This window comes from Thunnus albacares, chromosome 3 (assembly GCF_914725855.1).
Source record: "Thunnus albacares chromosome 3, fThuAlb1.1, whole genome shotgun sequence".
NCBI classification, from domain to species: Eukaryota; Metazoa; Chordata; class Actinopteri; order Scombriformes; family Scombridae; genus Thunnus; species Thunnus albacares.
The window spans coordinates 32,693,224-32,837,402 of record NC_058108.1 but is presented as its reverse complement, the minus strand read 5'-3'; the positions used below and the strand labels follow the sequence as shown (position 1 = coordinate 32,837,402).

The 144,179-nt window shown below is 37.3% G+C and overlaps 3 protein-coding genes and 1 long non-coding RNA gene across 4 annotated transcripts; all 4 read left to right on the top strand.

The window, feature by feature from the left end:
- Positions 1-39,729: 39,729 nt before the first annotated feature.
- Positions 39,730-51,601, top strand: LOC122976473. The gene is made up of 5 exons (XM_044344978.1): positions 39,730-39,757; positions 40,499-40,849; positions 47,634-47,861; positions 51,000-51,203; positions 51,489-51,601. The coding sequence occupies exons 1-5, from the start codon at positions 39,730-39,732 to the stop codon at positions 51,599-51,601; spliced, it is 924 nt and encodes a 307-aa protein (XP_044200913.1).
- Positions 51,602-81,772: 30,171 nt separating this feature from the next.
- LOC122976463 lies at positions 81,773-127,383 on the top strand. Its single transcript, XM_044344968.1, has 5 exons — positions 81,773-81,791; positions 82,165-82,359; positions 125,236-125,457; positions 126,375-126,490; positions 127,324-127,383. The coding sequence occupies exons 1-5, from the start codon at positions 81,773-81,775 to the stop codon at positions 127,381-127,383; spliced, it is 612 nt and encodes a 203-aa protein (XP_044200903.1).
- On the top strand, positions 116,668-117,459 carry LOC122973344 (vascular cell adhesion protein 1-like). Its single transcript, XM_044340793.1, has 2 exons — positions 116,668-116,887; positions 117,056-117,459. Exons 1-2 carry the CDS (start codon positions 116,788-116,790, stop codon positions 117,331-117,333), a joined length of 378 nt encoding a protein of 125 aa, XP_044196728.1. The 5' UTR covers positions 116,668-116,787; the 3' UTR covers positions 117,334-117,459.
- Positions 127,384-140,633: 13,250 nt separating the features above from the next.
- On the top strand, positions 140,634-141,396 carry LOC122973555. The gene is made up of 3 exons (XR_006400077.1): positions 140,634-140,712; positions 140,811-140,871; positions 141,249-141,396. It is a non-coding gene; the product is annotated as an uncharacterized LOC122973555 (long non-coding RNA).
- The last annotated feature ends 2,783 nt before the right edge of the window (positions 141,397-144,179 follow it).

Genomic DNA, 144,179 nt, shown 5'->3' with positions numbered 1-144,179 from the left:
TCCTTCTAAAGTCTTGTCTGTGGTCAGTTATTTAAAATACAGCATGATAAAAGTGAATAGACCTAATGCCAAGTTTGACGGTTTCTTTGTTTATTATTAGGCTATTATAAGTTTCACCCAAATCAAGTAAACCTCTGTGGTAGCTACCTTTTAAATAGACTGAACCCAAACAACCATCATTCCAGTCTAAAGTCACTTACAGCATCTTAGACATAGTATAGAGTGTTGGGGTGCTACACCTGCTGAAAGAAAAATGTTAAAAAATGAAAAAGAAAATTGAAAAAAATCTCTACACACCTGAATATGTGACATGTGCATTAGAGGAAGGTGCAGCTCTGAAACATGATTTAATAAATATTCCAGCAACAAGCGAGACAGTGTGTCAGAGTTCTCCTCATTGTTTTCAAGTTGCACCTTCCTCCAACACACCTGTCACATATTCATGTGTGCAGATATTTTTTATAATTTTTTCAAATTATCTTTTCATTTTATTTATTTTTTTTTTAATTTTAAGCAGGTAACCATTGGGTTTTAAAACTATATTTCTCAGGATGGACCTCTCCAAGAATGCATCAGAGAGACAAATATATATTTTAGAGCAATTTAAATTGACAATTTATCTTGTTATTTTACTGCTGAAGTAAAATCCCATTCAGACCTAGCTCCTGTACTTATTAATTTCATTGTGGATCCTTTGAAACAATGGAAGAAAGCAGTAAGCAGCATTTGGATTGACAACATAATTGATCTGCCAGTAGGATTTATCATCAGTGCCAGACAGCCTCAACATATTTATTGTTTCTGTTTGTTAAAGATGTAAGTAGTGAAGGTGATCCCAGTGACAAAACTTTCATTGTAAAACCTGCTAATTTAAACTTGTAGTATTTGTGCGACTGGAGTCAACGGAGTCATTTTGTGGGGCTGTGGATACTTGCCAGTGTAATATTTATTAATGTAGGGTTATAGGAGATACACTAAAGATTATTATAATATATATATTGCAGCTTTGGACATATCTCAGGATGTATCAGTGTATCAGTTAGCTAACAAGTAGTAAGATTGTAATGTGTAAGATATTGAAAACACACTGGGGTATTAGAGAGCTTCTACTGATCAACTTGTAGTTTCCTATTGCTGCCACTAGATGTTAGTAAGGAGTTATATTTTATTTTATTTTGATAACAGACCATTTCCACTGTCCTTTCTGTATTTATAATATGTTTTCCAGTTTCATTATTACAACCAGTTTTATTGTCAGTCAAGTATTTGTTGTCAGTATTCTAACATTCATCTTGTGAATTATTTCTACTGCCCTACAGTAACATTACAATTGTCTGTTTTTCTGCTTTATTTATACATATTATTACAGCTTGTTTTTGTTCTATATCACAATTTCTAAACCATGTAATCACATTTCTCCTTGTTCTTTGTTGTTTTGTCTTAAATAAAATGTCCTCAGTTCTAATTGGAGAGATGAGTCACTTGTTATGACAGTGATTGCAGTAAATCAGAATCTTCACAAAAAGATTTCTGTATCACTGATTTTGTTTTATTTTTTTGTTTTTTTGTCATACTGCACTTTTTATTTTCTTAATACTTATAATAAACACTGTACTCATCATGTGACTTCTTTCATCTCATACTGATGCAGTACATCTCTTTGAACTCATGGTGGTGTATTCAGTGTATTAACATGCACTACAAGTGTGAGGAGATGCATCAAACCAAATGTCACACATTCGTCACGTGTCATGTTTTTTCTTTAGACACTGAACTGTGCTCATACTTAAAAAGAGTAAAATAATAAAAATGTCTCATTATTTCTCTTTTCTCTTTAAATTACTAACACGCCAGAACACTGGTCTCTTATTCTTTCTAACATAGATTACATCAAGTCTTTGGACAACAGTAAAACGTGGTTTTAACATATATGTTTACTGTCTTATTTCTCCTCATGCATATTCATAATAAAAAGAAAGAGGAAGGAAATCAAGTCATTTAACATCCTGATATCTGACTTCTGCTCACAGATCACAGAGGACGAGCATCTTAACAGACAACGTCCTTCTCTGTTGTAAGTAGAATAGTTTACTGATATGATTATTACATGTTGTGTACATTATTTGATGTATTTTATTGTCTCTGAAGCCTCACAGAGAGATGAGAGGAGCAGCTATGAGTTTAACAGCAGCAGCGAGTGGATTTGTTGTCTTCCTTCTCTCTGTGTCAGGTACTGTATATCTACATTTACATTGTAGGACATTTAGCACACTTATTCAGAGCAGCATGAAGTGACTTTATGAAAGTAAATATAAAATATTCCAGATCAGCACTTTTCTAGGTTTGATGTATGTGTGATGCAGTATGATGAATAACTTTTAAACTCTACAACACCAAACATTCACTTCTGTTTATTTCTGTGTAAAATATAGCTGTTGAATGAAGACAAAATAAATAATAACAGTATTTACTGCTGAACACTTTAATAATAATATATTAAGATGTTCAGCTGTGTCTGTGTCATGGGTGGTGGGGGTGGGGGCCTGGCTAGTAAGGTTTGTCCAACCTCCCTGCATGGAGTGTAATCATATTTTGTACATGCATATGCATATATACATAGTTCGATGATGGTACAGCAATGCACTGAGAATTTCATCTTGTCACGATGTTTAGAATCTGTTTGGTAATTTCTGCACTCTGTACTGTAGAGCTGGACAACTGTTTTAGCTGTTATAACAGTTGCTTTGTTTATTCCTGTGTAAAATATAGCTGTTGAATGAAGACAAATAAATAATAACAGTATTTACTGCTGAAAACTTTAATAATATTATATTAAAATGTTCAGCTGTGTCTGTGTCATGGGTGGTGGGGGTGGGGCCTGGCTAGTAAGTTTTGTCCACCCTCCCTCCATGGATTGTAAAACTCATATTTTTATACATGCATATGCATATATACATAGTTCTATGATGGTACAGCAATGCACTGAGAATTTCATCTTCTCATGATGTTTAAAATCTGTTTGGTAATTTCTGCACTCTGCACTGTAGAGCTGGACAACTGTTTTAGCTGTTACAGTTATAACAGTTGCTCCTCCCTGTGAAAACTTATTGTCACACGTTTTATCTTAGCAGCTTTCAAAAGTTTCCCTCACGTCATGTTCTGCATTTCTCTGTGGTTTTCACACCTAACTCAGCAGCAACTTGACCAAAGAACTAACAGAGAGGAAATTAACCAATACAAGCACAGACTCTCTAATGATTCATTTTCATTGAAGTCGTTCTTATCACAGTGATACTGAACATAATCTGAATACTCTGAGACTGTTCTCAGATCCACAGGTTCATAATTATTCCGTTTAGTAAACCAGAATGACAAAATCATTAATTAAGAAAATAATCAGCAGATTCAGTGAAAACAATCTTTTATTTTTTTCAGCCCTAAAAATGTCAAGAGCTGTTTCAATCGAGCATCTGACAGGAGCAATATCGCTGAATGCTGATAGGATGTAATGGGTGGTATTCATTTCATACATTGAAGGGGAACTCCACCAATTTTAGTCTGTTTACAGGACTATGTACTACTGCATATGTAAGGAGAGTTGCCTTTTTGGAGCTGTGTGACATCTGATAAATTGCAGCAAGTGATGTCACTTGAGTCAGTGTCAGTTGGGGCTGAAGACTATAAATTTGACAATGAAAATAAATCTGGTGGTGAAGAGTTAGAAAGAAGTGCATTACCAGACCTCTGTAGCCTGCTCCTCATCTCTGCTTGAGGCTAGCAGCTCGAGGCTACATTAGCTGCTACTAGCAAAACAGACCTGAATCCCCAACCAAACTGTTGATGGTGTAGTTGCATTGTGGGTAATGTAGAAGCTTGTAGAACACATAGAACGCTTTATTCCATTTGTTCTACGAGGAAGAAGAATACAGAATAGCTGATATCTTAATCAGGGGCAATCACAACATAACCAGTATCCATATTTTTTGTATATGATTTATGAGATAATCTTTATGCTAATGACATTTTACTTACACCATCTAACCCGGGTGACTCTATTCCATACCCTAAGACTTATCCCAACCTTATAGGCTATATAAATGCAATCACTACTGTGCTGTACTTCTTGGACGAGCCGTATGGCAGCACCTCACTTAGGACAGTCTTGATGGAGGTGTGGTTTCTTGTCAGCATAATATTTATTAATTTTTGTCAGGGGAGACATACTTGTACATTGTAACATTGTGCAGCTTTGGACTTATCTCTGGAACACTGTATCAGTTATCAAACAGGTGGTGTAATTTGTGAAATGTGTGAAAAGTGAAGTCCCAATGTAGAGCCTTTTATTTAAAAGAACATTGGAGAACATGCATTTTCAAATCTAGCTGTAGTTTGAGAGCGCTGCCACTAGATGTTGATGAAGAGCTGATAGCAAATCTATGCCACATCTTGTACATCTCTCATTTGACCACACTATTTTTTGACCCCTCTCTTTCTTTTACAAGTTTAAGCCTCATCCATGAACTGTTGAGCATGCTTGTCATAACAAATCCAGAACGGCACCCCACTGTATCACCCTCAGGGCTATCTATAGCCTGAGGGTGGTAGGGTGTCAAGAAAGTGTGTCCTCGATACACATGACGATAATAAATGCAGTAAACACATCAGTCATCTTGTACATGCACACAAATGTACACTGAATGAGTAAAGTGGCAATTCTATATACTTTCTCATGTTTGGACATGAAACCAGATTGCCAGTAGACCTGACTTTTTGAGTCAAGTGATAGTACCTCTAGTGAAGTGAAGGAAAAGTGAAGGAAACAAGCAACACTCTCTTGTCACCGTGAGTTTGTTTCTGACCACTAGCCTCTGGTGACAGATTCTTGATATGAAACCTGGGGAAGCAAGTGAAAATGTAGTCCTTACATTATGGAAAGTCAGCTGCCTGGGTTGCCTGTGATCAAAATGAGACCAGAAAGTTGACATTGCCCAGAAAAAGTGCTCCATCACGATCACATTTTGCTTATTAGACAAGAGATGCATTTAGGACCTGGAAAGAGCAAGTACCTATACAAAGGAATAGAACCTATAAGGAGAGCAAGTAAGATATGCTTTTCTTTATTTTCAGACATATATATAATGTCACAATATCGGATATTCATGTTAAAAGTGGAAGACGTGTCAAATATCCAGGTAAACGTATGTAGTAGTAATCCCTGTGAGCAAAAAGCAGCAGTGTCAGACTGCTCTGAACCCTCGGTTTTCAATGTTTTTTTTAACTTTCAGCCCGAGCTGACGTCAGTTCATGATGGATTTCTTTATATGGACATCTGCTACGTGTACAGCACGTGAGTTCGCTGCTCCGCTTCGGGAGTAGTAACACCAAGCCACAAATCCATTACACAGCACAGAAAAGTAAAATAAGTAGTTTACCTGTTGGAGGTATGCTGGTTGTCTGCAGCTCATCATAAAATATCTCACTGTGGCTGTTTCTGCTTGTACTATTCCTCCCTGCATTATTTGTAACTGATCCGCTGAACAAATAGCTCCAAATAGCACCATATGTTGTTGTTTCAACCAGTTTTTAGTGCTGCTAACGAAGCTCTGCTAATTCAGTGAGGAACACATTTTTACTTCCTGTAAATTCTTCACAATAAAAGTCTCCTGTATGTTAGTCATTTAAAAGCTTTTAATTGCAAGCACGAATGCAGGAAATGTTTGGTTTGCATTGACGGTAAAGTCACACAACTCTGATACGTAAAGCTGGCCAATCAGAACAGAGTGGGCTCATTGGGAGGGGGGCCTTAAAGAAACAGGAGCTAAAACAGAGTGTAAGAGAAACTGTGTATACTGAGGGGCTGCATAAAGTTCTAGTATAAGATGAATAAGGAGTTTTTTGAACTGTGAATCATGCAGAGCTACTCTAGTGGAGTCAAAAACATAAAAATTTAGAGCTGAAATGAGAACAGCTCCTCTTTAAAGAAAAGAGAAATGAGAACTATGATCCCTCTTGCTAGGATAACAGGATGGAGTCTACTTCTGATACAGATGGGTGTACAGTACGGTATGACCACCATCTACCATAACAGTCACAAAAACTGGAACATCAGATCAATGAACACCCTGAACCCTTAGTCTAGATCTGGATCTTGCCTTGCTTGCAATGACAGATGAACCTCAAGTAAAAAGAGGACTGCTAAGAAGATGGCTGAAGCAGAAAGACGCCAAAATAGGGAAAAAAGGTGTCAAACAGACTGACCTATGACTCACAAGCCTGACTTCAGTAGCGGGTAGTACACATGGTAGGTCAATGAAAAGAAAGCTAGTTTTTCACTCTCTTCCATTAAAGATATAAAAGCAGCTTTTACAAGAGGATAGGTTGATAAGATGAATGTTTAAACCAAACTGTCATCAGGACATGACCATTTTGGTGGGGGGAGAACGTAGTACCCTGCACTACTTTTGTTTACATATTGTTTTATTTCAGTTTAAAAATGTATATTTCTAATAGCACAATTTGTTTTTATTGTAGAAACATCCTGAATTTAAAACTATAGTAGACCCCTCCCCAATTCACCTCTCAATGCAAAGGTGTTGGCAGTTAATGTTATGAGATATACCACAACATGCTCTAAAATGAGAATTGAGTGGGTGGGCTCTGTGGGCATTTGGCTCATGATGCATATTGAGGATGTCATTTGAACAACCTGATCTTCCTGCTGCTTATGTTCTGACCGCAGTGGAAAGTTACCTTTGAGTGTAAGTTCTATCTTTATTCTAGCAGAGTGCAGTGGTTAATGGTGTGGCTGCTATACTTCCTGTGTACATTGCAGACGGGTTTTAACATATCTGAAGTCACAAAGAGAGATGAGAGGAGCAGCTATGAGTTTAACAGCAGCAGCGAGTGGATTTGTTGTCTTCCCTCTCTCTGTATCAGGTACTGTATATCTATATTTACATTATTTAGAGCAGCATGCATTAATTTTAAGAAAGTAAATAAGTACCTCAGATTACTCTCTAGATTTTGATGTATGGTGTGAAGCAGTGTGCCTTTAAAGGCCTACAACACCAAATATTACCTCAATCCTTTTTTCAGTTTATAAATCACAGTTTTCTGTATCATAAATTCAAGACTCGATCGTGGTGATGACTGAAGTCTTCAGTTTTATGTTTTCATACATCTCTCTATATCTCTCCTTTTACTTGAACACTGTAGACAGATTGGACTGCTGTGTGCTGTTAACAATAACAGGATCGTTTGGCTGAAACCACTTAATTCCTATAAATGAACATTTTTCTCTTGAATAACTCAGAAGTTCTTGTGTTATGGACCACTAATTTATCCCTGCAACTTCTTTTATCTCAGTGAAGTCATGTTTTAGGGAGGGGTATTGGTGTCACACAGTGGACTTTTATTACTGTCTTCACTCTTGTTCCTCACTTTAAAAACAGTCGCACTGATGTTGTTAAAGGACAAGAATGTCCGCGTCAAAACACTGCCACAAAAATATGATATATTCATATTATTTTCCATCTTCACTGAGTTAAATCCTGATCATCACTCATTCTTTTTCAGAATTTTAATCCTATTAATACCAGTTTGTTTACATAATGTCACTGTTGTTTTTTATGGAAAAAAAACAAAACACAGACAATGATTTATTTTCTGTATACTAAACGCTAGCAGGATTTTTCCTTTTTTTTAATTATCAATCTGGGATATTTCAGTGATTTGTATCGACATTGATTTTGATGCATTATTATTTTTTTGTGCAGTGTCAGATTTTAAAATAATCACACTTGTTAAAACTGTTAAAAGCCTTCCTAAAACTGCTATAAAAACACTATATATTAATATTAATTTTTCATTCATTGTTTTATTTGACAGGCAATTCAGTTTAAATAGTTTGTATATTTCTTATCACTCAATTTGTTGTTATTGTAGACACACCCTGAATTTAAAACTATAGTAGACTCCTCACCAATTCACCTCTCTTGCAAAGGCGTTGTCTCTTAACATTATGAGATAAACCACAACATGTTGTTAGTGAGCTACATGGGCGTTTGGCATTTGGTTATTTTTACAACCTGATCTGCTTGCTGCTTATGCACTGACTGCAGTGGAAAGTTACCTTTCAGTGTAACTTCTATCTTTATTCTAGCAGAGTACAATGGTTGATTGATGTGGATGGTTCACTTCCTGTGTACATTGCAGACAGTTTTTAACATATCTGAAGCCTCACAGAGAGATGAGAGGAGCAGCTATGAGTTTAACAGCAGCAGCGAGTGGATTTGTTGTCTTCCTTCTCTCTGTGTCAGGTACTGTATATCTATATTTACATTGTAGGACATTTAACACACTTATTCAGAGCAGCATTAAGTCATTTTAAGAAAGTAAATATAAAATATCCCAGATCAGCACTTTTCTAGGTTTGATGTATGTGTGATGCAGTATGATGAATAACTTTTAAACTCTACAACACCAAACATTCACTTCTGTTTATTCCTGTGTAAAATATAGCTGTTGAAATAATAACAGTATTCACTGCTGAACATTTTTATAATATTATATTAAGATGTTCAGCTGTGTCTGCGTCATGGGTGGTGGGGGTGGGGCCTGGCTAGTAAGGTCTGTCACCCCTCCCTCCATGGATTGTAAGAATAATATATTTTTATACATGCATATTCATATATACATAGTTCTATGATGGTACAGCAATGCACTGAGAATTTCATCTCATCATGATGTTTAAAATCTGTTTGGTAATTTCTGCACTGTGCACTGTAGAGCTGGACAACTGTTTTAGCTGTTAGGTATAACAGTTGCCCCTTCCTGTTAAAACTTGTCACACATCTTATTTTAGCCGCTTTCAAAAGTTTCCCTCACGTCATGTTCTGCATTTCTCTGTGGTTTTCACACCTACCCCAGCAGCAACTTGACCAAAGAACTAACAGAGAGGAAATTAACCAAGACAAGCACAGACTCTCTAATGATTCATTTTCTTCTTCTTTTCCTGTTCAGTAAAACTGCATTAATGTTCACAGCTTCAATACATTCTTGTTCCTTCACTGAACCTTCAGACTCTACGATGTTCTGTCTCAGTGCACAGAGAGATTAACTGTAAACAGCAACTTTGTATTTGGACTTTTTGATGAGTGTTTTCACCCAGGCATGATTCAGAAATTATATCAAGAAAGTCATGTTTTAGAATTATAAATGTATAAAAATAAACAAATGTGGAGAAAAAGAATGATACAGAACAAGTCTGTCAAGTTTTAATGATTTGAAAACAACATTGATGTACCACTGATCTGCTGCTCCACTCCAAAAAAGTTAGTTAAATATGTTTTTACTCATTTTGTATTTGAAGGACTTGTTTGATAACACATAAGAGACACATTTCAGGCTTTTAGCTTTTTTAAAACTACAATGAACAAGGACAACAACAGTAGAAACTTGGACTAAAGCTGAAACACTCAGCAGTAACAAATGATAAAATACTGTATTCCAGTTCAGTGCTGGTTTGATTGATGCAGGATGAGGAGCTTTGAATGACAACAACTACACATAAAGTCATGTTGGTGCCATGATCCACTTTGTCTTATTCACTGATTCTTAACTTGTTATGAATCTGATTGTGGTTTCTGATGTGCTCTGTGTTACAGTGGTGCAGGGTCAGAATGACTGGGGAGTGACTTACACTTCTACTCAGATCTGTGCCTTAAAAGGATCAACAGTGGACATACATTGTACCTACAGATACCCATCCAGAGTAAATGACCATAATATTGAAGTTGAGAGAACATTGTGGTTTATTAAATTGAGTAATAAAGAACCTGTGGATCTGAGAACAGACTCAGAGTATTCAGGTCGTGTTCAGTATCACTGTGATAAGAACGACTGCAGTCTGAGAATCACAGACCTGAGAGAGAGCGACTCAGCTGAATACAAGTTCATGTTCACAACAAACCAACCAGGAGGGAGATTTACTGGTTTACCTGGAGTCACTTTGTCTGTCACAGGTAACATTTTCATCTGAATACTTATTTAATTCCAAACATTAAATATCTTGAAAATAGTACTGTGAATGTTTGTGTTGATATTTTGTGCATGTATAAAGATAAATGATATTTCTATTTCTTCACATATCCAGATATCCAGGTGCAGGTGATCAGATCAACAGCCTGCAAAGTTCATACCTGTGTTCGGGCAGAGCTGAAGTGTCACAGCAGTTGTCATCTAGATGATCGTCCTTCCTACATCTGGTACAAGAATGGACGGATAATAACAGAACAAACATCTCCTTTTTATTTGGGCTTTTTTTATCCTACAGACAGCTATTCCTGTGCTTTGAAAGGACATGAGACGTTCTCCTCTCCTTCAGTGTGTGAGTTTATTCCACGAGCATGAGCATAATCAGCAGACAGCAACAGTGATAAGTGTCAGGTTATGATGTCAGCACTGTACAGCTGCATGAATATGATTGGATCATAAGATTAAAAAATGTCAATATTTTCTCCTTCAGATGCACGTAAGATTCCTCTGGTGTCTGTGAGTCCCTCTGGGGACATTATGCCGAACAGTTCAGTGACTCTGACCTGTAGCAGTGATGCTAACCCAGCAACTAAATACACCTGGTACAAGAAGAATGTAAATCCAGACATTCAACCTCTCAGTAAAGAACCACAGCTTGTCTTCAGCTCCATCCAGTCCTCTGACTCTGGAGAGTATTACTGTACAGCTGAGAACCAGCTGGGGACGAGGACATCTGAATACATCTTTATTGATGTGAAATGTGAGTGAAACAGTTCATTTAAAAAGCAACATACAGCTGTTTGTCTTGTCAACCTTGCTAAAAAAAGTGGAAAAGATTTGTCTGATCATGTCTGCTTTCTTCAGCTCTGCCTGCTTCACATTCAGTCTGCTGCTGTAGTTCACTGAGCAGCTCCAATACAACATGTTGTACTAATGCAACCCTTCCTCATTTTATAGTTCATTCATTTTGATACATCTCCTCCAGATGCTCCAAAGCTTCCCTCTGTGTCAGTGAGTCCCTCTGGTGAGATAGTGGAGGGCAGTTCAGTGAATCTGACCTGTAGCAGTGATGCTAACCCAGCAGCTAAATACACCTGGTACAAGAAGAATGTAAATCCAGACCTTCTACCTCTCAGTGAAGAACCACAGCTTGTCTTCATTTCCATCCAGTCTTCTGACTCTGGAGAGTATTACTGTACAGCTGAGAACCAGCTGGGGACGAGGACATCTGAATACATCTTTATTGATGTGAAATGTGAGTGAAACAGTTCATTTAAAAAGCAACATACAGCTGTTTGTCTTGTCAACCTTGCTAAAAAAAGTGGAAAAGATTTGTCTGATCATGTCTGCTTTCTTCAGCTCTGCCTGCTTCACATTCAGTCTGCTGCTGTAGTTCACTGAGCAGCTCCAATACAACATGGTGTACTAATGCAACCCTTCCTCATTTTATAGTTCATTCATTTTGATACATCTCCTCCAGATGCTCCAAAGCTTCCCTCTGTGTCAGTGAGTCCCTCTGGTGAGATAGTGGAGGGCAGTTCAGTGAATCTGACCTGTAGCAGTGATGCTAACCCAGCAGCTAATTATACCTGGTACAAGGAGAATGAAGACTCACCAAAAGCATCAGGACAGATCTTCACCATCACTCATGTCAGACCTCAACACAGTGGGAATTATTACTGTGAAGTCCAGAACAGAAGAGGACGTCATAACTCCACCTTATATCTGACTGTTGTGGCAGGTAAGTTTTTCATTCAGCCACACACACACTGCACTAGGACTCATTAGCTCATAGAGACAGTAAAACAGGTTTGTGTGATTCACTGCTGACTGGAGGAATCAGCTCAATTCAAATCATGGTGAAGAGAGATCTGAGCAAGAGAAAACTGTGAATTTTCATGTCAATGTGTTTCTTGTTAACAAGTTATATTTCAAAGGATTATGTGACCTCTGATTAGGCTGAAGTGATGCAGGCTTTTTATATTTAACTAGTGGAGAGAGAGCTGTGTTCATAAACACAAGCAGTCAAGGTGAGATTTCTTCACACTGTGCTGCCTCACTCTATGAGACCAAGAGTCTAAATATTGAGCTGCTGCATTTTTTCATTTAGAGGAGGAAGTTAAAGTGTGACCAAGAGTATTCAGACACAACAGACCAAGTGGAGGTCTTGGCAAAACATGGACACACTGGAGGAGTTAAATCTCCAGCTGGTCTGGGAGAATATGGAGATTATACTGAAATAATGTTTTTCAATGTAATTTAAAGGAAAAAAAAACATTAAATTGTAAGAATGATGTGAGCATCACACACCACCAGCTGAGCTGAGGAAGCTGCAAATGTATTTAATTTTTTCCCCCATTTGTCACACATTAAAGTAAGATGGTAAAGGGCAGTACTGGATCACATAGACATTTCGTTAAAGATCCCCTCCAAACATGTTTTAAGACAAAAAAATACTTTGCTTTGAATAATAATGAATCATAATTTGGGTCTAAGATGTTTTTTCCACAAAAAACTACTATTACCTAGTTAGAAACTCTAAGAATGACATCTGCTTCTTTTCCCTCGCTGAGTAAATTGAATCTATAAATATGTAAATACTTTTCATTTTGAGAGTTTATCTGCTGGACACAAGATGTCTCCTACTTCACTGTAGAGTCCATTTTCAGTGTTTGTGCAATGGAGGTTTCAAGTTTCAACATCACACATGTGAAAGTTGCATATTGGACCAGGATCAGCTTCCAAAATAGTTGTGATGTCACAAATCATGCTCGTAGGCACAGCTTTAACTTAGATTTTCAGTGACCACAGAAAACTTTTCCCCTTTTCACTAGATGAATGTAAAAACAGTCTTTCAGTGTCATACTTTGCACATACATCATTTTACACAGTGAAGCTCAAACATTCAACTAATGTAACAAGAAGAAAAACACAATTTTGTGTGGAACAGGACTTTAAGCTTTATAGCAGTGTGACCTCCATCATCAATATCGTTAGTTACATTTTGAGGGACTCAGAAACATTGTCCATTTACTGTTCTGTCATAATCCAGATGATTACACTCATCATAGTTGTTAGCGTGCGCTAACAGCAATGAACAACAGAGCTTTGGGGACACTTAAGCCTGCTGGCTGCCGGATAGTCCAGCTGTATCGAGCTGAAAAAAAACCAAGACCATAATACTGAATGAACACATGACCTGCAGGCCTTCACGGGTTTTGTGATTATTGCCAAATAGGTTTGTACATACATGGTATTTGCCTTGTTGTTGTGGTGCGTAACAATCAAAATATACAAGTGAAGAAAGAATACAAGTACCACAAGTCAAGTAATCAGAAATAATTTACAATAAAAAATATATAAAATATATGCCAAACTGAAAAGAGCTGTTAGAGTTTAAAATGAAGAGAACTGAATATACATATATTGACTAACTCATTGGACCCAAGCATGCTGTAATACCCTCATTAACTGTCAATGTTTTCTTTTCATTGCTGTTCTCCAGGAGCAGGAAAATCAATAGCTGCTGGAGTAACAACTGCTGTTCTCCTGTTTATCATCATCCTCTCTGTCTTCCTGTGGATGAGGTAAGCAGTTCTGTTTCACTAAATCATTCTTCAAAGTTCAGTCATTTCTGTTTTTAATTAATTCTTCTAACCAGGAAAAAGAGATCCTCCAATCAAAGGTCTGAGGCTGAGGAGAGACCAGACAACAGAGAGAGGGTGAGGAGGGAGAGTTATACTATTCTATCCCGGTTCCACACTTCCACAGTCACTATCTTTAAGTGCAACTAGAAAACTCATCTGACTGTCAAGCACTTCATGTTGTTTCTTAACAATCCTTCATCACAGAAACCAACACTTTCCTCATTTCTGTCACCCTCAAGACACAGCTGGAGGAGCAAGATAACCTTCAGTACGCCAGCGTGCACTTCTCCAACAACCAGGCAGATCCTCTCTACTCCAACATCAGATCAGCTCAGCCCCACAGACACATGGAGGAACAAGAGGTTGTCCAGTACGCTGCTGTCACATTTAACAGAGCCGGTACTGCCCCGAGGTGAGCAGCTCTTCACACAGGAACATAGTAGTAACAGTTTTATTTCAGTTTTTCATTTGTTATATTTGCCTGTTGCATCTTTATTATGACTGTTTTGACTGTTTGTATAATTTAATACAACATCTTCAGAATCACCTGATTCATTTTTTAATTTCCCTCTCAGAACCAGAGGTCAGGAAACTGAAGAAGATTCAGCAGCACTGTACAGCACAGTCAACAAAACCTCATGAACACATCAGCAATCTCATGTTTTGTTTTGTTTTTTTCCATCTTTGAAAACAATGAGAAGATCTCCCCCACACTGTCACACAATTCTTCATAATTTCGTTTAATATAATTTAGAAATATGCTATTTGTTATTTTAAAGGGGTCTAAACTGTGTTATTTGTGTTTTTGTATAATTTCACCTAAAAGGGTAAATATTTGTACATTCAAAAAGCAGTCAGTCCTTCTAAAGTCTTGTCTGTGGTCAGTTATTTAAAATACAGCATGATAAAAGTGAATAGACCTAATGCCAAGTTTGATAGTTTCTTTGTTTATTATTAGGCTATTATAAGTTTCACCCAAATCAAGTAAACCTTTGTGGTAGCTACCTTTTAAATAGACTGAACCCAAACAACCATCATTCCAGTCTAAAGTCACTTACAACATCTTAGACAAAGTATAGAGTGTTGGGGTGCTACACCTGCTGAAAGAAAAATGTTAAAAAATGAAAAAGAAAATTGAAAAAAAATCTCTACACACCTGAATATGTGACATGTGCATTAGAGGAAGGTGCAGCTCAGACCTGTCTGAAACATGATTTAATAAATATTCCAGCAACAAGCGAGACAGTGTGTCAGAGTTCTCCTCATTGTTTTCAAGTTGCACCTTCCTCCAACACACCTGTCACATATTCAGGTGTGCAGATATTTATTTTTTTCAAATTATCCTTTCATTTTAATTTTAGTTTTTTTAATTTTAAGCAGGTAACCATTGGATTTTAAAACTATATTTCTCAGGGTGGACCTCTCCAAGAATGCATCATAGAGACAAATATATATTTTAGAGCAATTTAAATTGACAGTTTATCTTGTTAATTTACTGCAGAAGTAAAATCCCATTCAGACCTAGCTCCTGTACTTATTAATTTCATTGTGGATCCTTTGAAACAATGGAAGAAAGCAGTAAGCAGCATTTGGATTGACAACAGAATTGATCTGCCAGTAGGATTTATCATCAATGCCAGACAGCCTCAACATATTTATTGTTTCTTTACTCTCACATGTATGCTAACCTTACAAACTCTGTAAAGATGTAAGTAGTGAAGCTGATCCAAGTGACAAAACTTTCATTGTAAAACCTGCTAATTTAAACTTGTAGTATTTGTGCGACTGGAGTCAACGGAGTTATTTTGTGGGGCTGTGGATACTTGCCAGTGTAATATTTATTAACATTGGGTTAGAGGAGATATACTAAAGATTATTATAACTTGCAGCTTTGGACATATCTCAGGAGTAGTGTATCAGTTAGTTAACAAGTGGTAAGATTGTAATGTTTAAGATATTTAAAAAACACACTGGAGTATTAGAGAGCTTTTACTCATCAACTTGTAACTTCCTATTGCTGCCACTAGATGTTAGTAAAGAGTTATATTTCATTGATAACAGACCATTTCCACTGTTCTTTCTGTATTTACAGTATGTCTTCCAGTTTCATTATGACAACCAGTTTTATTGTCAGTCAAGTATTTGTAGTCAGTATTCTAACATTCATTTTGTGAATTATTTCTACTGCCTTACAGTAACATTACAATTGTCTGTTTTTCTGCTTTCTTTATACATATTATTACAGCCTGTTTTTGTTCTATATCGCAATTTCTAAACCATGTAATCACTTTTGTCCTTGTTCTTTCTTGATTGAATAAAAATGATCTCAGTTCTAATTGGAGAGATGAGTCACTTATTGTGATTGTGAATCTTAGATTGTGAATGACGTCAAACTACACATATAATAAATTTAGTGATATGATTTACACATGCATGCATGGTTTAGTCACAAACACAAGGAGTGAAATGTTACGATTGACCTCATAGTCCAGGTTAGTTGTAACATACCCTGGGGTGAAATGTAACATTATGAAGTAAGGATTATGACAAAACTTAAGATATTGAAAACTTTTTCTTCAACACTTAAATGATTTTCAATGATTTTTTTAACATAATCGGGATGTGTGTGTGTGTGTGTTACACTAACATTTTAACATTATAATAAAACTAAACAACTAAACTTCATCAATTGAACATTAGTGTATGTGTGTCTGTGTGTTACACTAACATTTGAAAATAGTAATAAAACTGAAAAAAATGTGTAAATGCGCACCAGGTCCATCAATTGAACATTAATGTGTGTCTGTGTGAGTGTGTCTGTGTGTGCCCAGTATGTATGGAGTATGTGTAGCACTCCAAAATGTTGAGAGGCACCCCCTTGGCAGTCTTTCTCTTACATGAGAAAATTCAAATTAACATATAAATACAATTAATTTTTTGCTTGGGGTAGGTTGTAACATTTTTTCACATGTTGTTACAACTAACCCAGACTCTTGTAGCCATGAACTAGCTTACCTTACAGCTAACAAATAAAACATTAGCACTAACCACTTGCATGAAAGATATCTATACAGACACATAATTAACATGATTTAAGTTTGATGAGTTCATCTACAAAGTAGGCAATGCTATCAAAAATAAATGAAGTAAAAAAAAAATACCTTCTTGCCTCAAAATTATTTTTTTCTTTCTAAAATTGGCTGTGTCTGCCACAAGGTGCTACTTCCTCACATGTGGTAAAAGGACAAATTTGAGCATGTGCAGCGCATCCGTCACATGTGTCATGTTTTTTAAACTGTGCCCACAATTAAAAAGAGTAAAATAATAAAAATATCTCATTATTTCTCTTCTCTCTTTAAATTACTAATAGCCTAGAACACTGATCTCTTATTCTCTCTAACATAGATTATATTAAGCCTTTGCAAAACGGTAAAACTTGGTTGTCACTTCTGCCTTTGCTGGCAACTGGAACCTCATGCATTTTCATAATAAGAGGAAGGAAATGTGGTCATTTAATTTTAGTCTTACATCTGACATCTGGTCACAGATCACAGAAGACGAGCATCTTAACAGACAACAACCTTCTCTGTTGTGAGTAGAATAGTTTACTGATATGACTATTACATGTTTTGTACATTGTTTGATGTATTTTATTGTCTGTGAAGCCTCACAGAGAGATAAGAAGAGCAGCTATGAGTTTAACAGCAGCAGCGAGTGGATTTGTTGTCTTCCTTCTCTCTGTGTCAGGTACTGTATATCTACATTTACATTGTAGGACATTTAGCACACTTATTCAGAGCAGCATGAAGACATTTTAAGAAAGTAAATATAAAATATCCCAGATCAGCACTTTTCTAGGTTTGATGTATGTGTGATGCAGTATGATGAATAACTTTTAAACTCTACAACACCAAATATTCACTTCTGTTTATTCCTGTGTAAAATATAGCTGTTGAATGAAGACAAAATGGTAAAAAATAAGATCAATATTCACTGCTGAACACTTTAAAATTATTATATTAAGATGTTCAGCTGTGTCTGTGTCATGGGTGGTGGGGGTGGGGCCTGGCTAGTGAGGTTGGTCCAACCTCCCTCCATGGATTGTAAGAATCATATATTTTTATACATGCATATTCATATATACATAGTTCTATGATGGTACAGCAATGCACTGAGAATTTCATCTTGTCATGACGTTTAAAATCAGTTTGGTAATTTCTGCACTCTGTACTGTAGAGCTGGACAACTGTTTTAGCTGTTACAATTATAACAGTTGCCCCTTCCTGTTAAAACTTGTCACACATTTCATTTTAGCCGCTTTCAAAAGTTTCCCTCACTTCATGTTCTGCATTTCTTTGTGGTTTTCACACTTAATTGAGCAGCAACTTGACCAAAGAACTAACAGAGAGGAAACTAACCAAGACAAGCACAGACTCTCTAATGATTCATTTTCTTCTTCTTTTCCTGTTCAGTAAAACTGCATTAATGTTCACAGCTTCAATACATTCTTGTTCCTTCACTGCACATTCAGACTGTATGATGTTCTGTCTCAGTGCACAGAGAGATTAACTGTAAACAGCATCTTTGTACTGTAAATTCATGATATCTAATTCTAAGAAAAAACATCTTTGGACTATTCGATGAGTGTTTTCACCCAGGCATGATTCAGTAATTATGTTATGAAAGTCATATACTGGAATTATAAATTATGTGGCTAAAAAGTAAATAAACATGGAGAAAAAGAATGATACAGAACAAGTCTGTCAAGTTTTAATGAGGTGAAAACAACATTGATGTACCACTGATCTGCTGCTCTACTCCAAAAAAGTTAGTTAAATAGGTTTTTACTCATTTTCTATTTGAAGGACATGTTTGATAACACATAAGAGACACATTTCAGGTGTTTAGCTTTTTTAAAACTACAATGAACAAGGATAACAACAGTAGAAACTTGGACTAAAGCTGAAACACTCAGCAGTAACAAATGATAAAATATGATAAACAACTAATAAAATATTGTATTCCAGTTCAGTTCTAGTTAGATTGATGCACGATGAGGAGCTTTGAATGACAACAACTGCAAATAAAATCATATTGGTGCCATGATCCACTTTGTCTTATTCACTGATTCTTAACTTGTTTTAAATCTGATTGTGGTTTCTGATGTGCTCTGTGTTACAGTGGTACAGGGTCAGAATGACTGGGGAGTGACTTACACTTCTACTCACATCTGTGCCTTAAAAGGATCAACAGTGAACATAAACTGCACCTACAGATACCCATCCAGAGTAAATGACCATAATATTGAAGTTGAGAGAACATTCTGGTTTACTAAATTGAGTAATAAAGAACCTGTGGATCTGAGAACAGACTCAGAGTATGCAGGTCGTGTTCAGTATCACTGTGATAAGAACGACTGCACTCTGAGAATCACAGACCTGAGAGAGAGCGACTCAGCTGAGTACAAGTTCATGTTCACAACAAACCAACAAGGAGGGAGATTTACTGGTTCACCTGGAGTCCCTTTGACTGTCACAGGTAACATTTTCATTGGCAGATTTAACTGCATTTTAAATGGTTAATGTCTTGGAAATAGTACTGTGAATGTTTGTGTGTGTCTGAACATGAATTACATTTCTGTTCTTTCTTTACATATCCAGATATCCAGGTGCAGGTGATCAGATCAACAGACTGCAAAGTTCATACCTGTGTCCAGGCAGAGCTGAAGTGTCACAGCAGTTGTCATCTACCTGATAGTTCTTCCTACATCTGGTACAAGAATGGACAGGAAATCAGGAGAGAAACATCTTCTTCTTATTCAAACTCCTTAAATCGTGCAGACAGCTTTTCCTGTGCTGTTGAAGGACATGAGGATTTCCCCTCTCTTTCAGTTTGTGAGTTTTCTTCACAGTCTTTCACTAACATAACAGCATCTTGTGGAGCCTTTTATCTAAAGTTTTGTACAATGACTTCATGTATTTCTAATATGAACGACCCCAATGCAGCTCTTGTTATTGGTACCATGTTTTTCTCATTGAGCTCTACAGGACTTCTACTGCAGAGAAAGATGTCATTTGAACAGTTTAGAAATATTTCATCCTGCCTATTAGACAAAATCTCTTGTTTCAAGGTTTTGACAACTAGATTCATTGTGTCTTCAGTCCCTCTGTGAAAATTACAAATTTCGCTCTAATTTTTCTTATGTTCAATAATTATATTGACCCACCTCTTCCATCAATAGTCAATTAGAGCCATCACCCCAGTCTTAATAATACATTTCACACAACACGTACACACACACACACACACACACACACACACACACACACAAATACACACACACACACACACAAACACACACACACACATACACACACACAAATACACACATACACACACACACACACACACACACACACACCAGCAGTTATGAAGGAAAGTTCTTAAAGTAGATGAGGATTACTGCTCTCCCTCCTTCAGTGTGTTTACTGTCACTTGAAGAATTTAAACTCATACACAAGGAAGCAGGACATGTAGTTTGTAATGTGTTTGATGAAATATAAACCATTTCAATATGTTCCACTGTGAAAACTTAACCTCAACTGGGGATGAAATGTTAAACATGTTGTTTTCTGCTACAGATGCACCAAAAACCTCCTCTGTGTCAGTGAGTCCCTCTGGTGAAATTAAGGAGGGCAGTTCAGTGACTTTGACCTGTAGCAGTGATGCTAATCCAGCAGCTAAATACACCTGGTACAAGGGTATATATATGCATTCTGAAGTTATCTCAGAAGGCCGACAGCTTGTCTTCAGCTCCATCAAGTCCTCTGACTCTGGATATTATTCCTGTACAGCTGAGAACGGGCTGGGCAGGAGGACATCTGAATACACTGAGATAAATGTGAAATGTGAGTGAAACACAGTCTATGTTAAAAAAGCATCACATAGGTGATGACAACTTTTTTCAGGCTTCATTAACCAGTGAAATATTTTGCTGATCAGGCTCTCTTGGCTCTGCCTGCTTCACATTTACAATCATCAACACAAATATAAACTATTATTCATTCTTTCTCTCATGGATTTAAAGGAACAGATTCTCAAAATTTTATCCCTCTGAAAATTAAATATGTTCTTCCATTTTTCTTTGAGTTCTTAGACAAAGAGTACAACAATAAAAACCTCCAGAATTAACGGACCAAATCAAAAATTTAGTAAGAAATATTCCAATGTCCCAACATAAAATTATACAATATGATAAATACCTGATAAAGCGCAATACTTCAGCTCAGTTATATTTAGCTTGATGCATGATAAGAAACTTCTGTGACAGGTGACAGCAGACAATCATATTTTGAAGCTGGTCCAGATTATCTTGCCCCCAAAAACATGTTAGCACTATGATACACAGCTTGTCTTAGTAGCTGATTGACTCATTATCAACTGATGTTATGAATGTGATTGTGGTTTCTGATGTGCTCTGTGTTACAGTGGTACAGGGTCAGAATGACTGGGGAGTGACTTACACTTCTACTCAGATCTGTGCCTTAAAAGGATCAACAGTGAACATAAACTGCACCTACAAATACCCATCCAGAATAAATGATCACGATAATACAGTTGAGAAAACATTCTGGTTAATTAAATTGAGTAATAATGAACCTGTGGATCTGAGAACAGACTCAGAGTATTCAGGTCGTGTTCAGTATCACTGTGATAAGAACGACTGCAGTCTGAGAATCACAGACCTGAGAGAGAGCGACTCAGCTGAGTACAAGTTCATGTTCATAACAAACCAACCAGGAGGGAGATTTACTGGTTCACCTGGAGTCACTTTGACTGTCACAGGTAACATTTTCATTGGAAGACTTAATGTAACGTCAGATGGTTAATATCTTGGAAATAGTACTGTGAATGTTTGTGTTTATATTTTGTGCATGTATAAAGATAAATGATATTTCTATTTCTTCACATATCCAGATATCCAGGTGCAGGTGATCAGATCAACAGCCTGCAAAGTTCATACCTGTGTTCGGGCAGAGATGAAGTGTCACAGCAGTTGTCATCTAGATGATCGTCCCTCCTACATCTGGTACAAGAATGGACGGATAATAACAGAACAAACATCTCCTTTTTATTTGGGCTTTTTTTATCCTGCCGACAGCTATTCCTGTGCTTTGAAAGGACATGAGACGTTCTCCTCTCCATCAGTGTGTGAGTTTATTCCACGAGCATGAGCATAATCAGCAGACAGCAACAGTGATAAGTGTCATGTTATGATGTCTGCACTGTACAGCTGCATGAATATGATTGGATCATAAGATTAAAACATGTCAATATTTTCTCCTTCAGATGCACGTAAGATTCCTCTGGTGTCTGTGAGTCCCTCTGGGGACATTATGTTGGACAGTTCAGTAACTCTGACCTGTAGCAGTGATGCTAACCCAGCAGCTAAATACACCTGGTACAAGAAGAATGTAAATCCAGACCTTCAACCTCTCAGTGAAGAACCACAGCTTGTCTTCAGCTCCATCCAGTCCTCTGACTCTGGAGAGTATTACTGTACAGCTGAGAACCAGCTGGGGAAGAGGACATCTGAATACATCTTTATTGTTGTGAAATGTGAGTGAAACTGTTTATTTAAAAACATACAGCTGTTGGTCTTGTCAACCTTGTTAAAAAATATTAGGAAAGATTTTTCTGATCATGTCTGCTTTCTTCAGCTCTGCCTGCTTCACATTCAGTCTGCTGCTGTAGTTCACTGAGCAGCTCCAATACAACATGTTGTACTAATGCAACCCTTCCTCATTTTATAGTTAATTCATTTTGATACATCTCCTCCAGATGCTCCAAAGCTTCCCCCTGTGTCAGTGAGTCCCTCTGGTGAGATAGTGGAGGGCAGTTCAGTGAATCTGACCTGTAGCAGTGATGCTAACCCAGCAGCTAAATACACCTGGTACAAGAAGAATGTAAATCCAGACCTTCTACCTCTCAGTGAAGAACCACAGCTTGTCTTCATTTCCATCCAGTCCTCTGACTCTGGAGAGTATTACTGTACAGCTGAGAACCAGCTGGGGAAGAGGACATCTGAATACATCTTTATTGATGTGAAATGTGAGTCAAACAGTTCATTTAAAAATAAACATACAGCTGTTAGTCTTGTCAACCTTGTTAAAAAATATTAGGAAAGATTTGTGTGATCATGTCTGCTTTCTTCAGCTCTGCCTGCTTCACATTCAGTCTGCTGCTGTAGTTCACTGAGCAGCTCCAATACAACATGTTGTACTAATGCAACCCTTCCTCATTTTATAGTTCATTCATTTTGATACATCTCCTCCAGATGCTCCAAAGCTTCCCTCTGTGTCAGTGAGTCCCTCTGGTGAGATAGTGGAGGGCAGTTCAGTGAATCTGACCTGTAGCAGTGATGCTAACCCAGCAGCTAATTATACCTGGTACAAGGAGAATGAAGACTCACCAAAAGCATCAGGACAGAGCTTCACCATCACTGATGTCAGACCTGAACACAGTGGGAATTATTACTGTGAAGCCCAGAACAGAAGAGGACGTCATAACTCCACCTTATATCTGACTGTTGTGGCAGGTAAGTTTTTCATTCAGACACACACACATTGCACTTGGACTCATTATCTATACAGTTGCCCCAAGTGGATTACTTCAGACCTAAGGGTCATATTCATAAGAGACAGTAAAACAGGTTTGTGTGATTCACTGCTGACTGGAGGAATCAGCTCAATTCAAATCATGGTGAAGAGAGATCTGAGCAAGGAAACGATCTGAATTTTCATGTCAATGTGTTTCTTATTAACAAGTTATATTTCAAAGGATTATGTGACCTCTGATTAGGCTGAAGTGATGCAGGCTTTTTATACTTAACTAGTGGAGAGAGAGCTGTGTTTATGAATACAAGCAGTCAAGGTGAGATTTCTTCACACTGCGCTGCCTCACTCTATGAGACCAAGAGTCTAAATATTGAGCTGCTGCATTTTTTCATTTAGAGGAGGAAGTTAATGTGTGACCAAGAGTATTCAGACACAGCAGACCAAGTTGAGGTCTTGGCAAAACATGGACACACTGGAGGAGTTAAATCTCCAGCTGGTCTATGAGAATATGGAGATTATACTGAAATAATGTTTTTCAATGTAATTTAAAGGAAAAAAAAACATTAAATTGTAAGAATGAGGAATTATATTTTTTACAACAGCACCCTCTACTGGGCCAATGGCCATTTGTGGTCCATCACTCACTCAGCAAAGCATCACACACCACCAGCTGCGCTGAGGAAGCTGCAGGAAGAGAGGAGAGTTTGCTCACTACATCTGCTGACACTGTCACCAATTTTTTTTGAAATGTATTTAATTTTTTTCCCCATTTGTCACACATTAAAGTAAGATTGTAAAGGGCAGTACTGGATCACATAGACATTTAGTTAAAGATCCCCTCCAAAGGCAAAAAAATACTTTGCTTTGAATAATAATAAATAATAATTTGGGTCTAAGATGTTTTTTCCACAAAAAACTACTATTACCTAGTTAGAAACTCTAAGAATGACATCTGCTTCTTCTCCCTCGCTGAGTAAACTTGAATCTATAAATATGTAAATACTTTTCATTTTGAGAGTTTATCTGCTGGACACAAGATGTCTCCTACTTCACTGTAGAGTCCATTCTCAGTGTTTGTGCAATGGAGGTTTCAAATTTCAACATCACATATGTGAAAGTTGCATATTGGACCAGGATCAGCTTCCAAAATAGTTGTGATGTCACAAATCATGCTCGTAGGCACAGCTTTAACTTAGATTTTCAGTGACCACAGAAAACTTTTCCCCTTTTCACTAGATGAATGTAAAAACAGCCTTTCAGTGTCACACTTTGCACATACATCATTTTACACAGTGAAGCTCAAACATTCAACTAATGTAACAAGAAGAAAAACACAATTTTGTGTGGAACAGGACTTTAAGCTTTATAGTAGTGTGACCTCCATCATCAATATCGTTAGTTACATTTTGAGGGACTCAGAAACATTGTCCATTTACTGTTCTGTCATAATCCAGATGACTACACTCATCATAGTTGTTAGCGTGCGCTAACAGCAATGAACACCAGAGCTTTGGGGACACTTAAGCCTGCTGGCTGCCGGATAGTCCAGCTGTATCGAGCTGAAAAAAAACCAAGACCATAATACTGAATGAACACATGACCTGCAGGCCTTCGCGGGTTTTGTGATTATTGCCAAATGGGTTTGTACATACATGGTATTTGCCTTGTTGTTGTGGTGCGTAACAATCAAAATATGCAAGTGAAGAAAGAATACAAGTACCACAAGTCAAGTAATCAGAAATAATTTCCAATAAAAAATATATAAAATATATGCCAAACTGAAAAGAGCTGTTAGAGTTTAAAATGAAGAGAACTGAATATACATATATTGACCAAAACATTGGACCCAAACATGCTGTAATACCCTCATTAACTGTCAGTGTTTTCTTTTGATCGCTGTTCTCCAGGAGCAGGAAAATCAATAGCTGCTGGAGTAACAACTGCTGTTCTCCTGTTTATCATCATCCTCTCTGTCTTCCTGTGGATGAGGTAAGCAGTTCTGTTTCACTAAATCATTCTTCAAAGTTCAGTCATTTCTGTTTTTAATTAATTCTTCTAACCAGGAAAAAGAGATCCTCCAATCAAAGGTCTGAGGCTGAGGAGAGACCAGTCAACAGAGAGAGGGTGAGGAGGGAGAGTTATACTATTCTATCCTGGTTCCACACTTCCACAGTCACTATCTTAAAGTGCAACTAGAAAACTCATCTGACTGTCAAGCACTTCATGTTGTTTCTTAACAATCCTTCATCACAGAAACCAACACTTCCCTCATTTCTATCACCCTCCAGACACAGCCGGAGGAGCAAGATAACCTTCAGTACGCCAGCGTGCACTTCTCCAACAACCAGGCAGATCCTCTCTACTCCAACATCAGATCAGCTCAGCCCCACAGACACATGGAGGAACAAGAGGTCGTCCAGTACGCTGTTGTCACATTTAACAGAGCCGGTACTGCCCCAAGGTGAGCAGCTCTTCACACAGGAACATAGTAGCAACAGTTTTCTTTCAGTTTTTCATTTGTTATATTTGCCTGTTACATCTTTATTATGACTGTTTGTATAATTTAATACAACATTTTCACAATCACCTGATTATTTTTTTAATTTCCCTCTCAGAACCAGAGGTCAGGAAACTGAAGAAGATCCAGCAGCACTGTACAGCACAGTCAACAAAACCTCATGAACACACCAGCAATCTCATGTTTTGTTTTGTTTTTTTCCATTTTTGAAAACAATGAGAAGATCTCCCCCACACTGTCACACAATTCTTCATAATTTCGTTTAATATAATTTAGAAATATGCTATTTGTTATTTTAAAGGGGTCTAAACTGTGTTATTTGTGTTTTTGTATAATTTCACCTAAAAGGGTAAATATTTGTACATTCAAGAAGCAGTCAGTCTTTCTAAAGTCTTGTCTGTGGTCAGTTATTTAAAATACAGCATGATAAAAGTGAATAGACCTAATGCCAAGTTTGACAGTTTCTTTGTTTATTATTAGGCTATTATAAGTTTCACCCAAATCAAGTAAACCTTTGTGGTAGCTACCTTTTAAATAGACTGAACCCAAACAACCATCATTCCAGTCTAAAGTCACTTACAACATCTTAGACATAGTATAGAGTGTTGGGGTGCTACACCTGCTGAAAGAAAAATGTTAAAAAATGAAAAAGAAAATTGAAAAAAATCTCTACACACCTGAATATGTGACATGTGCATTAGAGGAAGGTGCAGCTCTGAAACATGATTTAATAAATATTCCAGCAACAAGCGAGACAGTGTGTCAGAGTTCTCCTCATTGTTTTCAAGTTGCACCTTCCTCCAACACACCTGTCACATATTCAGTTGTGCAGATATTTCTTTTTTCAAATTATCTTTTCATTTTATTTATTTATTTTTTTGTTTCAGCAGGTAACCATTGGGTTTTGAAACTATATTTCTCAGGATGGACCTCTCCAAGAATGCATCATAGAGACAAATATATATTTTAGAGCAATTTAAATTGACAGTTTATCTTGTTATTTTACTGCTGAAGTAAAATCCCATTCATACCTAGCTCCTGTACTTATTAATTTCATTGTGGATCCTTTGAAACAATGGAAGAAAGCAGTAAGCAGCATTTGGATTGACAACAGAATTGATCTGCCAGTAGGATTTATCATCAATGCCAGACAGCCTCAACATATTTATTGTTTCTTTACTCTCACATGTATGCTAACCTTACAAACTCTGTAAAGATGGAAGTAGTGAAGGTGAAAAAACTTGTAGTATTTGTGCGACTGGAGTCACCGGAGTCATTTAGTGGAGCTGTGGATACTTGCCAGTGTAATATTTATTAACGTTGGGTTAGAGGAGATATACTAAAGATTACTATAACTTTCAGCTTTGGACATATCTCAGGAGTAGTGTATCAGTTAGTTAACAAGTGGTAAGATTGTAATGTTTAAGATATCTAAAAAACACACTGGAGTATTAGAGAGCTTTTGCTGATCAACTTGTAGTTTCCTATTGCTGCCACTAGATGGTAGTAGAGAGTTATATTTCATTAATAACAGACCATTTCCACTGTCCTTTCTGTATTTACAGTATGTCTTCCAGTTTCATTATTACAACCAGTTTTATTATCAGTCAAGTATCTGTTGTCAATATTCTAACATTCATCTTGTGAATTATTTCTACTGCCTTACAGTAACATTGCCTGTTTTTCTGCTTTCTTTATACATATTATTACAGCTTGTTTTTTGTTCTATATCACACTTTCAATACCATGTAATTACATTTGTCTTTGTTCTTTGTTGTTTTGTCTTGAATAAAAATGTTCTCAGTTCTAATTGGAGAGATGAGTCACTTATTATGACAGTGATTGCAGTAAATCAGAGTCTTTACAAATAGATTTCTGTATCACTGATTTTGTTTTATTTTTTAATTTTTTTTGTCATACTGCAGTTTTTATTTTCTTAATACTTATAATAAACACTGTACTCATCATGTGACTTCTTTCATCTCATACTGATGCAGTACATCTCTTTGAACTCATGGTGGTGTATTCAGTGTATTAACATGCACTACAAGTGTGAGGAGATGCATCAGACTAAATGTCACACATCTGTCACGTGTCATGTTTTTTCTTTAGACACTGAACTGCGCCCACACATAAAAAGTGTAAATAATAAAAATGTCTCATTATTTCTCTTCTCTCTTTAAATTATTAACAGGCCAGAACACTGGTCTCTTATTCTCTCTAACATAGATTATATTAAGTCTTTGAAAAACGCTCAAACTTGGTTGTCACTTCTGCCTTTGCTTGCAATTGGCTCCTCATGCATATTCATAATTATAAGAAAGAGGAAGGAAATCAAGTAATTTAATTTAAGCCTTATATCTGACTTCTGCTCACAGATCACAGAGGACGAGCATCTTAACAGACAACGTCCTTCTCTGTTGTAAGTAGAATAGTTTACTGATATGACTATTACATGTTGTTTACATTATTCAATGTATTTTATTGTCTGTGAAGCCTCACAGAGAGATGAGAGGAGCAGCTATGAGTTTAACAGCAGCAGCGAGTGGATTTGTTGTCTTCCTTCTCTCTGTGTCAGGTACTGTATATCTACATTTACATTATTCAGAGCAGCACAAATTGATTTCCAGAAAGTAAATCTAAAATATCCCAGATTAGCACTTTCTAGGTTTGATGTATGTGTGATGCAGTATGATGAATAACTTTTAAACTCTACAACACCAAACATTCACTTCTGTTTATTTCTGTGTAAAATATAGCTGTTGAATGAAGACAAAAAAAATAATAACATCGATATTTACTGCTGAACACTTTAATAATATTATATTAAGATGTTCAGCTGTGTCTGTGTCATGGGTGGTGGGGGTGGGGCCTGGCTAGTAAGTTTCGTCCACCCTCCCTCCATGGATTGTAAGAATCATATATTTTTATACATGCATATGCATATATACATAGTTCTATGATGGTACAGCAATGCACTGAGAATTTCAACTTGTCATGATGTTTAAAATCAGTTTGGTAATTTCTGCACTCTGTACTGTAGAGCTGGACAACTGTTTTAGCTGTTACAGTTATAACAGTTGCTCCTCCCTGTTAAAACTTACTGTCACACCTATTTTATTTTAGCCGCTTTCAAAAGTTTCCCACACTTCATGTTCTGCATTTCTTTGTGAATTTCACACTTAACTCAGCAGCAACTTCACCAAAGAACTAACGGAGAGGAAACTAACCAAGACAAGCACAGACTCTCTTAATGTTCACAGCTTCAATACATTCTTGTTCCTTCACTGCACCTTCAGACTGTACGATGTTCTGTCTCAGTGCACAGAGAGATTAACTGTAAACAGCATCTTTGTAATGTAAATTCATTATATGTAATTCTAAGAAAATCTTTGTATTTGGACTTTGATGCGTGTTTTTAACCCAGACATGATTCCGAAATAATATCATGAAAGTGATATACTAGAATTAAGTAAATAAAGTGCCTGAAAAGTAAATAAAAGAAAAAGAGTGATAGAGAACAAGTCTGTCAAGTTTAAATGAGGTGAAAACAACATTGATGTACCACTGATCTGCTGCTCTACTCCAAAAAAGTTAGTTTAATATGTTTTTACTCATTTTCTATTTTAGGGATTTGTTTGATAACACATAAGAGACACATTTCAGGCGTTTAGCTTTTTTAAAACTACAATGAACAAGGATAACAACAGTAGAAACTTGGACTAAAGCTGAAACACTCAGCAGTAACAAATGATAAAATATGATAAACAACTGATAAAATATTGTATTCCAGTTCAGTTCTAGTTAGATTGATGCACGATGAGGAGCTTTGAATGACAACAACTACAAATAAAATCATATTGGTGCCATGATCCACTTTGTCTTATTCACTGATTCTTAATTGTTGTTATGAATCTGATTGTGGTTTCTGATGTGCTCTGTGTTACAGTGGTGCAGGGTCAGAATGACTGGGGAGTGACTTACACTTCTACTCAGATCTGTGCCTTAAAAGGATCAACAGTGGACATAAACTGCACCTACAGATACCCATCCAGAGTAAATGACCATAATATTGAAGTTGAGAGAACATTCTGGTTTATTAAATTGAGTAATAATGAACCTGTGGATCTGAGAACAGACTCAGAGTATTCAGGTCGTGTTCAGTATCACTGTGATAAGAACGACTGCACTCTGAGAATCACAGACCTGAGAGAGAGCGACTCAGCTGAGTACAAGTTCATGTTCATAACAAACCAACCAGGAGGGAGATTTACTGGTTCACCTGAAGTCACTTTGACTGTCACAGGTAACATTTTCATTGTAAGACTTAATGTAACTTCAAATGGTCATTGGAAGATTTAACTTAGTTTTAAATGGTTAATATCTTGCAAATAGTATTGTGAATGTTTATATTTGTGTTTATATTTTGTGCATGCATAAAGACAAATGATATTTCTATTTCTTTACATATCCAGATATCCAGGTGCAGGTGATCAGATCAATAGACTGCAAAGTTCATACCTGTGTCCAGGCAGAGCTGAAGTGTCACAGCAGTTGTCATCTACCTGACCATGCTTCCTACATCAGGAAATCAGGAGAGAAACATCTTCTTCTTATTCAGACTACTTCTATCCTGCAGACAGCTATTCCTGTGCTGTTGAAGGACATGAGGATTTCCCCTCTCTTTCAGTTTGTGAGTTTTCTTCACAGTATTTCACTAACATAACAGCATCTTGTGGAGCCTTTTATCTAAAGTTCTGTACAATGACCTCATGTATTTCTAATATGAACGACCCCAATGCCTCACTTCTTATTGGATCCATGTTTTTCTCATTGAGCTCTACAGGACTTCTACTGCAGAGAAAGATGTAATTTGAATAGTTTAGAAATATTTCATCCTGCCTATCAGACAAAATCTCTTGGTTCAAGGCTTTGACAACTAGATCCATTGTTTCTTCAGTCTCTCTGTGAAAATGAAAAATTTTGCGCTTATTTTTCTTTTGTTTAATTAGCAGCAGTTCACCTAAACACACAAATGTTTGAGACTCTGGCTTACAATATGTGTTAACCAGATTTGTTTTATCAATAATTATACCGATCCACCTCTGCCATCAATAGTCAATTAGAGCCATCACTCCAGTCTTAACAATACATTTCACACAACACTTACACACACACACACACACACACACACACACACACACACACACACACACACACACACACACACCAGCAGTTATGAAAGAAAGTACTTGAAGTAGATGAGGATTACTGCTCTCCCTTTCTCCTTCAGTGTGTTTACTGTCACTTGAAGATTTTAAACTCATACACAAGGTAACAGGACATGTAGTTTGTAATGTGTTTGATGAAATATAAACAATTTCAATATGTTCCACTGTGAAAACTTAACCTCAACTGGGGATGAAATGTTAAACATGTTTTTTTCTGCGACAGATGCACCAAAAACCTCCTCTGTGTCAGTGAGTCCCTCTGGTGAAATTAAGGAGGGCAGTTCAGTGACTTTGACCTGTAACAGTGATGCTAATCCAGAAGCTAAATACACCTGGTACAAGGGAACATATCAAAATCCTGAATTTATTGAAAATCGACAGCTTGTCTTCAGGTCCATCAAGGAGGACATCTAAAAACACAATGATAAATGTGAAATGTGAGTGAAACACAGTCTATGTTAAAAAAGCATCACGTAGGTGATGACAACTTTTTTTCGGCTTCATTAACCAGTGAAATGCTTTGCTGATCAGGCTCTCTTAGCTCTGCTTGCTTCACATTTACAATCAGTTACAATATAAACTATTATTCATTTAAATTCAATATGAAAAAGTGGTGAAACCCAACCTGATTTTGTAGTTACACCACATCTCCTCCAGATGCTCCAGAGCTTCCCTCTGTGTCAGTGAGTTCATCCAGTCAGATAGTGTTTAGTGACTCTGACCTGCAGCTATTGAATCAAAACTTGCAAAGAACTGAAGGAAAACCAGATCATCACCAAATAAGATTGTAAACATGTTGTATTATACATTTTCATCTGAATACTTATTGAATACCAAACAATAAATATCTTGGAAATAGTACTGTGAATGTTTGTGTTTTTTTTTGTGCATGTATAAAGATAAATGATATTTCTATTTCTTCACATATCTAGATATCCAGGTGCAGGTGATCAGATTAACAGCCTGCAAAGTTCATACCTGTGTTCGGGCAGAGATGAAGTGTCACAGCAGTTGTCATCTAGATGATCGTCCCTCCTACATCTGGTACAAGAATGGACGGATAATAACAGAACAAACATCTCCTTTTTATTTGGGCTTTTTTTATCCTGCCGACAGCTGTTCCTGTGCTTTGAAAGGACATGAGACGTTCTCCTCTCCATCAGTGTGTGAGTTTATTCCACGAGCATGAGCATAATCAGCAGAGTAACAGTGATAAGTGTCATGTTATGATGTCAGCACTGTACAGCTGCATGAATATGATTGGATCATAAGATTAAAACATGTCAATATTTTCTCCTTCAGATGCACACAAGATTCCTCTGGTGTCTGTGAGTCCCTCTGGGGACATTATGTTGGACAGTTCAGTGACTCTGACCTGTAGCAGTGATGCTAACCCAGCAACTAATTACACCTGGTACAAGAAGAATGTAAATCCAGACCTTCAACCTCTCAGTAAAGAACCACAGCTTGTCTTCAGCTCCATCCAGTCCTCTGACTCTGGAGAGTATTACTGTACAGCTGAGAACCAGCTGGGGAAGAGGACATCTGAATACATCTTTATTGTTGTGAAATGTGAGTGAAACTGTTTATTTAAAAACATACAGCTGTTGGTCTTGTCAACCTTGTTAAAAAATATTAGGAAAGATTTGTGTGATCATGTCTGCTTTCTTCAGCTCTGCCTGCTTCACATTCAGTCTGCTGCTGTAGTTCACTGAGCAGCTCCAATACAACATGTTGTACTAATGCAACCCTTCCTCATTTTATAGTTCATTCATTTTGATACATCTCCTCCAGATGCTCCAAAGCTTCCCTCTGTGTCAGTGAGTCCCTCTGGTCAGATAGTGGAGGGCAGTTCAGTGAATCTGACCTGTAGCAGTGATGCTAACCCAGCAGCTAATTATACCTGGTACAAGGAGAATGAAGACTCACCAAAAGCATCAGGACAGATCTTCACCATCACTGATGTCAGACCTGAACACAGTGGGAATTATTACTGTGAAGCCCAGAACAGAAGAGGACGTCATAACTCCACCTTATATCTGACTGTTGGATCAGGTAAGTTATGCTCATTGAACACACACACACACACACACACACACAGACACACACACACACACACACACACACACACACACACACACACACACACACCTGTATACTGCATTTATCGATGAGCCATATCTCCTTTCTGTTGTTCTCAATTTTTAGGGAAATCAGTAATTATAATGAATATCATCAGGGTGATTCTGGTGGTCCTGATGCTGATTCCTCTGCTTCTCTTGAGACTGTGGTTAAGGTAAGACAATAGAAATGAAATACCTTCTTTTGTTTTCTTACTAAAACATTTTCATAGTTTTTAAGTCATGAATTTCATTTAGTTAAATACTTTTTGATTTTGTTGGATTAAATCCAGGAAGAAGAAAACTCTGAGCTCCAACACTGGACTGAATGAACCTGTAGAGACTATAGAGGTGAGAGAGAGACCTTATTGACAGAACTTACCCTAAAATACAGTTATGATCACTTGAATCATAAATGCACTCAAACACATTCATATTATCAGCATCAAGCTGTGAAGTGAATTTATATTTAAAATACAACTTGCAGAGTTGGAACCTAATGTATTTAACCTGAATGCAATTTTAGCAAAAATTCAGTTTTAAACATGATTTAATACATCACTAATAAAATCTAATTAATTGCAAGTTTTATGAATGAGGTCCATTAATCCTCATTTTGACATCTCTCTCCATCAGTTGGACTCTTCTCTTGTGTATGAGAATGTCTCAGACTTGCAGGTCGTCGCTGCAGCACAGACAGAAGACACAGAGGAGCAGGAGAGACGTGGAGTAAAGTCCAGTCAGGCTGGAGCATCATGAAAGGAAGAAAAAACAGGCTGACATCAGATTCATAGTAACAGTTATGAGAAGTACTTCACCTAAATTTCATGTGATTTTGTTGTGATGCAGTTGAACCAGAGGCTGGACTCACCTGATGGAAGCAGAAAGTAGTACAACAGTGAAATATGACAGTGGAGAGAGAGGCTGTAGAGGATGATGTGGACGTTTTCATGTTCAGTTTTCAGCAGCAGCAGCAGGTAGAAGTGAGCAGCACAGACAATCAGTAACAGCATGTAGCAGAAGGTTTGAGAAGAATGTGCTGATGGCAGCGTGAACTGAATCATGTCGATGTGTCAAACATGATTGATTGTTTAGATCAGTTGAATGTCAGGTGGTGTGTGTGACTCAATTGATTTATAATTTACTGAGTGTTCTGTCTGAACTAATGCAAGCTTATTTTTTTCTCTGTAGAGTTCGTTATATTACATATATTAAGGATTAGAGCTGTTTTGCAAACTGTTATTTCCTGATAATCCTGATTATCTTCTTGTGCAGTATACTGTATATTTACACACATCAAACATGATCTCAGTTCTATCACACTTTGTTGAATGTCACATTATCCAGATATTGCAGTGGCTGATTCACAATAAACAGACAGCTTCCACAACAACTGTAGTTGGAAACATGATTTCAGTTCCCTCTCACTGCTGCAGAGGGCGACAGCGTGCAGAAAGTTTCAGCTTTAAATAAATTGTTTTTATGTTTATTTTTCATTTTATGAATTTATTTTCCAGCTTTGAAGACAAATAAAATTTAAATCTGTTCTTTTTTTCTGACTTATTTCTCACTTTCCCTCTATTTTAGGATGAAATTTGTCATGTTTTAATAGTTTATGATAATTTGGGATGTTGCTAAAATGAAGATGCACAGACACAGTTTGTATTGAAGAAGACCTTAATTGTCATGTGAGATGTTTATCACCTTTTGGGCCTATTTAATTTCTTAAAGGTCACTCAGGGAAGCAGAATGTGTGGCAGTTTACTGAGTATGAAGCCTTTTCAGTATAATAGTCCATATCTGTTAGTGACAAATGAAACTTAGTAAAAGTTCAGCCAGGAAGACTATCTTTTGCATGCTCAGGTCTGTAGTATTATTTCTCAAACAATCAGTCATTCCCATCCCTCACGCATGCTCACTTATAATTTCCTTGCCATCATTCCCCTGGGCATTCATTAAGACGTCAGCTGTTCACATCAGCTGGTCACATCTAACCAATAGCATGTTGACACACCTTCATTGTCAGCCTATCATACTGCTTCTGTCTTTTTAAATATGTTTTCTCCCTCTCTGCCTTAGTTCTTCTATGGTGCCATTTTGCACTCCCCACCACTTCCCATCACTGCTCAGTCTTTGCAGATTCATCATTGCATCACTTCATCAACCTCACCAGCCTTATCAGTCTCAACAGAAGTCATCAACCACCACCACAAGTCTCTAGACTCCATGGGGGGATTTATCTTGCTGCTGCTGAATTTAATGTGAAGAGTAAACAGATTGAGAGCAAAGACTAAAAGTAAATTTAAATGTGTCTAAACAATCAGTGATGGATGGTTAAATGTTGTTTCAGGGTTGTGATTCAGTATCTCTGATGTTTCACTGTCCTCTAGTGGTGAAGCTTCAGTGTTGCAGAGTCAGGCTTCATCACTGAGGTCTTCCTCCTGTCTGCATTGAAGGATAAGGGTGATGATTTTCTATACTTCATTGAGCCACACTGTTGCACTGGGTGACATGTTTTCTTTCCCCCAATAGCAACGATTACTGTAGTTTGTTTAGAAACTGATCCAATGACTAATGACAGCAATAACATTTACAGTCTCTGGAGAGACTGCAATGTGTTTGCATTTACAGAGCTTTACTAGCTTGTTGTGCTACATATCACAACATCTTGACTTTGTTATGAAAGAGTAATTAACATAATACCACAAAGTTAATAAGAAATACCACTAGACACTTCTCTTTTTCTGTGTATTTCTCTCTCACACAAACAAAACAGTGAGAAATGACAAATCATGATAGTTGCATCACATGCCTGAAGATGGTTTTGTATGAAGCATTTTCAGTATAACAGTCCATATTTGTTAGTGACAACTGTAGATCACTGACTGAATCATTTTCATACTTAGACACCTCGACTGTGAGCGTTTGTTCAACAACTGTACAACAAGGTCACCAATGTGAACAATCAACATTTCTGAAACTGAACCTCTAACTGAAATGTTTAATGAATTTAATGTCAAGAGTAAACAAATTAAGATGCAACTCAATCATAAAAAGTGAAAACTACTAAAAGTTAATTTGCAGTACATCTCTTTGAACTCATGGTGGTGTATTCAATGTCTTAACATGCACTACAAGTGTGAGGAGATGCATCAAACCAACTGTCACACATCCGTCACGTGTCATGTTTGTTTTTTAGATAATGAAATGTGCGCACACTTAAAAAGAGGAAGATAATAAAAATGTCTCATTATTCTTCTTTCTTCTCTCTTTAAATTACTAACAGGCTTAGTACTTATTCTCTCTAACATAGATTATATTAAGTCAGTAAAAACGGTAAAACTTGTTTTTAACTTATGTGTTTACTGTCATGTGGCTCCTCATGAATATTCATAATAATAAGAAAGAGGAAGGAAATCAAGTCATTTACTGTCCTGATATCTGACTTCTGCTCACAGATCACAGAGGACGAGCACCTTAACAGACAACGTCCCTCTCTGTTGTAAGTAGAATAGTTTACTGATATGATTATAACATGTTTTGTACATTATTTGATGTATTTTATTGTCTGTGAAGCCTCACAGAGAGATGAGAGGAGCAGCTATGAGTTTAACAGCAGCAGCGAGTGGATTTGTTGTCTTCCTTCTCTCTGTGTCAGGTACTGTATATCTACATTTACATTGTAAGACATTTAGCACATTTATTCAGAGCAGCATGAAGTCATTTTAAGAAAGTAAATATAAAATTTCCCAGATCAGCACTTTTCTAGGTTTGATGTATGTGTGATGCAGTATGATGAATAACTTTTAAACTCTACAACACCAAACATTCACTTCTGTTTATTTCTGTGTAAAATATAGCTGTTGAATGAAGACAAAAAAAATAGTAACATCAATATTCACTGCTGAACACTTTAATAATATTATATTAAGATGTTCAGCTGTGTCTGTGTCATGGGTGGTGGGGGTGGGGCCTGGCTAGTAAGTTTTGTCCAACCTCCCTCCACGGATTGTAAGAATCATATATTTTTATACATGCATATTCATATAAACATAGTTCTATGATGGTACAGCAATGCACAGAGAATTTTATTTTGTAATGATGTTTAAAATCAGTTTGGTAATTTCTGCACTCTGTACTGTAGAGCTGGACAACTGTTTTAGCTGTTACAGTTATAACAGTTGCTCCTCCCTGTTAAAACTTGTCACACATTTTATTTTAGCCGCTTTCAAAAGTTTCCCTCACGTCATGTTCTGCATTTCTTTGTGGTTTTCACACTTAATTGAGCAGCAACTTGACCAAAGAACTAACAGAGAGGAAACTAACCAAGATAAGCAAAGACTCTCTAATGATTCATTTACTTCTGCTTTTCCTGTTCAGTAAAACTGCATTAATGTTCACAGCTTCAATACATTCTTGTTCCTTCACTGAACCTTCAGACTGTACGATGTTCTGTCTCAGTGCACAGAGAGATTAACTGTAAACAGCAACTTTGTAATGTAAATTCATTATATGTAATTCTAAGAAAAAAACTTTGTATTTGGACTTTGATGCGTGTTTTTAACCCAGGCATGATTCAGTAATTATGTTATGAAAGTCATATACTAGAATTATAAAGTGCTTAAAAAGTAAATAAACATGGAGAGAAAGAATGATACAGAACAAGTCTGTCAAGTTTGAATGAGGTGAAAACAACATTGATGTACCACTGATCTGCTGCTCTACTCCAAAAAAGTTAGTTAAATATGTTTTTACTCATTTTCTATTTGAAGGATTTGTTTGATAACATATAAGAGACACATTTCAGGCGTTTACCTTTTTTAAAACTACAATGAACAAGGATAACAACAGTAGAAACTTGGACTATAGCTGAAACACTCAGCAGTAACAAATGATAAAATACTGTATTCCAGTTCAATTCTAGTTAGATTGATGCACGATGAGGAGCTTTGAATGACAACAACTGCAAATAAAATAATATTGATGCCATGATCAACTTTGTCTTATTCACTGATTCTTAACTTGTTATGAATCTGATTGTGGTTTCTGATGTGCTCTGTGTTACAGTGGTACAGGGTCAGAATGACTGGGGAGTGACTTACACTTCTACTCACATCTGTGCCTTGAAAGGATCAACAGTGGACATAAACTGCACCTACAGATACCCATCCAGAATAAATGATCATGATAATACAGTTGAGAAAACATTCTGGTTTACAAAGGAGAGTAATGATGTGTATTTGGATCTGAGAACAGACTCAGAGTATTCAGGTCGTGTTCAGTATCACTGTGATAAGAACGACTGCACTCTGAGAATCACAGACCTGAGAGAGAGCGACTCAGCTGAGTACAAGTTCATGTTCATAACAAACCAACCAGGAGGGAGATTTACTGGTTCACCTGGAGTCACTTTGACTGTCACAGGTAACATTTTCATTGGCAGATTTAACTGCATGTTAAATGGTTAATATCTTGGAAATAGTACTGTGAATGTTCGTGTGTGTCTGAACATGAATTACATTTCTGTTCTTTCTTCACATATTCAGATCTCCAGGTGCATGTGATCAGATCAACAGCCTGCAAAGTTCATACCTGTGTTCGGGCAGAGCTGAAGTGTCACAGCAGTTGTCATCTAGATGATCGTCCTTCCTACATCTGGTTCAACAATGGACAGGAAATTAGGACACAAACATCCTCTACTTATCCTGTCAACTTCTATCCAGCAGACAGCTTTTCCTGTGCTGTTAAAGGACATGAGGATTTCCCCTCTCTTCCAGTTTGTGAGTTTTCTTCACAGTCTTTCACTAACATAACAGCATCTTGTGGAGCCTTTTATCTAAAGTTCCGTACAATGAATTCATGTATTTCTAATATGAAGGTCCCCACTGCCTCACTTCTTATTGGATCCATGTTTTTCTCACTGAGCTCTACTGCTGTCAGTATCCCAACAACAATACAATCTGCTCTGTGTTACTGCAGAGAAAGACACAGTTTTTTATTTTAACATTTCATCCAGCCTATTAGACAAAATCTCTTGTTTCAAGGCTTTGACAACTAGATTCATTGTGTCTTCAGTCCCTCTGTGAAAATTACAAATTTCGCTCTAATTTTTCTTATGTTCAATAATTATATTGACCCACCTCTTCCATCAATAGTCAATTAGAGCCATCACTCCAGTCTTAACAACACATTTCACACAACACGTACACACACACACACACACACACACACACACACACACACACACACACCAGCAGTTATGAAGGAAAGTTCTTAAAGTAGATGAGGATTACTGCTCTCCTTTTCTCCTTCAGTGTGTTTACTGTCACTTGAAGATTTTAAACTCATACACAAGGAAGCAGGAAATGTAGTTTGTAATGTGTTTGATGAAATATAAACCATTTCAATATGTTCCACTGTGAAAACTTAACCTCAACTGGGGATGAAATGTTAAACATGTTTTTTTTTCTGCGACAGATGCACCAAAAACCTCCTCTGTGTCAGTGAGTCCCTCTGGTGAAATTAAGGAGGGCAGTTCAGTGACTTTGACCTGTAACAGTGATGCTAATCCAGCAGCTAAATACACCTGGTACAAGGTTATATCTGCACGTCTTGAAGTGATCTCAGGAGGCCGACAGCTTGTCTTCAGCTCCATCAAGTCCTCTGACTCTGGATATTATCACTGTACAGCTGAGAACGGGCTGGGCAGGAAGACATCTGAAAACACTGTGATAAATGTGAAATGTGAGTGAAACACAGTCTATGTTAAAAAAGCATCACGTAGGTGATGACAACTTTTTTCAGGCTTCATTAACCAGTGAAATATTTTGCTGATCAGACTTTCTTAGCTCTGCCTGCTTCACATTTACAATCATCAACACAAATATAAACTATTATTCATTCTTTCTTTCATGGATTTAAAGGAACAGACTCTCAAAATTTTATCCCTCTGAAAATTGAATATGTTCTTCCATTTTTCTTTGAGTTCTTAGACAAAGAGTACAACAATAAAAACCTCCAGAATTAATGGACCAAATCAAAAATTTAGTAACAAATATTCTGATGTCCCAACATAAAATTATACAATATGATAAATACCTGATAAAGCGCAATACTTCAGCTCAGTTATATTTAGCTTGATGCATGATAAGAAACTTCTGTGACAGGTGACAGCAGACAATCATATTTTGAAGCTGGTCCAGATTATCTTGCCCCCAAAAACATGTTAGCACTATGATAAACATCTTGTCTTAGAAGCTGATTGACTCATTATCAACTGATGTTATGAGTCTGATTGTGGTTTCTGATGTGCTCTGTGTTACAGTGGTACAGGGTCAGAATGACTGGGGAGTGACTTACACTTCTACTCACATCTGTGCCTTGAAAGGATCAACAGTGGACATAAACTGCACCTACAGATACCCATCCAGAATAAATGACCATGATAATACAGTTGAGAAAACATTCTGGTTTACAAAGGAGAGTAATGATGTGTATTTGGATCTGAGAACAGACTCAGAGTATTCAGGTCGTGTTCAGTATCACTGTGATAAGAACGACTGCACTCTGAGAATCACAGACCTGAGAGAGAGCGACTCAGCTGAATACAAGTTCATGTTCATAACAAACCAACCAGGAGGGAGATTTACTGGTTCACCTGGAGTCACTTTGACTGTCACAGGTAACCTTTTCATTGGAAGATTTAACTGCATTTTAAATGGTTAATATCTTGGAAATAGTACTGTGAATGTTTGTGTTGATATTTTGTGCATGTATAAAGATAAATGATATTTCTATTTCTTCACATATCCAGATATCCAGGTGCAGGTGATCAGATCAACAGCCTGCAAAGTTCATACCTGTGTTCGGGCAGAGCTGAAGTGTCACAGCAGTTGTCATCTAGATGATCGTCCCTCCTACATCTGGTACAAGAATGGACGGATAATAACAGAACAAACATCTCCTTTTTATTTGGGCTTTTTTTATCCTGCAGACAGCTATTCCTGTGCTTTGAAAGGACATGAGACGTTCTCCTCTCCATCAGTGTGTGAGTTTATTCCACGAGCATGAGCATAATCAGCAGAGTAACAGTGATAAATGTCAGGTTATGTTGTCTGCACTGTACAGCTGCATGAATATGATTGGATCATAAGATTAAAACATGTCAATATTTTTTCCTTCAGATGCACGTAAGATTCCTCTGGTGTCTGTGAGTCCCTCTGGGGACATTATGTTGGACAGTTCAGTGACTCTGACCTGTAGCAGTGATGCTAACAGAGCAGCTAAATACACCTGGTACAAGAAGAATGTAAATCCAGACCTTCAACCTCTCAGTGAAGAACCACAGCTTGTCTTCAGCTCCATCCAGTCCTCTGACTCTGGAGAGTATTACTGTACAGCTGAGAACCAGCTGGGGAAGAGGACATCTGAATACATCTTTATTGATGTGAAATGTGAGTCAAACAGTTCATTTAAAAATAAACATACAGCTGTTGGTCTTGTCAGCCTTGTTAAAAAAATATTAGGAAAGATTTTTCTGATCATGTCTGCTTTCTTCAGCTCTGCCTGCTTCACATTCAGTCTGCTGCTGTAGTTCACTGAGCAGCTCCAATACAACATGTTGTACTAATGCAACCCTTCCTCATTTTATAGTTCATTCATTTTGATACATCTCCTCCAGATGCTCCAAAGCTTCCCTCTGTGTCAGTGAGTCCCTCTGGTGAGATATTGGAGGGCAGTTCAGTGACTCTGACCTGTAGCAGTGATGCTAACCCAGCAGCTAATTATACCTGGTACAAGGAGAATGAAGAATCACCAAAAGCATCAGGACAGATCTTCACCATCACTGATGTCAGACCTGAACACAGTGGGAATTATTACTGTGAAGCCCAGAACAGAAGAGGACGTCATAACTCCACCTTATATCTGACTGTTGGATCAGGTAAGTTATGCTCATTGAACTTCACACACACACACACACACACACACACACACACACACACACATACATACTACATTTATTGATCAGCCTTTCTGTTGCTCTCAATTTTTAGGGAAATCAGTAATTATAATGAATATTATCAGGGTGATTCTGGTGGTCCTGATGCTGATTCCTCTGTTTCTCTTGAGTCTGTGGACGAGGTAAAATAATAAAAATTAAATACCTTCTTTTATTTTCTTATTAAAACATTTTCATAGTTTTTAAGTCATGAATTTCATTTAGTTAAATATTTCTTGATTTTGTTGAATTCAATCCAGGAAGAAGAAAACTCTGAGCTCCACCACTGAACTGAAAGAACCTGTAGAGACTATAGAGGTGAGAGAGAGACCTTATTGACAGAACTTACCCTAAAATACAGTTATGATCACTTGACTCATAAATGCACTCAAACACATTCATATTATCAGCATCAAGCTGTGAAGTGAATTTATATTTAAATTACAACTTGCAGAATGGAAAATCATAATGAACGCAATAGCAAATAATTCAGTTTTAAACACAATTTAATACATCATTAATAAAATCTAATTAATTGCAAGTTTTATGAATGAGTTCCATTAATTCTCATTTTGTTATCTCTCCCCATCAGTTGGACTCTTCTCTTGTGTATGAGAACGTCTCAGACTTGCAGGTCGTCACTGCAGCACAGACAGAAGACACAGAGGAGCAGGAAGACGTGGAGTAAAGTCCAGTCAGGCTGGAGCATCATGAAAGGAAGAAAAAAAAAAAAAGACCAACATCAGATTCATAGTAACAGTTATGAGAAGTACTTCACCTAAATTTCATGTGATTTTGTTGTGATGCAGTTGAACCAGAGGCTGGACTCACCTGATGGAAGCAGAAAGTAGTACAACAGTGAAATATGACAGTGGAGAGAGAGGCTGTAGAGGATGATGTGGATGTTTTCATGTTCAGTTTTCAGCAGCAGCAGCAGGTAGAAGTGAGCAGCACAGACAGTCAGTAACAGCATGTAGCAGAAGCTTTGAGAAGAATGTGCTGATGGCAGCTTGAACTGAATCATGTCGACGTGTCAAACATGATTGATTGTTTAGATCAGTTGAATGTCAGGTGGTGTGTGTGACTCAAATGACTTATAATTTACTGAATGTTCTGTCTGAACTAATGTGAGCTTAATTTTTTCTCTGTAGAGTTCGTTATATTACAGATATTAAGGATTAGAGCTGTTTTGCAAACTATTATTTTAAATGTATAAATACTGTAATCAATCACTTTTGAGGAATCCTGATTATGTTCTTGTGCAGTATACTGTATATTTACACACATCAAACATGATCTCAGTTCTATCACACTTTGTTGAATGTCACATTATCCAGATATTGCAGTGGCTGATTCACAATAAACAGACAGCTTCCACAACAACTCTGTAGTTGATACATGATTTCAGTTCCCTCTCACTGCTGCAGAGGGCGACAGCGTGCAGAAAGTTTCAGCTTTAAATAAATTGTTTTTATGTTTATTTTTCATTTTATGAATTTATTTTCCATCTATGAAGACAAATAAAATTTAAATCTGTTCTTTTGTTCTGACTTATTTCTCACTTTCCCTCTATTTTAGGATGAAACTTGTCACATTTTAATAGTTTATTATGATTTGGGATGTTGCTAAAATGAAGATGCACAGACACAGTTTGTATTGAAGAAGACCTTAATTGTCATGTGAGATGTTTATCACCTTTTGGTTCTATTTAATGTCTTTGGGGTCACTCAGGGAAGCAGAATGTGTGGCAGTTTACTGAGTATGAAGCCTTTTCAGTATAATAGTCCATATCTGTTAGTGACAAATGAAACTTAGCAAAAGTTCAGCCAGGAAGACTATCTTTTGCATGCTCAGGTCTGTAGTATTATTTCTCAAACAATCAGTCATTCCCATCCCTCACGCACGCTCACTTATAATTTCCTTGCCATTCCCCTGGGCATTCATTAAGACGTCAGCTGTTCACATCAGCTGGTCACATCTAACCAATAGCATGTTGACACTCCTTCATTGTCAGCGTATCATACTGCGGCTGTCTTTTTAAATATGTTTTCTCCCTCTCTGCCTTAGTGCTTCTATGGTGCCATTTTGCGCTCCCCACCACTTCCCATCACTGCTCAGTCTTTGCAGATTCATCATTGCATCACTTCATCAACCTCACCAGCCTTATCAGTCTCAACAGAAGTCATCAACCACCACCACCAGTCTCTAGACTCCATGGGGGGATTTATCTTGCTGCTGCTGAATTTAATTTGAAGAGTAAACAGATTAAGAGCAAAGACTAAAAGTAAATTTAAATGTGTCTAAACAATCAGTGATGGATGGTTAAATGTTGTTTCAGGGTTGTGATTCAGTATCTCTGATGTTTCACTGTCCTCTAGTGGTGAAGCTTCAGTGTTGCAGAGTCAGGCTTCATCACTGAGGTCTTCCTCCTGTCTGCATTGAAGGATAAGGGTGGTGATTTTCTATATTTCAGTGAGCCACACTGTTGCACTGGGTGACATGTTTTCTTTCCCCCAATAGCAATGATTACTGTAGTTTGTTTAGAAACGGCTCCAATGACTAATGACAGCAATAACATTTACAGTCTCTGGAGAGACTGCAATGTGTTTGCATTTACAGAGTTTTACTAGCTTGTTGTGCTACATATCACAACATCTTGACTTTGTTATGAAAGAGTAATTAACATAATACCACAAAGTTAATAAGAAATACCACTAGACACTTCTCTTTTTCTGTGTATTTCTCTCTCACACAAACAAAACAGTGAGAAATGACAAATCATGATAGTTGCACCACATGTCTGAAGATGGTTTTGTATGAAGCATTTTCAGTATAACAGTCCATATTTGTTAGTGACAACTGTAGATCACTGACTGAATCATTAACATACTTAGACACCTCGACTGTGAGCGTTTGTTCAACAACTGTACAACAAGGTCACCAATGTGAACAATCAACATTTCTGAAACTGAACCTCTAACTGTAATGTTTAATGAATTTAATGTCAAGAGTAAACAAATTAAGATGCAACTCACTCATAAAAAAGTGAAAACTAAGTAAATTTGCAGTACATCTCTTTGAACTCATGGTGGTGTATTCAATGTCTTAACATGCACTACAAGTGTGAGGAGATGCATCAAACCAACTGTCACACATCCGTCACGTGTCATGTTTGTTCTTTAGATAACGAAATGTGAAAAAGATAATAAAAATGTCTCATTATTTCTCTTTTCTCTTTAAATTACTAACAGGCCCAAACACTGGTCTCTTATTCTCTCTAACATAGATTATATTAACAGTAAAACTTGTTTTTAACTTATGTGTTTACTGTCTTATGTCTCCTCATGAATATTCATAATAATAAGAAAGAGGAACGAAATCAAGTCATTTAACATCCTGATATCTGACTTCTGCTCACAGATCACAGAGGACGAGCATCTTAACAGACAACTTCCTTCTCTGTTGTAAGTTGAATAGTTTACTGATATGATTATTACATGTTTTGTACATTATTTGATGTATTTTATTGACTCTGAAGCCTCACAGACAGATGAGAGGAGCAGCTATGAGTTTAACAGCAGCAGCGAGTGGATTTGTTGTCTTCCTTCTCTCTGTGTCAGGTACTGTATATCTACATTTACATTGTAGGACATTTAGCTCACTTATTCAGAGCAGCATTAAATGATTTTAAGAAAGTAAATATAAAATATCCCAGATCAGCACTTTTCTAGGTTTGATGTATGTGTGATGCAGTATGATGAATAACTTTTAAACTCTACAACACCAAACATTCACTTCTTCACACTTTAATAATATTATATTAAGATGTTCAGCTGTGTCTGTGTCATGGGTGGTGGGGGTGGGGCCTGGCTAATAAGGTTTGTCCACCCTCCCTCCATGGATTGTAAGAATCATATATTTTTATACATGCATATTCATATATACATAGTTCTATGATGGTACAGCAATGCACAGAGAATTTTATTTTGTAATGATGTTTAAAATCTTTTTGGTAATTTCTGCACTCTGTACTGTAGAGCTGGACAACTGTTTTAGCTGTTACAGTTATAACAGTTGCCCCTTCATGTTAAAACTTACTGTCACACATTTTATTTTAGCCGCTTTCAAAAGTTTCCCTCACGTCATGTTCTGCATTTCTTTGTGGTTTTCACACTTAATTGAGCAGCAACTTGACCAAAGAACTAACAGAGAGGAAATTAACCAAGATAAGCACAGATTCTCTAATGATTCATTTTCTTCTTCTTTTCCTGTTCAGTAAAACTGCATTAATGTTCACAGCTTCAATACATTCTTGTTCCTTCACTGCACATTCAGACTGTACGATGTTCTGTCTCAGTGCACAGAGAGATTAACTGTAAACAGCATCTTTGTACTGTAAATTCATGATATCTAATTCTAAGAAAAAACATCTTTGGACTATTCGATGAGTGTTTTCACCCAGGCATGATTCAGTAATTATGTTATGAAAGTCATATACTAGAATTATAAATTATAAAGTGCCTAAAAAGTAAATAAACATGGAGAAAAAGAATGATACAGAACAAGTCTGTCAAGTTTTAATGAGGTGAAAACAACATTGATGTACCACTGATCTGCTGCTCTACTCCAAAAAAGTTAGTTAAATAGGTTTTTACTCATTTTCTATTTGAAGGACTTGTTTGATAACATATAAGAGACACATTTCAGGCGTTTAGCTTTTTTAAAACTACAATGAACAAGGATAACAACAGTAGAAACTTGGACTAAAACTGAAACACTCAGCAGTAACAAATGATAAAATATGATAAACAACTGATAAAATACTGTATTCCAGTTCAGTTCTAGTTAGATTGATGCATGATGAGGAGCTTTGAATGACAACAACTGCAAATAAAATCATATTGGTGCCATGATCCACTTCATCTTATTCACTGATTCTTAACTTGTTATAAATCTGATTGTGGTTTCTGATGTGCTCTGTGTTACAGTGGTACAGGGTCAGAATGACTGGGGAGTAACTTACACTTCTACTCACATCTGTGCCTTAAAAGGATCAACAGTGGACATAAACTGCACCTACAGATACCCATCAAGAGTAAATGACCATGATAATGAAGTTGAGAGAACATTCTGGTTTACTAAATTGAGTAATAATGAACCTGTGGATCTGAGAACAGACTCAGAGTATTCAGGTCGTGTTCAGTATCACTGTGATAAGAACGACTGCACTCTGAGAATCACAGACCTGAGAGAGAGCGACTCAGCTGAGTACAAGTTCATGTTCACAACAAACCAACAAGGAGGGAGATTTACTGGTTCACCTGGAGTCACTTTGACTGTCACAGGTAACATTTTCATTGGCAGATTTAACTGCATTTTAAATGGTTAATATCTTGGAAATAGTACTGTGAATGTTTGTGTGTGTCTGAACATGAATTACATTTCTGTTCTTTCTTCACATATTCAGATCTCCAGGTGCAGGTGATCAGATCAACAGACTATCAGTCTTATACCTGGGCAGAGCTGAAGTGTCACAGCAGTTGTCGTCTACCTGACCATGCTTCCTACATCTGGTACAAGGATGGACAGGAAATCAGGAGAGAAACATCTTCTTCTTATTCAGTCTACTTCTATCCAGCAAACAGCTTTTCCTGTGCTGTTGAAGGACATGAGGATTTCCCCTCTCTTTCAGTTTGTGAGTTTTCTTCACAGTCTTTCACTAACATAACAGCATCTTGTGGAGCCTTTTATCTAAAGTTCTGTACAATGACTTCATGTATTTCTAATATGAACGACCCCAATGCAGCTCTTGTTATTGGTACTGTTGGGCCGTGGCTACAAGTTTGGCTATCAGCAATAATTAATGATTATCAAAGATAATTGTTAATTATTAAAATCAATAAAATTATTAATAAGAATTAATAACGGGGCACCACCCTGGACTCAGGGAAAAAGATAGCCAATTCAGTCTCAAAGTGTACTAATCTATGAATTTGGGACTTTGATTAATAATTAATTTAATAACTATAAACAAAATCACCATATCAATAGCTAGTAAAGGTTGAAGGATTTGGAGTTCTTTACAGAGCAGAGGTTGGCAAAACTCATTCTTGTGCAACATTAAAACAGACAACAGGTATATCCAAAAGCATTTATTTAACAAAAGGGTAAAAGCAACACACAATACTAATCTAGCTAAGTGTACCTATATACAAGTGTGAATGTGTGAGTGTGTGTGTGTGTGTGTGTGTGTGTGTGTGAGTGTGTGAGTGTGTGAGTGTGTGAGTGTGTGAGTGTGTGTGTGTGTGTGTGAGTGTGTGAGTGTGTGAGTGTGTGAGTGTGTGTGTGTGTGTGTGTGTGTGTGTGTGTGTGTGTGTGTGTGTAGGGAAGACAATAGCAAGATGGCTGCAGTCACCTGGTGACTGAGCACATGGCATGTCGACACGTTGGCTGATAAAGGGAACTACAGGGATAAAAGGCCAGACCATGTGGTGTCTTGAACCACATGTGCTGCCTGAACCAAAGTTTGCCAAACTAGGTTTTAACCTCTTAACTGTGTGGTTCTCTATTCAAGGCCAATTGGTGTATACTAAAGGTGCCAGGTTAAGATGAGGTTAGTTGCATGCAAGGCCTAGTTACTGGATGTAACATGTGTTAAGCATGCTATCGTTAACCTAGCGGTGTGGCTATGCAGTAGCCTGACTATAAGCAACAAGGACATCACAACAACAGTTCAATGTATAACCTTAACCAAATCAATACACGTACAGTACATTGTTTGAGTTAAACATTCTTGCTTAGCCGTACTATGCTTCACTGTGTTGCTAGGCTATGCCCAGTTGTTACCAGTCCATGAAGGAAGAGATGCTTTGTGGTGTCCTGCTTTGTAGCTGGTGAATCCATGGGTGAGTCAGGCTGAGAAGGCTTTGGCTCTGAAGCTGAAAGATGCAGGCGTTGCTGGGCAGACAGCACTCCAGTCGTGCAGAGGGCCCAGGTCACTCCTTGGTGTAGAGTTAGCGGCAAGCTAACTCCATTCCGCGGCTCCTGTACTTGTTAAACTGGTCAGCAGACTTGTGTGTTAGCTGCTGGCACAAGGAAACTTAGTTTCTGAGTCTTAGGCAGGCTCTCGCGTCTTCTGCCGTAAAGAAGAAAGTGTGTGTCTGCTGTGAGCAGGCCACACAAGAGAGCAGAGAGCTGCTCCAGCAGCTGCTGGAGGTGTGAAAAAGAGCAAGGAGCTGCTCCTGCTGCAGCTCGTGGAGAAAAGAGAGAGATAAGAGGGGAATCTCTAGTTTTGATAACCTGGATCCATGGGTGGAGCTTCACACTTTGGGTGCGAACCCCCAGGGCTCAGGTTTCTTGGAGTCTTGAAACATGTGGTAAACTGTGGTCCACATGTAGTCCCAACAGTACCATGTTTTTCTCATTGAGCTCTACAGGACTTCTACTGCAGAGAAAGATGTAATCTGAACAGTTTAGAAATATTTCATCCTGCCTATTAGACAAAATCTCTTGTTTCAAGGTTTTGACAACTATATTCATTGTGTCTTCAGTCCCTCTGTGAAAATTACAAATTTCGCTCTAATTTTTCTTATGTTCAATAATTATATTGACCCACCTCTGCCATCAATAGTCAATTAGAGCCATCACTCCAGTCTTAACAACACATTTCACACAACACGTACACACACACACACACACACACACACACACACACACACACACACACACACACACACACACACAAATGCACACATACACACACACACACACACACACCAGCAGTTATGAAGGAAAGTTCTTAAAGTAGATGAGGATTACTGCTCTCCCTCCTTCAGTGTGTTTACTGTCACTTGAAGATTTTAAACTCATACACAAGGAAGCAGGACATGTAGTTTGTAATGTGTTTGATGAAATATAAACCATTTCAATATGTTCCACTGTGAAAACTTAACCTCAAGTGGGGATGAAATGTTAAACATGTTGTTTTCTGCTGCAGATGCCCCAAAAACCTCCTCTGTGTCAGTGAGTCCCTCTGGTGAAATTAAGGAGGGCAGTTCAGTGACTTTGACCTGTAACAGTGATGCTAATCCAGAAGCTAAATACACCTGGTACAAGGGAACATATCAAAATCCTGGATTTATTGAAAATCGACAGCTTGTCTTCAGGTCAATCAAGTACTTTGACTCTGGATATTATTACTGTACAGCTGAGAACGGGCTGGGAAGGAGGACATCTAAAAACACAATGATAAATGTGAAATGTGAGTGAAACAGTTTATGTTAAAAAAGCATCACGTAGGTGATGACAACTTTTTTCAGGCTTCATTAACCAGTGAAATATTTTGCTGATCAGGCTCTCTTAGCTCTGCCTGCTTCACATTTACAATCATCAACACAACTATAAACTATTATTCATTCTTTCTTTCAGGGATTTAAAGGAACAGATTCTCAAAATTTTGTCCCTCTGAAAATTAAATATGTTCTTCCATTTTTCTTTGAGTTCTTAGACAAAGAGTACAACAATAAAAACCTCCAGAATTAATGGACCAAATCAAAAATTTAGTAACAAATATTGTGATGTCCCAACATAAAATTATACAATATGATAAATACCTGATAAAGCGCAATACTTCAGCTCAGTTATGTTTAGCTTGATGCATGATAAGAAACTTCTGTGACAGGTGACAGCAGATTTATATTTATATATTTATATTTTGAACATGTGATTTATATTTTGAGCACTATGATACACAGCTTGTCTTAGTAGCTGATTGACTCATTATCAATTGATGTTATGAATCTGATTGTGGTTTCTGATGTGCTCTGTGTTACAGTGGTACAGGGTCAGAATGACTGGGGAGTGACTTACGCTTCTACTCAGATCTGGGCCTTAAAAGGATCAACAGTGGACATAAACTGCACCTACAGATACCCATCCAGAGTAAATGACCATGATAATGAAGTTGAGAGAACATTCTGGTTTACTAAATTGAGTAATAAAGAACCTGTGGATCTGAGAACAGACTCAGAGTATTCAGGTCGTGTTCAGTATCACTGTGATAAGAATGACTGCACTCTGACAATCACAGACCTGAGAGAGAGCGACTCAGCTGAGTACAAGTTCATGTTCATAACAAACCAACCAGGAGGGAGATTTACTGGTTCACCTGGAGTCACTTTGACTGTCACAGGTAACATTTTCATTGGAAGACTTAATGTAACTTCAAATGGTTAATATCTTGGAAATAGTACTGTGAATGTTTGTGTTTATATTTTGTGCATGTATAAAGATAAATGATATTTCTATTTCTTCACATATCCAGATCTCCAGGTGCAGGTGATCAGATCAACAGCCTGCAAAGTTCATACCTGTGTTCGGGCAGAGCTGAAGTGTCACAGCAGTTGTCATCTAGATGATCGTCCTTCCTACATCTGATACAAGAATGGACGGATAATAACAGAACAAACATCTCCTTTTTATTTGGGCTTTTTTTATCCTGCCGACAGCTATTCCTGTGCTTTGAAAGGACATGAGACGTCCTCCTCTCCTTCAGTGTGTGAGTTTATTCCACGAGCATGAGCATAATCAGCAGAGTAACAGTGATAAGTGTCAGGTTATGATGTCAGCACTGTACAGCTGCATGAATATGATTGGATCATAAGATTAAAACATGTCAATATTTTCTCCTTCAGATGCACGTAAGATTCCTTCAGTGTCTGTGAGTCCCTCTGGGGACATTATGTTGGACAGTTCAGTGACTCTGACCTGTAGCAGTGATGCTAACCCAGCAGATAAATACACCTGGTACAAGAAGAATGTAAATCCAGACCTTCAACCTCTCAGTGAAGAACCACAGCTTGTCTTCAGCTCCATCCAGTCCGCTGACTCTGTAGAGTATTACTGTATAGCTGAGAACCAGCTGGGGAAGAGGACATCTGAATACATCTTTATTGATGTGAAATGTGAGTCAAACAGCTTATTTAAAAAGAAACATACAGCTGTTGGTCTTGTCAACCTTGTTAAAAAAATATTAGGAAAGATTTGTCTGATCATGTCTGCTTTCTTCAGCTCTGCCTGCTTCACATTCAGTCTGCTGCTGTAGTTCACTGAGCAGCTCCAATACAACATGTTGTACTAATGCAACCCTTCCTCATTTTCTAGTTCATTCATTTTGATACATCTCCTCCAGATGCTCCAAAGCTTCCCTCTGTGTCAGTGAGTCCCTCTGGTGAGATAGTGGAGGGCAGTTCAGTGAATCTGACCTGTAGCAGTGATGCTAACCCAGCAGCTAATTATACCTGGTACAAGGAGAATGAAGACTCACCAAAAGCATCAGGACAGATCTTCACCATCACTGATGTCAGACCTGAACACAGTGGGAATTATTACTGTGAAGCCCAGAACAGAAGAGGACGTCATAACTCCACCTTATATCTGACTGTTGTGGCAGGTAAGTTATGCTCATTGAACTTCAGACACACACACACACACACACACACACACACACACACACACACACACACACACACACACACACACACACATATACTACATTTATTGATGAGCCTTTCTGTTGCTCTCAATTTTTAGGGAAATCAGTATTTATAATGAATATCATCAGGGTGATTCTGGTGGTCCTGATGCTGATTCCTCTGCTTCTCTTGAGACTGTGGTCAAGGTAAGACAATAGAAATGAAATACCTTCTTTTGTTTTCTTACTAAAACATTTTCATAGTTTTTAAGTCATGAATTTCATTTAGTTAAATATTTCTTGATATTGTTGAATTCAATCCAGGAAGAAGAAAACTCTGAGCTCCACCACTGAACTGAATGAACCTGTAGAGACTATAGAGGTGAGAGAGAGACCTTACCTGACAGAACTTACCCTAAAATACAGTTATGATCACTTGACTCATAAATGCACTCAAACACATTCATATTATCAGCATCAAGCTGTGAAGTGAATTTATATTTAAAATACAACTTGCAGAATAGAAAATCATAATGTATTTTCACCTGAACACAATAGCAAATAATTCAGTTTTAAACACAATTTAACACATCATTAATAAAATCTAATTAATTGCAAGTTTTATGAATGAGTTCCATTAATCCTCATTTTGTTATCTCTCCCCATCAGTTGGACTCTTCTCCTGTGTATGAAGTCTCAGACTTGCAGGTCGTTGCTGCAGCACAGACAGAAGACACAGAGGAGCAGGAAGACGTGGAGTAAAGTCCAGTCAGGCTGGAGCATCATGAAAGGAAGAAAAAAAAAGAACAGACCGACATCAGATTCATAGTAACAGTTATGAGAAGTACTTCACCTAAATTTCATGTGATTTTGTTGTGATGCAGTTGAACCAGAGGCTGGACTCACCTGATGGAAGCAGAAAGTAGTACAACAGTGAAATATGACAGTGGAGAGAGAGGCTGTAGAGGATGATGTGGACGTTTTCATGTTCAGTTTTCAGCAGCAGCAGCAGGTAGAAGTGAGCAGCACAGACAGTCAGTAACAGCATGTAGCAGAAGCTTTGAGAAGAATGTGCTGATGGCAGCTTGAACTGAATCATGTCGACGTGTCAAACATGATTGATTGTTTAGATCAGTTGAATGTCAGGTGGTGTTTGTGACTCAAATGATTTATAATTTACTGAATGTTCTGTCTGAACTAATGCAAGCTTATTTTTTTCTCTGTAGAGTTCGTTATATTACAGATATTCAGGATTAGAGCTGTTTTGCAAACTATTATTTTAAATGTATAAATAATGTAATTAATCACTTTTGAGGAATCCTGATTATCTTCTTGTGCAGTATACTGTATATTTACACACATCAAACATGATCTCAGTTCTTTGTTGAATGTCACATTATCCAGATATTGCAGTGGCTGATTCACAATAAACAGACAGCTTCCACAACAACTCTGTAGTTGGAAACATGATTTCAGTTCCCTCTCACTGCTGCAGAGGGCGACAGCGTGCAGAAAGTTTCAGCTTTAAATAAATTGTTTTTATTTTTATTTATCATTTTATGAATTTATTTTCCAGCTTTGAAGACAAATAAAATTTAAATCTGTTCTTTTGTTCTGACTTATTTCTCACTTTCCCTCTATTTTAGGATGAAATTTGTCACATTTTAATAGTTTATTATGATTTGGGATGTTGCTAAAATGAAGATGCACAGACACAGTTTGTATTGAAGAAGACCTTAATTGTCATGTGAGATGTTTATCACCTTTTTGGGTCTATTTAAACATTTTGGGGTCACTCAGGGAAGCAGAATGTGTGGCAGTTTACTGAGTATGAAGTCTTTTCAGTATAATAGTCCATATCTGTTAGAGACAAATGAAACTTGGCAAAAGTTCAGCCAGGAAGACTATCTTTTGCATGCTCAGGTCTGTAGTATTATTTCTCAAACAATCAGTCATTCCCATCCCTCACGCATGCTCACTTATAATTTCCTTTCCATTATATATATATGTATGTATTTTAATTCTAACTTGTGGCTCATGTTTTTACACTATGTATGTTTCTATGATCTTATTTTCAACTCTTGTTGCTGTGAAGCACTTTGTGAATTTCAGTTCTGTGAAAGGTGCTATACTAAATAAACTTTATTATTATTATTATTATTATTATTATTATTATTATTATTATTATTATTATTATTATTATTATTATTATTATTATTATTCCCCTGGGAATACATTAAGACATCAACTGTTCACATCAGCTGGTCACATCTATCCAATAGCATGTTGACACACCTTCATTGTCAGCCTATGATATTGCAGCTGTCTTTTTAAATATGTTTTCTCCCTCTCAATATATGATCATTTAAGTGTTGTATCACAAGAGTTTAAAATTTTAGTCTATATTTACATATTTTGCATATTTGATAAAGAATTTGAGTTGAGTTTTATAATAACTGCTGTATTAGTTTTTTCATTTAATAACATATCTTTAGAGCGTTCTCATTTGTTTTTCCCCCCTCACAGAAACAGAAGTCAGGAAACTGCGGAGGATCCAGCTGTGTTGTATAGCGCTGTCAACAAAACCCCCAAATAACATGGAGAATTTTTTCTTTATTTGTATTAAACCAGTTTTTGTTTCTCAGAACAGACCTGTCCAGGAATAGAGACATACTGTATGTGGACAATAGATCTCTAATGTAAATATACACATTTCAATAGAACATGCAACAGGATTCAGAGTTTGTTTGTTTTTTTTCACCAAAGGTCAGCCGTGTATAAAGTACTCATGACTTAGTGCATATGTGTAACATGTTTTTACCTGATGAATGTTAGTCGCTTGATGCCATAACAGGAGCCCTAATATCATTTATTGGTGTAGTGGAACATCAACAACTGCATTTACTGGACTGCACAATCAAGCCAGAGCAACCACTACCTGGAATTGAAGCCAGAGTGTCCGCAGATGAATAGTTTCCTCCCTCTCAGTCTGATCCCTTTTGTAATTCATGCAAATCAAGTAGAGACATTTTCTATATAATCTCAAGAGCTGCAACGATTATTAGATTAATCTGTTAGTTGACTGACAGAAAATTAATCTACAACTATTTTGATTATTGAATAATCATTTTAGTCATTTTTAAAGCAAACTTGCCCAAACTTTACTGGTTTTAGCTTCTCAAATGTGACAATTTAATGCTTTTCTTTGTCATAACAAAGAAAATCACCCAGATTTAAGGAGCCCTAAATCTGTTGACGCTTTCAAATGAAATCTTAAGACACATCTTTTTACCATTGCTTTCTCCTGAAGTGTTTTTACACCACAGTTGTTTTATCTTGTTTTATCCTGTCATTTTAATTTAATTTTATCTTGTTTATTATTTACCTTGTTTTATCGTAAATGCTATGATTATCTGATTTTATGTTAAGCAATTTGTGTTGCATTTTATGCATGAATTTTGCTATATAAATAAAGTGTATTATTATTATTATTATTATTATTATTATACATGATAATAAATTGAATATCTTGGTCAGACAAAACTTGACTTTGAGATACAAAATGAAAAAATCATTAATTAAGAAAATAATCAGCAGATTCAGTGAAAACAATCTTTTATTTTTTCAGCCCTAAAAATATTAAGAGCTGTTTCAATCAAGCATCTGACAGGAGCAATATCACTGAATGCTGATAGGATGAAATGGGTGGTATTCATTTCATACATTGAAGGGGAACTCCATCAATTTTAGTCTGTATACAGGACTATGTACTACTGCATGTGTGAGGAGAGTCGCCTTTCTGGAGCTGTGTGACACCTGATAAATTGCCGCAAGTGATGTCACTTGAGTCAGCGTCAGTTGGGGCTGAAGACTATAAATTTGACAATGAAAATAAATCTGGTAGTGAAGAGTAAGAAAGAAGTGGATTACCAGACCTCTGTAGCCTGCTCCTCATCTCTGCTTGAGGCTAGCAGCTTAAGGCTACATTAGCTGCTACTAGCAAAACAGACCTGAATTCCCAATCAAACTGTTGATGGTGTAGTTGCATTGTGGGTAATGTAGATGTTTGTAGAACACATAGAACGCTTTATTCCATTTGTTCTGCAAGAAGGAGGAATACAGAATATTTCTTAATCAGGGGCAATCACAACATAACCCGTATCTATGTTTTTGGTTATGATTTATGAGCTAATCTTTATGCTAATGACATTTTACATACACCATCTAACCAAGGTGACTCTATTCCATAACCTCTAACTTATCCCAACCTTATAAGCTATATAAATGCAATCACTACTGTACTGTACTTCTTGGACGAGTCGTATGGCAGCACCTCACTTAAGACAGTCTTGATGGAGGTGTGGTTTCTTGTCAGCATAATATTTATTAATTTTTGTCAGGGGAAACATACTTGTACATTGTAACATTGTGCAGCTTTGGACTTATCTCTGGAACACTGTATCAGTTATCAAACAGGTGGTGTAATTTGTGAAATGTGTGAAAAGTGAAGTCCCAATGTAGAGCCTTTTATTTAAAAGAACATTGGAGAACATGCATTTTCAAATCTAGCTGTAGTTTGAGAGTACTGCCACTAGATGTTGATAAAGAACTGATAGCAAATCTATGCCACATCTTGTACATCTCTCATTTGACCACATTATTTTTTGACCCCTCTCTTTCTTTTACAAGTTTAAGCCTCATCCATGAACTGTTGAGCATGCTTGTCATAACAAATCCAGAACGGCACCCCACTGTATCACCCTCAGGGCGATCTATAGCCTGAGGGTGGTAGGGTGTCAAGAAAGTGTGTCCTCGATACACATGACGATAATAAATGCAGTAAACACATCAGTCATCTTGTACATGCACACAAATGTACCCTGAATGAGTAAAGTGGCAATTCTATATACTTTCTCATGTTTAGACATGAAACCAGATTGCCAGTAGACCTGACTTTTTGAGTCAAGTGATAGTACCTCGAGTGAAGTGAAGGAAAAGTGAAGGAAACAAGCAACACTCTCTTGTCACCGTGAGTTTGTTTCTGACCTCTAGCCTCTGGTGACAGGTTCTTGATATGAAACCTGGGGAAGCAAGTGAAAATGTAGTCCTTACATTATGGAAAGTCAGCTGCCTGGGTTGCCTGTGATCAAAATGAGACCAGAAAGTGGACATTGCCCATAAAAAGTGCTCCATCACGATCACATTTTGCTTATTAGACAAGAGATGCATTTAGGACCTGGAAAGAGCAAGTACCTATACAAAGGAATAGAACCTATAAGGAGAGCAAGTAAGATATGCTTTTCTTTATTTTCAGACATATATATAATGTCACAATATCGGATATTCATGTTAAAAGTGGAAGACGTGTCAAATATCCAGGTAAACGTATGTAGCAGTAATCCCTGTGAGCAAAAAGCAGCAGTGTCAGACTGCTCTGAACCCTCGGTTTTCAATGTTTTTTTTAACTTTCAGCCCGAGCTGACGTCAGTTCATGATGGATTTCTTTATATGGACATCTGCTACGTGTACAGGACGTGAGTTCGCTGCTCCGCTTCGGGAGTAGTAACGCCAAGCCACAAATCCATTACACAGCACAGAAAAGTAAAATAAGTAGTTTACCTGTTGGAGGTATGCTGGTTGTCTGCAGCTCTTCATAAAATATCTCACTGTGGCTGTTTCTGCTTGTACTATTCCTCCCTGCATTATTTGTAACTGATCTGCAAATAGCTCCAAATAGCACCATATGTTGTTGTTTCAACCGGTTTTTAGTGCTGCTAACGAAGCTCTGCTAATTCAGTGAGGAACACATTTTTACTTCCTGTAAATTCTTCACAATAAAAGTCTCCTGTATGTTATTCATTTAAAAGCTTTTAATTGCAAGCATGAATGCAGGAAACGTTTGGTTTGCATTGACGGTAAAGTCACACAACTCTGATACGTAAAGCTGGCCAATCAGAACAGAGTGGGCTCATTGGGAGGGGGGCCTTAAAGAAACAGGAGCTAAAACAGAGTGTAAGAGAAACTGTGTATACTGAGGGGCTGCATAAAGGGCTAGTATAAGATGAATAAGGAGTTTTTTGAACTGTGAATCATGCAGAGCTACTCTAGTGGAGTCAAAAACATAAAAATTTAGAGCTGAAATGAGAATAGCTCCTCTTTAAAGAAAAGAGAAATGAGAACTATGATCCCTCTTGCTAGGATAACAGGATGGAGTCTACTTCTGATACAGATGGGTGTACAGTACGGTATGACCACCATCTACCATTTCAGTCACAAAAACTGGAACATCAGATCAATGAACACCCTGAACCCTTAGTCTAGATCTGGATCTTGCCTTGCTTGCAATGACAGATGAACCTCAAGTAAAGAGGACTGCTAAGAAGATGGCTGAAGTAGAAAGACACCAAAATAGGGAAAAAAGGTGTCAAACAGACTGACCTATGACTCACAAGCCTGACTTCAGTAGCGGGTAGTACACATGGTAGGTCAATGAAAAGAAAGCTAGTTTTTCACTCTCTTCCATTAAAGATATAAAAGCAGCTTTTACAAGAGGATAGGTTGATAAGATGAATGTTTAAACCAAACTGTCATCAGGACATGACCATTTTGGTGGGGGGAGAACGTAGTACCCTGCACTACTTTTGTTTACATATTGTTTTATTTCAGTTTAAAAATGTATATTTCTAATAGCACAATTTGTTTTTATTGTAGAAACATCCTGAATTTAAAACTATAGTAGACCCCTCCCCAATTCACCTCTCAATGCAAAGGTGTTGTCAGTTAATGTTATGAGATATACTACAACATGCTCTAAAATGAGAATTGAGTGGGTGGGCTCTGTGGGCATTTGGCTCATGATGCATATTGAGGATGTCATTTGAACAACCTGATCTTCCTGCTGCTTATGTTCTGACCGCAGTGGAAAGTTACCTTTGAGTGTAAGTTCTATCTTTATTCTAGCAGAGTGCAGTGGTTAATGGTGTGGCTGCTATACTTCCTGTGTACATTGCAGACAGGTTTTAACATATCTGAAGTCACAAAGAGAGACGAAAGGAGCAGCTATGAGTTTAACAGCAGCAGCGAGTGGATTTGTTGTCTTCCCTCTCTCTGTATCAGGTACTGTATATCTATATTTACATTATTTAGAGCAGCATGCATTGATTTTAAGAAAGTAAATAAGTACCTCAGATTACTCTCTAGATTTTGATGTATGGTGTGAAGCAGTGTGCCTTTAAAGGCCTACAACACCAAATATTACCTCAATCCTTTTTTCAGTTTATTAATCACAGTTTTCTGTATCATAAATTCAAGACTCAATCGTGGTGTTGACTGAAGTCCTCAGTTTTATGTTTTCATACATCTCTCTGTATCTCTCCTTTTACTTGAACACTGTAGACAGATTGGACTGCTGTGTGCTGTTAACAATAACAGGATCGTTTGGCTGAAATCACTTAATTCCTATAAATGAATGTTTTTCTCTTGAATAACTCAGAAGTTCTTGTGTTATGGACCACTAATTTATCCCTGCAACTTCTTTTATCTCAGTGAAGTCATGTTTTAGGGAGGGGTATTGGTGTCACACAGTAGACTTTTAATACTGTCTTCACTCTTGTGCCTCACTTTAAAAACAGTTGCACTGATGTTGTTAAAGGACAAGAATGTCCGCGTCAAAACACTGCCACAAAAATATGATATATTCATATTATTTTCCACCTTCACTGAGTTAAATCTTCGTCCTGATCATCACTCATCCATTTTCAGAATTTTAATCCTATTAATACCAGTTTGTTTTTTATTTTCTGTATACTAAATGCTAGGAGGATTTTTATTTTTTGTATTTTTTTATTATCAGTATGGCATATGTGTGTTATTATTTTCTGTACAGTGTCAGATTTTAAAATAATCACACTTGTTAAAACTGTTTAAACCCTTCCTTAAACTGCTATAAAAAAAATGTATTAATATTAATTTTTCATTCATTGTTTTATTTGACAGGCAATTCAGTTTAAATATTTCTTTGTATATTTCTTATCACTCAATTTGTTGTTATTGTAGACACACCCTGAATTTAAAACTATAGTAGACCCCTCACCAATTCACCTCTCTTGCAAAGGTGTTGTCTCTTAACATTATGAGATAAACCACAACATGTTGTTGGTGAGCTACATGGGCGTTTGGCATTTGGTTATTTTTACAACCTGATCTGCTTGCTGCTTATGCACTGACTGCAGTGGAAAGTTACCTTTCAGTGTAACTTCTATCTTTATTCTAGCAGAGTACAATGGTTGATTGATGTGGATGGTTCACTTCCTGTGTACATTGCAGACAGTTTTTAACATATCTGAAGCCTCACAGAGAGATGAGAGGAGCAGCTATGAGTTTAACAGCAGCAGCGAGTGGATTTGTTGTCTTCCTTCTCTCTGTGTCAGGTACTGTATATCTACATTTACATTGTAGGACATTTAACACATTTATTCAGAGAAGCATGAAGTTCTTTAAAGACAGTAAATATAAATTATCCCAGATCAGCACTTTTCTAGGTTTGATGTATGTGTGATGCAGTATGATGAATAACTTTTAAACTCTACAACGCCAAACTTCTTCACTTCTGTTTATTCCTGTGTAAAATATAGCTGTTGAATGAAGGCAAAAAAAAATAATAAAACATTTTAATAATATTATATTAAGATGTTCAGCTGTGTCTGTGTCATGGGTGGTGGGGGTGGGGCCTGGCTAGTAAGGTCTGTCAACCTTCCCTCCATGGATTGTAAGAATAATATATTTTTATACATGCATATGCATATATACATAGTTCTATGATGGTACAGCAATGCACTGAGAATTTCATCTTGTCATGATGTTTAAAATCTGTTTGGTAATTTCTGCACTCTGCACCATAGAGCTGGACAACTGTTTTAGCTGTTAGGTATAATAGTTGCCCCTTCCTGTTAAAACTTGTCACACATCTTATTTTAGCTGCTTTCAAAAGTTTCCCTCACGTCATGTTCTGCATTTCTTTGTGGTTTTCACACTTACCCCAGCAGCAACTTTACCAAAGAACTAACAGAGAGGAAACTAACCAAGACAAGCACAGACTCTCTAATGATTCATTTTCTTCTTCTTTTCCTGTTCAGTAAAACTGCATTAATGTTCACAGGTTCAATACATTCTTTTTCCTTCACTGAACCTTCAGACTGTACGATGTTCTGTCTCAGTGCACAGAGAGATTAACTGTAAACAGCAACTTTGTATTTGGACTTTTTGATGAGTGTTTTCACCCAGGAATGAAATTATATCATGAAAGTCATGTTTTAGAATTATAAGTGTATAAAAATAAACAAACGTGGAGAAAAAGAATGATACAGAACAAGTCTGTCAAGTTTTAATGATTTGAAAACAACATTGATGTACCACTGATCTGCTGCTCCACTCCAAAAAAGTTAGTTAAATATGTTTTTACTCATTTTGTATTTGAAGGACTTGTTTGATAACACATAAGAGACACATTTCAGGCGTTTAGCTTTTTTAAAACTACAATGAACAAGGACAACAACAGTAGAAACTTGGACTAAAGCTGAAACACTCAGCAGTAACAAATGATAAAATACTGTATTCCAGTTCAGTGCTGGTTCGATTGATGCAGGATGAGGAGCTTTGAATGACAACAACTACACATAAAGTCATGTTGGTGCCATGATCCACTTTGTCTTATTCACTGATTCTTAACTTGTTATGAATCTGATTGTGGTTTCTGATGTGCTCTGTGTTACAGTGGTACAGGGTCAGAATGACTGGGGAGTGACTTACACTTCTACTCAGATCTGTGCCTTAAAAGGATCAACAGTGGACATACACTGTACCTACAGATACCCATCCAGAGTAAATGACCATAATATTGAAGTTGAGAGAACATTATGGTTTATTAAATTGAGTAATAAAGAACCTGTGGATCTGAGAACAGACTCAGAGTATTCAGGTCGTGTTCAGTATCACTGTTATAAGAACGACTGCACTCTAAGAATCACAGACCTGAGAGAGAGCGACTCAGCTGAGTACAAGTTCATGTTCACAACAAACCAACCAGGAGGGAGATTTACTGGTTCACCTGGAGTCACTTTGACTGTCACAGGTAACATTTTCATTGGCAGATTTAACTTTGTTTTAAATGGTTAATATCTTGGAAATAGTACTGTGAATGTTTGTGTGTGTCTGAACATGAATGACATTTCTGTTCTTTCTTCACATATACAGATCTCCATGTGCAGGTGATCAGATCAACAGACTATCAGTATTCTAACTGGGCAGAGCTAAAGTGTAACAGCAGTTGTCATCTACCTGGTCGTTCTTCCTACATCTGGTACAAGGATGGACAGGAAATCAGGAGAGGAACATCTTCTTCTTATTCAGACTACTTAAATCATGCAGACAGCTTTTACTGTGCTGTTGAAGGACATGAGGATTTCCCCTCTCTTTCAGTTTGTGAGTTTTCTTCACAGTCTTTCACTAACATAACAGCATCTTGTGGAGCCTTTTATCTAAAGTACTGTACAATGACTTCATGTATTTCTAATATGAAGGTCCCCACTGCCTCACTTCTTATTGGATCCACGTTTTTCTCATTGAGCTCTACTGCTGTCAGTATCCCAACAACAATACAACCTGCTCTGTGTTACTGCAGAGAAACACAGTTTTTTATTTTAACATTTCATCCAGCCTATTAGACAAAATCTCTTGTTTCAAGGTTTTGACAACTAGATTCATTGTGTCTTCAGTCCCTCTGTGAAAATTACAAATTTCACTCTGATTTTTCTTTTGTTCAATAATTATATTGACCCACCTCTTCCATCAATAGTCAATTAGAGCCATCACTCCAGTCTTAATAATACATTTCACACAACACGTACACACACACACACACACACACACACACACACACACACACACACACACACACACACACACACATACACACACATACACACCAGCAGTTATGAAAGAAAGTTCTTAAAGTAGATGAGGATTACTGCTCTCCCTTTCTCCTTCAGTGTGTTTACTGTCACTTGATGATTTTAAACTCATACACAAGGTAACAGGACATGTAGTTTGTAATGTGTTTGATGAAATATAAACCATTTCAATATGTTCCACTGTGAAAACTTAACCTCAGCTGGGGATGAAATGTTAAACATGATTTTTTCTGCTACAGATGCACCAAAACCCTCCTCTGTGTCAGTGAGTCCCTCTGGTGAAATTAAGGAGGGCAGTTCAGTGACTTTGACCTGTAACAGTGATGCTAATCCAGATGCTAAATACACCTGGTACAAGGTTATATCTGCACGTCTTGAAGTTATCTCAGGAGGCCGACAGCTTGTCTTCAGCTCCATCAAGTCCTCTGACTCTGGATATTATTCCTGTACAGCTGAGAACGGGCTGGGAAGGAGGACATCTGAATACACTGAGATAAATGTGAAATGTGAGTGAAACACAGTCTATGTTAAAAAAGCATCACATAGGTGATGACAACTTTTTTCAGGCTTTATTAACCAGTGAAATATTTTGCTGATCAGACTCTCTTAGCTCTGCCTGCTTCACATTTACAATCATCAACAAATATAAACTATTATTCATTCTTTCTTTCATGGATTTAAAGGAACAGATTCTCAAAATTTTATCCCTCTGAAAATTAAATATGTTCTTCCATTTTTCTTTGACTTCTTAGACAAAGAGTACAACAATAAAAACATCAAGAATTAACGGACCAAATCAAAAATTTAGTAACAAATATTCTGATGTCCCAACATAAAATTATACAATATGATAAATACCTGATAAAGCGCAATACTTCAGCTCAGTTATTTTTAGCTTGATGCATGATAAGAAACTTCTGTGACAGGTGACAGCAGACAATCATATTTTGAAGCTGGTCCAGATTATCTTGCCCCCAAAAACATGTTAGCACTATGATACACATCTTGTCTTAGAAGCTGATTGACTCATTATCAACTGATGTTATGAATCTGATTGTGGTTTCTGATGTGCTCTGTGTTACAGTGGTACAGGGTCAGAATGACTGGGGAGTGACTTACACTTCTACTCAGATCTGTGTCTTAAAAGGATCAACAGTGGACATAAACTGCACCTACAGATACCCATCCAGAATAAATGATCATGATAATACAGTTGAAAAAACATTCTGGTATACTAAATTGAGTAATAAAGAACCTGTGGATCTGAGAACAGACTCAGAGTATTCAGGTCGTGTTCAGTATCACTGTGATAAGAACGACTGCAGTCTGAGAATCACAGACCTGAGAGAGAGCGACTCAGCTGAATACAAGTTCATGTTCATAACAAACCAAACAGGAGGGAGATTTACTGGTTTACCTGGAGTCACTTTGTCTGTCACAGGTAACATTTTCATCTGAATACTTATTTAATTCCAAACATTAAATATCTTGAAAATAGTACTGTGAATGTTTGTGTTGATATTTTGTGCATGTATAAAGATAAATGATATTTCTATTTCTTCACATATCCAGATATCCAGGTGCAGGTGATCAGATCAACAGCCTGCAAAGTTCATACCTGTGTTCGGGCAGAGCTGAAGTGTCACAGCAGTTGTCATCTAGATGATCGTCCCTCCTACATCTGGTACAAGAATGGACGGATAATAACAGAACAAACATCTCCTTTTTATTTGGGCTTTTTTTATCCTGCAGACAGCTATTCCTGTGCTTTGAAAGGACATGAGACGTTCTCCTCTCCATCAGTGTGTGAGTTTATTCCATGAGCATGAGCATAATCAGCAGACAGCAACAGTGATAAGTGTCATGTTATGATGTCTGCACTGTACAGCTGCATGAATATGATTGGATCATAAGATTAAAAAATGTCAATATTTTCTCCTTCAGATGCACGTAAGATTCCTCTGGTGTCTGTGAGTCCCTCTGGGGACATTATGCCGAACAGTTCAGTGACTCTGACCTGTAGCAGTGATGCTAACCCAGCAGCTAAATACACCTGGTACAAGAAGAATGTAAATCCAGACATTCAACCTCTCAGTGAAGAACCACAGCTTGTCTTCAGCTCCATCCAGTCCTCTGACTCTGGAGAGTATTACTGTACAGCTGAGAACCAGCTGGGGACGAGGACATCTGAATACATCTTTATTGATGTGAAATGTGAGTCAAACAGTTCATTTAAAAATAAACATACAGCTGTTAGTCTTGTCAACCTTGTTAAAAAAAAGTGGAAAAGATTTGTCTGATCATGTCTGTTTTCTTCAGCTCTGCCTGCTTCACATTCAGTCTGCTGCTGTAGTTCACTGAGCAGCTCCAATACAACATGGTGTACTAATGCAACCCTTCCTCATTTTATAGTTCATTCATTTTGATACATCTCCTCCAGATGCTCCAAAGCTTCCCTCTGTGTCAGTGAGTCCCTCTGGTGAGATAGTGGAGGGCAGTTCAGTGAATCTGACATGTAGCAGTGATGCTAACCCAGCAGCTAATTATACCTGGTACAAGGAGAATGAAGACTCACCAAAAGCATCAGGACAGATCTTCACCATCACTGATGTCAGACCTGAACACAGTGGGAATTATTACTGTGAAGCCCAGAACAGAAGAGGACGTCATAACTCCACCTTATATCTGACTGTTGTGGCAGGTTGGTTTTTCATTCAGCTACACACACATTGCACTAGGACTCATTAGCTATACAGCTGCCCCAAGTGGATTACTTCAGACCTAAGAGTCATATTCATAAGATACAGTAAAACAGGTTTGTGTGATTCACTGCTGACTGGAGGAATCAGCTCAATTAAAAAAGTAAAGAGAGATCTGAGCAAGAGAAAACTCTGAATTTTCATGTCAACATGTTTCTTATTCATAAGTTATATTTCAAAGGATTATGTGACCTCTGATTAGGATGAAGTGATGCAGGCTTTTTATATTTAACCAGTGGGGAGAGAGCTGTGTTCATGAATACAAGCAGTCAAGGTGAGATTTTTTCACACTGCGCTGCCTCACTCTATGAGACCAAGAGTCTAAATATTGAGCTGCTGCATTTTTTCATTTAGAGGATGAAGTTAAAGTGTGATCAAGTGGAGGTCTTGGTAAACTGTGGACACTCTAGAGGAGTTAAATCTCCAGCTTGTATGGGAGAATATGGAGACTCCATTGAAAAACTGATTTTCAATGTAATTTAAAGGAAAACACATGAACTTGTAAGAATGATGTGAGGAATCATATTTTTTTTTACAACAGCACCCTCTACTGGGCCAATGGCCATTTGTGGTCCATCACTCAGTAATGCATCACACACTTCCAGCTTAGTTGAGGAAGCTGCAGGAACAGAGGAGAGTTTGCTCACTGCAGCTGCTAACACTGTCACCAGTGTTTTGTAAAAATGTATTTCTTTTTTCCCACATTTGTGCAGATTAAAGTAAGATGGTAAAGGGCAGTACTGGATCACTAAGACATTTAGTTAAAGATCCCCTCCAAACATGTTTTAAGACATATAAAATACTTTGCTTTGAATAATAATTTGTGTCTAATATGTTTTTTCCACAGAAAACTTACTAGTTAGAAATTCCTAAAATTATATCTACTTCTTCTTCCTCATTGAATAAACTTCCAGAATCTATAAATATGTAAATATTTTTCATTTTAAAAGTTTAACCGCTGGACACAAGATGTCTCCTACTTCACTGTAAAGTCCATTCTCAGTGTTTGTGCACTGGAGGCTTCAAGTTTCCACATCACACTTGTGTAAGTTGCATATTGGACCAGGATAAGCTTCCAAAGTAGTTGTGATGTCACAAATCATGCTCATGGGCACAGCTTTAACTTAGATTTTCAGTGATTTTCATGTTAAATATATTCTAAGCTGAAAAGAGCTGTTAGAGTTTAGAATGAAGAGAACTGAATATACATGTGTAGCTCGTGGAATTAGATGCCACACAGGACACAATTACTTCAGGGGTTCTTGTAGCTTTAATTTTATTGTTGACCATGTTTGCAACAGGTCATTTTAACAGAGTGTTTAAGCTACTGAGTCCTTTTAGAGAGCAGCTCATGTGCTTTCACAGCTTGTTGCAGACTTAATACAAAAAATTATGTTAAAGAAAAATGACAAAAACAAAACACAGCAGTGGGCCATGACCATAGACAAAAAACACAAAAAAGAACCAGACAAACACACACTCAACAACCACAAAGCCACAAAAACAACCCATGCACACACCCGATGCACAAAGCACACCTGCAAAGGACACTAAAACCTCAACAAGTCCCACCAAACCCACACGGAACTCCCCGGAGATTGCACAACTCAACACACTGTTGTTTACCTTCAAACAGAGTTAAAATTCATTTAAAACCTGAACCAAACCAAACCAAAATTCCAGGTCATGAACTCCACTAGTGTCTACTACTTTACACGACGGAGTCACAGCACCGTCCACCCTGCAAATCTCCTGTTGTTTGAACGTAAAACAGGAAGAAAGACCAAGATGCATTTGGCAGAGTGACAGTAATATTACTCAACGCTACCTTGTGACCAAAATCAGCAATAACAAGTGAGACTGTGACACTTACAATTTGCCTCAAATGTTAATAAGACTTAAACAATTTTACACTGAGAAGAAAACAGCAAAGAACACATGTATTGACATTCAAACAACTTTGAGAGCTATACCTCACCTAAGTGGAAAATTACATCTGAACCGATTTACCACCAGGCTACATATATATTGACCAAAACGTTGGACTCAAACATGCTGTAATACCCTCATTAACTGTCAGTGTTTTCTTTTCATCTCTGTTCTCCAGGAGCAGGAAAATCAATAGCTGCTGGAGTAAAAACTGCTGTTCTCCTGTTTATCATCATCCTCTCTGTCTTCCTGTGGATGAGGTGAGCAGTTCTATTTCACTAAATCATTGATCAAAATTCTGTCATTTGTGTTTTTTAATTTATTCTTCCAACCAGAAAAAAGAGATCCTCCAATCAAAGGTCTGAGGCTGAGGAGAGACCAGACAACAGAGAGAGGGTGAGGAGGGAAAGTTATACTATTCTATCCTGGTTCCACACTTCCACAGTCACTATCATAAAGTGCAACTAGAAAACTCATCTGACTGTCAAGCACTTCATGTTGTTTCATAACAATCCTTCTTCACACAAACCAACACTTTCCTCATTTCTATCACCCTCCAGACACAGCCAGAAGAGCAGTACGCCAGCGTGCACTTCTCCAACAACCAGGGAGATCCTCTCTACTCCAACATCAGATCAGCTCAGCCCCACAGACACATGGAGGAACAAGAGGTTGTCCAGTGCGCTGCTGTCACATTTAACAGAGCTGGTACTGCCCCGAGGTGAGCATAGTAGCAACAGTTTAATTTCAGTTTTTCATTTGTTATATTTGCCTTTTACATCCTTATTATGACTGTTTGTATAATTTAGTACAATATCTTCACAATCACCTGATTAACTTTTTAATTTCCCTCTCAGAGCCAGAGGTCAGGAGACTGAAGAAGATCCAGCTGCACTGTACAGCACAGTCAACAAAACCTCATGAACACATCAGCAATTTCACGCTTTTGTTTTGTATTGTTTTTATGCATTTTTGAAAACAATGAGAAGAACTGCTGCAAACTGTCTTGCTTACTACTGGAATATTTATTAAAGGATCAGTGTGTAGGAATTAGTGGCATCTAGTGGTGAGGTTGCAGATTGCAACTGAATACACCTCCTCTCCCCTTCTAAGCATGTAGGAGAACCTATGGTGGCCACTAAACTTGTAAATAACGTGAAAGGCCCTCTCTAGAGCCAGTGTTCAGTTTGTCCATTCTGGGCTACTGTAGAAACATGGCGGGCTCTGTGGAAGGGGACCCGCTCCCTGTGCAGATTTAAAGGGCTCATTCAAAGGTAACGGAAACACAACAATTCTTATTTTCAGGTGATTACATACTTATGAATATTATATTCCATTTCTGCAAAGTCCTTTCCACTAGATGCCACTAAACTCTGCACACTGCACCTTTAAATAACAATGCTTCAGTCTGTCCGACCTTCATCGAGCATAAATTCCTTTACCTCAACAGTAAAATAACAAGTTAAACTGTCAGTTGAAATTGCTAAATTATAAAATATATAGCTGTCTCCATAATGCATTCTCAGAGAGGTCCGCCCTGAAATCTATATATTTTAATATTCATGACATTTCTTTGTTCACCATCATGTGTGCTTGTATACAGCCTTTGGAAATATGCACTTGATCTACCTTCTTAACATTTTTCCTCTCTTTATTCTTTTTTTTTCTTCATTGACTTGAATGGGTTTTTATCTAGTTTGTTTTTCAAAGCTTTACCAGTCGGTCAGTTTTAGCCTGACAGCCACCAAACTTCATGTAGGTCATGCTGCCTTGACTCCCACTTGCTAGCTTGTTATTTTACTGCCGAAGTAAAATCCCATTCAGACCTAGCTCCTGTACTTATTAATTTCATTGTGGATCCTTTGAAACAATGGAAGAAAGCAGTAAGCAGCATTTGGATTGACAACATAACTGATCTGCCAGTAGGATTTATCACCAGTGCCAGACAGCCTCAACATATTTATTGTTTCTGTTTATTAAAGATGTAAGTAGTGAAGGTGATCCCAGTGACAAAACTTTCATTGTAAAACCTGCTAATTTAAACTTGCAGTGTTTGTGTGACTGGAGTCACCGGAGTCATTTAGTGGAGCTGTGGATACTTGCCAGTGTAATATTTATTAACGTTGGGTTAGAGGAGATATACTAAAGATTATTATAACTTGCAGCTTTGGACATGTCTCAGGAGTAGTGTATCAGTTAGTTAACAAGTGGTAAGACTGTAATGTTTAAGATATTTAAAAAAACACACTGGAGTATTAGAGAGCTTTTACTGATCAACTTGTAACTTCCTATTGCTGACACTAGATATTAGTAAATATTCCACTGTTCTTTCTGTATTTACAGTATGTCTTCCAGTTTCATTATGACAACCAGTTTTATTGTCAGTCAAGTATTTGTTGTCAGTATTCTAACATTCATCTTGTGAATTATTTCTACTGCCTTACAGTAACATTACAATTATCTGTTTTTCTGCTTTCTTTATACATATTATTACAGCTTGTTTTTGTTCTATATCACAATTTCTAAACCATGTAATCACTTTTGTCCTTGTTCTTTCTTGATTGAATAAAAATGATCTCAGTTCTAATTGGAGAGATGAGTCACTTATTGTGATTGTGAATCTTAGATTGTGAATGACGTCAAACTACACATATAATAAATTTAGTGATATGATTTACACATGCATGCATGGTTTAGTCCCAAACACAAGGAGTGAAATGTTACAATTGACCCCATAGTCCATGTTAATTGTAACATACCCTCGGGTGAAATGTAACATTATGAAGTAAGGATTATGACAAAATTTAAGATATTGAAAACTTTTTATTCAACACTTAAATGATTTTCAATGATTTTTTTGACATAATCGGGGTGTGTGTGTGTGTGTGTGTGTTACACTAACATTTTAACATTATAATAAAACTAAACAACTAAACTTCATCAATTGAACATTAGTGTATGTGTGTCTGTGTGTTACACTAACATTTGAAAATAGTAATAAAACTGAAAAAAATGTGTAAATGTGCACCAGGTCCATCAATTGAACATTAATGTGTGTCTGTGTGAGTGTGACTGTGTGTGCCCACTATGTATGGAGTATGTGTAGCACTCCAAAATGTTGAGAGGCACACCCTTGGCAGTCTTTCTCTTACATGACCTAGGCACACTGAAATTCAAAGTAAACATAGAAATACAATTAATTTTTTGCTTGGGGTAGGTTGTAACATTTTTTCACATGTTGTTACAACTAACCCAGACTCTTGTAGCCATGAACTAGCTTACCTTACAGCTAACAAATAAAAGATTAGCACTAACCACTTGCATGAAAGAAATCTACACAGACACATAATTAACATGATTTAAGTTTGATGAGTTCATCTACAAAGTAGGCAATGCTATCAAAAATAAATGAAATAAAAAAAAAATACCTTCTTGCCTCAAAATTATTTTTTTCTTTCTAAAATTGGCTGTGTTTGCCACAAGGTGCTACTTCCTCACATGTGGTAAAAGGACAAATTTAAGCATGTGCAGCGCATCCATCACATGTGTCATGTTTTTTAAACACAATTAAAAAGAGTAAAATAATAAAAATATCTCATTATTTCTCTTCTTTCTTTAAATTACTAACAGCCTAGAACACTGATCTCTTATTCTCTCTAATATAGATTATATTAAGTCTTTGCAAAATGGTAAAACTTAGTTGTCACTTCTGCCTTGGATGGCAATTTGCACCTCATGAATTTTCATAATAAGAGGAAGGAAATGTGGTCATTTAATTTTAGTCTTACATCTGACTTCTGCTCACAGATCACAGAGGACGAGCATCTTAACAGACAACGTCCTTCTCTGTTGTAAGTAGAATAGTTTACTGATATGACTATTACATGTTGTTTACATTATTTGATGTGTTTTATTGTCTCTGAAGCCTCACAGAGAGATGAGAGGAGCAGCTATGAGTTTAACAGCAGCAGTGAGTGGATTTGTTGTCTTCCTTCTCTCCGTGTCAGGTACTGTATATCTACATTTACATTGTAGGACATTTAGCACACTTATTCAGAGCAGCATGAAGTCATTTAAAGAAAGTAAATATAAAATATCCCAGATCAGCACTTTTCTAGGTTTGATGTATGTGTGATGCAGCATGATGAATAACTTTTAAACTCTACAACACCAAACATTCACTTCTGTTTATTTCTGTGTAAAATATAGCTGTTGAATGAAGACAAAAAAATAATAACATCAATATTTACTGCTGAACACTTTAATAATATTATATTAAGATGTACAGCTGTGTCTGTGTCATGGGTGGTGGGGGTGGGGCCTGGCTAGTAAGGTTTGTCCACCCTCCTTCCATGGAGGAATCATATATTTTTACACATGCATATGAATATATACATAGTTCTATGATGGTACAGCAATGCACAGAGAATTTTATCTTGTAATGATGTTTTAAATCTTTTTGGTAATTTCTGCACTCTGTACTGTAGAGCTGGACAACTGTTTTAGCTGTTACAGTTATAACAGTTGCCCCTTCCTGTGAAAACTTGTCACACATTTTATTTTAGCCACTTTCAAAAGTTTCCCTCACTTCATGTTCTGCATTTCTTTGTGGTTTTCACACTTAATTTAGCAGCAACTTTACCAAAGAACTAAGAGAGAGGAAACTAACCAAGACGAGCACAGACTCTCTAATAATTCATTTACTTCTGCTTTTCCTGTTCAGTAAAACTGCATTAATGTTCACAGTTTCAATACATTCTTGTTCCTTCACTGAACCTTCAGACTGTACAATGTTCTGTCTCAGTGCAGATTAACTGTGAACAGCAGACTTTGTATTTGGACTTTGATGCATGTTTTTAACCCAGACATGATTCAGAAATAATATCATGAAAGTAATATACTAGAATTATAAAGTGCCTACAAAGTAAATTAAAATTGGGGGAAAAGAATGATACAGAACAAGTCTGTCGAGTTTTAATGAGGTGAAAACAACATTGATGTACCACTGATCTGCTGCTCTACTCCAAAAAAGTTAGTTAAATATGTTTTCACTCATTTTCTATTTGAAGGACTTGTTTGATGACATATAAGAGACACATTTCAGGCATTTAGCTTTTTTAAAACTAAAATGAACAAGGTTAACAACAGTAGAAACTTGGACTAAAGCTGAAACACTCAGCAGTAACAAATGATTAAATACTGTATTCCGGTTCAGTTCTAGTTAGATTGATGCACGATGAGGAGCTTTGAATGACAACAACTACAAATAAAGTCATATTGGTGCCATGATCCACTTTGTCTTATTCACTGATTCTTAACTTGTTATGAATCTGATTGTGGTTTCTGATGTGCTCTGTGTTACAGTGGTACAGGGTCAGAATGACTGGGGAGTGACTTACACTTCTCCTCAGATCTGTGCCTTAAAAGGATCAACAGTGGACATACACTGTACCTACAGATACCCATCCAGAGTAAATGACCATGATAATGAAGTTGAGAGAACATTCTGGTTTATTAAATTGAGTAATAATGAACCTGTGGATCTGAGAACAGACTCAGAGTACTCAGGTCGTGTTCAGTATCACTGTGATAAGAACGATTGCACTCTGAGAATCACAGACCTGAGAGAGAGCGACTCAGCTCAGTACAAGTTCATGTTCATAACAAACCAACCAGGAGGGAGATTTACTGGTTCACCCGGAGTCACTTTGACTGTCACAGGTAACATTTTCATTGGCAGATTTAACTTGGTTTTAAATGGTTAATATCTTAGAAATAGAACTGTGAATGTTTGTGTGTGTCTGAACATAAATTACATTTCTTTTCTTTCTTCACATATACAGATCTCCAGGTGCAGGTGATCATATCAGTACTCTATCAGTCCTCTTTCAGGAAAAAGCTGCTATGTGACAGCAGTTGTCGTCTACCTGAACATGCTTCCTACATCTGGTACAAGAATGGACAGGAAATTTGGAGAGAAGCATCTTCTTCTTACTCAATCAACTTATATACTGCAGACAGCTTTTCCTGTGCTGTTAAAGGACATGAGGATTTCCCCTCTCTTCCAGTTTGTGAGTTTTCATCACAGTCTTTCACTAACATAACAGCATCTTGTGGAGCCTTTTATCTAAAGTACTGTACAATAACTTCATGTATTTCTAATATGAGCGACCCCACTGCCTCACTTGTTATTGGTACACACACACACACACACACACACACACAACCAAGGATTCAGTGCTAACTACATTTTATATTTCAGGTGTTGATGATCAATCCTGCAACAGAGTGATTTACACTGACAGAATCATCTGTGCCTCCAGAGGATCATCAGTGGACATTTCCTGCACATACCACGGTTTAGGATCTATCACATCAACATTCTGGTTCAGTCTTGAACGTAGTCATCAGTGGCAGAATCCCTCACAGCCTAAGGACCTTAGTAAAGACTCCCAGTATGCAGGTCGTGTTCAGCTCCTTGAAACAGAGAGAGGACGCTCCACACTGAGAATCTCTGACCTGAGAGAGAGCGATTCAGCCCAGTATCACTTCACATTCAAAACACAAAGCTTTGAATGGAGGAGTAGTTTACCTGGAACAACTCTGACTGTCACAGGTACTGATGAACACAAACTGATGACTAGTGCAAGTGGTGAATGGTTATTGTTGAAGAGTTTCACATAAAATTGATTTGAGTATACTGAGTACTTTCTCCCATTTACACTTTTGATTGGATGATCCCAAATTATTTCACCCACCAGAACTACAAAGGTTATTTTGACTGTATGTTTGTATATTTTACTGGTAACAAATGACATTTTTTATCCTTCCTCACATATGCAGCTCTCCAGGTGCAGGTGATCACAATAACAGTCCATCAGTCTTATACCGAGGCAGAGCTGAAATGTCTCAGCAGCTGCAGTCCAGCAGGTCGTATTTCTTACGTCTGGTTCAAGAACGGACAGAAAGTTATGAAGGAGGAAACTTCTCTTTATTCAGGGAAGTTTAATCCTGGTGACAATGTGTCCTGTGCTGTGAAAGGACATGAGGATTACCGCTCTCCGTCAGTGTGTGAGTTTACCTAAATATGTCACTAACACAATGTCAAAATGTATCCAAGGTAACAGACAGTTGATTTGTATATGAGGGAATCAACTTTCACCACACACTTAGTGTCTAAGATTTGCTTCTTACATTTTGTCAATTGTTCAACTGTTGTCCAACTATGTTTTCTCCTCCAGATGCTCCAAAGGTTCCCTCTTTGTCAGTGAGTCTCTCTGGTGAGATAGTGGAGGGCAGTTCAGTGACTCTGACCTGTAGCAGTGATGCTAACCCAGCAGCTAAAAACACCTGGTACAAGAAGAATGTAAATCCAGACCTTCAACCTCTCAGTAAAGAACCAGAGCTTGTCTTCAGCTCCATCCAGTCCTCTGACTCTGGAGAGTATTACTGTACAGCTGAGAACCAGCTGGGGAAGAGGACATCTGAACACATCTTTATTGATGTGAAATGTGAGTGAAGCAGCTTATTTAAAAAGAATCATACAGCTGATGGACTTGTCAACCTTGTTAAGTAGAAATTTGTCTGATCATATCTGCTTTCTTCAGCTCTGCCTGCTTCACATTCAGTCTGCTGCTGTAGTTTACTGAGCAGCTCCAATACAACATGTTGTACTAATGCAACCCTTCCTCATTTTATAGTTAATTCATTTTGATACATATCCTCCAGATGCTCCAAAACTTACCTCTGTGTCACTGAGTCCCTCTGGTGAGATAGTGGAGGGCAGTTCAGTGACTCTGACCTGTAGCAGTGATGCTAACCCAGCAGCTAATTATACCTGGTGCAAGGAGAACCAAAGACTGTCTCAAGAATCAGAGGAAAGTTATCATTTCACCTCCATCAGCTCTGAGGATAGAGGGACCTACCACTGCAAGTCTGAGAATCAGTATGGACAGTTGGAATCTAAATCTCTATTTATAGATGTCCAGTGTAAGTCACATAAGTCTGCTCTATTTTTCATGATTCAAAAATCCTTCAAAATCATGTGTGCCAGCATTAATGGTATGTGTCTCTATACAAATTGCCTCCCAGATGCTCCAAAGCTTCCCTCTGTGTCAGTGAGTCCCTCTGGTGAGATAGTGGAGGGCAGTTCAGTGACTCTGACCTGTAGCAGTGATGCTAACCCAGCAGCTAATTATACCTGGTACAAGGAGAATGAAGACTCACCAAAAGCATCAGGACAGATCTTCACCATCACTGATGTCAGACCTGAACACAGTGGGAATTATTACTGTGAAGCCCAGAACAGAAGAGGACGTCATAACTCCACCTTATATCTGACTGTTGGATCAGGTAAGTTATGCTCATTGATCTTCACACACACACGCACACACACACACACACACACACACACACACACACACGCTGCACTTATTGATAAGCCATATCTCCTTCCTGTTGCTCTCAATTTTTAGGGAAATCGGTATTTATAATGAATATCATCAGGGTGATTCTGGTGGTCCTGATGCTGATTCCTCTGCTTCTCTTGAGTCTGTGGACGAGGTAAAATAATACAAATGAAATACTTTCTTTAATTTTCTTATTAAAACATTTTCACAGTTTTTAAGTCATGAATTTCATTTAGTTAAATACTTTTTGACTTTGTTGGATTCAATCCAGGAAGAAGAAAACTCTGAGCTCCACCACTGAACTGAATGAACCTGTAGAGACTATAGAGGTGAGAGAGACCTTATTGACAGAACTTACCCTAAAATACAGTTATGATCACTTGACTCATAAATGCACTCAAACACATTCATATTATCAGCATGAAGCTGTGAAGTGAATTTATATTTAAATTACAACTTGCAAAGTGGGAACCTAATGTATTTAACCTGAATGCAATTTTAGCAAATAATTCAGTTTTAAACATGATTTAATACATCTTTAGTAAAATCTAATTATATACATGTTTCATGAATGAGGTCCATTAATCCTCATTTTGACATCTCTCTCCATCAGTTGGACTCTTCCCTTGTGTATGAGAACGTCTCAGACTTGCAGGTCGCCGCTGCAGCACATACAGAAGACACAGAGGAGCAGGAAGACGTGGAGTAAAGTCCAGTCAGGCTGGAGCATCATGAAAGGAAAAAAAAAAACAGGCAGATATCAGATTCTTAGTTACAGTTATGAGAAGTACTTCACCTAAATTTCATGTGATTTTGTTGTGATACAGTTGAACCAGAGGCTGGACTCACCTGATGGAAGCAGAAAGTAGTACAACAGTGAAATATGACAGTGGAGAGAGAGGCTGTAGAGGATGATGTGGACGTTTTCATGTTCAGTTTTCAGCAGCAGCAGCAGGTAGAAGTGAGCAGCACAGACAGTCAGTAACAGCATGTAGCAGAAGCTTTGAGAAGAATGTGCTGATGGCAGCTTGAACTGAATCATGTCGACGTGTCAAACATGATTGATTGTTTAGATCAGTTGAATGTCAGGTGGTGTGTGTGACTGAATTGATTTATAATTTACTGAGTGTGTGTATAAATAATGTATAATAATGTGTGTGTATATAAATGTATAAATAATGTAATCAATCACTTTTGAGGAATCCTGATTATCTTCTTGTGCAGTATACTGTATATTTACACACATCAAACATGATCTCAGTTCTATCACACTTTGTTGAATGTCACATTATCCAGATATTGCAGTGGCTGATTCACAATAAACAGACAGCTTCCACAACAACTCTGTAGTTGGAAACATGATTTCAGTTCCCTCTCACTGCTGCAGAGGGCGACAGCGTGCAGAAAGTTTCAGCTTTAAATAAATTGTTTTTACGTTTATTTTTCATTTTATGAATTTATTTTCCAGCTTTGAAGACAAATAAAATTTAAATCTGTTCTTTTTTTCTGACTTATTTCTCACTTTCCCTCTATTTTAGGATGAAATTTGTCACATTTTAATAGTTTATTATGATTTGGGATGTTGCTAAAATGAAGATGCACAGACACAGTTTGTTTTGAAGAAGACCTTAATTGTCATGTGAGATGTTTATCACCTTTTGGGTCTATTTAATGTCTTTGGGGTCACTCAGGGAAGCAGAATGTGTGGCAGTTTACTGAGTATGAAGTCTTTTCAGTATAACAGTCCATATCTGTTAGTGACAAATGAAACTTAGTAAAAGTTCAGTCAGGAAGACTATCTTTTGCATGCTCAGGTCTGTAGTATTATTTCTCAAACAATCAGTCATTCCCATCCCTCACGCATGCTCACTTATAATTTCCTTGCCGTCATTCCCCTGGGCATTCATTAAGACATTAGCTGTTCACATCAGCTGGTCACATCTAACCAATAGCATGTTGACACACCTTCATTGTCAGCCTATCATACTGCGTCTGTCTTTTTAAATATGTTTTCTCCCTCTCTGCCTTAGTGCCTCTATGGTGACATTTTGCACTCCCCACCACTTCCCCATCACTGCTCAGTCTTTGCAGATTCATCATTGCATCACTTCATCAACCTCACCAGCCTTATCAGTCTCAACAGAAGTCATCAACCACCACCGCCAGTCTCCAGACTCCATGGGGGGATTTATCTTGCTGCTGTTGAGTTTAATGTGAAGAGTAAACAGATTAAGAGCAAAGACTAAAAGTAAATTTAAATGTGTCTAAACAATCAGTGATGGATGGTTAAATGTTGTTTCAGGGTTGTGATTCAGTATCTCTGATGTTTCACTGTCCTCTAGTGGTGAAGCTTCAGTGTTGCAGAGTCAGGCTTCATCACTGAGGTCTTCCTCCTGTCTGCATTGAAGGATAAGGGTGATGATTTTCTATACTTCAGTGAGCCACACTGTTGCACTGGGTGACATGTTTTCTTTCCCCCAATAGCAACGATTACTGTAGTTTGTTTAGACACGGCTCCAATGACTAATGACAGCAATAACATTTATAGTCTCTGGAGAGACTGCAATGTGTTTGCATTTACAAAGTTTTACTAGCTCGTTGTGCTACATATCACAACATCTTGACTTTGTTATGAAAGAGTAATTAACATAATACCACAAAGTTAATAAGAAATACCACTAGACACTTCTCTTTTTCTGTGTATTTCTCTCTCACACAAACAAAACAGTGAGAAATGACAAATCATGATAGTTGCATCACATGTCTGAAGATGGTTTGTATGAAGCATTTTCAGTATAACAGTCCATATTTGTTAGTGACAACTGTAGATCACTGACTGAATCATTTTCATACTTAGACACCTCGATTGTGGGGGTATGTTTGATGATGTTTGATGAATTTAATGTCAAGAGTAAACAAATTAAGATGCAACTCAATCATAAAAAGTGAAAACTACTGAAAGTAAATTTGCAGTACATCTCTTTGAACGCATGGTGGTGTATTCAATGTCTTAACATGCACTAGAAGTGTGAGGAGATGCATCAAACCAACTGTCATACATCAGACACACGTCATGTTTGTTTTTTAGATAATGAAATGTGCGCACACTTAAAAAGAGGAAAATGATAAAAATGTCTCATTATTCTTCTTTCTTCTCTCCTTAAATTACTAACAGGCTTAGTACTTATTCTCTCTAACATAGATTATATTAAGTCAGTAAAAACAGTAAAACTTGTTTTTAACTTATGTGTTTACTGTCATGTGGCTCCTCATGAATATTAATAATAATAAGAAAGAGGAAGGAAATCAAGTCATTTACCTTCCTGATATCTGACTTCTGCTCACAGATCACAGAGGACGAGCATCTTAACAGACAACGTCCTTCTCTGTTGTAAGTAGAATAGTTTACTGATATGATTATTACATGTTATGTACATTATCTGATGTGTTTTATTGTCTGTGAAGCCTCACAGAGAGATGAGAGGAGCAGCTATGAGTTTAACAGCAGCAGCAAGTGGATTTGTTGTCTTCCTTCTCTCTGTGTCAGGTACTGTATATCTACATTTACATTGTAGGACATTTAGCTCACTTATTCAGAGCAGCATGAAGTCATTTTAAGAAAGTAAATATAAAATATCCCAGATCAGCACTTTTCTAGGTTTGATGTATGTGTGATGCAGTATGATGAATAACTTTTAAACTCTACAACATCAAACATTCACTTCTGTTTATTTTTGTGTAAAATGTAGCTGTTAAATGAAGATAAAAAAAAATAGTAACATCAATATTCACTGCTGAACACTTTAATAATATTATATTAAGATGTTCAGCTGTGTCTGTGTCATGGGTGGTGGGGGTGGGGCCTGGCTAGTAAGTTTTGTCCACCCTCCCTCCATGGATTGTAAGAATCATATATTTTTATACATGTGTAAAGTTTAAAAGTGAAGTTAATTTATACATTCAAGTTAATTCACAAAATATGTATTTACAATGTTTACACAGTTAATTATTTATATATCGATGCTGTATTATTTATATATTTACAAGTTCAAATATTTGCATCAGCATCCTGCTAAGGTTGAAACAGTATTGAATCTGCTTCTGTGGTTTTACCTCATTACAGTTGGATTTGCCTCAGTCTAGCTTATGATTGGTTGGTTTAGTCACATGTGCCTAAAAGACGAGGAAGTGTTGTTGTTATGTCTCTGATGCCGGGAGCTAGAGTAAAGTGCTGCTTAAAAAGTCACCTGTCTCCATCCTGCTATTTTCTCTCATGAAGAGTGTCAAATTACCACCTACCGAACCCTCACGTTACACATGCATATGCATATATACATAGTTCTATGATGGTACAGCAATGCACAGAGAATTTTATTTTGTAATGATGTTTAAAATCTTTTTAGTAATTTCTGCACTCTGTACTGTAGAGCTGGACAACTGTTTTAGCTGTTACAGTTATAACAGTTGCTCATTCCTGTTAAAACTTGTCACACATTTTATTTTAGCCGCTTTCAATAGTTTCCCTCACTTCATGTTCTGCATTTCTTTGTGGTTTTCACGCTTAATTGAGCAGTAACTTGACCAAAGAACTAACAGAGAGGAAACTAACCAAGACAAGCACAGACTCTCTAATAATTCATTTACTTCTTCTTTTCCTGTTCAGTAAAAGTGCATTAATGTTCACAGCTTCAATACATTCTTGTTCCTTCACTGCACCTTCAGACTGTACGATGTTCTGTCTCAGTGCACAGAGAGATTAACTGTAAACAGCAACTTTGTATTTGGACTTTTTGATGAGTGTTTTCACCCAGGCATGATTCAGAAATTATATCAAGAAAGTCATATTTTAGAATTATAAAGTGTATAAAAATAAATAAACGTGGAGAAAAAGAATGATACAGAACAAGTCTGTCAAGTTTGAATGATTTGAAAACAACATTGATGTACCACTGATCTGCTGCTCTACTCCAAAAAACTTAGTTAAAAATGTTTTTAATCATTTTGTATTTGAAGGACTTGTTTGATAACACATAACAGACACATTTCAGGCTTTTAGCTTTTTTTAAATGACAATGAACAAGGACAACAACAGTAGAAACTTGGACTAAAGCTGAAACACTCAGCAGTAACAAATGATAAAATACTGTATTCCAGTTCAGTTCTAGTTAGATTGATGCACGATGAGGAGCTTTGAATGACAACAACTACACATAAAGTCATATTGGTGCCATGATCCACTTTGTCTTATTCACTGATTCTTAACTTGTTATAAATCTGATTGTGGTTTCTGATGTGCTCTGTGTTACAGTGGTACAGGGTCAGAATGACTGGAGAGTGACTTACACTTCTACTCACATCTGTGCCTTAAAAGGATCAACAGTGGTCATAAACTGCACCTACAGATACCCATTCAGAAGAAATGACAATAATACTACAGTTAAAGAAACATTCTGGTTTATTAAAGGTCATGAATATGTGGATCTGAGAACAGACTCAGAGTACGCAGGTCGTGTTCAGTATCACTGTGATAAGAACGACTGCAGTCTGAGAATCACAGACCTGAGAGAGAGCGACTCAGATGAGTACAAGTTCATGTTCATAACAAACCAACCAGGAGGGAGATTTACTGGTTCACCTGGAGTCACTTTGACTGTCACAGGTAACATTTTCATTGGCAGATTTAACTGCATTTTAAATGGTTAATATCTTGGAAATAGTACTGTGAATGTTCGTGTGTGTCTGAATTACATTTCTGTTCTTTCTTCACATATACAGATCTCCAGGTGCAGGTGATCAGATCAGACTATCAGTATTACACCTGGGCAGAGCTGAAGTGTCACAGCAGTTGTCGTCTACCTGACCATGCTTCCTACATCTGGTACAAGAATGGACGGGAAATCAGGAGAGAAACATCTTCTCCTTATTCAGTCTACTTCTATCCTGCAAACAGCTTTTCCTGTGCTGTTAAAGGACATGAGGATTTCCCCTCTCTTTCAGTTTGTGAGTTTTCTTCACAGTCTTTCACTAACATAACAGCATCTTGTGGAGCCTTTTATCTAAAGTACTGTACAATGAATTCATGTATTTCTAACATGAAGGTCCCACTGTCTCACTTCTTATTGGATCCATGTTTTTCTCATTGAGCTCTACTGCTGTCAGTATCCCAACAACAATACAACCTGCTCTGTGTTACTGCAGAGAAAGACACAGTCTTTTATTTTAACATTTCATCCAGCCTATTAGACAAAATCTCTTGTTTCAAGGTTTTGACAACTAGATTCATTGTGTCTTCAGTCCCTCTGTGAAAATTACAAATTTCGCTCTAATTTTTCTTTTGTTCAATAATTATATTGACCTTCCTCTGCCATCAATAGTCAATTAGAGCCATCACCCCAGTCTTAACAATACATTTCACACAACACTTAAATACAAACACACACACACACACACACACACATACTAGCGGCAGTTATGAAAGAAAGTTCTTAAAGTAGATGAGGATTACTGCTCTCCCTTTCTCCTTCAGTGTGTTTACTGTCACTTGATGATTTTAAACTCATACACAAGGTAACAGGACATGTAGTTTGTAATGTGTTTGATGAAATATAAACCATTTCAATATGTTCCATTGTGAAAACTTAACCTCAACTGGGGATGAAATGTTAAACATGTTTTTTTCTGCTACAGATGCACCAAAAACCTCCTCTGTGTCAGTGAGTCCCTCTGGTGAAATTAAGGAGGGCAGTTCAGTGACTTTGACCTGTAACAGTGATGCTAATCCAGCAGCAAAATACACCTGGTACAAGGGAACATATCAAAATCCTGGATTTATTGAAAATCGACAGCTTGTCTTCAGGTCCATCAAGCACTTTGACTCTGGATATTATTCCTGTACAGCTAGGAACGGGCTGGGAAGGAGGACATCTGAATACACAATGATAAATGTGAAATGTGAGTGAAACACAGTCTATATTAAAAAAGCATCACATAGCTGATGACAACTTTTTTCAGGCTTCATTAACCAGTGAAATATTTTACTGATCAGACTCTCTTAGCTCTGCCTGCTTCACATTTACAATCATCAACACAAATATAAACTATTATTCATTCTTTCTTTCATGGATTTAAAGGAACAGACTCTCAAAATTGTTTCCTTCTGAAAATTAAATATATTCTTCCATTTTTCTTTGAGTTCTTAGACAAAGAGTACAACAATAAAAACATCAAAAATTAACGGACCAAATCAAAAATTTAGTAAGAAATATTCCGATGTCCCAACATAAAATTATACAATATGATAAATACCTGATAAAGCGCAATACTTCAGCTCAGTTATATTTAGCTTGATGCATGATAAGAAACTTCTGTGACAGGTGACAGCAGACAATCATATTTTGAAGCTGGTCCAGATTATCTTGCCCCCAAAAACATGTTAGCACTATGATACACAGCTTGTTTTAGTAGCTGATTAACTCATTATCAACTGATCTTATGAGTCTGATTGTGGTTTCTGATGTGCTCTGTGTTACAGTGGTACAGGGTCAGAATGACTGGGGAGTGACTTACACTTCTACTCAGGTCTGTGCCTTAAAAGGATCAACAGTGGACATAAACTGCACCTACAGATACCCATCCAGAATAAATGACAACAACAATGAAGTTGAGAGAACATTCTGGTTTACTAAATGGAATAATTATGAACCTGTGGATCTGAGAACAGACTCAGAGTATTCAGGTCGTGTTCAGTATCACTGTGATAAGAACGACTGCAGTCTGAGAATCACAGACCTGAGAGAGAGCGACTCAGCTGAGTACAAGTTCAGATTCATAACAAACCAAACAGGAGGGAGATTTACTGGTTCACCTGGAGTCACTTTGACTGTCACAGGTAACATTTTCATTGGAAGACTTAATGTAACTTCAAATGGTTAATATCTTGGAAATAGTACTGTGAATGTTTGTGTTTATATTTTGTGCATGTATAAAGATAAATGATATTTCTATTTCTTCACATATCCAGATATCCAGGTGCAGGTGATCAGATCAACAGCCTGCAAAGTTCATACCTGTGTTCGGGCAGAGCTGAAGTGTCACAGCAGTTGTCATCTAGATGATCGTCCTTCCTACATCTGGTACAAGAATGGACGGATAATAACAGAACAAACATCTCCTTATTATTTGGGCTATTTTAATCCTGCAGACAGCTATTCCTGTGCTTTGAAAGGACATGAGACGTTCTCCTCTCCATCAGTGTGTGAGTTTATTGCACAAGCATGATCATAATCAGCAGAGTAACAGTGATAAGTGTCATGTTATGATGTCTGCACTGTACAGCTGCATGACTATGATTGGATCATAAGATTAAAACATGTCAATATTTTCTCCTTCAGATGCACACAAGATTCCTCTGGTGTCTGTGAGTCCCTCTGGGGACATTATGTTGGACAGTTCAGTGACTCTGACCTGTAGCAGTGATGCTAACAGAGCAGCTAAATACACCTGGTACAAGAAGAATGTAAATCCAGACCTTCAACCTCTCAGTAAAGAACCACAGCTTGTCTTCAGCTCCATCCAGTCTTCTGACTCTGGAGAGTATTACTGTACAGCTGAGAACCAGCTGGGGAAGAGGACATCTGAATACATCTTTATTGATGTGAAATGTGAGTCAAACAGTTCATTTAAAAAAGCAACATACAGCTGTTGGTCTTGTCAACCTTGTTAAAAAGTGGAAAAGATTTGTCTGATCATGTCTGCTTTCTTCAGCTCTGCCTGCTTCACATTCAGTCTGCTGCTGTAGTTCACTGAGCAGCTCCAATACAACATGTTGTACTAATGCAACCCTTCCTCATTTTATATTTGATTCATTTTGATACATCTCCTCCAGATGCTCCAAAGCTTCCCTCTGTGTCAGTGAGTCCCTCTGGTGAGATAGTGGAGGGCAGTTCAGTGACTCTGACCTGTAGCAGTGATGCTAACCCAGCAGCTAATTATACCTGGTACAAGGAGAACCAAACACTGCCTCAAGAACCAGGGGATCGTTATCATTTCACCTCCATCAGCTCTGAGGACAGAGGGACCTACCACTGCAAGTCTGAGAATCAGTATGGACAGTTGGAATCTAAATCTCTATTTATAGATGTCCAGTGTAAGTCACACAAGTCTGCTCTATTTTTCATGATTCAAAATGAAAATCCTTCAAAATCATGCATGCCAACATTAATGGAATGTGTTTCTATACATGTTGTCTTCCAGATGCTCCAAAGCTTCCCTCTGTGTCAGTGAGTCCCTCTGGTGAGATAGTGGAGGGCAGTTCAGTGACTCTGACCTGTAGCAGTGATGCTAACCCAGCAGCTAATTATACCTGGTACAAGGAGAATGAAGACTCACCAAAAGCATCAGGACAGATCTTCACCATCACTGATGTCAGACCTGAACACAGTGGGAATTATTACTGTGAAGCCCAGAACAGAAGAGGACGTCATAACTCCACCTTATATCTGACTGTTGGATCAGGTAAGTTTTTCATTCAGAGACACACACACTGCACTAGGAGTCATTAGCTATACAGTTGCCCCAAGTGGATTACTTCAGACCTAAGGGTGGTATTCATAAGAGACAGTAAAACAGGTTTGTGTGAATCACTGCTGACTGGAGGAGTCAGCTCAATTAAAAAAGTAAAGAGAGATCTGAGCAAGAGAAAAATCTGAATTTTCATGTCAACGTGTTTCTTATTCATAAGTCATATTTCAAAAGATTATGTGACCTCTGATTAGGATGAAGTGATGCAGGCTTTTTATATTTAACTAGTGGAGAGAGAGCTGTGTTCATGAATACAAGCAGTCAAGGTGAGATTTTTTCACACTGCGCTGCCTCACTCTATGAGACCAAGAGTCTAAATATTGAGCTGCTGCATTTTTTCCTTTGGAGGAGAAATTTAAAGTGTGACCAAGAGTATTCAGACACAACAGACCAAGTGGAGGTCTTGGTAAACTGTGGACACACTGTAGGAGTTAAATCTCCGGCTTGTATGGGTGAATATGGAGACTCCATTGAAAAACTGATTTTCAATGTAATCTAAAGGAAAACACATGAACTTGTAAGAATGATTTGAGGAATCATATTTTTTACAACAGCATCCTCTACTGAACCAATGGCAATTTGTGGTCCATCACTCAGTAATGCATCACACACCACCAGCTGAGCTGAGGAAGCTGCAGGAAGAGAGGAGAGTTTACTCACTGCAGCTGCTGACACTGTCGCCAGTGTTTTGTAAAAATGTATTTCTTTTTTTTTCACATTTGTAACAGATTAAAGTAAGATGGTAAAGGGCAGTACTGGATCACTAAGACATTTAGTTAAAGATCCCCTCCAAACATGTTTTAAGACTTATAAAAATACTTTGCTTTGAATAATAATTTGTGTATAATATGTTTATTCCACAAAAACTAACTTACTAGTTTGGAATTCTTAAAATTATATCTACTTCTTCTCCCTCATTGAATAAACTTCCAGAATCTATAAATATGTAAATATTTTTATTTTAAAAGTTGAACCACTGGATACAAGATGTCTCCTTCATCACTGTAAAGTCCATTCTCAGTGTTTGTGCACTGGAGGCTTCAAGTTTCCACATCACATTTATGTAAGTTGCATATTGGACCAGGATAAGCTTCCAAAGTAGTTGTGATGTCACAAATCATGCTCGTAGGCACAGCTTTAACTTAGATTTTCAGTGATTTTCATGTTAAATATATTCTAAGCTGAAAAGAGCTGTTAGAGTTTAGAATGAAGAGAACTGAATATACATGTGTAGCTCGTGGAATTAGATGCCACACAAGACACAATTACTTCAGTGGTTCTTGTAGCTTTAATTTTATTGTTGACCATGTTTGCAACAGGTCATTTTAACAGAGTGTTTAAGCTACTGAGTCCTTTTAGAGAGCAGCTCATGTGCTTTCACAGCTTGTTGCAGACTTAATACAAAAAATTATGTAAAAGAAAAATGACAAAAACAAAACACAGCAGTGGGCCATGACCATTGACAGAAAACACAAAAAAGAACCAGACAAAAACACACTCAACAACCACAAATCCACAAAAACAACCATGAATGCACAATGCACACCTGCAAAGGATACCCACACCTCAACAAGTCCCACCAAACCCACACGGAACTGCCCGGAGATTGCACAACTCAACACACTGCAGTTTACCTTCAAACAGAGTTAAAATTCTTTTAAAACCTGAACCGTTCCTCTAGTAACAAAGTGCAATAGCATGGTGTGGCTTCATGCACACTAACATTACCTTGCTATGCAGTTGAGAACACAGTGAATGAGGGCTGGTGCCAAAATCCCAGGTCATGTAGTTTCTACTACTTTACACAACTGAGTCACAGCACCGTCCACTCTGCAAATCTCCTGTAATTTGAACATAAAACAGGAAAAAAGACCAGGATGCATTTGGCAGAGTGACAGTAATATTACTCAATGCTGCCACCTTGTGACCAAAATCAGCAATAACAAGTGAGACTGTGACACTTACAATCTGCTTCATATTTTAATCAGACTTAAATAATTTTACACTCAGAAGAAAACAACAAAGAACACATGTATTAACATTCAAACAACTTTGAGAGCTATACCTCACCGAAGTGGAAAATTACATCTGAACCGATTTACCACCAGGCTACATATATATTGACCAAAACATTGGACCCAAACATGCTGTAATACCCTCATTAACTGTCAGTGTTTTCTTTTGATCGCTGTTCTCCAGGAGCAGGAAAATCAATAGCTGCTGGTGTAACAACTGCTGTTCTCCTGTTTATCATCATCCTCTCTGTCTTCCTGTGGATGAGGTAAGCAGTTCTGTTTCATTAAATCATTGATCAAAATTCAGTCATTTGTGTTTTTTAATTAATTCTCCTAACCAGGAAAAAGAGAGCCTCCAATCAAAGGTCTGAGGCTGAGGAGAGACCAGACAACAGAGAGAGGGTGAGGAGGGAGAGTTATACTATTCTATCCTGGTTCCACACTTCCACAGTCACTATCTTAAAGTGCAACTAGAAAACTCATCAGACTGTCAAACACTTCATGTCGTTTCTTAACAATCCTTCATCACAGAAACCAACACTTTCCTCATTTCTATCACCCTCCAGACACAGCCGGAGGAGCAAGATAACCTTCAGTACGCCAGCGTGCACTTCTCCAACAACCAGGCAGATCCTCTCTACTCCAACATCAGATCAGCTCAGCCCCACAGACACATGGAGGAACGAGAGGTCGTCCAGTACGCTGCTGTCACATTTAACAGAGCTGGTACTGCCCCGAGGTGAGCAGCTCTTCACACAGGAACATAGTAGCAACAGTTTTATTTCACTTTTTCATTTGTTATATTTGCCTGTTACATCTGTATTATGACTGTTTGTATAATTTAATACAACATCTTCACAATCACCTGATTCATTTTTTAATTTCCCTCTCAGAACCAGAGGTCAGGAAACTGAAGAAGATCCAGCTGCACTGTACAGCACAGTCAACAAAACCTCATGAACACACCAGCAATCTCATGTTTTGTTTTGTTTTTTCCCATTTTTGAAAACAATGAGAAGAACTCCCCCACACTGTCACGCAATGATTAGTAATTGTGTTTAATATTATTTTGAAATATGGTATTTGTTATTTTAAAGGGGTCTAAACTGTGTTATTTGTGTTTTTGTATAATTTCACCTAAAAAGGTAAATATTTGTACATTCAAGAAGCAGTCAGTCCTTCTAAAGTGTCGTCTGTGGTCAGTTATTTAAAATACAGCATGATAAAAGTGAATAGACCTAATGCCAAGTTTGACAGTTTCTTTGTTTATTATTAGGCTATTATAAGTTTCACCCAAATCAAGTAAACCTCTGTGGTAGCTACCTTTTAAATAGACTGAACCCAAACAACCATCATTCCAGTCTAAAGTCACTTACAGCATCTTAGACATAGTATAGAGTGTTGGGGTGCTACACCTGCTGAAAGAAAAATGTTAAAAAATGAAAAAGAAAATTGAAAAAAATCTCTACACACCTGAATATGTGACATGTGCATTAGAGGAAGGTGCAGCTCAGACATGTCTGAAACATGATTTAATAAATATTCCAGCAAGAAGCGAGACAGTGTGTCAGAGTTCTCCTCATTGTTTTCAAGTTGCACCTTCCTCCAACACACCTGTCACATATTCAGGCGTCCAGACCTTTTTTTTTTCATTTTATTTATTTATTTATTTTTTAAAATTTCAGCGGGTAACCATTGGATTTTAAAACTTTATTTCTCAGGGTGGACCTCTCCAAGAATGCATCATAGAGACAAATATATATTTTAGAGCGATTTGAATTGACAGTTTATCTTGTTATTTTACTGCAGAAGTAAAATCCCATTCAGACCTAGCTCCTGTACTTATTAATTTCATTGAGGATCCTTTGAAACAATGGAAGAAAGCAGTAAGCGGCATTTGGATTGACAACAGAATTGATCTGCCAGTAGGATTTATCATCAGTGCCAGACAGCCTCAACATATTTATTGTTTCTTTACTCTCACATGTATACTAACCTTACACACTCTGTAAAGATGTAAGTAGTGAAGCTGATCCCAGTGACAAAACTTTCATTGTAAAACCTGCTAATTTAAACCTGTAGTATTTGTGCGACTGGAGTCACCGGAGTCATTTAGTGGAGCTGTGGATACTTGCCAGTGTAATATTTATTAACGTTGGGTTAGAGGAGATATACTAAAGATTATTATAACTTGCAGCTTTGGACATATCTCAGGAGTAGTGTATCAGTTAGTTAACAAGTGGTAAGATTGTAATGTTTAAGATATTTAAAAAACACACTGGAGTATTAGAGAGCTTTTACTGATCAACTTGTAACTTCCTATTGCTGCCACTAGATAATAGTAAAGAGTTATATTTCATTGATAACAGACCATTTCCACTGTCCTTTCTGTATTTACAGTATGTCTTCCAGTTTCATTATGACAACCAGTTTTATTGTCAGTCAAGTATTTGTTGTCAGTATTCTAACATTCATCTTGTGAATTATTTCTACTGCCTTACAGTAACATTACAATTATCTGTTTTTCTGCTTTCTTTATACATATTATAACAGCCTGTTTTTGTTCTATATCGCAATTTCTAAACCATGTAATCACTTTTGTCCTTGTTCTTTCTTGATTGAATAAAAATGATCTCAGTTCTAATTGGAGAGATGAGTCACTTATTGTGACAATGATTGCAGTAAATCAGAATCTTAGATTGTGAATGACGTCAAACTACACATATAATAAATTTAGTGATATGATTTACACATGCATGCATGGTTTAGTCCCAAACACAAGGAGTGAAATGTTACGATTGACCTCATAGTCCAGGTTAGTTGTAACATACCCTGGGGTGAAATGTAACATTATAAAGTAAGGATTATGACAAAACTTAAGATATTGAAAACTTTTTATTCAACACTTAAATGATTTTCAATGATTTTTTTAACATTATTGGGATGTGTGTGTGTGTGTGTTACACTAACATTTTAACATTATAATAAAACTAAACAACTAAACTTCATCAATTGAACATTAGTGTATGTGTGTCTGTGTGTTACACTAACATTTGAAAATAGTAATGAAACTGAAAAAAATGTGTAAATGTGCACCAGGTCCATCAATTGAACATTAATGTGTGTCTGTGTGAGTGTGTCTGTGTGTGCCCACTATGTATGGAGTATGTGTAGCACTCCAAAATGTTGAGAGGCACCCCCTTGGCAGTCTTTCTCTTACATGACCTAGGCACACTGAAATTCAAAGTAAACATAGAAATACAATTAATTTTTTGCTTGGGGTAGGTTGTAACATTTTTTCACATGTTGTTACAACTAACCCAGACTCTTGTAGCCATGAACTAGCTTACCTTACAGCTAACAAATAAAACATTAGCACTAACCACTTGCATGAAAGATATCTACACAGACACATAATTAACATGATTTAAGTTTGATGAGTTCATCTACAAAGTAGGCAATGCTATCAAAAATAAATGAAGAAAAAATGAATGAATGAAAAAAAAAATACCTTCTTGCCTCAAAATATTTTTTTTTCTTTCTAAAATTGGCTGTGTCTGCCACAAGGTGCTACTTCCTCACTTGTGGTAAAAGGACAAATTTGAGCATGTGCAGCACATCCGTCACATGTGTCATGTTTTTTAAACTGTGCCCACAATTAAAAAGAGTAAAATAATAAAAATGTCTCATTATTTCTCTTCTCTCTTTAAATTACTAACAGCCTAGAACACTGATCTCTTATTCTCTCTAACATAGATTATATTAAGTCTTTGCAAAACGGTAAAACTTGGTTGTCACTTCTGCCTTTGCTGGCAACTGGAACCTCATGCATTTTCATAATAAGAGGAAGGAAATGTGGTCATTTAATTTTAGTCTTACATCTGACATCTGGTCACAGATCACAGAAGACGAGCATCTGAACAGACAACAACCTTCTCTGTTGTGAGTAGAATAGTTTACTGATATGACTATTACATGTTTTGTACATTGTTTGATGTATTTTATTGTCTCTGAAGCCTCACAGAGAGATAAGAAGAGCAGCTATGAGTTTAACAGCAGCAGCGAGTGGATTTGTTGTCTTCCTTCTCTCTGTGTCAGGTACTGTATATCTACATTTACATTGTAGGACATTTAGCACACTTAAATAGAAAAGTAAATATAAAATATCCCAGATCAGCACTTTTCTAGGTTTGATGTATGTGTGATGCAGTATGATGAATAACTTTTAAGCTCTACGACACCAAATATTCACTTCTGTTTATTCCTGTGTAAAATATAGCTGTTGAATGAAGGAAAAATGGTAAAAAATAACATCAATATTCACTGCTGAACACTTTAAAATTATTATATTAAGATGTTCAGCTGTGTCTGTGTCATGGGTGGTGGGGGTGGGGCCTGGCTAGTGAGGTTTGTCCACCCTCCCTCCATGGATTGTAAGAATCATATATTTTTATACATGCATATGCATATATACATAGTTCTATGATGGTACAGCAATGCACTGAGAATTTCATCTTGTCATGATGTTTAAAATCTGTTTGGTAATTTCTGCACTCTGTACTGTAGAGCTGGACAACTGTTTTAGCTGTTACGGTTATAACAGTTGCCCCTTCCTGTTAAAACTTGTCACACATTTTATCTTAGCTGCTTTCAAAAGTTTCCCACATTTCATGTTCTGCATTTCTTTGCGGTTTTCACACTTAATTGAGCAGCAACTTTACCAAAGAACTAACAGAGAGGAAACTAACCAAGACAAGCACAGACTCTCTAATGATTCATTTACTTCTTCTTTTCCTGTTCAGTAAAACTGCATTAATGTTCACAGTTTCAATATATTCTTGTTCCTTCACTGAACCTTCAGACTGTATGATGTTCTGTCTCAGTGCACAGAGAGATTAACTGTAAACAGCATCTTTGTAATGTAAATTTATTATATGTAATTCTAAGAAAAAAACTTTGTATTTGGACTTTGATGCGTGTTTTTAACCCAGGCATGATTCAGTAATTATGTTATGAAAGTCATATACTGGAATTATAAAGTGGCTAAAAAGTAATAGATGGAGAAAAAGGATGATACAGAACAAGTCTGTCAAGTTTTAATGAGGTGAAAATAACATTGATGTACCACTGATCTGCTGCTCTACTCCAAAAAAGTTAGTTTAATATGTTTTTACTCATTTTCTATTTGAGGGATTTGTTTGATAACAAATAAGAGACACATTTCAGGTGTTTAGCTTTTTTAAAACTAAAATGAACAAGGATAACAACAGTAGAAACTTGGACTAAAACTGAAACACTCAGCAGTAACAAATGATAAAATACTGTATTCCAGTTCAGTTCTAGTTAGATTGATGCACGATGAGGAGCTTTGAATGACAATGACTACACATAAAATCATGTTGGTGCCATGATCCACTTTGTCTTTTTCAATGATTCTTAATTGTTGTTATGAATCTGATTGTGGTTTCTGATGTACTCTGTGTTACAGTGGTACAGGGTCAGAATGACTGGGGAGTGACTTACACTTCTACTCAGATCTGTGCCTTAAAAGGATCAACAGTGGACATAAACTGCACCTACAGATACCCATCCAGAATAAATGACAATGATACTACAGTTCAAGAAACATTCTGGTTTATTAAAGGTGAACCTGTGGATCTGAGAACAGACTCAGAGTACGCAGGTCGTGTTCAGTATCACTGTGATAAGAACGACTGCACTCTGAGAATCGCAGACCTGAGAGAGAGCGACTCAGCTGAGTACAAGTTCATGTTCATAACAAACCAACCAGGAGGGAGATTTACTGCTTCACCTGGAGTCACTTTGACTGTCACAGGTAAAATTTTCATTGGAAGACTTAATGTAGCTTCAAATGGTTAATATCTTAGACTAGTAAAAATTAGAAAAGTACTCACAGTACAATAGTACTGTGAGTACTATTGTACTGTGTGTGTGTGTGTGTGTGTGTGTGTATTCCTTTTTTTTCCTTGCAGATCCAAATCTACAAGTGCTGAAACGCTCAAATGACAGCCAGGATTATCTGAAGTGTAACAGCAGTTGTCATCTGCCTGATAATTCTTCCTTCATCTGGTACAAGACTGGACAGAAAATTCAAGATGAAACATCTTCAACTTATAGGAAGTTCCTTTTCTCCTCAGACAGCTTTTCCTGCGCTGTAAAAGGATTTGAGCATCATCCTGCTCCTTCAGTGTGTGAGTTTCTCACTAAACTACCCACATCTAGTGGAGCCTTTAACCTATTGTACTATACCTTGTATCTACATGTAATTCAGGGGCAGCATGTGATTCAGAAATTGACATAGAAGTGGATCAAAACCGAACCACATCCCCATGAGATTTTAGACATGTTGAACTCATATCTTATTCACTGTGCTGACTGCAAAATAAATGTAAAATAAGAGTTTACTGTATATTTAAAAAGTCTGTTCACTCAAAATACACAAAACATATTTTCTGACATGATCCTTTTCTAACCATGTGAATAGTTACAGTTTCATGTGCCTAAATTTTGAAATATCAATCCTGGAATAGTCTGCTGCCATCTCAATACAAAGAAAGTGAATTAAATATTGTTTGTACTGCTTAAAGCTTTGAAAACCAATATTTGAAAACAATCTATCTATGTGTCTTACCAGAAACATCATCCCTGTTACTTTGGATAATTTACAGACCTTGTCGTGGACAGTTTTTATAGAGAGTACATCTTGAGTAGAAAGTAGTTCCAATGAAAATTGTTGACAGATATGTCTGTGGATGATTCAGAGTAACCAAAACAATTTTGAAACATGATTTTTATGCACAAACTAAATTCTGTTGACCTACATTGTGTTGAGTTGGCAGCGTCTCAAAACCTGAAAAGTTAAACCACAACTAACTTTGTATCTTTGTGAATAGATACCACAAATAAGTCATTTTATAATATATATTAATAATTAATAATAATTATTTTTGTTACACACACACACACGACTAAGGATTCAGGACTAACTGTGCTGCTTTAAATGAATTCTATCTCTCAGGTGTCTTTGGTCCAAACTGCAACAGAGTGACTTACACTGACAGAAGCATCTGTGCCTTCAGAGGATCATCAGTGGACATTTCCTGCACATACAACAGTTTAAGATCTATCACATCAAAATTCTGGTTCAGTCCTGAACGTAGTCATCAGTGGCAGAATTCCTCACAGCCTGAGGACCTTAGTGAAGACTCCCAGTTTGCAGGTCGTGTTCAGCTTCTTAAAACAGAGGGAGGACGCTCCACTCTGAGAATCTCTGACCTGAGAGAGAGCGATTCAGCCCAGTATCACTTCACATTCAAAACACAAAGCTTTGAATGGAGGAGTAGTTTACCTGGATCAACTCTGACTGTCACAGGTACTGATGAACACAAACTGATGACTAGTGAAAGTGGTGAATAGTTATTCTTGAAGAGTTGCACATGAAATTGATTTAATTATATTGAATATTTTACGCCATTTGCATTTTTGATTGGATGATCCCAAATTATTTCACCCACCAGAACTACAAAGGATATTTGACTGTATGTTTGTATATTTTACTGGTAACAAATGCCATTTTTGATCCTTCCTCAAAGATCCAGCTCTCCAGGTGCAGGTGACCAAAATAAAAGTCCATCAGTCTTATACCGAGGCAGAGCTGAAATGTCTCAGCAGCTGCAGTTCAGCAGGTCGTATTTCTTACATCTGGTTCAAGAACGGACAGAAAGTTTTGAAGGAGGAAACTTCTCTTTATTCAGGGCAGTTTAATCCTGGTGACAAAATCTCCTGTGCTGTGAAAGGACATGAGGATTACCGCTCTCCTTCAGTGTGTGAGTTTATTTAAATATGTCACTAATACAATGTCAAAATGTATCAGTGCACAGACAGTTGATTTGTATATGAGGGAATCAACTTTGATCACACACTTAGTATCTAAGATTTGCTTCTTACATTTTATCAATTGTTCAACTGTTGTTTCTCCTCCAGATGCTCCAAAGCTTCCCTCTGTGTCAGTGAGTCCCTCTGGTAAGATAGTGGAGGGCAGTTCAGTGACTCTGACCTGTAGCAGTGATGCTAACCCAGCAGCTAATTATACCTGGTACAAGGAGAATGAAGACTCACCAAAAGCATCAGGACAGATCTTCACCATCACTGATGTCAGACCTGAACACAGTGGGAATTATTACTGTGAAGTCAAGAACAGAAGAGGACGTCATAACTCCACCTTATATCTGACTGTTGTGGCAGGTAAGTTTTTCATTCAGCTACACACACACACTGCACTAGGACTCATTAGGTTATAGAGACAGTAAAACAGGTTTGTGTGATTCACTGCTGACTGGAGGAATCAGCTCATATCAAATCATGGTGAAGAGAGATCTGAGCAAGAAAAAACTCTGAATTTTCATGTCAATGTGTTTCTTATTCACAAGTTATATTTCAAAGGATTATGTGACCTCTGATTAGGCTGAAGTGATGCAGGCTTTTTATATTTAACTAGTGGAGAGAGAGCTGTGTTCATGAATACAAGCAGTCAAGGTGAGATTTCTTCACACTGTGCTGCCTCACTCTATGAGACCAAGAGTCTAAATATTGAGCTGCTGCATTTTTCCATTTAGAGGAGGAAGTTAAAGTGTGACCAAGAATATTCAGACACAACAGCCCAAGTAGAGGTCTTGGCAAAATATGGACACACTGGAGTTAAACTTCCAGCTTGTATGAGAGAATATGGAGACTCCACTGAAAGACTGTTTTCAATGTAATCTAAAGGAAAACACATGAATTTGTAAGAATGATGTGAGGAATTATATTTTTTTTACAACAGCACCCTCTACTGGACCAATGGCCATTTGTGGTCCATCACTCACTCAGCAAAGCATCACACACTTCCAGCTGAGCTGAGGAAGCTGCAGGAAGAGAGGAGAGTTTGCTCACTGCAGCTGCTGACACTGTCACCAGTGTTTTGTAAAAATGTATTTCTTTTTTTCACATTTGTCACAGATTAAAGTAAGATGGTAAAGGGCAGTACTGGATCACTAAGACATTTAGTTAAAGATCACCTCCAAACATGTTTTAAGACATATAAAAATACTTTGCTTTGAATGATAATTTGTGTATAATATGTTTATTCCACAAAAAACTTACTAGTTTGGACTTCTGAAAATTATATCAACTTCTTCTCCCTCATTGAATAAACTTCCAGAATCTATAAATATGTAAATATTTTCATTTTAAAAGTTAAACCACTGGATACAAGATGTCTCCTACTTCACTGTAAAGTCCATTCTCAGTGTTTGTGCACTGGAGGCTTCAAGTCTCCACATGACATTTATGTAAGTTGCATATTGGACCAGGATAAGCTTCCAAAGTAGTTGTGATGTCACAAATCATGCTCATAGGCACAGCTTTAACTTGGATTTTCAGTGATTTTCATGTAAAATATATTCTAAGCTGAAAAGAGCTGTTAGAGTTTAGAATGAAGAGAACTGAATATACATGTGTAGCCCGTGGAATTAGATGCCACACAGGACACAATTACTTCAGTGGTTCTTGTAGCTTTAATTTTATTGTTGACCATGTTTGCAACAGGTCATTTTAACAGAGTGTTTAAGCTACTGAGTCCTTTTAGAGAGCAGCTCATGTGCTTTCACAGCTTGTTGCAGACTTAATACAAAAAGTTTTGTAAAAGAAAAATGACAAATAAACATGGCAGTGGGCCATGACCATTGACAAAAAACACAAAATAGAACCAGACAAAAACACACTCAACAACCAGAAATCCACAAAAATAACCCATGAATGCACAATGCACACCTGCAAAGGACACCCACACATCAACAAGTCCCACCAAACCCACACGGAACTCCCCGGAGATTGCACAACTCAACACACTGTTGTTTACCCTCAAACAGAGTTAAAATTCATTAAAAACCTGAACCATTCCTCTAGTAACAATGTGCAATAGCAAGGTGTGGCTTTATGCACACTAACATTACCTTGCTGTGCAATTGAGAACACAGTGGCCGACAGCTGATGGCAAAATCCCAGGTCATGAACTCCACTAGTGTCTACTACTTTATATGACGGAGTCACAGCACCGTCCACTCTGCAAATCTCCTGTTGTTTGAACGTAAAACAGGAAAAAAGACCAGGATGCATTTGGCAGAGTGACAGTAATATTACTCATTGCTGCAACCTTGTGACCAAAATCAGCAACAAGTGAGACTGTGACACTTACAATTTGCCTCAAATGTTAATTAGACTGAAACAATTTTACACTCAGAAGAAAACAACAAAGAACACATGTATTAACATTCAAACAACTTTGAGAGCTATACCTCACCTGAGTGGAAAATTACATCTAAACCGATTTACCACCAGGCTACATATATATTGACCAAAACATTGGACCCAAACATGCTGTAATACCCTAATTAACTGTCAGTGTTTTCTTTTGATCGCTGTTCTCCAGGAGCAGGAAAATCAATAGCTGCTGGAGTAACAACTGCTGTTTTCCTGTTTATCATCATCCTCTCTGTCTTCCTGTGGATGAGGTAAGCAGTTCTGTTTCATTAAATCATTGATCAAAATTCAGTCATTTCTGTTTTTAATTAATTTTTCTAACCAGGAAAAAGAGAGCCTCCAATCAAAGGTCTGAGGCTGAGGAGAGACCAGACAACAGAGAGAGGGTGAGGAGGGAGAGTTATACTATTCTATCCTGGCTTTAAGTGCAACTAGAAAACTCATCTGACTGTTGAGCACTTCATGTGGTTTCTTAACAATCCTTCATCACAGAAACCAACACTTTCCTCATTTCTGTCACCCTCCAGACACAGCCGGAAGAGCAGTACGCCAGCGTGCAATTCTCCAACAACCAGGCAGATCCTTTCTACTCCAACATCAGATCAGCTCAGCCCCACAGACACATGGAGGAACGAGAGGTCGTCCAGTACGCTGCTGTCACATTTAACAGAGCCGGTACTGCCCCGAGGTGAGCAGCTCTTCACACAGGAACATATTAGCAACCGTTTTCTTTCAGTTTTTCATTTGTTATATTTGCCTTTTACATCTTTATTATGACTTTTTGTATAATTCAATATATTTTCACAATCACCTGATTCATTTTTTTAATTTCCCTCTCAGAACCAGAGGTGAGGAAACTGAAGAAGATCCAGCAGCACTGTACAGCACAGTCAACAAAACCTCATGAACACATCAGCAATCTCATGTTTTGTTTTGTTTTTTCCCATTTTTGAAAACAATGAGAAGAACTCCCCCACACTGTCACACAACGATTCATAATTGTGTTAAATATTATTTTGAAATATGGTATTTGTTCTCTTAAAGGGGTCTAAACTGTGTTATTTGTGTTTTTCTATAATTTCACCTAAAAAGGTAAATCTTTGTACATTCAAGAAGCAGTCAGTCCTTCTAAAGTGCCGTCTGTGGTCAGTTATTTAAAATACAGCATGATAAAAGTGAATAGACCTAATGCCAAGTTTGACAGTTTCTTTGTTTATTATTAGGCTATTATAAGTTTCACCCAAATCAAGTAAACCTCTGTGGTAGCTACCTTTTAAATAGACTGAACCCAAACAACCATCATTCCAGTCTAAAGTCACTTACAGCATCTTAGACATAGTATAGAGTGTTGGGGTGCTACACCTGCTGAAAGAAAAATGTTAAAAAATGAAAAAGAAAATTGAAAAAAATCTCTACACACCTGAATATGTGACATGTGCATTAGAGGAAGGTGCAGCTCAGACCTGTCTGAAACATGATTTAATAAATATTCCAGCAAGAAGCGAGACAGTGTGTCAGAGTTCTCCTCATTGTTTTCAAGTTGCACCTTCCTCCAACACACCTGTCACATATTCAGGTGTGCAGATATTTCTTTTTTCAAATTATCTTTTCATTTTATTTATTTATTTTTTTATTTCAGCAGGTAACCATTGGGTTTTGAAACTATATTTCTCAGGATGGACCTCTCCAAGAATGCATCATAGAGACAACTATATATTTTAGAGCAATTTAAATTGACAGTTTATCTTGTTATTTTACTGCAGAAGTAAAATCCCATTCAGACCTAGCTCCTGTACTTATTAATTTCATTGTGGATCCTTTGAAACAATGGAAGAAAGCAGTAAGCAGCATTTGGATTGACAACATAATTGATCTGCCAGTAGGATTTATCATCAATGCCAGACAGCCTCAACATATTTATTGTTTCTTTACTCTCACATGTATGCTAACCTTACAAACTCTGTAAAGATGGAAGTAGTGAAGGTGAAAAAACTAGTATTTGTGCGACTGGAGTCACCGGAGTCATTTAGTGGAGCTGTGGATACTTGCCAGTGTAATATTTATTAACGTTGGGTTAGAGGAGATATACTAAAGATTACTATAACTTTCAGCTTTGGACATATCTCAGGAGTAGTGTATCAGTTAGTTAACAAGTGGTAAGATTGTAATGTTTAAGATATTTAAAAAACACACTGGAGTATTAGTGAGCTTGTACTGATCAACTTGTAGTTTCCTATTGCTGCCACTAGATGATAGTAAAGAGTTATATTTCATTGATAACAGACCATTTCCACTGTCCTTTCTGTATTTACAATATGTTTTCCAGTTTCATTATTACAACCAGTTTTATTATCAGTCAAGTATCTGTTGTCAATATTCTAACATTCATCTTGTGAATTATTTCTACTGCCTTACAGTAACATTACAATTGTCTGTTTTTCTGCTTTCTTTATACATATTATTACAGCTTGTTTTTGTTTTATATCACACTTTCAATACCATGTAATTACATTTGTCTTTGTTCTTTGTTGTTTTGTCTTGAATAAAAATGTTCTCAGTTCTAATTGGAGAGATGAGTCACTTATTATGACAGTGATTGCAGTAAATCAGAATCTTTACAAATAGATTTCTGTATCACTGATTTTGTTTAATTTTTTAATTTTTTTTGTCATACTGCACTTTTTATTTTCTTAATACTTATAATAAACACTGTACTCATCATGTGACTTCTTTCATCTCATACTGATGCAGTACATCTCTTTGAACTCATGGTAGTGTATTCAGTGTATTAACATGCACTACAAGTGTGAGGAGATGCATCAGACTAAATGTCACACATCTGTCACGTGTCATGTTTTTTCTTTAGACACTGAACTGCGCCCACACATAAAAAGTGTAAATAATAAAAATGTCTCATTATTTCTCTTCTCTCTTTAAATTATTAACAGGCCAGAACACTGGTGTATTATTCTCTCTAACATAGATTATATTAAGTCTTTGAAAAACGCTCAAACTTGGTTGTCACTTCTGCCTTTGCTTGCAATTGGCTCCTCATGCATATTCATAATTATAAGAAAGAGGAAGGAAATCAAGTAATTTAATTTAAGCCTTATATCTGACTTCTGCTCACAGATCACAGAGGACGAGCATCTTAACAGACAACGTCCTTCTCTGTTGTAAGTAGAATAGTTTACTGATATGACTATTACATGTTGTTTACATTATTCGATGTATTTTATTGTCTGTGAAGCCTCACAGAGAGATGAGAGGAGCAGCTATGAGTTTAACAGCAGCAGCGAGTGGATTTGTTGTCTTCCTTCTCTCTGTGTCAGGTACTGTATATCTACATTTACATTATTCAGAGCAGCACAAATTGATTTCCAGAAAGTAAATCTAAAATATCCCAGATCAGCACTTTTCTAGGTTTGATATATGTGTGATGCAGTATGATGAATAACTTTTAAACTCTACAACACCAAACATTCACTTCTGTTTATTTCTGTGTAAAATATAGCTGTTGAATGTAGACAAAAAAAATAATAACATTGATATTTACTGCTGAACACTTTAATAATATTATATTAAGATGTTCAGCTGTGTCTGTGTCATGGGTGGTGGGGGTGGGGCCTGGCTAGTAAGTTTCGTCCACCCTCCCTCCATGGATTGTAAGAATCATATATTTTTATACATGCATATTCATATATACATAGTTCTATGATGGTACAGCAATGCACTGAGAATTTCATCTTGTCATGATGTTTAAAATCAGTTTGGTAATTTCTGCACTCTGTACTGTAGAGCTGGACAACTGTTTTAGCTGTTACAGTTTTAACAGTTGCTCCTCCCTGTTAAAACTTACTGTCACACCTATTTTATTTTAGCCGCTTTCAAAAGTTTCCCACGCTTCATGTTCTGCATTTCTTTGTGAATTTCACACTTAACTGAGCAGCAACTTCACCAAAGAACTAACGGAGAGGAAACTAACCCTAACCAAGACAAGCACAGACTCTCTAACGATTCATTTTCTTCTTCTTATCCTGTTCAGTAAAACTGCATTAATGTTCACAGCTTCAATACATTCTTGTTCCTTCACTGCACCTTCAGACTGTACGATGTTCTGTCTCAGTGCACAGAGAGATTAACTGTAAACAGCATCTTTGTAATGTAAATTCATTATATGTAATTCTAAGAAAAAACTTTGTATTTGGACTTTGATGCGTGTTTTTAACCCAGACATGATTCCGAAATAATATCATGAAAGTGATATACTAGAATTATTAAGTGCCTGAAAAGTAAATAAAAGAAAAAGAATGATACAGAACAAGTCTGTCAAGTTTTAATGAGGTGAAAACAACATTGATGTATCACTGATCTGCTGCTCTACTCCAAAAAAGTTAGTTTAATATGTTTTTACTCATTTTCTATTTGAGGGATTTGTTTGATAACACATAAGAGACACATTTCAGGCGTTTAGCTTTTTTAAAACTACAATGAACAAGGATAACAACAGTAGACACTTGGACTAAAGCTGAAACACTCAGCAGTAACAAATGATAAAATATGATAAACAACTGATAAAATATTGTATTCCAGTTCAGTTCTAGTTAGATTGATGCACGATGAGGAGCTTTGAATGACAACAACTACAAATAAAATCATATTGGTGCCATGATCCACTTTGTCTTATTCACTGATTCTTAATTGTTGTTATGAATCTGATTGTGGTTTCTGATGTGCTCTGTGTTACAGTGGTACAGGGTCAGAATGACTGGGGAGTGACTTACACTTCTACTCAGATCTGTGCCTTAAAAGGATCAACAGTGGACATAAACTGCACCTACAGATACCCATCCAGAGTAAATGACCATAATATTGAAGTTGAGAGAACATTCTGGTTTATTAAATTGAGTAATAATGAACCTGTGGATCTGAGAACAGACTCAGAGTATTCAGGTCGTGTTCAGTATCACTGTGATAAGAACGACTGCAGTCTGAGAATCACAGACCTGAGAGAGAGCGACTCAGCTGAGTACAAGTTCATGTTCATAACAAACCAACAAGGAGGGAGATTTACTGGTTCACCTGGAGTCACTTTGACTGTCACAGGTAACATTTTCATTGTAAGACTTAATGTAACTTCAAACGGTCATTGGAAGATTTAACTTAGTTTTAAATGGTTAATATCTTGCAAATAGTACTGTGAATGATTATATTTGTGTTTATATTTTGTGCATGCATAAAGACAAATGATATTTCTATTTCTTTACATATCCAGATATCCAGGTGCAGGTGATCAGATCAACAGACTGCAAAGTTCATACCTGTGTCCAGGCAGAGCTGAAGTGTCACAGCAGTTGTCGTCTACCTGACCATGCTTCCTACATCTGGTACAAGAATGGACAGGAAATCAGGAGAGAAACATCTTCTTCTTATTCAGACTACTTCTATCCTGCAGACAGCTATTCCTGTGCTGTTGAAGGACATGAGGATTTCCCCTCTCTTTCAGTTTGTGAGTTTTCTTCACAGTATTTCACTAACATAACAGCATCTTGTGGAGCCTTTTATCTAAAGTTCTGTACAATGACCTCATGTATTTCTAATATGAACGACCCCAATGCCTCACTTCTTATTGGTACCATGTTTTTCTCATTGAGCTCTACAGGACTTCTACTGCAGAGAAAGATGTAATTTGAATAGTTTAGAAATATTTCATCCTGCCTATCAGACAAAATCTCTTGTTTCAAGGCTTTGACAACTAGATCCATTGTTTCTTCAGTCTCTCTGTGAAAATGAAAAATTTTGCTCTTATTTTTCTTTTGTTTAATTAGCAGCAGTTCACCTAAACACACAAATGTTTGAGACTCTGGCTTACAATATGTGTTAACCAGATTTGTTTTATCAATAATTATACCGATCCACCTCTTCCATCAATAGTCAATTAGAGCCATCACTCCAGTCTTAACAATACATTTCACACAACACTTACACACACACACACACACACACACACACACACACACACACACACACACACACACACACCAGCAGTTATGAAAGAAAGTACTTAAAGTAGATGAGGATTACTGCTCTCCCTTTCTCCTTCAGTGTGTTTACTGTCACTTGAAGATTTTAAACTCATACACAAGGTAACAGGACATGTAGTTTGTAATGTGTTTGATGAAATATAAACCATTTCAATATGTTCCACTGTGAAAACTTAACCTCAACTGGGGATGAAATGTTAAACATGTTTTTTTCTGCTACAGATGCACCAAAAACCTCCTCTGTGTCAGTGAGTCCCTCTGGTGAAATTAAGGAGGGCAGTTCAGTGACTTTGACCTGTAACAGTGATGCTAATCCAGACGCTAAATACACCTGGTACAAGGGAACATATCAAAATCCTGGATTTATTGAAAATCGACAGCTTGTCTTCAGGTCCATCAAGTACTTTGACTCTGGATATTATTACTGTACAGCTGAGAACGGGCTGGGAAGGAGGACATCTAAAAACACAATGATAAATGTGAAATGTGAGTGAAACAGTCTATGTTAAAAAGCATCACATAGCTGATGACATTTTTTTCGGTTTCATTAACCAGTGAAATGCTTTGCTGATCAGGCTCTCTTAGCTCTGCTTGCTTCACATTTACAATCAGTTACAATATAAACTATTATTCATTTAAATTCAATATGAAAAAGTGGTGAAACCCAACCTGATTTTGTAGTTACACCACATCTCCTCCAGATGCTCCAGAGCTTCCCTCTGTGTCAGTGAGTTCATCCAGTCAGATAGTGTTTAGTGACTCTGACCTGCAGCTATTGAATCAAAACTTGCAAAGAACTGAAGGAAAATCAGATCATCACCCAATAAGATTTTAAACATGTTGTATTATAATTATTATAATTTCCCGTCTTCAGCTGTAAAATTAAAGATAAATTGAAGTTTAAACTTCACTTTTTGCGTAAGGAAATATAAAATATGATACTACAGTTACTGAACAAATTGGTTTAGTTTTCAAAATAGGACAGAACAAATTAAGGACATATTTGTGAAAACAGTGTCTAAACTTCTAGCCTTCGAGTGGACATTTACCACGGCAACGGTGGTAACACAGATCCAGCGTTGCTGTCAAATTCCATGATATGCTATTAATTGGAGAATATCATATACAAACATTGATACAGGAATTTATTTTTTCATCAAGTCTGCATATCTATCAACCATTAGCAATTTAAGCTGTCTGTCCCTTTTCCAGCATTCAACATCTGGGTATTTTGGATTTTTTAAAAATTGAGCTCTTCTGCTTACTTTAGCACTTTTCCCCAATAGATGTGGAAGTTGCTACTGGCAAGTTCCCACACACTCAGTCTTGTTCGTCCTCCTGTATTATAGAAATAAGGGTGTCTAATAAGCATCATCTAAAATGATGGAATATGATAAACACCTGATGAAACGCTGTACTTCAGCTCAGTTTTATTAGATTGATGTGTTTTTATTAACTTCTGTGACAGCATAATTTGAAGCTGGTCTAGATTATCTTACCCCCCAAAAACATATTAGCACTATGATATGTGGCTTTTCTTAGTAGCTGATTAATTAATTATCAACTGATATCATGAACCTGACTGTGGTTTCTGATGTGCTCTGTGTTACAGCAGCGAAGAGGCAAAATGACTGGGGAGTGACTTACACTTCTACTCAGATCTGTGCCCTTAAAGGATCAACAGTGGAAATAAGCGGCACCTACAGATACCCATCCAGAGTCAATAACAATGATACTACCGTCAAAGAAACATTCTGGTTTATTAAAGGTGAACCTGTGGATCTGAGAACAGACTCAGAGTATGCAGGTCGTGTTCAGTATCACTGTGAAAAGAATGACTGCCCTCTGAGAATCACAGACCTGAGAGAGAGCGACTCAGCTGAGTACAAGTTCATGTTCACAACAAACCAACCAGGAGGGAGATTTACTGGTTCACCTGGAGTCACTTTGACTGTCACAGGTAACATTTTCATCTGAATACTTATTGAATACCAAACAATAAATATCTTGGAAATAGTACTGTGAATGTTTGTGTTTTTTTGTGCATGTATAAAGATAAATGATATTTCTATTTCTTCACATATCCAGATATCCAGGTGCAGGTGATCAGATTAACAGCCTGCAAAGTTCATACCTGTGTTCGGGCAGAGATGAAGTGTCACAGCAGTTGTCATCTAGATGATCGTCCCTCCTACATCTGGTACAAGAATGGACGGATAATAACAGAACAAACATCTCCTTTTTATTTGGGCTTTTTTTATCCTGCAGACAGCTATTCCTGTGCTTTGAAAGGACATGAGACGTTCTCCTCTCCATCAGTGTGTGAGTTTATTCCACGAGCATGAGCATAATCAGCAGACAGCAACAGTGATAAGTGTCATGTTATGATGTCAGCACTGTACAGCTGCATGAATATGATTGGATCATAAGATTAAAACATGTCAATATTTTTCCTTCAGATGCACGTAAGATTCCTCTGGTGTCTGTGAGTCCCTCTGGGGACATTATGTTGGACAGTTCAGTGACTCTGACCTGTAGCAGTGATGCTAACCCAGCAACTAATTACACCTGGTACAAGAAGAATGTAAATCCAGACCTTCAACCTCTCAGTGAAGAACCACAGCTTGTCTTCATCTCCATCCAGTCCTCTGACTCTGGAGAGTATTACTGTACAGCTGAGAACCAGCTGGGGAAGAAGACATCTGAATACATCTTTATTGATGTGAAATGTGAGTCAAACAATTCATTTAAAAAGCAACATACAGCTGTTGGTCTTGTCAACCTTGCTAAAAAAAAAAGTGGAAAAGATTTTTCTGATCACGTCTGCTTTCTTCAGCTCTGCCTGCTTCACATTCAGTCTGCTGCTGTAGTTCACTGAGCAGCTCCAATACAACATGTTGTACTAATGCAACCCTTCCTCATTTTATATTTGATTCATTTTGATACATCTCCTCCAGATGCTCCAAAGCTTCCCTCTGTGTCAGTGAGTCCCTCTGGTGAGATAGTGGAGGGCAGCTCAGTGACTTCGATCTGTAGCAGTGATGCTAACCCAGCAACTAATTACACCTGGTACAAGAAGAATGTAAATCCAGACCTTCAACCTCTCAGTAAAGAACCACAGCTTGTCTTCATCTCCATCCAGTCCTTTGACTCTGGAGAGTATTACTGTACAGCTGAGAACCAGCTGGGGAAGAGGACATCTGAATACATCTTTATTGATGTGAAATGTGAGTCAAACAATTCATTTAAAAAGCAACATACAGCTGTTGGTCTTGTCAACCTTGCTAAAAAAAAAAAGTGGAAAAGATTTTTCTGATCATGTCTGCTTTCTTCAGCTCTGCCTGCTTCACATTCAGTCTGCTGCTGTAGTTCACTGAGCAGCTCCAATACAACATGTTGTACTAATGCAACCCTTCCTCATTTTATTGTTCATTCATTTTGATACATCTCCTCCAGATGCTCCAAAGCTTCCCTCTGTGTCAGTGAGTCCCTCTGGTGAGATAGTGGAGGGCAGTTCAGTGACTCTGACCTGTAGCAGTGATGCTAACCCAGCAGCTAATTATACCTGGTACAAGGAGAATGAAGACTCACCAAAAGCATCAGGACAGATCTTCACCATCACTGATGTCAGACCTGAACACAGTGGAAATTATTACTGTGAAGCCCAGAACAGAAGAGGACGTCATAACTCCACCTTATATCTGACTGTTGGATCAGGTAAGTTATGCTCATTGAACACACACACACACACACACACACACACACACACACACACACACACACACACACACACACACACTTGTATACTGCATTTATCGATGAGCCATATCTCCTTTCTGTTTCTCTCAATTTTTAGGGAAATCAGTATTTATAATGAATATCATCAGGGTGATTCTGGTGGTCCTGATGCTGATTCCTCTGCTTCTCTTGAGACTGTGGTTAAGGTAAGACAATAGAAATGAAATACCTCCTTTTGTTTTCTTACTAAAACATTTTCATAGTTTTTAAGTCATGAATTTCATTTAGTTAAATACTTTTTGATTTTGTTGGATTCAATCCAGGAAGAAGAAAACTCTGAGCTCCACCACTGAACTGAATGAACCTGTAGAGACTATAGAGGTGAGAGAGAGACCTTATTGACAGAACTTACCCTAAAATACAGTTATGATCACTTGAATCATAAATGCACTCAAACACATTTATATTATCAGCATGAAGCTGTGAAGTGAATTTATATTTAAAATAGAACTTGCAGAGTTGGAACCTAATGTATTTAACCTGAATGCAATTTTAGCAAAAATTCAGTTTTAAACATGATTTAATACATCACTAATAAAATCTAATTAATTGCAAGTTTTATGAATGAGGTCCATTAATCCTCATTTTGACATCTCTCTCCATCAGTTGGACTCTTCTCTTGTATATGAGAACGTCTCAGACTTGCAAGTCGCCGCTGCAGCACAGACAGAAGACACAGAGGAGCAGGAAGACGTGGAGTAAAGTCCAGTCAGGCTGGAGCATCATGAAAGGAAGAAAAAACAGGCTGACATCAGATTCATAGTAACAGTTATTAGAAGTACTTCACCTAAATTTCATGTGATTTTGTTGTGATGCAGTTGAACCAGAGGCTGGACTCACCTGATGGAAGCAGAAAGTAGTACAACAGTGAAATATGACAGTGGAGAGAGAGGCTGTAGAGGATGATGTGGACGTTTTCATGTTCAGTTTTCAGCAGCAGCAGCAGGTAGAAGTGAGCAGCACAGACAGTCAGTAACAGCATGTAGCAGAAGCTTTGAGAAGAATGTGCTGATGGCAGCTTGAACTGAATCATGTCGACGTGTCAAACATGATTGATTGTTTAGATCAGTTGAATGTCAGGTGGTGTTTGTGTCTCAATTGATTTATAATTAACTGAGTGTTCTGTCTGAACTAATGCAAGCTTATTCTTTTCTCTGTAGAGTTCGTTACATTACAGATATTAAGGATTAGAGCTGTTTTGCAAACTGTTATTTTAAATGTATAAATACTGTAATTAATCGCTTTTGGGGAATCCTGATTATCTTCTTGTGCAGTATACTGTATATTTACACACATCAAACATGATCTCAGTTCTATCACACTTTGTTGAATGTCACATTATCCAGATATTGCAGTGGTTGATTCACAATAAACTTGATGAAACTTGTCACATTTTAAGTTTATTATGATTTGGGATGTTGCTAAAATGAAGATGCACAGACACAGTTTGTATTGAAGAAGACCTTAATTGTCATGTGAGATGTTTATCACCTTTTGGGTCTATTTAATGTCTTTGGGGTCACTCAGGGAAGCAGAATGTGTGGCAGTTTACTGAGTATGAAGCCTTTTCAGTATAACAGTCCATATCTGTTAGTAACAAATGAAACTTAGCAAATGTTCAGTCAGGAAGACTATCTTTTGCATGCTCAGGTCTGTCGTATTATTTCTCAAACAATCAGTCATTCCCATCCCTCACGCATGCTCACTTATAATTTCCTTGCCATCATTCCCCTGGGCATTCATTAAGACGTCAACTGTTCACATCAGCTGATCACATCTAACCAATAACATGTTGACACACCTTCATTGTCAGCCTATGATATTGCAGCTGTCTTTTTAAATATGTTTTCTCCTTCTCTGCCTTAGTTCTTCTATGGCGCCATTTTGCGCTCCTCGTCACTTCCCCATCACTGCTCAGTCTTTGCAGATTCATCATTGCATCACTTCATCAACCTCACCAGCCTTATCAGTCTCAACAGAAGTCATCAACCACCACCGCCAGTCTCCAGACTCCATGGGGGGATTTATCTTGCTGCTGCTGAGTTTAATGTCAAGAGTAAACAGATTAAGAGCAACGACTAAAAGTAAATTTAAATGTGTTTAAACAATCAGTGATGGATGGTTAAATGTTGTTTCAGGGTTGTGATTCAGTATCTCTGATGTTTCACTGTCCTCTAGTGGTGAAGCTTCAGTGTTGCAGAGTCAGGCTTCATCACTGAGGTCTTCCTCCTGTCTGCATTGAAGGATAAGGGTGGTGATTTTCTATACTTCAGTGAGCCACACTGTTGCACTGGGTGACATGTTTTCTTTCCCCCAATAGCAATGATTACTGTAGTTTGTTTAGAAACGGCTCCAATGACTAATGACAGAAATAACATTTACAGTCTCTGGAGAGACTGCAATGTGTTTGCATTTACAGAGTTTTACTAGCTTGTTGTGCTACATATCACAACATCTTGACTTTGTTATGAAAGAGTAATTAACATAATACCACAAAGTTAATAAGAAATACCACTAGACACTTCTCTTTTCCTGTGTATTTCTCTCTCACACAAACAAAACAGTGAGAAATGACAAATCATGATAGTTGCACCACATGGCTGAAGATGGTTTTGTATGAAGTATTTTCAGTATAATAGTCCATATTTGTTAGTGACAACTGTAGATCACTGAATGAATCATTTTCATACTTAGACACCTCGACTGTGGGGGTATGTTCAACAACTGTACAACAAGGTCACCAATGTCAACTCAATCATAAAAAGTGAAAACTAGTAAGAGTTAATTTGCAGTACATCTCTTTGAACTCATGGTGGTGTATTCAATGTCTTAACATGCACTACAAGTGTGAGGAGATGCAACAAACCAACTGTCACACATCCGTCACGTGTCATGTTTGTTCTTTAGATAACGAAATGTGAAAAAGATAATAAAAATGTCTTATTATTTCTCTTCTCTCTTTAAATTACTAACAGGCCAGAACACTGGTCTCTTACTTCTAGGCTGGATTATTGCAATTCCTTATTATCAGGCTGCTCTAACAAGTCTCTAATGACTCTCCAGCTGGTCCAGAATGCAGCTGCACGTGTTCTGACTAAAACTAGAAAAAGAGACCACATTTCTCCCATTTTAGCTTCGCTACATTGGCTTCCTGTAAAATCCAGAATAGAATTTAAAATCCTTCTCCTAACTTACAAAGCCCTTAATAGTCAGGCACCATCATATCTTGAAGAGCTCATAATACCGTATTATCCCACTAGAACACTGCGCTCCCAGTATGCAGGCTTACTGGTGGTCCCTACAGTCTTTAAAAGCAGAATGGGAGGCAGAGCCTTCAGCTATCAGGCTCCTCTTCTATGGAACCATCTACCGGATTCAGTCCGGAGTGCAGACACCCTCCCTATGTTTAAGAGTAGGCTTAAAACTTTCCTTTTTGATAAAGCTTATAGTTAGGGCCGACCAGGCTCGCCTTGGATCAGCCCTTAGTTATGCTGCTATAGGCCTAGACTGCTGGGGGACTTCCCATGGTGCACTGAGCTCCTCTCTCCTCCTCCTCCTCTCCATCTGTATGCATTCATGTAACATCAATGCATGTCACTAACTTTGCTTCTTCCCCGGAGTTTTTTGTGCTTTCTCATCTCACAGGAAAACCTGGGTCCCGGGCTGAGCCTTCGCGGTCCTTCACAGTCCTGATGGCATCCTTCCCTGTCTACTGATGCTTATGCTTGTTGTTGTTGTTGTGATTGTTGCTCTCCTGTCCCCCCTCTCTCTTTCTCTCTCTCAACCCAACCGGTCAAAGCAGATGGCCACCCACCAAGAGCCGGGGTCTGCTTGAGGTTTCTACCCGTTAAAGGGGAGTTTTTCCTTACCGCTGTCGCCAAGTGCTTGCACATGGGGGAATTGTTGGGTCTCTGTAAATTAAAGAATACGGTCTTGACCTGCTCTATGTGAAAAGTGCCTTGAGATGACTTCTGTTGTGATATGGCGCTATATAAATAAAAATTGATTGATTGATTGATTATTCTCTCTAACATAGATTATATTAACAGTAAAACTAGTTTTTAACTTATGTGTTTACCGTCATGTGGCTCCTCATGAATATTCATATTAATAAGAAAGAGGAAGGAAATCGAGTCATTTAACATCCTGATATCTGACTTCTGCTCACAGATCACAGAGGACGAGCATCTTAACAGACAACGTCGTTCTCTGTTGTAAGTAGAATAGTTTACTGATATGATTATTACATGTTGTTTACATTATTTGATGTATTTTATTGTCTCTGAAGCCTCACAGAGAGATGAGAGGAGCAGCTATGAGTTTAACAGCAGCAGCGAGTGGATTTGTTGTCTTCCTTCTCTCTGTGTCAGGTACTGTATATCTACATTTACATTGTAGGACATTTAGCACACTTATTCAGAGCAGCATGAAGTGATTTTAAGAAAGTTAATATAAAATATCCCAGATCAGCACTTTTCTAGGTTTGATGTATGTGTGATGCAGTATGATGAATAACTTTTAAACTCTACAACACCAAACATTCACTTCTGTTTATTTCTGTGTAAAATATAGCTGTTGAATGAAGACAAAAAAATAATAACATAATATTTACAACAACAATTACAACAATATTTACTGCTGAACACTTTAATAATATTATATTAAGATGTTCAGCTGTGTCTGTGTCATGGGTGGTGGGGGTGGGGCCTGGCTAATAAGGTTTGTCCACCCTCCCTCCATGGATTGTAAGAATCATGTATTTTTATACATGCATATGCATATATACATAGTTCTATGATGGTACAGCAATGCACTGAGAATTTCAACTTGTCATGATGTTTAAAATCAGTTTGGTAATTTCTGCACTCTGCACTGTAGAGCTGGACAACTGTTTTAGCTGTTACGGTTATAACAGTTGCCCCTTCCTGTTAAAACTTACTGTCACACCTATTTTATTTTAGCCGCTTTCAAAAGTTTCCCACACTTCATGTTCTGCATTTCTTTGTGGTTTTCACACTTACCCCAGCAGCAACTTTACCAAAGAACTAACAGAGAGGAAACTAACCAAGACAAGCACAGACTCTCTAATGATTCATTTACTTCTTCTTTTCCTGTTCAGTAAAACTGCATTAATGTTCACAGGTTCAATACATTCTTGTTCCTTCACTGAACCTCCAGACTGTATGATGTTCTGTCTCAGTGCACAGAGAGATGAACTGTAAACAGCATCTTTGTAATGTAAATTTATTATATGTAATTCTAGGAAAAAAACTTTGTATTTGGACTTTGATGCGTGTTTTAATCCAGACATGATTCAGTAATTATGTTATGAAAGTCATATACTAGAATTATAAAGTGCCTAAAAAGTAAATAAACATGGAGAGAAAGAATGATACAGAACAAGTCTGTCAAGTTTTAATGAGGTGAAAACAATATTGATGTACCACTGATCTGCTGCTCTACTCCAAAAAAGTTAGTTAAATATGTTTTTACTCATTTTCTATTTGAGGGATTTGTTTGATAATATATAAGAGACACATTTCAGGCATTTAGCTTTTTTAAAACTAAAATGAACAAGGATAACAACAGTAGAAACTTGGACTAAAACTGAAACACTCAGCAGTAACAAATGATAAAATACTGTATTCCAGTTCAGTTCTAGTTAGATTGATGCACGATGAGGAGCTTTGAATGACAATGACTACACATAAAATCATGTTGGTGCCGTGATCCACTTTGTCTTTTTCAATGATTCTTAATTGTTGTTATGAATCTGATTGTGGTTTCTGATGTGCTCTGTGTTACAGTGGTACAGGGTCAGAATGACTGGGGAGTGACTTACACTTCTACTCAGATCTGTGCCTTAAAAGGATCAACAGTGGACATAAACTGCACCTACAGATACCCATCCAGAGTAAATGACCATGATACTACAGTTCAAGAAACATTCTGGTTTATGAAAGGTGATGAATTTGTGGATCTGAGAACAGACTCAGAGTATTCAGGTCGTGTTCAGTATCACTGTGATAAGAACGACTGCACTCTGAGAATCACAGACCTGAGAGAGAGCGACTCAGCTGAGTACAAGTTCAGGTTCATAACAAACCAACCAGGAGGGGGATTTACTGGTTCACCTGGAGTCACTTTGACTGTCACAGGTAACATTTTCATTGGAAGACTTAATGTAGCTTCAAATGGTTAATATCTTAGACTAGTAAAAATTAGAAAAGTACTCACAGTACTGTGAGTGTTTGTGTGTGTCTGAACATAAATGACATTTAGACATGGAGATGAATTTCATTTAATACTGATTGTAATTGAAGGATTTATATTATCGTGTGTGTGTGTGTGAATATATATGTATATGTGTGGATTTGTATGATATATATATATATATATATATATACACACACACACACACACACACACACATATATACACACACATACACATATATACATACATATACATATACATATATATATGTGTGTGTGTGTGTATATATATATACATATGTACATATACACATGTGTGTGTGTGTGTGTGTGTGTGTGTGTGTGTATTCCTTTTTTTCCCTTGCAGATCCAAATCTACAAGTGCTGAAAGCCTCAAATGACAGCCAGGATTATCTGAAGTGTAACAGCAGTTGTCATCTGCCTGATAATTCTTCCTTCATCTGGTACAAGAATGGACAGAAAATTCAGGATGAAACATCTTCTACTCATAGGAAGTTCCTTTTCGCCTCAGACAGCTATTCCTGCGCTGTAAAAGGATTTGAGCATCATCCTGCTCCTTCAGTGTGTGAGTTTCTCACTAAACTAACCACATCTAGTGGAGCCTTTAACCTATTGTACTATACCTTGTATCTACATGTAATTCAGGGGCAGCATGTGATTCAGAAATTGACATAGAAGTGGATCAAAACCGAACCACAGCCCCATGAGATTTTAGACATGTTGAACTCATATCTTATTCACTGTGCTGACTGCAAAATAAATGTAAAATAAGAGTTTACTGTATATTTAAATTTAATTCACTCAAAATACACAAAACATATTTTCTGACATGATCCTTTTCTAACCATGTAAATAGTTACAGTTTCATGTGCCTAAATTTTGAAATATCAATCCTGGAATAGTCTGCTGCCATCCCAGTACAAAGAAAGTGAATTAAATATTGTTTGTACTGCTTAAAGCTTTGAAAACATATATTTGAAAACAATCTATCTATGTGTCTTACCAGAAACATCGTCACACCTGTTACTTTGGATAATTTACAGACCTTGTTGTGGACAGTTTTTATAGAGAGTACATCTTGAGTAGAAAGTAGTTCCAATGAAAATTGTTGACAGATATGTCTGTGGATGATTCAGAGTAACCAAAACAATTTTCAAACATGATTTTTATGCACAAACTAAATTCTGTGAACCTTCATTGTGTTGAGTTGGCAGCGTCTCAAAACCTGAAAAGTTAAACCACAACTAACTTTTGTGAATAGATACCACAAATAAGTCATTTTATAATATATATTAATAATCAATAATAATTCTTTTTGTCACATACACACACACGACTAAGGATTCAGGACTAACTGTGCTATTTTAAATTAATTCTATCTCTCAGGTGTCTTTGGTCCAAACTGCAACAGAGTGACTTACACTGACAGAAGCATCCTTGCCCTCAGAGGCTCATCAGTGGACATTTCATGCACATACCACAGTTTAGGACCTATCACATCAAAATTCTGGTTCAGTCCTGAACGTAGTCATCAGTGGCAGAATTCCTCACAGGCTGAGGACCTTAGTGAAGACTCCCAGTATGCAGGTCGTGTTCAGCTCCTTGAAACAGAGGGAGGACGCTCCACTCTGAGAATCTCTGACCTGAGAGAGAGCGATTCAGCCCAGTATCACTTCACATTCAAAACACAAAGATTTGAATGGAGGAGTAGTTTACCTGGAACAACTCTGACTGTCACAGGTACTGATGAACACAAACTGATGACTAGTGAAAGTGGTGAATAGTTATTGTTGAAGAGTTGCACATGAAATTGATTTGATTATATTGAGTATTTTCTCCCATTTACACTTTTGATTGGATGATCCCAAATCATTTCACCCACAAGAACTATGAAGGTTATTTTGACTGTATGTTTGTATATTTTACTGGTAAAAAATGACATTTTGGGTCCTTCCTCACATATCCAGCTCTCCAGGTGCAGATTACGACAATAACAGTCCATCAGTCTCATACCGGGGCAGAGCTGAAATGTCTCAGCAGCTGCAGTCCAGCAGGTCGTATTTCTTACGTCTGGTTCAAGAACGGACAGAAAGTTATGAAGGAGGAAACTTCTCTTTATTCAGGGCAGTTTAATCCTGGTGACAACATCTCCTGTGCTTTGAGAGGACATGAGGATTACCGCTCTCCTTCAGTGTGTGCGTTTACCTAAATATGTCACTAACACAATGTCAAAATGTATCCAAGGTAACAGACAGGTGATTTATATGAGGGAATCAACTTTCACCACACACTTAGTATCTAAGATTTGCTTCTTACATTTTATCAATTGTTCAACTGTTGTCCAACTATGTTTTCTCCTCCAGATGCTCCAAAGCTTCCCTCTGTGTCAGTGCGTCTCTCTGGTGAAATCACTGAGGGCAGTTCAGTGACTCTGAACTGTAGCAGTGATGCTAACCCAGCAGCTAATTACACCTGGTACAAGAAGAATGTGAATCCAGACCTTCAACCTCTCAGTAAAGATCCACAGCTTGTCTTCATCTCCATCCAGTCCTCTGACTCTGGAGAGTATTACTGTACAACTGAGAACCAGCTGGGGAAGAGGACATCTGAATACATCTTTATTGATGTGAAATGTGAGTGAAACAGTTCATTTAAAAAGAAACATACAGCTGTTGGTTTTGTCAACCTTGTTAAAAAATACTAGGAAAGATTTGTCTGATCATGTCTGCTTTCTTCAGCTCTACTTGCTTCACATTCAGTCTGCTGCTGTAGTTCACTGAGCAGCTCCAATACAACATGTTGTACTAATGCAACCCTTCTGCATTTTATAATTAATTCATTTTGATACATCTCCTCCAGATGCTCCAAAGCTTCCCTCTGTGTCAGTGAGTCCCTCTGGTGAGATAGTGGAGGGCAGTTCAGTGAATCTGACCTGTAGCAGTGATGCTAACCCAGCAGCTAATTATACCTGGTACAAGGAGAATGAAGACTCACCAAAAGCATCAGGACAGATCTTCACCATCACTGATGTCAGACCTGAACACAGTGGGAATTATTCCTGTGAAGCCCAGAACAGAAGAGGACGTCATAACTCCACCTTATATCTGACTGTTGTGGCAGGTAAGTTTTTCATTCAGCTACACACACACACTGCACTTGGACTCATTAGCTCATAGAGACAGTAAAACAGGTTTGTGTGATTCACTGCTGACTGGAGGAATCAGCTCAATTCAAATCATGGTGAAGAGAGATCTGAGCAAGAGAAAACTCTGAATTTTCATGTCAATGTGTTTCTTATTCACAAGTTATATTTCAAAGGATTATGTGACCTCTGATTAGGATGAAGTGATGCAGGCTTTTTATATTTAACTAGTGGAGAGAGAGCTGTGTTCATGAATACAAGCCGTCAAGGTGAGATTTTTTCACACTGCGCTGCCTCACTCTATGAGACCAAGAGTCTAAATATTGAGCTGCTGCATTTTTTCATTTAGAGGATGAAGTTAAGGTGTGACCAAGAGTATTCAGACACAACAGACCAAGTGGAGGTCTTGGCAAAACATGGACACACTGGAGGAGTTAAATCTCCAGCTGGTCTGAAAATATGGAGACTCCACTGAAAGACTGTTTTCAATGTAATCTAAAGGAAAACACATGAATTTGTAAGAATGATTTGAGGAATCATATTTTTTACAACAGCACCCTCTACTGGGCCAATGGCCATTTGTGGTCCATCAGTCACTCAGCAATGCATCACACACTTCCAGCTTAGCTGAGGAAGCTGCAGGAAGAGAGGAGAGTTTGCTCACTGCAGCTGCTGACACTGTCACCAGTGTTTTGTAAAAATGTATTTCTTTTTTTCACATTTGTCACAGATTAAAGTAAGATGGTAAAGGGCAGTACTGGATCAGTAAGACATTTAGTTAAAGATCCCCTCCAAACATGTTTTAAGACATATAAAAATACTTTGCTTTGAATGATAATTTGTGTATAATATGTGTATTCCACAAAAAACTTACTAGTTTGGAATTCTGAAAATTATATCAACTTCTTCTCCCTCATTGAATAAACTTCCAGAATCTATAAATATGTAAATATTTTCATTTTAAAAAATACCACTGGATACAAGATGTCTCCTACTTCACTGTAAAGTCCATTCTCAGTGTTTGTGCACTGGAGGCTTCAAGTTTCCACATCACACTTGTGTAAGTTGCATAATAGACCAGGATAAGCTTCCAAAGTAGTTGTGATGTCACAAATCATGCTCGTAGGCACAGCTTTAACTTGGATTTTCAGTGATTTTCATGTTAAATATATTCTAAGCTGAAAAGAGCTGTTAGAGTTTAGAATGAAGAGAACTGAATATACATGTGTAGCCCGTGGAATTAGATGCCACACAAGACACAATTACTTCAGTGGTTCTTGTAGCTTTAATTTTATTGTTGACCATGTTTGCAACAGGTCATTTTAACAGAGTGTTTAAGCTACTGAGTCCTTTTAGAAAGCAGCTCATGTGCTTTCACAGCTTGTTGGAGACTTAATACAAAAAGTTTTGTAAAAGAAAAATGACAAATAAACATGGCAGTGGGCCATGACCATTGACAAAAAACACAAAATAGAACCAGACAAAAACACACTCAACAACCACAAATCCACAAAAATAACCCATGAATGCACAGAGCACACCTGCAAAGGATACCCACACCTCAACAAGTCCCACCAAACCCACACGGAACTCCCCGGAGATTGCACAACTCAACACACTGTTGTTTACCCTCAAACAGAGTTAAAATTCATTAAAAACCTGAACCGTTCCTCTAGTAACAATGTGCAATAGCAAGGTGTGGCTTTATGCACATTAACATTACCTTGCTGTGCAATTGAGAACACAGTGAATGAGGGCTGGTGGCAAAATCCCAGGTCATGAACTCCACTAGTGTCTACTACTTTATATGACGGAGTCACAGCACCGTCCACTCTGCAAATCTCCTGTTGTTTGAACGTAAAACAGGAAGAAAGACCAAGGTGCATTTGGCAGAGTGACAGTAATATTACTCAACGCTACCTTGTGACCAAAATCAGCAATAACAAGTGAGACTGTGACACTTACAATTTGCCTCAAATGTTAATTAGACTGAAACAATTTTACACTCAGAAGAAAACAACAAAGAACACAGGTATTAACATTCAAACAACTTTGAGAGCTATACCTCACCGAAGTGGAAAATTACATCTGAACCGATTTACCACCAGGCTACATATATATTGACCAAAACATTGGACTCAAACATGCTGTAATACCCTCATTAACTGTCAGTGTTTTCTTTTCATCTCTGTTCTCCAGGAGCAGGAAAATCAATAGCTGCTGGAGTAACAACTGCTGTTCTCCTGTTTATCATCATCCTCTCTGTCTTCCTGTGGATGAGGTGAGCAGTTCTGTTTCACTAAATCATTGATCAAAATTCTGTCATTTCTGTTTTTAATTAATTCTTCTAACCAGGAAAAAGAGATCCTCCAATCAAAGGTCTGAGGCTGAGGAGAGACCAGACAACAGAGAGAGGGTGAGGAGGGAAAGTTATTCTATTCTATCCTGGTTCCACACTTCCACAGTCACTATCATAAAGTGCAACTAGAAAACTCATCTGACTGTCAAACACTTCATGTTGTTTCATAACAATCCTTCATCACAGAAACCAACACTTTCCTCATTTCTGTCACCCTCCAGACACAGCCGGAAGAGCAGTACGCCAGCGTGCAATTCTCCAACAACCAGGCAGATCCTTTCTACTCCAACATCAGATCAGCTCAGCCCCACAGACACATGGAGGAACAAGAGGTTGTCCAGTACGCTGCTGTCACATTTAACAGAGCTGGTACTGCCCCGAGGTGAGCAGCTCTTCACACAGGAACATAGTAGCAACCGTTTTCTTTCAGTTTTTCATTTGTTATATTTGCCTTTTACATCTTTATTATGTTATATATTATATATGTATGTATAATTTAATATATCTTCACAATCACCTGATTAATTTTTTTAATTTCCCTCTCAGAACCAGAGGTCAGGAAACTGAAGAAGATCCAGCAGCACTGTACAGCACAGTCAACAAAACCTCATGAACACATCAGCAATCTCATGTTTTGTTGTTTATTTCCATTTTTGAAAACAATGAGAAGAACTCCCCCACACTGTCACACAATTCTTCATAATTTCATTTAATATAATTTAGAAATATGCTATTTGTTATTTTAAAGGGGTCTAAACTGTGTTATTTGTGTTTTTGTATAATTTCACCTAAAAGGGTAAATATTTGTACATTCAAGAAGCAGTCAGTCCTTCTAAAGTGTCGTCTGTGGTCAGTTATTTAAAATACAGCATGATAAAAGTGAATAGACCTAATGCCAAGTTTGACAGTTTCTTTGTTTATTATTAGGCTATTATAAGTTTCACCCAAATCAAGTAAACCTTTGTGGTAGCTACCTTTTAAATAGACTGAACCCAAACAACCATCATTCCAGTCTAAAGTCACTTACAGCATCTTAGACATAGTATAGAGTGTTGGGGTGCTACACCTGCTGAAAGAAAAATGTTAAAAAATGAAAAAGAAAATTGAAAAGAATCTCTACACACCTGAATATGTGACATGTGCATTAGAGGAAGGTGCAGCTCAGACCTGTCTGAAACATGATTTAATAAATTATTCCAGCAACAAGCGAGACAGTGTGTCAGAGTTCTCCTCATTGTTTTCAAGTTGCACCTTCCTCCAACACACCTGTCACATATTCAGGTGTGCAGATATTTATTTTTTCAAATTATCTTTTCATTTTATTTATTTATTTTTTTATTTCAGCAGGTAACCATTGGGTTTTGAAACTATATTTCTCAGGGTGGACCTCTCCAAGAATGCATCATAGAGACAACTATATATTTTAGAGCAATTTAAATTGACAGTTTATCTTGTTATTTTACTGCTGAAGTAAAATCCCATTCAGACCTAGCTCCTGTACTTATTCATTTCATTGTGGATCCTTTGAAACAATGGAAGAAAGCAGTAAGCAGCATTTGGATTGACAACAGAATTGATCTGCCAGTAGGATTTATCATCAATGCCAGACAGCCTCAACATATTTATTGTTTCTTTACTCTCACATGTATGCTAACCTTACACATTCTGTAAAGATGGAAGTAGTGAAGCTGATCCAAGTGACAAAACTTTCATTGTAAAACCTGCTAATTTAAACTTGTAGTATTTGTGCGACTGGAGTCACTGGAGTCATTTAGTGGAGCGGTGGATACTTGCCAGTGTAATATTTATTAACGTTGGGTTAGAGGAGATATACTAAAGATTATTATAACTTGCAGCTTTGGACATATCTCAGGAGTAGTGTATCAGTTAGTTAACAAGTGGTAAGATTGTAATGTGTAAGATATTTAAAAAACACACTGGAGTATTTTAGAGAGCTTTTACTGATCAACTTGTAGTTTCCTATTGCTGCCACTAGACGATAGTAAAGAGTTATATTTCATTAATAACAGACCATTTCCACTGTTCTTTCTGTATTTACAGTATGTCTTCCAGTTTCATTATTACAACCAGTTTTATTGTCAGTCAAGTATTTGTTGTCAGTATTCTAACATTCATCTTGTGAATAATTTCTACTGCCTCACAGTAACATTACAATTGTCTGTTTTTCTGCTTTCTTTATACATATTATTACAGCCTGTTTTTGTTCTATATCACAATTTCTAAACCATGTAATTACATTTGTCCTTGCTCTTTGTTGTTTTGTCTTAAATAAAATGTTCTCAATACTAATTGGAGAGATGAGTCACTTATTATGACAGTGATTGCAGTAAAACAGAATCTTTACAAATAGATTTCTGTATCACTGATTTTGTTTAATTTTTTTTATTTTTTTGTCATACTGCACTTTTTACTTTCTTAATACTTATAATAAACACTGTACTCATCATGTGACTTCTTACATCTCATACTGGTGCAGTACATCTCTTTGAACGCATGGTGGTGTATTCAGTGTATTAACATGCACTACAAGTGTGAGGAGATGCATCAGACTAAATGTCACACATTCGTCACATGTCATGTTTTTTCTTTAGACACTGAACTGCGCCCACACATAAAAAGAATGAAATAATAAAAATGTCTCATTATTTCTCTTCTCTCTTTAAATTACTAACCGGCCAGAACACTGGTCTCTTATTCTCTCTAACATAGATTATATTAAGTCTTTGAAAGACTTAATATCAAACTTGGTTGTCACTCCTGCCTTTGCTTGTAATTGGCTCCTCATGCATATTCATAATAATAAGAAAGAGGAAGGAAATCAAGTAATTTAATTTAAGCCTTATATCTGACTTCTGCTCACAGATCACAGAGGACGAGCATCTTAACAGACAACGTCCTTCTCTGTTGTAAGTAGAATAGTTTACTGATATGACTATTACATGTTTTGTACATTATTTGATGTGTTTTATTGTCTCTGAAGCCTCACAGAGAGATGAGAGGAGCAGCTATGAGTTTAACAGCAGCAGCGAGTGGATTTGTTGTCTTCCTTCTCTCTGTGTCAGGTACTGTATATCTACATTTACATTGTAGGACATTTAGCACACTTATTCAGAGCAGCATGAAGTCATTTTAAGAAAGTAAACATAAAATATCCCAGATCAGCACTTTTCTAGGTTTGATGTATGTGTGATGCAGTATGATGAATAACTTTTAAACTCTACAACACCAAACATTCACTTCTGTTTATTCCTGTGTAAAATATAGCTGTTGAATGAAGACAAAAAAAATAAAATAACAGTATTTACTGCTGAACACTTTAATAATATTATATTAAGATGTTGAGCTGTGTCTGTGTCATGGGTGGTGGGGGTGGGGCCTGGCTAATAAGTTTTGTCCACCCTCCCTCCATGGATTGTAAGAATCATATATTTTTATACATGCATATGCATATATACATAGTTCTATGATGGTACAGCAATGCACTGAGAATTTCATCTTGTCATGATGTTTTAAATCTGTTTGGTAATTTCTGCACTCTGTACTGTAGAGCTGGACAACTGTTTTAGCTGTTACAGTTATAACAGTTGCCCCTTCCTGTTAAAACTTGTCACACATTTTATTTTAGCTGCTTTCAAAAGTTTCCCACACTTCATGTTCTGCATTTTTTTTGGTTTTCACACTTAATTGAGCAGCAACTTGACCAAAGAACTAACAGAGAGGAAACTAACCAAGACAAGCACAGACTCTCTAATGATTCATTTTCTTCTTCTCATCCTGTTCAGTAAAACTGCATTAATGTTCACAGGTTCAATACATTCTTGTTCCTTCACTGAACCTTCAGACTGTACGATGTTCTGTCTCAGTGCACAGAGAGATTAACTGTAAACAGCATCTAAAACTGTTTCTTTGTACTGTAAATTCAAAGTATGTATAAATATCTTTGGACATTTAGTCTTTTCTATACCTGCGTTCACCCAGGCACAATTCAGAAATAGCATAATGAAAGTTATAAAATAGAGATTAAAAGAGTTTAAAAGGTAAATGAACATGGGGAAAAATAATGAAATAGAACAAGTCTGGGTTTTAATGAAGTGAAAACAACATTCATGTACCACTGATCTGCTGATCCACTCAAAAAAAGTTAGTTAAATGTCTTTTTACTCATTTCATGTTTGAATGACTTGTTTGATAACAAATAAGAGACACGTTTCAAGTGTTCAACTTTAACTTTTTTAAAACTATAAAAAACAAGGGGAACAAAAGTAAAAACTTGTAGAATGAATGGACTAAAGCTGAAACACTCAACAGTAACAAATGATAAAATATTATAAACAACTGATAAAATACTGTATTCCAGTTCAGTTCTAGTTAGGTTGATGCACGATGAGGAGTTTTGAATGAATATGACTGCAGATAAAATCATATTGGTACCATGATCCACTTTGTCTTATTCACTGATTCTTAACTTGTTATGAATGTGATTGTGGTTTCTGATGTGCTCTGTGTTACAGTGGTACAGGGTCAGAATGACTGGGGAGTGACTTACACTTCTACTCAGATCTGTGCCTTAAAAGGATCAACAGTGGACGTACGCTGCACCTACAGATACCCATCCAGAATAAATGATCATGATACTACGGTTGAGAACACATTCTGGTTCACAAAAAAGAGTAATGGTGTGTATGTGGATCTGAGAACAGACCCGCAGTATTCAGGTCGTGTTCAGTATCACTGTGATAAGAACGACTGCACTCTGAGAATCACAGACCTGAGAGAGAGCGACTCAGCTGAGTACAAGTTCAGGTTCATAACAAACCAACAAGGAGGGAGATTTACTGGTTCACCTGGAGTCACTTTGACTGTCACAGGTAACATTTTCATCTGAAGATTTAATAATTAAATTCCAAACTGTGAACACAAGTGTATGTGTGTGTGTGTGTGTGTGTATGTGTGAATGTTGACAGTTAACAGTTCAGTAAATCGAGTCTTTTCTTTTTTTTTTTCTTTATTCACATATGCAGATCTCCAGGTGCAGGTGAGCAGATCAACATTCAATCCTTCCTGGGCAGAGCTGAAGTGTCACAGTAGCTGTCATCTACCTGATGGTTCTTCCTACATCTGGTACAAGAATGGACAGGACATATCGGGACAAACATCTAATTCTTATTCAGGCAGCTTTGATTCTACAGACAGCTATTCCTGTGCTGTGAAAGGACATGAGAAGTTCCCCTCTCCTTCACTGTGTGAGTTTACTTCACAGTCTTTTATACCATCTAGTGGAGTGTTTTAGCTAATGTACCATAAGTGAATGTGTCTTAAATATGGGTGATATCACTTCCCTCTCTGTACTGGTCCCATTAAGCTCTTGAGATACTGCTGTAGGTATCTCAACATCAATACAACCTGTAAAGCACCACTGAGATGCATATTTGATGTCTGACAGCTATAGGCTACATAGATAAAAACACATACAGGAACAGTCATGCACACATAATGCTTAATGTTGGAGACATCAAGCCTCAAGCTTTTTCAGCATTAGCGTGTTCTGTTGCACCTATCACCACATCAAACAGTGTTGTCACAGTGTACTGACACACCCTGGAGTGCACTTCTGCATCAGAGGTTAAACCACTGGAGGGCAGTAGAGACAAGGCTTCAGCTGGTGTTAAGTTGCTCTTTGATGGGGAAAGAAATGCACTGTGAAATGTATGTAGTTTAGTTCTATAGTTTATTCAAGAGCATTCTTAACTGAAAGGAGTAATGCTGAATACTACATTTCCCAGAAAGTTATGAGACCACTTGAAACCCTACAGTATACATGGCTCCACATCTCATGATTATACATTTCCTTTATCAAATTGTATCTAAATTAGCCATCAGTATGTATGGATCCACACCTGAACTTAAATGAAAAACTTCAACATTGCATTATTAACTGCCTTTTCTGGTACTCGAGTATAAAACACTTTTTATGTTTTTCTTGTCTTGGTGCCATAAGCTTCAAAAATAAGTCTCATCTCCTCCTCTAAGGTGGTAAGAAGGAGGCCCATGCAGTATCTCAGCAGGTTTACATACTGAAGGACCTTCATGACAGAATAAAGTCTGTTCTCTGATGTTGTTGTGAGTCTGATTGTGGATTCTGTTGTGTTCTGTGTTACAGCGGGTCCCTGGGGAGTGACGTACTCTTCTACTCAGATCTGTGCCTTCAAAGGATCATCAGTGAAGATAAACTGCACCTACATATACCCATCCAGAATAGATAACCTTGATAATACAGTTAAGGAAACATTCTGGTTTACTAAATTGAGTAATAATGAACCTATGGATCTGAGAACAGACTCAGAGTATTCAGGTCGTGTTCAGTATCACTGTGATAAGAACGACTGCACTCTGAGAATCACAGACCTGAGAGAAAGCGACTCAGCTGAATACAAGTTCAGGTTCATAACAAACCAACCAGGAGGGAGATTTACTGGTTCACCTGGAGTCACTTTGACTGTCACAGGTAACATTTTCATTGGAAGACTTAATGTAACTTCAAATGGTTAATATCTTGGAAATAATATTGTGAATGTTTGTGTTTATATTTTAACATTTTCATTTTCAATGGAGCAAAACATTAGTTCAGGCAGAGCACAGAGCTTTACCAGCTGCTTGGCTACCAGCTGACTAATAATGATCATCATATTCATAGAAGTGGACAGTGCTTCCATTATAACCCGACACTTCTTACTATTACTTTGTTTACATGCTAATGCTGACACCATCTGCTGCCCCAGTCTCCTCATTATGTGCTATGCTTTTGCTATTCTTTATTTTTCTCAAATCTAATGTTCATCTATGTGATTATTAAGGATAGTTAGCAGAATCTTCATTACTGCTTGGATTCTCTGAGAGCTCCCTCAAAGAGAAGGTTCCTTTCCACCAAATCTAACTTTATAACCATTTGCTATAAATGGTTGATTTTTTTGACGCTGTGATCAGTTAGATTCAGATGTTTCAGATCATTTAGGAAATGTTACTGTGCACATGTGAATATTTTCTTGTATGTGCTGTATGTTGACAATTAATTCTGAAATCACATTTCTGTTTATTGTTAACACATACAGACTTCCAAGTGCATGTTAGAAAATCTTCACCCAACCAGCATCCCACCTGGACAGAGCTGACATGTCACAGCAATTGTCAGCTGCCTGTTGATCCTTCCTACATCTGGTACAAGAATGGCCAGCAAATGGAGGGAAAAACAAAAAAAATTAATCCGCACCCAATTAATCCTGAGGACCAGTATTCTTGTGCTCCATCAGGATATGAGTCTTTCCCCTCTCCTTCAGTGTGTGAGTTTTCTCTACAATGTTCCACTAACACATCAAGTGCAAACTTTGACACAAATAGTCTACAACAAGTCAGACCCAGTTTTGCCTCTTTTAGCTCTTTTCATTTCTACTTTGTACTTTTATCAACATAACTATTTTACTCAGACCAAAATATAATGTCAATAGTTTTTCTTTTTTTCAATAACCTGCTGGCTTGTGCTACGGTGTGTAAGTGTATTCAAGTGCAGGGACACCATACCGAGCAACGTAATGTCTTCAGAATGTTTGTAGAGACAGCAAGATTTATAGAAGAAAACAAAAAAGATGTGTGACAGTGAGGCAGATAGAGTTATCTGAAACTACAGGGCCAATAACACTTAGTGTTATGAAACCCAGCACGCATAATCTGAACACACACACACACACACACACACACACACACACACAATCCAAGGGAGGAAAAACAAATATAGAAAAGGACAACTGATTAGTGATTAGTAATTAGCAATCTGCCCCCACCAGCAGGAATCCAAATCTGCTTACATGAAAGGCAGTGAGTAACTGAGACAGTACACTGGTCAGTGGTAATAATCAAACATTAAAAAGAAAATTGAAAATGTATTCTCTTATACGTTCTTTCATTTGTTCCTGCCTCCATTATTGTCTTTAGAGTATAAATTATAAGCAAATGAAACAGACTTTGTTTTATGATAATATTCAAATCTTAAAGTTAATATGTGTTCATATCATATAATCTTACAGATCCTCCAAAGCTTCCCTCTATGTCAGTGAGTCCCTCTGGTGAGATAGTGGAGGCCAGTTCAGTTAATCTGACCTGTAGCAGTGATGCTAACCCAGCAGCTAATTACACCTGGTACAAGAAGAATGTAAATCCAGACCTTCAACCTCTCAGTAAAGAACCACAGCTGGTCTTCAGCTCCATCCAATCTTCTGACTCTGGAGAGTATTACTGTACAGCTGAGAGCCAGCTGGGGAAGAGGACATCTGAATACATCTTTATTGATGTGAAATGTGAGTGAAACAGCTCATTTAAAAAGTAAAAAACTGCTTATATTGGTAAACATCTTTGCACTTTTTTTAACCAAAACGCATTTTGCAGGTCATGCATGTTTTCCTCTGCTGTAAAAGTAAAATTTAACAGTTCTGTTTCCTTCAGTTCAGACATTTCATTTATTTATATGGACAACGCACATTAATCAACATCTCTGTGTTTGTCAGCTAGCTGATTTTCAACTCCAGTCCCATGGCGAGATGGTCTAGAACCAATGAAGTGATGTTTAAAAAAGTTACAGACAGACAATAACAACAAAATAAGCACTCACAAGACAGTTCACAAGCCGTGCAGAGCAACATGAGACAGCAAAACATTAATACAATATCCACTATTCATCCATTCACCAGACCACCTTCAAGTTTCCAGATGCTGCCACATGCATGATGCTGTTTTTAAAATCATGTGCCACTGTAGTAATCATCACCTTAAAATAATCTGTGTTAATATATCTTTTATAGATGCTCCAAAGACCTCTTCTGTGTCAATGAGTTCCTCTGGTGAGATAGTGGAGGGCAGTTCAGTGACTCTGACCTGTAGCAGTGATGCTAACCCAGCAGCTAATTATACCTGGTACAAGGAGAATGAAGACTCACCAAAAGCATCAGGACAGATCTTCACCATCACTGATGTCAGACCTGAACACAGTGGGAATTATTACTGTGTAGCCCAGAACAGAAGAGGACGTCATAACTCCACCTTATATCTGACTGTTGGATCAGGTAAGTTATGCTCATTGAACTTAACACACACACACACACACACACACACACACACACACACACACACACATATGCTAAATTTATTGATCAGCCTTTCTGTTGCTCTCAATTTTTAGGGAAATCAGTATTTATAATGAATATCATCAGGGTGATTCTGGTGGTCCTGATGCTGATTCCTCTGCTTCTCTTGAGTATGTGGACGAGGTAAAATAATAAAAATGAAATACTTTCTACTTTCTATTTCTTATTAAAACATTTTCACAGTTTTTAAGTCATGAATTTCATTTAGTTAAATACTTTTTGATTTTGTTGAATTTAATCCAGGAAGAAGAAAACTCTGAGCTCCACCACTGAACTGAATGAACCTGTAGAGACTATAGAGGTGAGAGAGAGACCTTATTGACAGAACTTACCCTAAAATACAGTTATGATCACTTGACTCATAAATGCACTCAAACACATTCATATGGTCAGCATGAAGCTGTGAAGTGAATTTATATTTAAATTACAACTTGCAGAATAGAAAATCATAATGTATTTTCACCTGAATGCCATAGCAAATGATTCAGTTTTAAACACAATTTAATACATCATTAATAAAATCTAATTAATTGCAAGTTTTATGAATGAGTTCCATTAATCCTCATTTTGTTATCTCTCTCCATCAGTTGGACTCTTCTCCTGTGTATGAAGTCTCAGACTTGCAGGTCGTCGCTGCAGCACAGACAGAAGACACAGAGGAGCAGGAAGACGTGGAGTAAAGTCCAGTCAGGCTGGAGCATCATGAAAGGGAAAAAACAGGCTGACATCAGATTCATAGTTACAGTTATGAGAAATACTTCACCTAAATTTCATGTGATTTTGTTGTGAAGCAGAAAGTAGTACAACAGTGAAATATGACAGTGGAGAGAGAGGCTGTAGAGGATGATGTGGACGTTTTCATGTTCAGTTTTCAGCAGCAGCAGCAGGTAGAAGTGAGCAGCACAGACAGTCAGTAACAGCATGTAGCAGAAGCTTTGAGAAGAATGTGCTGATGGCAGCTTGAACTGAATCATGTCGACGTGTCAAACATGATTGATTGTTTAGATCAGTTGAATGTCAGGTGGTGTTTGTGTCTCAATTGATTTATAATTTACTGAATGTTCTGTCTGAACTAATGCAAGCTTATTTTTTTCTCTGTAGAGTTCATTATATTACAGATATTTAGGATTAGAGCTGTTGTGTGAAATGCTATTTTAAATGTAAAAATGCTGTAGACTGGAGAGAGAGACTGTAGAGGATAATGTGGACGTTTTCAGTAGCAGCAGGTGTGTGACTCATAACTGTGTTTATGTACATTGAGTGTTCTGTCTGAGGTAATGCAGGTTATATTATTGTACTTTACTCCTTTTTCCTTTTCTATATTACAGATATTAAGGATTAGAGCTGTTTTGAAAACTTTTATTTTAATTGTACAAATACTGTAATTAATCACTTTTGAGGAATCCTGATTATCTTCTTGTGCAGTATACTGTATATTTACACACATCAAACATGATCTCAGTTATATCACACTTTGTTGAATGTCACATTATCCAGATATTGCAGTGGCTGATTTACAATATACAGACAGCTCTGTAGTTGGAAACATGATTTCAGTTCCCTCTCACTGCTGCAGAGGGCGACAGCGTGCAGAAAGTTTCAGCTTTAAATAAATTGTTTTTATGTTTATTTTTCATTTTATGAATTTATTTTCCAGCTTTGAAGACAAATAAAATTTAAATCTGTTCTTTTGTTCTGACTTATTTCTCACTCCCTCTATTTTAGGATGAAATTTGTCACATTTTAATAGTTTATTATGATTTGGGATGTTGCTAAAATGAAGATGCACAGACACAGTTTGTATTGAAGAAGACCTTAATTGTCATGTGAGATGTTTATCACCTTTTGGGTCTATTTAATGTCTTTGGGGTCACTCAGGGAAGCAGAATGTGTGGCAGTTTACTGAGTATGAAGCCTTTTCAGTATAACAGTCCATATCTGTTAGTGACAAATGAAACTTAGTAAAAGTTCAGTCAGGAAGACTATCTTCCTGTTCACATCAGCTGGTCACATCTAACCAATAGCATGTTGACACACCTTCATTGTCAGCGTATCATATTGCGGCTGTCTTTTTAAATATGTTTTCTCCCTCTCTGCCTTAGTGCTTCTATGGTGCCATTTTGCGCTCCCCACCACTTCCCATCACTGCTCAGTCTTTGCAGATTCATCATTGCATCACTTCATCAACCTCACCAGTCTCTAGACTCCATGGGGGGGTTTATCTTGCTGCTGCTGAGTTTAATGTGAAGAGTAAACAGATTAAGAGCAACGGCTAAAAGTAAATTTAAATGTGTCTAAACAATCAGTGATGGATGGTTAAATGTTGTTTCAGGGTTGTGATTCAGTATCTCTGATGTTTCACTGTCCTCTAGTGGTGAAGCTTCAGTGTTGCAGAGTCAGGCTTCATCACTGAGGTCTTCCTCCTGTCTGCATTGAAGGATAAGGGTGGTGATTTTCTATACTTCAGTGAGCCACACTGTTGCACTGGGTGACATGTTTTCTTTCCCCCAATAGCAATGATTACTGTAGTTTGTTTAGAAACGGCTCCAATGACTAATGACAGCAATAACATTTACAGTTTCTGGAGAGACTGCAATGTGTTTGCATTTACAGAGTTTTACTAGCTTGTTGTGCTACATATCACAACATCTTGACTTTGTTATGAAAGAGTAATTAACATAATACCACAAAGTTAATAAGAAATACCACTAGACACTTCTCTTTTTCTGTGTATTTCTCTCTCACACAAACAAAACAGTGAGAAATGACAAATCATGATAGTTGCACCACATGCCTGAAGATGGTTTTGTATGAAGCATTTTCAGTATAACAGTCCATATTTGTTAGTGACAACTGTAGATCACTGACTGAATCATTTTCATAGTTTTCTAGAACATGTGCTTCAACAAGCAGCAGCAAAGTCTGGTAGCTCTCAATTTTTGCTGAATTACTGTATATTTACACACATCAAACATGATCTCAGTTCTATCACACTTTGTTGAATGTCACATTATCCAAATATTGCAGTGGCTGACTCACAATACACAGACAGCTTCCACAACAACTCTGTAGTTGGAAACATGATTTCAGTTCCCTCTCACTGCTGCAGAGGGCGACAGTGTGCAGAAAGTTTCAGCTTTAAATAAATTGTTTTTATGTTTATTTTTCATATTATGAATTTATTTTCCATCCATGAAGATCACTTTTCAAGACCAGAACACTGGTCTCTTATTCTCTGTAACATAGATTATATCAAGTCTTTGGACAACAGTAAAACATGGTTTTAACATATATGTTTACTGTCTTATGTCTCCTCATGAATATTCATAATACTAAGAAAGAGGAAGGAAATCAAGTCATTTACTGTCCTGATATCTGACTTCTGCTCACAGATCACAGAGGACGAGCATCTTAACAGACAACATCCTCCTCTGTTGTAAGTAGAATAGTTTACTGATATGACTATTACATGTTTTGTACATTATTTGATGTATTTTATTGTCTCTGAAGCCTCACAGAGAAATGAGAGGAGCAGCTATGAGTTTAACAGCAGCAGCGAGTGGATTTGTTGTCTTCCTTCTCTCTGTGTCAGGTACTGTATGTCTACATTTACATTGTAGGACATTTAGCTCACTTATTCAGAGCAGCATGAAGTCATTTTAAGAAAGTAAATATAAAATATCCCAGATCAGCACTTTTCTAGGTTTGATGTATGTGTAATGCAGTATGATGAATAACTTTTAAACTCTACAACACCAAACATTCACTTCTGTTTATTCCTGTGTAAAATATAGCTGTTGAATGAAGACAAAAAAATAATAACAGTATTTACTGCTGAACACTTTAATAATATTATATTAAGATGTTTAGCTGTGTCTGTGTCATGGGTGGTGGGGGTGGGGCCTGGCTAATAAGGTTTGTCCAACCTCCCTTCATGGATTGTAAAACTCATATTTTTATACATGCATATGCATATATACATAGTTCTATGATGGTACAGCAATGCACTGAGAATTTCATCTTGTCATGATGTTTAAAATCAGTTTGGTAATTTCTGCACTCTGCACTGTAGAGCTGGACAACTGTTTTAGCTGTTACAGTTATAACAGTTGCTCCTTCCTGTTAAAACCGTATTATCACACATTTTATTTTAGCTGCTTTCAAAAGTTTCCCACACTTCATGTTCTACATTTCTCTGTGGTTTTCACACCTACCTCAGTAGCAACTTGACCAAAGAACTAACAGAGAGGAAATTAACAAAGATAAGCACAGACTCTCTAATGCTTCATTTTCTTCTTCTCATCCTGTTCAGTAAAACTGCATTAATGTTCACAGCTTCAATACATTCTTGTTCCTTCACTGAACCTTCAGACTGTACGATGTTCTGTCTCAGTGCACAGAGAGATTAACTGTAAACAGCATCTAAAACTGTTTCTTTATACTGTAAATTCAAAGTTAAACTTAGAAAACACTTAGGGCCAAATCCACAAAGAATGGATTGCGCCCGTTAATAAAGCTCTGAATTGCGAAGCATTTGCACCTGCAATCTGCCCCGTTTTAAGATCTTATTCGGAGGAAAAATGTTCATTAATTTCTGCAGCTGAGTGCAGTTTTCCCTTGTTTTGCATCTGATTGAGTGTTTTAAGGCTTTTCTCCACATTTCAGCACACAGATTGGTCCATAATAAAAACTGCAGAGAGCACAAAAGCTTCAAATTGCGTGTCTTTAAATAGCAGAGATGCGCACACACACTACACGATCACACAATCACAAACCAACTTTCATGTATTTTGCTTCTTTTACTTCTCTAGTGCTTCGCATCTATGACATCATCTACAGAAATTTCCATCAAAATAGGCTGTGGCTATTAATGTGACTCAGGCAGGTCTGAAACGTGTTAGATTAATGTCTAAACCTTGTAATAATGTTGTTCAGGTGTTACTGAATGTATCCGGGATTTCGCAGAAACATCAGTAGGCTACTGATGTTCGGTCTGTTGCCCAGAGCTGGCTGTGTGTCACAGCTGGCAGCAGCATCACACAGCAGTGGTCAGGACCTGACAGTAATTAATGTTCTGCGTTCTGCTACACATCTGCACAGATCAGTTGTTACACACAGTTTCCAGGTTTATACGGAGGAATTGTTTGTAATAAAGCAGCCCTTATGGGTGAATCCTGAGCTCTATCAGAGCTGTCAGGACATTTTTATTTGTATTAGTTGAAAGTCCGAGATAAGCCTGAAACCCCCATATCCACTTGAAATCAACACATCATTACTTCTTAAGTTTCATCTACTGGCATCTTGCTCATTTTGCATGTTAATAATGTAAAGAGGAAGGAAGTTGAGTTTATTTTTAACAGCTTGACTTCTGTCTTCTGCCTGCAGACCACAGAGAGACGTGATCTTATCAAGACCACGTCCCTCTACATTGAAGTCTTGTCTTTTTTCTTCTTGGGATTATTATTTACCTGCAGACATGTTTTATTATCTCTGAAGTCAGAGAGATGAGAGGAGCAGCTATGAGTTTAACAGCAGCAGCGAGTGGATTTGTTGTCTTCGTTCTCTCTGTGTCAGGTACTGTATGTCTACATTTACATTGTAGGGACACTGTAACTTATTCAGAGCAGCATGAAATGAGTTTCAGAGAGGAAGAAATCATTCATTCTCAGATCACCATGTTTATATTTGACCTGTAAAGTGATACACAGTCTATCCTTAAAACTCTGCAGCCATGAGGCAAAGGATTGGTTTTATAATGGTTGGGACATTTCTATTGGTTGACCAATATGCACATTTATCGTCAATTGCTCACATTTGTGTACACACAAATGTTTTTTTTTGTTTTGTTTTTAATTAAAAAATGCATTTACTTATATAACTTGTCCAAAACAGGACTTGAATCATGTGGATTGTTTTTAAATGTAAAATGACACTTCACTTATTTATAAATAGATTCAAGACTTAAATCAATATTTGACACTTACATATGATAGAGAGTCACTTTACTTCATGCTACTCTGTTTTAACCAAACTGTCTGCTGTGTCTTGTCTCTCTTTTACTGTATAGATTTACCTTCGAAACACTACTGAGAGAGACACAGCAATGATCAAACATTAATCTGTCTTTAAACCATCTCAAAAACATTCACTTGTTTTTATTTTCTAACCAGCTCATGAACTTACAGACTTTATGACACCAGAGTTCACCTGAGAACCTGCTGCTTCATCGTCTTGTCTCTAGCTTGCAAATCCAAATCTACACCAACTGTATGAGACATTCACTTTTGTTTCTTTAAAACTGATGTTAAGCAAACTAAATGTTTGTATACTTGTTTCCTAGTTTCCTTTCCAGGTTTACAATCTGAAACACAATAATAAGTGAAAATAAGTCTGATGTTGTTTTGAATCTGATTGTGGTTTCTGATGTGCTCTGTGTTACAGTGGTACAGGGTCAGAATGGCTGGGGAGTGACTTACACTTCTACTCATATCTGTGCCTCAAAAGGATCAACAGTGGACATAAACTGCACCTACAGATACCCATCCAGAATAAATGACCATGATACTGAAGTTGAGAGAACAATCTGGTTCAATAAAGGGAGTAATAAAGAACCTGTGGATCTGAAAACAGACTCAGAGTATTCAGGTCGTGTTCAGTATCACTGTGATAAGAACGACTGCACTCTGACAATCACAGACCTGAGAGAGAGCGACTCAGCTGAGTACAAGTTCAGGTTCATAACAAACGACCCAGGAGGGAAATATACTGGTTCACCTGGAGTCACTTTAACTGTCACAGGTAACATTTTCATTTGAAATGGAACAAAACATTAGTTCAGGCAGAGCACAGAGCTTTACCAGCAGCTTGGCTACCAGCTGACTAATAATGGTCATCATATTGATAGAAGTGGACAGTGTTTCCATTATAACCCGACACTTCTTACTATTACTTTGCTTACATGCTAATGCTGACACCATCTGCTGCCCCAGTCTCCTCATTATGCGCTATGCTTTTTATATTGTTTATGTCGCTCAAATCTAATATTCATCTATGTGAAAGAGCAGGTTCTTTTCCACCAAATCTAACTTTATAACCATTTGCTATAAATGGTCGATTTCTTGACATTGTGATCAGTTAGTTTCAGATGTTTCAGATCATTGAGGAAATGTTACTGTGAACATGTGAATATTTGCTTGTATGTGCTGTATGTTGACAGTTAATTCTGAAATCACATTTCTGTTTGTTGTTCACAAATCCAGATTTACAAGTGCATGTTAGAAAATCTTCCTCCAACCAGCATCCCACCTGGACAGAGCTGACATGTCACAGCAATTGTCAGCTGCCTGTTGATCCTTCCTACATCTGGTACAAGAATGGCCAGCAAATGGAGGGAAACAAAGTTCATTTGCATCTGCACTCAATTAATCCTGAGGACGAGTATTCCTGTGCTCTATCAGGATATGAGTCTTGCCCCTCTCCTTCAGTGTGTGAGTTTTCTCTACAATGTTCCACTAACACATCAAGTGACAACTTTGACTCAAATAGTCTACAACAAGTCAGACCCAGTTTAACTGCTTACACTTTTTCATTTATACTTTGTACTTTTATCAACTTAACTATTTTACTTGGACCAAAATGTGATGTTAATTGTTTTTTTGTTTTTTTGTTTTTTGTTTGGTGTTTCTTAAATAACCCGCTGGCTTGTGCTACGGTGTGTAAGTGTAGTCAAGTGCAGAGACACCATACTAAGCAACGTAATGTCATCAGAATGTTTGTAGAGACAGCAGGATTTATGGAACAAAACAAAAAAGATGTGTGACAGTGAGGCAAGTAGAGCTATATGAAACTACAGGGTCAATAAAACAGCAAGCAGAATCTGAACATACACAATCCAAAAGAGGAAAAACAAGTGTAGAAAAGGACAACTGATTAACAATTAGTGATAAGCAATCTCCAATCTGCAGTCTAAAACTGCTTACATGAAAGACAGTGAGCACCTGAAACAGGTCAGTTGCAATAATCAAACATTAAAAAGGAAGTTGAAAACTTATTCTCTTATAATTTCTTTTATTTATTCCTGCCTCCATTATTGTCTTTAGAGTATAAATTATCAGAAAATGGAACAGACTTTGTTTTATGACAATATTCACATCTTAGAGCTAATATGTGTTTATACCATATCATCTTACAGATCCTCCAAAGCTTCCCTCTGTGTCAGTGAGTCCCTCTGATGATATCATTGAGGGCAATTCAGTGAATCTGACCTGTAGCATTGATGCTAACCCAGCTGCTAATTACACCTGGTACAAGAAGAATGTAAATCCAGACCTTCAACCTCTCAGTAAAGATCCACAGCTTGTCTTCAGCTCCATCCAGTCCTCTGAATCTGGAGAGTATTACTGTACAGCTGAGAACCAGCTCGGGAAGAGGACATCTAAACACATCTTTATTGATGTGAAATGTGAGTGAAACAGCTTATTTAAAAAGTAAAATACTGCTTACACTGGTAAACATCTTTGCACTTTTTTAACCAAAAAGCATTTTGCAGATCATGCATGTTTTCTTCAGGTTCCATCTGCTGTAAAAGTATAATTTAACAGTTCTGTTTCCTTCAGTTCAAACATTCAGACATTTCACTTATTTTAAGGACAATGCACATTAATCAATGTTTCTGTGTTAGTCAGCTGGCTAATTTTCAACTTCAGTCCCATGGGAAGATGTTCTGAAACCAATGAAGTGATGGTTGAAAATAACAGACAGAAGGCAAGAAGATGCCACAAAGACAATTGCAACAAAATAAGCACTCACAAGACAGTTCACAAGCCATGCAGAGCAACAGGAGACAGCAAAACATTAATACAATATCTACTATTCATCCATTCACCGCACCACCTTCAAGTTTCCAGATGCTGCCACATGCATGATGCTGTTTTTAAAATCATGTGCCACTTTAGTAATCATCACCTTAAAATAATCTGTGTTAATATGTATTTTATAGATGCTCCAAAGGCCTCTTCTGTGTCAGTGAGTCCCTCTGATGATATCATGGAGGGCAATTCAGTGAATCTGACCTGTAGCAGTGATGCTAACCCAGCTGCTAATCACACCTGGTACAAGAAGAATGTAAATCCAGACCTTCAACCTCTCAGTAAAGATCCACAGCTTGTCTTCAGCTCCATCCAGTCCTCTGAATCTGGAGAGTATTACTGTACAGCTGAGAACCAGCTCGGGAAGAGGACATCTAAACACATCTTTATTGATGTGAAATGTGAGTGAAACAGCTTATTTAAAAAGTAAAATACTGCTTACACTGGTAAACATCTTTGCACTTTTTTAACCAAAAAGCATTTTGCAGATAATGCATGTTTTCTTTAGGTTCCATCTGCTGTAAAAGTATAATTTAACAGTTCTGTTTCCTTCAGTTTAAACGTTCAGACATTTCACTTATTTTAAGGACAATGCACATTAATCAATGTTTCTGTGTTAGTCAGCTGGCTAATTTTCAACTTCAGTCCCATGGGGAGATGTTCTGAAACCAATGAAGTGATGGTTGAAAATAACAGGCAAGAAGATGCCACAAAGACAATTGCAACAAAATAAGCACTCACAAGACAGTTCACAAGCCATGCAGAGCAACAGGAGACAGCAAAACATTAATACAATATCTACTCCATTCACCACACCACCTTCAAGTTTACAGATGCTGCCACATACATGATGCTGTTTTTAAAATCATGTGCCACTTTAGTAATCATCACCTTAAAATAATCTGTGTTAATATGTATTTTGTAGATGCTCCAAAGGCCTCTTCTGTGTCAGTGAGTCCCTCTGGTGAGATAGTGGAGGGCAGTTCAGTGACTCTGACTTGTAGCAGTGATGCTAACCCAGCAGCTAATTATACCTGGTACAAGGAGAACCAAACACTGCTTCAAAAACCAGGGCGAAGTTATAATTTAACCTCCATCACCTCCAAAGACAGCGGGAGCTACTACTGCAAGTCTGAGAATCAATATGGACAGAACTCTACGTCTTTATTTATTGATGTCCAGTGTAAGTACAAAACAAATCAAATCTCTGACATACAAAGTGGGGTTTAACAGTATGTTATCCACAATTTGAGTTTAGGCTGGTAGAAACATCATGCTCTAAAGTAGAAAGACTGAAAGGCAGATTCTAGCATGGCCGATTCTTCTTTGGTCCCCCCTTGCTGGTTTTTATACACATAAAATTGAGCCTGAAAAGAAATGCTAATTTGTTTGGTCTCTATACATATTGCCCCCCAGATGCTCCAAAGCTTCCCTCTGTGTTAGTGAGTTTCTCTGGTGAGATAGTGGAGGGCAGTTCAGTGAATCTGACCTGTAGCAGTGATGCTAACCCAGCAGCTAATTATACCTGGTACAAGGAGAATGAAGACTCACCAAAAGCATCAGGACAGATCTTCACCATCACTGATGTCAGTCCTGAACACAGTGGAAATTATTATTGTGAAGCCCAGAACAAAAGAGGACATCATAACTCCACCTTATATCTGACTGTTGTAGCAGGTACATTTTTTTCAGTTCATTCACACATGTACACATCATCGGTCATAATCCACCATATGATGAAATGCAGTTTGGGGGATTTTGTGGTGGCAATTTAATGAAGCCCTTTTCAAGTTAAACCATCCACCTTAAATTCTTCAGTTTCAGGTGAGAAGAAGCAGCTGGTGATTCTATGTGTATATGAGAGGGAGTGAATGGTAGTCTGCACCAAAGATTTCTGCAATGACTGGTTTTAGTTTATACCGGCGCAGTGATGCTATGTGCAAAACTGCTTCAGTTACTTATTGGGTAAATAACAAACTGTAAGAGCTCTGCTTGAGCTGGATGTAGCGCCACCACAAATATAGAGCCATTTGTATTCAATAGTGGCTGAGAGAAACATGAACTCATGGAGAATCTTGATATTGAACTACTGCATATTTTCATTTAGAGGAAATGTGCCATACTACCAATTGTAGCACATCTGCCTGGCAGAAGGCCATGAGATAGACCCTGGATGTACTGAAAGGGTTCAATCTCCCAGATGGCTGAAGTTAGCTTGGGGATCCCACAGAACAATGTAATTTGTCTCCTAGGAGGGCCATCATTAATATTATTATTTTTATTAATGATAATGGCCTTTTTTATATCATTATTATTATTTTTGTTATATCAGTGTTGTATTTTATCACCATTACCCAGGAGCATGGAAATCAATTGTCATTGGAACAACCACTGCTGTTCTTCTGTCTATCATACTACTCTTTGTCTTCCTATTGATAAAGTAAGTAGATTTGTTTTACTAAAGCATTGCTTATTAAGTACAGTTTGATAACTGAATTGTGAAATAATTTGTTTTTCTTAATTAATTCCCCTAACCAGTAAAAAGAGGCCCTGTAAGCAATTATCAGAGCCCGGAGAGAGAGATGAGAACAGAGAACAGGTGAGTAAAGAGAATTAAACAATTCAGTGAAAAATCCAGTGAAACCCTGCTTTGGTTCAGCAGTTCAGTTCACACTGCTTAATCACTCAGTATCATAAATACAACATGAAAACTCAGTCAAGTTGTGGAGCAGTTCAATGTCCTCATCGCCATTAGTCTCTCTTCAATCCTCTTCATCACTTGGTCATGATTATATTCCTGCTACATCCAGAACTTTGTATTTTGAACAGGGTATTTGTTCAATACCTTATGTTTCTTTACTTGCCCTTTTGTCTCTTGTTGGTGAAAAAGGAACATCTGTTTGATCTGTATCATTACTTGAGGTGATGCTGCTTAGGCCTTTCCGGTTGTGGTTGCTTGTCAATTTGTCTTTGCAGCGTCGACCCACTGAGAGGCAGCCAGAGGAGCAGGATGACATTCACTATGCCAGTGTCAAGTTCTCCAACAATCAGGCAGATCCTGTTTACTCCAACATCAGACCAGCTCGACTCCAAAGATGTGAAGAGGAAGAAGAGGGTGTTGAGTATGCTGCTGTCAAATTTAACAGTGCCCCAAGGTGAGCAGCTCTTTACACAGGAACCTTTTTTTTATTTTAACATTTTATTGCTGTTGAATTTGCTTGTTTTGTTTACATTCTTGCTATCACTATTAGTTTATGCCATCTCCAGGATCATTTGATTTTTTTTAATTCCTTCTCAGAACCAGAGGTCAGGAAACAGAGGAAGACCCAGCTGCATTGTACAGCACAGTCAACAAAGCCCGATGAACACAACAGGAATCTCTAGTCTACCTTTTTTAAATTTTAAAGCAGGTAATCATTTGATTTTTAGCTATGCTACTGGCATAGCTCTGGAGATGGCAATGTCAGTCGCTTGGTTGGTTTGTTGGTCCTATTGGAACAGCAACTTATGGTCCCCACAGGATGAATCCTACTAACTTTGGTGATCCCCTGACTTCAACTCTAGTGCTACCAGGAAGTTGACATATTTGGTTTTTAGTCACATGTCTTGACAACTGTTGGATGGATTGCCATAACATTTGTTATAAATATCAAAGGATTCCCAGCATGTGGATGAATACTGATGACTAATGAGAAACTTGTGTGTAATACACTTTAAGATAAGTCATGGTTGTTGCAATGAAAACAATGCAAACCATGATGGAGGTTAGTATCAAATTCAGTCCCTACTCCTGAACACTTATAATTGAACAAATTAACTGAGAGCAGCCTTGCATGTTGACTTCATCCTGATTCTGTTTCTAAATGGGTCCAACAGCAGCGTCTACAGCTGTAAGATTCTTGTTTCAACTAAAGAACTGATTCTCTAAACTGAAAAAATTGAAATGGAAAGCAAATTTGACTGTGACCTTTTGTCAATATGAGTGAACAGTTGGCGTTTCAACCTAATACCTTAATTGTATTGAGCTTTCTATCTCTACTAGAGTTAACTTATCTCACTTGGTTTCTAATGTCTTTGCATGAATGTAAAGCGAATTATCTGTCACATAATTGTTTAGGCACCACTGAGAGAAGCCTGACAGAACATTTTCTTACATACTGAATTGTTGCCACATTTACTAAAAAACAAAACAAAAACAAAAGAAGACAGGAAAAAAGGTTTGGAACCATCAGGCCACAAAACTAGTCTCTCATTCTCTCCTTTATATAGATTACAGTACAAAGTTTGTATATAGTTTGTAAATCAGCAACAAAGTTCTTCTCTTAGGTATTTACTGGCATTGAGTTCATCATGCATATCAATAATGTGAAGAGGAAGTCTGGTGTATTTTAAGATTCTGATCTCTGTCTTTTGGTCTCCTGACCACAAATGAAAGTTACAGTTCAAGACAACTTCCTTCTAAGTCTAAGTGGATCTGCTTGATGTAACTGATCTTCTGTACATTATTTACCTGCTGATGTGTTGTTTTTTTTGTTTTTGTCTTGTTTTTGTTGTTGCTTGTTTTTTTTTCTTTGTTTCTGAAGCCAGAAAGAAAAATGATAGGAACAGAGTTTAACAGATTTGTTGTCTTCCTTCTGTCTGTTCCTATGAGAAACCCGAACTGGGATTAAGAATAATACGGAATAATGAAAACTCAAGTCCTTGAGAAATAAAAACAAAAGAATTACACTTAAAATGCTCTAAAGAGTCAACCAATGTTGTGTGAGACACATTTCTCAAGTGACTTACTCCTGCTTACAACAAAGTGTAAAAGTCTCTTAAGAGCAACTTTCAAGTAATCCCAGGATTGATTACATGAAAGAATTATTTATTATTATTGGTTATTTGAGATATTTATTATTATTTATTTATATTACAGTAACCTGGAGGTTTCTTTAAAATCTGTATGATTGTGTGAATATATCTGTGTTCCCAGATGTGAATTAACTTGAAGAGTGCAATGTTATTATTATTGAAAGTAACAATGGCCCAAACCACAAAAAACAAAAATAAGATGTTTCTTGAAACTGGAATTCCCCTTATGTAAAATAATTGAAAATCCAATCATTTTTTTTGTAATTCTCGCCTCCAAGCAATCATGTGAGCCTGGAGAGAGTCCAGACAACATTGAAAATGTGAGGAAGAAAAGTTCAACAGTACCAATGCAAAAGAAAACCCCATTCAGTTTCCACAGTTTAGTTCAGACTGCTGAGTCACTGACTATCTTCTAGATCAACCTAAAAATCTATCTGACAGAAACACACTTCATGCTGCCCTTATGCCAACCTTCTTCACAAAAAATAACGAAGAATAATTGTTTACCTGTAAACCTCAAGAACATAATGAAAAGGACCTGTGTATCAAGGTTGACACAAATGGTGTCTTTCTCCAGTTTTTATCACACCCTGATATCAACAATATGTTTCACAGCTCATGTTAGGCATGTTATACATTGTGAAAATTTGAATATTTCGTTCTGCATCATTGGTGCTAGTGGTAATTACTTTTTCCTCATTCTTATATTGTATTATCGGAGTAGAGAATAATCTTATGGAACATGATATTATAACTGCTTTCACTTTCTGCTCTCTTTTCCACCATGAAAACACAAATAACATTTGAATAAAATGTCCTTATTGCACAGATTGGGTTATAATGACCAATAAATCTTTGTGTACACAGTTATTTTCCATCTTTCCAACACAATATCACTTCTCAGACACGTCTACAGCCTGCAGGCGTTGACAGACAGTTCTGTAGCATCTGTAGCATCATCAAGGTTCTTGCATTTAGCTTGCAGGCTGGGATTGCTGGAGCACTCTGCAGACAAAGGCCAGCGCTCCACCCAGGTGTCCTTCCCTAATATGT

Excerpts from the sequence above, each read along its gene's own strand:
- LOC122976473 (XM_044344978.1), top strand. The coding sequence starts at position 39,730 with ATGCTAATCCAGCAGCTAAATACACCTG. Across the intron at positions 40,850-47,633 it reads AGTCACTTTGACTGTCACAG|ATCTCCAGGTGCAGGTGATC; the intron begins GTAACCTTTTCA and ends TCACATATTCAG. Across the intron at positions 47,862-50,999 it reads TTTCCCCTCTCTTTCAGTTT|TGGTACAGGGTCAGAATGAC; the intron begins GTGAGTTTTCTT and ends TCTGTGTTACAG.
- LOC122976463 (XM_044344968.1), top strand. Across the intron at positions 82,360-125,235 it reads AGTCACTTTGACTGTCACAG|ATCTCCAGGTGCAGGTGAGC; the intron begins GTAACATTTTCA and ends TCACATATGCAG. Across the intron at positions 126,491-127,323 it reads TAGATAACCTTGATAATACA|ACTTCCAAGTGCATGTTAGA; the intron begins GTTAAGGAAACA and ends TAACACATACAG.
- LOC122973344 (XM_044340793.1), top strand. The coding sequence starts at position 116,788 with ATGAAGGAGGAAACTTCTCTTTATTCAGGGCAGTTTAATCCTGGTGAC. Across the intron at positions 116,888-117,055 it reads TTACCGCTCTCCTTCAGTGT|ATGCTCCAAAGCTTCCCTCT; the intron begins GTGCGTTTACCT and ends TTTCTCCTCCAG.